Below are 144179 nucleotides of genomic sequence, written 5' to 3' on the forward strand. Positions count from 1 at the left end.
TTCTAATACTAGTTTCTTTCCCAATACTAGCATTCATCAACTTTATAGTGTTTATGTAGTATGACCACATTCCAAATACTTATAGACTTGATATTCACACATGATACTTTTCTTAGTCGATTTGTGTTGCTATAAAGAAATAGCTAATACTGGGCAATTTATAAAGAAAAGAGGTTTATTGGCCTATACAATGTAGGCTGTACAAGAAGCATGACACTAGCATCTGCTCTGGTGAGGGACTTAGGCTTCTTCCACCTATGGTGGAAAGTAAAAGGGAGCCAAAAATCACATGCAGAAAGAGAGGGAATCACATGGAGTGAGAGGAAATGAGAGAGGAGGAGGTGCCAGGCTCTTTTCAATGACAAGTTCTTATGGGAACTAAGACTGAGAACTCACTCACTCTCTTGAGAATGGGACATTCATGAGGTATCCATGATCAGCCCCCATGACCCAAACACCTCCCACTAGGCCGTACCTCCAACATTGGGGATCAAATTTCAACATGAGACTTGGAAGGGCCAAACCATTTCCAAACCACAGAAGCACTCGTATCCTAATTCTCAGGCTCTATGCGACATGGGGGAACAACTTAGAGTACGTAGTAAGAAAGTTAGTAAATGAAACTGATGAACAACTGCTAGTGATTTTACTAAGAAGAAAAAAAGAGGTTCCATAAGGCTGATGGTGGGAAAATGTCATCTGTTTATTTGAATGAAATAGTGGCATTTTAAGAAAGATGTACATTTGTTATAACTGATGAACCTATATTGACATATGATTATCATTCAAAGTCCATAGTTTAAATTAGGGTTTACATTAGGCTTGGTGTTGTACAGTTTGTGGGTTTGGACAAATTTATAATGACACACAGTCATAATTACAGTACCATACAGAGCAGTTTTGTTTTCCTAAAAATCCTCTGTGCTCCACCTATTTATATCTCCCTCCCCCGTAAACTCTGAAAGCCACTGACTTTTTTACTCTATCCATAGTTTTGCCTTTTCCAGAATGTCATATAGTTGGAATCATACAGTATGTAGCCTTTTTGGACTAGCTTCTTTCACTTAGTAGTATAGATTTAAGTTTCCTCCATGTGTTTTCATGACTTGAAAGCTCTGTTTCTTTCAGAGCTGAATAAATTTCATTTCTGGATGTACCACACTTTACCCATTCATATACTGAAGACATCTGGGTTGCTTTCAAGTGTTGGCAATTTTAAATGAATAAAGCTGCCATAAGCATTCATGTGCAGATTTCTGTGGACATAAGTTTTCAACTCATCTGAGTAAATACCAAGGAGCATGACTGATGGATCATTTAGTATGCATATGTTTTGTTTTGTAAGAAACTGCCAAATTGTCTTCCAAAGTGGCTATACCATTTTGCATTTCTGCCTGCAATGAATGAGAATTCCTGTTACTACATATCCTCACCAGCATGTGGTGTTGTCAGTAGTCTGGATTTTGGTTATTCTAATAGATACATAGTGTTATTTCATTGTTGTTTTATTTTGCATTTCCCTGATGACATAAGGTGCTGAGCATCTTTTCATATGCTCATTTGCCATCTTTATGTTTTCTTTGATGAGGTATCTGTTAAGATCTTTGGCCCATTTTTTAATTGGTTGTCAGTTTTTTCTTGTGTTTTAGAAGTTCTTTGTATATTTTGAATAACAGTCCTTTATCAGGTATGTCTTTTGCAAATATTAATATTTTCTCCCAGTCTACAGCTTCTCTTTTTATTCTCCTGGCAGTGCCTTTTGCAGAGCAGAAATTTTAATTTTTTTTGGTAACAGATTTATTAGTATATAATTTATATGCCATATAATTCACCATTTTAAAGTATACAGTCCAGCAGTTTTTAGTTGTGCTGTATGCAGTTGTTAAATCATCATCACAATAAATTTTAGAATGTTTTCATGACCTCCAAAAGAAACCACATACCCTATAGTCCTCATCTCCCAATCGCCCTATCCTTTTTCACCCTTCACCACCAGCCCCTATCAACTATCAATCTACTTTCTTTCCCTATAGATTTGTCTATTCTTGGCCAAAAATGAATTTTTATGACATTCAGGTTATTAATTATTTTTTCCATGGATCATGTCTTTGATGTTATATCTAAAAGATCATTGCCAAACTCTGGGCCACCTAGATCTTCTTCTATGTTATCTCTAGGAGATTTATAGTTTTGTATTTTACATTTAGGTCTATGATGCATTTTAGTGTATTTCTGTGATCAGTGTAAGGTCTCATGTCTAGGTTCATCTTTTTTTGTTTGTTTGTTTGCACATGGATGTCCAGTTGTTCCAGTACCACTTGTTGAAAATACTTCCTTTTCTCCATTGTATTGCCTCTGCTCCTTTGTCAAAGGTCAGTTAACTGTATTTATGTGGGTATATTTCTAGGCTTTCTATTCTGTTCCATTGTTCTATTTGTCAATTTTTTTCACCATTACCACACTGTCTTGATTATTTTAACTTTATACTGTCTTGAAGTTGAGTATCAATGGTCTTCCAACTTTGTTATTTTCCTTCAATATTTTTTTCTTATGTTATTTTAAGTGGTATATTTAAAATACCTTATTTCTCAATTCTGTTGTTCATATGTTAGAATATCATTCTATTTATGTATTGACCTTACAAACAACTGTCTTGCTGAATTAATTTATTATTTAAAATAGTTTATCTATGTTTTTTGCGTATTCTATGTACATGTATATATTTACAATTAATGACATTTAATTTTTTTCATTTTAATAATTATGCATTTATTTTATTTTTCTTGTCTTATTGTATTGTCTATAACCTAGCAACTATGTTGGGTAGAAGAGATAAGAATAGGTATTCATGTTTCATGTCCACTGTCAGAGGAAAAACTTCAATATTTCACCACTGTATATGGTGTTTAGCTTTTGTATACATCTTTTTTTTTTAAACATTCTTGTTAAATTTACTGAGAAGTTCTGTTGACAATTATATTTGGTAATTCAGTAAATTCAGAAAATTGGCTTTTCTGAAATCTGTCCACTAGGTAAAATAGCTTTCTGAAAATTTATTTCACATTTAAATTAGCCTACAGTCAAATCTAGTGGTTATGTCTCAGTCCCATTTCACCCATTGTTTTGGTAGAATTGATCATAGTTGATCATACTTCTTAAAACAATTTGTTTACATGACTTCTAGGACACAACACACTTAGCCCGTTCCTCTTACTCCATGATTTCCTTCTCTGGCTCTGTATCTTCTTGACGTCTAGATGTTGGAGTCTTCTTTCCCCTCCCTACACAGACTTTTCTTTGGGATCTTAAGCAGTACCATAAATACCCTCTCATGTTGTTGTCTTCTGGGCTTGAATCTTTAGTCCTGCCTGTGATCCTGACATCCAGAGTGGTAGATCCAATTGTTTTCCACTTCGTTTCTTTTTTTTTTCTTTTCTTTTTTTTCCTTTTATTTCATCATATTATGGGGGTACAAATATTGTTAGGGCTACAAATATTGCCCCTGTCCCCCCTCCCTCCCCCCGACATGCCAGAGATTCAAGCGTGTCCAATGCCCAGGTGGTGCACACCGCACACATCATGTAAGTATATACTCCTCCCCTCCTCCCCCCTCCCGTCTGCCCACCACTTGATAAAAAGTTGTTTTTTTTTATTTTTGACATTTTGGTTGCATTGTATATCTTTGCCTCTCCCTAAGAAGGGTTAGAGTTATGCCCTTCCCCTCCAAAATACTCACCACATCCCTAAGATTGGGTTTCTCCTCCCCCCCATCCCTGGTGAACATTACCACCATTTGAGAACCATAGTTTTAATCAGTCAGTACCAATTTGATGGCAAGTAGACGTGGGGCCCATTTTCCATATCCTCACTTTGGATAATGGGCTTGAGCTTAATCCAGGATAGCATAAATGGTGCTAGCTCATTGTCGTTTCTTAGAATTGAGTAATATTCCATTGTGAGCATATACCACATTTTAATTATCCACTCATGAATTGATGGGCACTTGGGTTCTTTCCATGACCATGCAATAGTGAATTGTGCTGCCATAAACATTTGGGTGCAGATGTCTTTATGATAGAATGTCTTATGCTCTTTTGGGTAGATGCCCAACAATACTATTGTTGGGTTGAATGGTATTTCTATTTCTAGCTGTTTGAGGTATCTCCAAATTCTTTTCCACAAAGGTTGCACTAATTTGCATCTTTTATCAAATTAAAGAAGCTCCGTTTTATTATTTCAAGTTTGCTATTTTTTTAAAAAATACACCTCTAATCATCAGGGAAATGTAAATCAAAACTGCAATGAGATATCACGTATCTCCAGTAAGAATGGCCTTTATCAAAAAGTTCCAAAACAATAAATGTTGGTGTGGATGCAGAGAGATAGGAACACTCCTACACTGCTGGTGGGACTGCAAACTAGTTCAACCTCTATGGAAAGCAATATGGAGATACCTTAAAGTGGTACAAGTAGATTTACAATTTTATTCAGCAATCCCACTACTGGGCATCTACCCAAAAGAACAAAAAACACTCTATAAAAAACAAACAAACAAACAAACAAAAAACACCTACACTCGAATGTTATAGCAGCACAATTCACAATTGCAAAGTTGTGGAAACAACCCAAGTGCTCATGAATACATGAGTGGATTAATAAAATGTGATATATATATATATATATATATATATATATATATATATATATATATATACCATGGAGTACTACTCAGCTTTAAGAAACAATGGTGATATAGCACGTCTTGTATTTTCCTGGGTAGAGCTGGAACCCATTCTACTAAGTGAAGTATCCCAAGAATGGAAAAACAAGCACCACATGTACTCACCAGCAAATTGGTATTAACTGGTCAACACCTAAATGGACACATAGGAATGACATTTAGTCCATATTGGGCAGGTGGGAGAGGGGAAGAGGGCATGGGTATATACATACATAATGAGTGTGAGGGGCAGCATCTGGGAGATGGTCATGCTTAAAGCTCTGAGTCTAAGGGGGAAAGGGGCAAGGGCAATATACATAACCTTAACATTTGTACTCCCATAATATGCTAAAATCAAATAAATAAATATGAAGGGATGTTATCAAATTTCTTTTCTCCATCTATTGAGGTGATTATGACATTTTCTTCCTTCAGTTACTGAGACACATTACATTGACTTCTTTTCACATGTTGAACCAAACCTGTATTCTTAGTGTTGGAACAGGCAGTCTCCTGCATGCAGCCTTTCAAACTCCACTCAGCCAATAGGAATGGGCATTTGGACTAGAATACTTCTTTACCGATAGATAAAGAGCCCATACAATCGGCTCTCAGTTTACTGCTTGCATGGGAATATTTTTCCCTGTTTCAGGCTTAATGAGTATGCCTTTGTTCTGATAAGTGTATGCGTCAATGTCCCTCAGGGAAAATCCCAGATTTCAGTATTTCAGACTGTGGGGGAAAGAGATCATGGTCCTTCTTCTGAGCCACAAGCGGGGTGTACTTAGCTAATTGGCTGCAGGAGGAAACTTGTAGCCATGGGAGGGGAAACCAATGCACACTATTGAAGCTGATCTTGCTCTCTTTTCTATGTGAGTAAAGTGTTGCTCCATCCAGTGCTTGACTGCACAGTGCTTTCCTTGGAGATTTTGATGCCAAGATGCAGTGGATAGAGTGATTAGAGTACATTCCTGGAATTAGTAACTGGTGCACAGTGTTCTGCTCAACAGTTAGAATAATCCAACTTGGCTATAAAGTATTATCCTTGTTATATGCTACTGGATTTGATTTGACATTCTTGTTTAGCAACTTTGCTTCTACTTTTCAAGAGTGAAATGAGTTTGGCCTGTGGCTTTCTTTTCTTGTAATACACTCATCAAGCTTTGGAATACATACTAAGATGCCGATGAAATGATTGGGAACTATCCCTTTTCTTCTATTATCTGGAAGAATATGAGTAAATTGGTATTATTCATTCCATACATGTTTGGTAGAATTTGCCAGTGAAACCAGCTGGGCCTATAGTTTATTTTATGGGAAGGTTTTTAATTACATATACAATTTTAAAATTTTCTCATGTCTTTTAATTCTAAACATATTTTAAACTCACAAGACATTATTATCATTGTTTTGCAAAGTCATTGTTCATTTCATATATACTCAAATATTCACCATTTCTAGGGGTCTTCACTCTTTGCTGCATCTCTCAGATTGTTTCAACACTCTTTTTAAAATATTTGCCTAAAATACATCCTTTAGTATTTCAATGGAACTTCTGGTGAAGATTTCTGTTTTGTTTATCTGAATATGTCCTTATTTCACATTACTTTCACAGGATATTTTGATAGATTTAGACTTTTATGTTGTTAATTGTATTCTTTCTGCACATAGAAACTATCTTTCCATTGTCCCGTCTCCCATTTTTTTTTATAAGCAGTCAGCAAAAAGTTCTATTTCTACTCCTTTGATAGTAATATGTCTTTTTTTATTTTGGGGGGGCTGCTTTTATGATTTTCTTTTTGTTTTTGGTTTTTAGTCACATCTACTTTTTAAAGCAGGATTATTTTTGATTGAGTGCTAGATCTTGAGATAAAAATATTGTACCAATAATTTGGCTCCGGTTGACGTTATCTAATTCCAAAGACAAATTACTTTTGCTTTTGGAGCAATCCTACATCATCTTAAAAGTCTCTTTGGGGATTGTTTAAGTATTGTTTCCATTGTTTCTAGAGTATAGCTCTCTGGAGCAGTAATGCTATGTGACTTCTCAGGTCAGATCCAAAAGGTGATGTAGTTTCTGCCTTGTTTGCTGGGCTCTGAGCTGCAGTATGAAAAAATCAACTATCTGAAGCTGCCATGCCATGAGAAAGCCCAAGTTACATGGTGAGGCCATGTGTAGACACTCTAGTCAACATTTACAGCTGAACTTAGTGTCCAAATTACCTCAACACCAGCACCAGATACATTTCAGCCTCCAGCCATAAAGTAACTACCTGAATTCAAGGTTTTCCAGCTGAGGTCCAAGTTATAGTAGCAAAGAGACAAGTAATCATCACTGTTCCCTGCCTAGATTCCTGACCCACAGAATCTGCGAGCACAATAAAATGATTGCTTCATGACACTAACTTTGGGGTTGTTTGTTACACAGCAATAATAAAAGTAATGTGTATTTTGCAGTTGTCACTGCAATAAAAAAATAAAAATAAATAAAAGTATAATATTGGAGAGGAAAAATAGAATCAATAATTTTTATGGTTGATATAACTGTGGAAACAGAAAATGCAAAAAAATACAGATAAATTATTAATATTAACATGTGAGCTTAGAAAAAATATAGTGTACAAGGTCACTGTACAAAAATCAATTTTATTTCTATATTGCAATTGTCTGGAAAGATTTAATAATTCACAATAAACAGTAACCATAAAGGAAAAGGTTGAGATGTAAGATTAACATAAAATTAAGAACAGTTTTTCATAAAATGATGCCATTTAAAAAGTAAAAAAGCCAACCTCAGGAGGGAAGAAGTTACTTGTAACAAATAAGGGACACAAGTCTTCTATTAATAATAAAGACAATAAAAGACAAACAAATAGAAAAATGGGCAAAAGTTCTAAACACATATTTCACAAAAGAAAATATCCAAATGGCAATAAATATATGAAAAGCTGCACCACTTCTTGGTAATTAGGGAAATGTCAATTAAAACCACAATGAGATACTATTCCACACCAAATAAGAAGGCTAAAAGAGAAACACAGGATCCAGAAAGGGGATCCCACATTACTCTACACGATGCTAGTCACACTGTATTTGGATTATGACATTCTGTTCTGGGGACAAAGTGTGAACTACAATAAAATCTTAAGGCTCACCCCCACCAGCTGACTGAATGGACCCCCCTCTTGGCCAAAGGAATATCCTAAAACTAAATTACCTGCCAGGAGGAGGGAGATCAGACATGCCTCATCACGCTCCCCTCCCTTCTTGGGGACATCCTTTGTAACCCATTAACAGACCTAAGTGTATGCAAGACAAAGCTGCACGTCCTCAATTTATACAACAAATATATGCCCAGTGGCTTATCTCCAATAAACAGCTCCTAAATCTTTATGTTAGAACATTCCAAGCCTTTAGACAAAGCTTCATGTCTTTAACCATTTACAAGTCAAAGACTTTAAACCCACCTATAACCTGTAAGCCCCCACTTTGAGATGACCCGCCTTTTCAGGCCAAACCAATGTACGCATTCCACATACTGATTTATGACTTTACTTGTAACCCCTGTCTCCCTGAAATGTATAAAACCAAACTGTAACCCAGCCACATCGAGTCCACTTGCTCAAGGCTTCTTGGGTGTGGCTCCAGGTCATGATCCTCAAATTTGGCTCAGAGTAAATCTCTTTAAAATTATTTTACTGAGTTTGGCTTTTTTTCTGTTAACAAAAGACAAATTACTTTTGCTTTTGAAGTAATCCCACATCACGTTAACCACTTTGGTACCAGCGTTGACTATAGTAGATAGCCACAGATGAACGTGCACTGCTGAGTGTCCACTATAGTCCATAGCCACAGACAAACGCGCACAGCGACGTTAGCCGACAGCCGTGATATGACTTTTCTAATTTTTCATTTATCAAAATAAAATTGTGAACATTTAAAAATAATGTAATGAAAACATATGTGTATATGTTACCTACTCTGATTTACAAGTAAAGCTGCCTGTAAAGTAAAACAAGCTTTCAGTGCTTTAAAGCTTTCCTCATCACACAAGAGCAAAACAGATTCGTCGTCAATGCACAGCACAAACTATCGTGTGGACAATGAGTGACGGCTGTGGGCAAGGTTTTGTGGCCAGTGAGCGTGGTACCGAAATGGTTAAAGGTCACTTTGTGGTCCATTCAAGTATTTTTTCCCTTGTTTCTGAAGTATACTTCTTTGGAGAAGTAATGCTATGTGACTTCTGAGGTAAAGATTTAAAAGATGATATAGTTTCTGCCCATATATTTGCTGGGCTCTGAGTTACAGTGTGAGAAGATCAACTATCTGAGGCTGCAATGCCATGAGAAAGCCCAAGTTACACGGTGAGGCCACGTGCAGAATCTAACAAACTGAAACATATTTAGAGGAGAGAACTGTAAAGATCACAGCATATGAATAATTGTCAGATAAACTGAAAATATTAACTTGGAGAACAGATGGCCTCCTATTACAACAAAAGAGATGAATGTATAACTCGGAATTATTAGTATCAAAGAAACAAAAGGAAACAAATTTCAGCTACACCTCAGAAATAATGTCTAGTGTTTTGAACTGACTAAAAACGGAATGGGAATGCCTCAGGAATTGTGAATTCTGCCTCAGGAATTGTGAGTTCACTATAAGTAGAGGTGTTCACAAATAATTCCTGGACAATGGCTTGATGGTGTTATTATTGGTAGGGTGTAGGGGGAAGCTAGAGGGTTAGACTGAATGACCTCTGAAGTCCTTTTAGGGTTTAAAATTTCATAAATCATGGTTGAGGGGTGTGTGAGTGTGTGTGTGTTTCATGCACACACACACACACACACACACACACACACACACACACACACACACACACCAGATCTCAAAGCAGGTATCTCTTTGGAAAAAATAATACCTGAGAAGTTTCCCTCCACCCTAGCCCCATTCCATCTCTTCCTAATGATAACCTAGTTGTCTCACTTTTCTTCTGGAATCAGTGACACCTCAAGAAAGAAGGGTGGGTCAGTAGTCCTTACTCCAAGTATCAGAAAGTTTTGGAAATAATTGTTCTTGCCTGGAGTCTTACTGTTTCCTGAGAACTTTTCTTGTAAGTTCTCAGGGACAATGGATGAAATGACATTCTATCCCTCTACTGGAATTCTGTACAGCGGTGGTAAAAATTCAAATTCTTTGTGTTTTTTTTCTTTTTTTCTTCTTTTTTAGAATCTGCCTAAAAGCAAAAAATTCGCTCTGTTTAAATCTTGCTTTTCCAAGCACTGCACACATATTTCTGTAGGTGATTGTCGCCCTCTAGTGGCTCTAACTGGGGACATAGCATCTTGGGTGACATCAGAACTCAGAACACATTTAGTTACTTCCAAGTTACCTTCTGGCACCAAGTCCTAAAGTAGCTTCCCGCTAATGCACATCACCATACAGCAAGTGACTGAGACAGGCTTAGAACTCCTAAACAGAAAACTCTTTTCTTTAACCACTTGGGTATGAGCGTCGACCATAGTCGATAGGCACAGATGAAAGCGCACGTCAACTTTAGCCGACAGCCATGATATGAAGGTGCACAGCCGAGCATCGACTTTAGCCGAGAGCCGTGATATGACTTACCTAATTTTTCATTTATCAAAATAAAATTGTGAACATTTAAAAATAACATAACAAAAACATATATGTATATGTTACCTATTCTGATTTTTAATAGAGGAAAAATGTTACGTTTCTGGTCCCCCATCTGCCAGAGCAGGCAAGAAGGTGTGCATTTGGACATCAATGAGTGATGTTGGTGGTTCATTCAACAATCAAGACTCTTTAAGGACCATCAAGACCCCAGGCATTATTATTTTGGAAACATCACTCCACAGTGTATCAAACATATAAAAATGCAAATGTACCTACAATCTTACTTAAATATAAGAATTAAATAAAAATATTCAAAGATTTTTGTAATTTTCTTTTTAAATTTAAAATTACTCATCCACAAGCAATTCATTAAATTATGCTTGACAGTGATTTCTCTGCAGCCATTATGTATACTTGAGAATTCTAGTGTTGTGAGAAACAAATCTAAACTACAAATAGTTTTCAAATTAAATGAAAGTTTTATGAACACTAAATTTAATATTAATGAAGTTAATATGATAATGTTTTGCAGATATTTCATTAAACACTTTTTAATTGTAATTTTGTAGTTTGTAGGTAAGTAATATTTTTTCTTTCCCAAAAATTTAAAAGTAGGGAAAATTTCTGCTTCTGGAAATTATGGACTAGGTAATCAGGAACAACTCTCTTGCTAAAGGCAATTTAAAATGTGAGAAGATATTTTCCAAAATCTTCTTAAAAATATCAAAAACCTAAACAAGAAAGTGAGTTATTAACAGGGTAAGAAAAGGAGATGGGGCCAGGCATGGTGGCTCACACTTGTAATCCCAGGTACTTGGGAAGTTGAGGCAGGAGGATCACTTGAGCCCAGGAGTTAGAGTAGGTTACAGTGTGCCCACCCCTGCACTCTAGCCTGAGTGACAGAGTGGGCCCTCATCTCTAAAAATAATAAAAAATAAAAAGAAACAAAAAAGGAAGGAAGGAAAGAAAGGAGGAAGGAAGAAGGAAGGAAGGAAGGAAGGAAGGAAGGAAGGAAGGAAGGAAGGAAGGAAGGAAGGAAGGAAGGAAGGAAGGAAGGAAGGAAGGAAAGAAAAGGGCAGTGGATCAAAACTACAAAGAGATCAGTGGTAAATTAAATCTGCTTATGCCCAGGGGGCATTTGCTGAGCAAGAAAATGCAGCTGCTTTTAGAACACTCCTGAAGACTCAACCCTGAGGAGGTGTGGGAGCATAAGCAATCTCTACTTGAGAAGTGGAAAGAACATTCAGAGAAAAGCTTGAAGATAAAAGAGAGTTTTTTCATCACAAAGTAGATAATCCAGTGAATACAGTGAAGATTTGGAAGGAGAGAAAAATGGAGATTGAAACCTCAGGTAGAGTTTCTGAATGGGAGATGTCTTCTAGTTTTTTATCTTGTGTCTTCTATGTGACCTGACCCATATCTACCAGAGATTATTGGACTTTTATATGGGACCCATCCATATGACAGATCCTCAATTCTGTGGCCCTTGTCCTCTGTCTGTTCACTTATGCCCATGCCATACACTCCAATTCTACTCTTTATGTGCAGCTCACTTAAACTCTGCTACCCTTGCTAGCTCGGCAATTGGTCCCAAAATCCGAGATAGGAAACCAAAATGTGTATTTCAGGTAGTGCTGTACTCATGTGGACACCATTATGGGCATTAGCACTTGGCCCATCAAAGGGGATACAGGAAGGGAAATGAAAGTACCACCTCCCACCTCAAAAAAGTACATAATGTTAGAGTCATATATCAGGGGATTAAAAGGGTGGGAAGTGGGGAGGGGAGGAGAGTAAGACCTGCTAAGACCTGTCCTAGACTCCATTCTCTACAACTATGGCCATAAGACCTCAAATCATACCTCCATAATCCAATTTGTTTTATTTTATCTTTTTTTTTATTTCAGCATATTATGGGGGTACAAATGTTTAGGTTACATATATTGCCTTTACCCACCTGCTTCAGAGCTTCAAGCATGTCCAACCCCCAGATGGTGCACACTGCACCCATTAGTTGTGAATATACCCATCCCCTCCTGCCCACTTCCACCTGCCCGACATCCAGTGAATGTTACTACTATATGTGCACATAAGTGTTGATCAGTTAATACCAATTTGATGGTGACTACATGTGGTGCTTGTTTTTCCATTCTTGAGATACTTCACTTAGTAGAATGGGCTCTAGCTCTATCCAGGATAATATAAGAGGTGCTAGATCACCATCGTTTTCTGTGGCAGAAAAGTAGAATTCCATGGTATACATATAACACATTTTGTTAATCCACTCATGTATTGATGAATGCTTGAGTTGTTTCCAAATATTTGCAATTGTGAATTGTGCTGCTATAAACATTCTAGTACAGATGTCTTTTTTAATAGAATGTCTCTTTTTTTCCTTTGGGTAGATGCCTAGTAATGGATTGCTGGATCAAATGGCAGTTCTACTTCTAGCTCTTTGAGGTATCTCCATATTACTTTCCACAGAGGTTCTACTAGTTTGCAGTCCCACCAGGAATGTGTGAATGCTCCTATCTCTCCGCACCCATGCCAAAATTTATTGTTTTGGGACTTTTTGATAAAAGCTATTCTCACTGGAGTTAAGTGATACCTCATTGTCCTTTTGATTTGCATTTCCCTGATGATGACAGATGTTGAGCATTTTTTTTTCATGTTTGTTGTCCATTAGTCTATCTTCTTTTGAAAAGTTTCTGTTCATATCCTTTTCCTACTTTTTAATAGGGTTGTTTGATTTTTTTCTTGCTGATTTTCCTGAGTTTTATATAGATTCTAGTTATCAGCCCTTTATGGGATGTGTAGCATGTGAATATTTTCTCCCATCCTGTAGGTTGTCTGTTTGCTCTTGTGATAGTTTCCTTGGCTGTGCAGAAGCTTTTTAATTTGATTAGGTTCCACTTTTTTTTGTTGTTGCTGTGATTACCTTTGGGGTCTTCTTCATAAATTCTTTCCCTGATAATTCTACTCTTAGTATGGAATCAGAGAAGACACCATATAGCAAAAGCAATCTTAAGGAAAAAGAACAAATTGGAAGGAATGAATTTACCAGATTTCAAGCTATACTACAAGGCTACAGTAACTAAAACAGCATTTCACTGGCACAAGAACAGAGACATTGACGAATGGAACAGAACTGAGAACCCAGATATAAAACCATCCTCACATACCCACCTAATCTTTGACCAAGCAGACAAAAACACACACTGGGGAAAAAAATCCTTATTCAATAAATGGTGCTGGGAAAATTGGATAGCCACATGTAGAAGAGTGAAACAAGAGCCACATTTCTCATCTCTTACAAAAATCAACTCATGGTGGATAACAGACTTAAACCTAAGGCATGAAACTATAAAAATTCTAGAAGAAGATGTTGGAAAAACTCTTATAAATATCACCTAATTCTTGTGTTTGGGGTAACATCAGCTAATCCTTCACTGAAATCAACATTCTTTTCCCACTCTAGACCAGAGCAATAGTGGGACCAATTTATAGCATTGTAACAATAGGCTGGATTATCTATATAGTTTGCCAGCATTTTCACATTGAGGAATTTATTCTTAAGAAATTATTAGGGATGTGGGAAAAATTTATTGATATATACTGCAGCATGAACTAAAATATAGAATAATTGAAAACAATATGTTCAATAATAGAGAATTATTTAAATTGTGGTACATGTATAAAATGGAATCATGTAAAGCAATTCAAAATCATGTTGTAGAATTATACTTTCTGACATGAGAAAATTTTTAAAATATATTTTATAGGTAAAAAAGCCAATTAAAATATAGTATATATCTTATGATAAATTTAAAAAATATATACACTCTCTCCCTGCCACTTCCCTCAAGTCCTTATCCCATCCTCATTAACCCAACTCTGATTAGGCCCGGAAGGGCTTATGCCAGCATATTAACAAAGGTTATCTTCAAATACTGGGCATATAGGTAATTTTTTTCCTTTCAGTGTTTGCTAAATTTTCTGCACACAGCATACATTTATTTTGTAATTTTTGAAAAGGGTTGAAATTTGGTTAATAAATCTTAGGACCATAAGTCACAAATACTATTTGAAAACCCTTTGATCCATCCTACTTTAATCAAGTCCTAACATTTCCAGTCAAATTAGATGAGCAAATTGTTTGGCAGACTATTCTGTGATGGCTTAAAATGAAGCAGAAATGACTATTATAGAGTATCCATTCCAGGAATGGCTTACTATAGTGAGAAGCAAGTTTAATATTATTTGTAATGTTAATTTCTAGGTTACCAATACTGATAATGCCCCCCCCAACATATCCCAAGTGCTATGAATAAGGACCAACAGATTTTGCTTACAAACCAATTTATTGGAGAAATTTTCACTTAGATTAATATATCCATATTTACTAGAAAAATACATCAGAAATCATCTTTCTAATTCCTCAAAATTCCAGATAAGGCCCACCACACTCATTGCTGATCCTCCATTTAATTCTTTGGAGATGATTAATTTTGTGATATGGATATGTAGGAAAAATAGAAGAGTTTTTTCTTTCTTTTTCTATTTTTCTCATCATTTCAAGAGACTAAGGTCCAAATAGAGTACATGTTAACCATTGAGGGGAGGGAAGTTATACTATGGTAGTATAAGATAAATATTTAAAGATGTTTATTTTGCCAAATGAAAACCAGAGGAAGGATTCCTCTGCCATGTGGGCTGGAAGACACAATAACAATAGCCCTGATGTTGGGAATGATGAGGGTGGCTAGATCACCCTGACTTACTGTTGCTTCATCATATGCATAAAGATTTTTGGTTGTGTCAAGAAAAGGCTAAAAGTTGGACAAGTGGAGAGGGCATAAAAGGGTATGAGGATGTGGAGAGAAGAAGGAAGGGACAGGAAGAGAAAAAGCATGAAAGTGGACATAAGTGTGATGATTGCAGTGGGTGGGCAACAGTGCTTATGGAAGGAAGTGAATTTAGGAGAGCAAAGGGTAAGATAGAATGAATAGTGTGGGGTCAGATTATGGTGGGTACTCCTTAGAAACATAATTTAGGTTTGGTTTTATAGCTGATGGAGAACTATCTTAAATATTTCCACCTACATTGTCTTTAGTGATACATGAAAATGATATTTTAGGATGAAAAATAGCTAACATTTTTTTGACTACTTTCCTTGCTCCTGGCAGCTTGTTAACAATGATAGTTCAGAGGGTGGCCTTTGGAGTTGGGTGGACCTGAGTTCAAGGCCTGACTCTGGAATTTATTAGCTATATGACTTTGAGAAAATTACTTATTTTCATATTTTCCTGAGTTTCAATTTCTTCAACTCTAAAACTGATGTAACAGTACCCACCTCTCAAGGCTGTTGTATGGATCACAGGTAAAGGATTAATTTGGAATTAGTATTTAAGATAGATTGGAGAAGGGAAAAAATGTAGGCAGGGAACAGTTTGGAAGCTACTGCAATTATTGAGTCTAGGCAAAGATGGTAAATCACTAGAATGGGGAGGGTGGACAAACTGCAAAGGAAAAGTAAAGAAGTAGGACAGATGACTGACTTCTCACCACTCTCATTGATCTTACAAGTTTCTCCTTTCTGTCCATTTGGCATAATCTGGGAACTTGAAACTACACTTTGAAGTATGTGTGTGGTCCTTCTCTGGGCATTATCAATTATGTGCTCAGTTCCCTAGAGCTATGAATAATCATCTGCTATCTCTGTTCACCATTTCAACATAACCTGCAATTTAAGATGCAAATTACCATTCCTCAGTAAGTGAAAAAGCAAAGAAAAACAAAAATAATTCATTTTCTTACATAGTATTTTCAATATTTTGTTTTTAATTTCTTCGTTCATTCCTAAACTTGTCAAACAGGCCTCCTGCAAATTCCCACAGAAGCAGGGGTCCTTATTTTAACAAAAAGCAAAACTCAAAAAGAAAATCAACCTTCCTGTTTCTGGGCTTAGGGAAACCTGAAACTTTTTTTCAACTCTCTGTGGCCTCGATTAGTATGCCCAGTTCCTCCAATCAGCTAACATAAAATTCACTAGGTAATAAGAGTCTTAAAATGCTCAAGGCTTTGAGAACGTGGGTTTTCAACAAAGAACTTGCTCTTTCAGGAAGATCTGCCTTCCTATTTGCATACATTTCTGAGCAGGGAATTATGTACAGGACTTTTAGTCTCCATAGGAAAAGGTCCTTTATTCTAATCTAATTCAGTTCAGTGCTCCCTTTTTGTTTTTTCTTCTCCTCCTCCCGTCTTCTCTGGGAGGGAATAGTCAAAAAAAAATCTTCCCACAGATCTCGCGGTGCTACTCGAGATTCCCTATTTAAAAAAAAAAAAAGTTTAGAATGATGCAAACAAGGAGCCTGTGCCTTCCGGAGTTGCGAGCTGGGACTTCAGCGCTTGGATCCCAGAGAAAGCAGCCAAGGGCGGAGGCGGGGCTCTGGCCAGTTCCCCTTCCACCTTCCCCCACTCTCCTCCACCAACCTCTGTTTGGCCCCTAGCTCAGTTGCAGCCGTTGCTGGAGCTGCTTCGCAACCCTTTTCAGGACCCAACCTACTGCAGCCGCTATTCCCAGGATGGTGATCCGTGTATATATTGCATCTTCCTCTGGCTCTACGGCGGTAAGGAGTGCGGGGAGCCCACCTTTGTTGTTTTCCTACACACCAGTCCTCTGCTGCCCCAGAGCCATTAAATTGCAGAAGTTTGTCCGGCAGCTTCTCCTTCAGAAGACACAAACTCCTCCCTCCCTTCTTCTCTTTCTTCCCTTTGTTGCATCGATTTCATTTTTTCCGATGGAGTTTAGCTTTGTTTGCCTCATGAGGTTCGGGTCACATTTCTCCTTCGAGGGAAAAAGAAAGCTACGGTGTTTCAGTAGATGGGAGATGGTAGTATAGGGTATTTAGGGATAGGTGAAGTAGTTGAGTAAAATCATACACTGGTGAGCTTCAAGAGCGAGACATTTGACAAATATACTCTAAGTACTGAGGTGAGGAGAATGAGTGCACTTCTGTAAATGATGGAGGTACACATGTGGTAACTGATGGGGATTTAATGGAGGCCTACTGGGGCATTGTGATTATTTGGAGAGAGTGAGATACTTTTAATAGAGTTATTTTGAGAATGTGTGGGAGAAGGTGTTTAACTTCAGCTTAATGGCCTGTTAGAACCAGATAAAATGGGAGGGGAAGTTGGGAGCAATGATACAAAGTTGTTGTTTTTTTTTTTTTTAACTTAATGTGACAAGGGATCTGGTTTTTATCCCCATATTGTCTCTCATTTTGACTTTTTCTATTCTTTAAAAAGATTCTACTTTTAGCACTCCCTAATTGCTTCAAATATGTTGAGAACTGGAAAGGGAACTAACAAGTGGCTTCTTAGTGGCAGGTTGAGTTGCTGTTACTTCAAATGATAGGCCACTGTCCCCTGTGGGTTCACTTGCTTTTAATTTAGAATAATAATTTTCAGCAGCTATGTGGAGAATAAGATAAACTGGGATGAAATCTGAGTGTATATCCATGATAAATGAAAGTACCTCTGTTTTTCACAACTTAAGGAAAAAACCGACAGTGGCAAGAGCAGACCTGTAGGTTCAGGATGTAGGCTATAGGAACCAGAGCTCCCTCTTCTTGAACTTTAGAACACCAGCTACTCCAGGTTGTTGTTGGCTGCTTTTGTTTATTGGCCTGCTTATTTACACTCAAGAGGATTTGGAATAGAACTAAAGATTATGTTAAATCACAAGAACCTTGACCATTGAACTTTGTCTTCTCTGGCCCCCATGTGTGCATGTGTTTAGATAGTTTTGAAATATCAGAAAACTTAATCTTACAGTTTTGAGCAAGTTTAGGTAGAAAAAAAGAAAACCTTTTGTATTTCCTTTAGACCCCACTTTATGAGCCTCTTGCCTCATTATTTTCCATACATTTTTATTCTGATATGTCAAAGTAAAATTTGAGTCGCTCAGAGTCTCAGTCTAATACAGTAATTGTAAAGTTTCAGAATGGATCAGGCAGTTAGTTTCGCTTTGGGAGCCAGGCAGTTTCAATGCAGCTATTTATTCTTTGCTTTCTCCCTCTTCTACCCCTCCCCCAAAAGCAGATTCAAGAGGAAACTACTTTCAGAATTTCTATTCAAGTAAGAACAACTGCACCTCTTTCTTTGTTGAGACTTAAATTTCTAAGAGTCTTAGAAATGTTTTCTGTCTTCTATTATTTCCTTATTGGACTACATTGTTGAACATTATGCAACTGGCAGGTGTTTATGGTATTTTGAGTTTTGTTTCAATCTTTTTCTCCTGGGTTATTAAAGATTTGTCTATTGTTGCAATAAATATGGTTCATATGAGCCTGTTATCAAAATTCTACTAAATATTGCCCAAATAAGTCCTTGCTTTATTATAATCTTATAGTACTTTTAAATAATACCAGAACAGTATAAAGTGTATATACACTTTAGGAAGAGCTCTTTTATAACATAAATGGGGTGGTAATGTACTTTGGAAAGAGACTCCAGTTTGCATTACTGAACTTTTCCTTTAAGACTGCTGCCATGTTGGTTTTAATACATTACTTACAAATTTGGGGGCAAACATCCTGATGGAACTGAACAATTAAATTGCACAAAGTCACATACTTGTGTAAGTGACTTAGTGTAGTTATCTGAAGAGCATTTAAAAGCTTCTTGGCTTTGGGTTGGTAATTTCTGTCTTCTGACTCTTCCTGTTGGGTGTCATGAAATAACCAATAATATAGATGTTATACTGGGCTTGGGGATGATCGGGATCTGTGATAATTGACGTGACAATATTAACTTACTTATTTTTTATATCCCAAGACTCCCTGTACCTCATAGCTTAATGAAAAAAATGTTTTCAAACTTGCACTTAGCTCTGCCCTAATACAGATGAGTAGCACTTGCTTCTCAAAAGTCTAGAAATGAAAGCAAATATATTCATCATTGCTATGTATTTCTTTTATATTTTTATTTTTTATTACTACATAATAATTATACATATTTATGGAGATCAAACCAAGGTATTTAGGATATCCATCACCTCAAGCATTTATAATTTCTTTATATTGAAAGCATTCCAAATCTTCTATTTTGAAATATACACTAAACTATTGTTAACTACAGTCACCCTATTGTGCAATCAAACAGTAGAACTTATTCATTCTATCTAACTGTAATTTTGTACCCATTAACTTCATCCCTTTCTCCACCCCACACTTTCTAGTTTCTGGTAAACATCATTCTAGCTCCATGAGATCAGCTTTTTTTGCTCCCACATGAGAACATGTGATATTTGCCTTTCTGTGCCTAGTTTATTTCACTTAATGCCCTTCTCCATCCATGTTGTTGGAAATGACAGGATTTTATTCTTTTTTATGGATGAATAATATTTCATTGTGTATTCATACCATATTTTCTCTATTCATCCATTGATGGACACTTAGGTTCATACCATATCATGAATATTGTGAATAGTTAACATGAGAGTGCTGATATCTTTTTGATTTGTTATTTTTTGTCTTTTTGATAATAACCATTTTAACTAGGGTAGAATGATATCTCATTGTGTTTTTTTTTTTTTTTTTTTTTTGAGACAGAGTCTCGCTTTGTTGCCCAGGCTAGAGTGAGTGCCGTGGCGTCAGCCTAGCTCACAGCAACCTCAAACTCCTGGGCTCGAGTGATCCTTCTGCCTCAGCCTCCCGGGTAGCTGGGACTACAGGCATGCGCCACCATGCCCGGCTAATTTTTTTATATATATATATCAGTTGGCCAATTAATTTCTTTCTATTTATAGTAGAGACGGGGTCTCGCTCTTGCTCAGGCTGGTTTCGAACTCCTGACCTTGAGCAATCCGCCCGCCTCGGCCTCCCAAGAGCTAGGATTACAGGCGTGAGCCACAGCGCCCGGCCTCATTGTGGTTTTGATTTGCATTTCCCTGATGATTAGTGATGTTGAGCATTTTTTCATATCTGTTGGTCATTTGTATGTCTTCTTTTGTGAAATGTCTATTCAGATCACTTGCCTGCTTTTTAAATCAGATTTTTTTCCTACTGAGTTGTTTAAATTCCTTGTATAGTCTGATTGTTAATTCCTTGTCATATGGATAGTTTGCAGTTACTTTCTCCCATTCTATAGGTTGTCTCTCCACTCTTTTGATTGTTTCCTTTGCTGTGGAGAAGCTTTTTAGCTTGATGTATTCCTATTTGTCGATTTTTGTTTTGGTCACCTGTGCTTTTGAGGTCTTACCCAAAAAATCTTTGCCAATGCAATGGATTTCCTGATGATAGGCACAATAATGATAGTCAGTAGGTACACTTAAGTGTGTCAGGTACTGTCTTTTTTTTTCTTGACAATATGAATTCAGTACTACAATTATCTCTATTTTTCAGAGAAGGAAATACAGTATACAGGTTCAGAGAAGTTAAACAACTTTCTCAAGGTCACACAGCTAGTAAACCAGAGAGCTTGAATCCAGCTCAAGCTTTTTTAAATCCAAGGAATATTTGCTTAACCATCAAGAAATCTGTTCTCCCAGTGATTCACGGCATCTAGTAGGTATAAGGAGATAAATGTAAACATAAGAGGTAGGGGAAAGAGTAAGTCCTATAAGTGGAAGAAGAGTTGTCTGGGGGGCATCTACACAGAGAATACAAAAATGGGGAGCTAGTGTGGAGGAGAGTTAGTATGCTTAAAGGTGAATGTCAGCAATAAATGGGAAATAGTCAGGAATAAATGACTATTCACCCAAGATTAGAGAGAGAGAGAAGACATACACATTTGGAAAGCCTAAACTGGTCTTGTATAGGCCAAGGTGTAAAACTTTAGGCCTTAATCTTGTTTCTCTTGATGGAAACTGTGTAGCAGCAATGTAGCTTTCAAGTTGTCTGTCTATAGGAAGTGAGTTCTGCCTGTTCAGAATTGTTCATGCATGTCTTGACCTGCTGTCACAGTAACGTGCCATGTTTTGTTTCTCAAGATTATAACACATTGTAAGTTTACATTTAATGGAAAAGGATTCATCTCTAGCAAAAAGACTAGTAATTCTGTTGAGGAAGGGTTTTGTTCAATAAACCTTAAGGTCAACACACCCTTGGGTAGCCCTGGGGAATAAAATGAATTAAATCCTCAGACATAATCAGGTTGAATGTTCTAATTGTCTGTGGCTAATCTTTAAAATCTTTTCCAAAATATGTATTGTGCAGTCAACCATAGTTAACATTAATCAACCATGTATTGCTTACAAAAATACTTTTTACTGTAACTGAATTATCAACAATAATATTTGTATTCCATTCCTTACTGATAAACAGATTAAGAGAGAATATGTTGGTGACTATCTGACCATCTGTTCACTTTGAATTCTACTTTGTAGTCCACTGGGAAGCCTTTTAAACCCAGCACTTAATTACTTCCTCCAATCCAGACCAAGATTAAACAAAAACACATTTAGAGAGTAGGGGCAGCTCATTTATGATGACTGTTTTTTATTAAAATTAGAGACAAAGCTGACTGTTTATACTTGGCCAGCAAAAAATAATTTTAAGCAAGGGGATTATTTTCTACCCCAGGCCTCACATTTCGGCTTTATTAGTTTGTTTGAAATGTTGCAGATTGCCAAAACATCAGGCAAAATTCAAGTACAAGTATAAAAGCATCATTACAAATTCAAAGACTGTGTATTTAAAGTATTCGGTGCTGTTAGATTTTTTTGTTGCACTACTGGCTCATTAGCATGAATAATCAAGATTTGACTTTAGTAATAGTAAAGGCATACACTTCTTTATGCATTACATATGTCAGACACTGTGCCCAGTACTTTACATACATTATCTAATTTAATTTATCCTTATAATAACATTTTGAAGTAAGTTCTACTATTAGATCTATTTTATGTAATTGGAAGGGTTTTATCTAAGATCTAGAAACATTAGTACATTGCCCAAGACCAAAGAACTAAAAATGGCAGAGCTGGGATTAGAACTCAGGTTGTTCTGACATAAGAATCCACTCCTAAACACTGTGCTACTTACATATTCTCTTTTATATAGGTGTTGAATAGAAACTATATCAATACTACATTAAAATCTCATCGCATGATTTGGAAATACAGTTACCCTTTAAGTAAGGATGATGCCTAACTAGGCAAATGTGTCCTCATCCATAACCTGCACTTAAGAGTGAGGTAGGAATGAGGTGGAGGGAGTAGGAAGGTTGGTAGCACCATTTTCTTTTGAGAAATGACACCCTGTCACAGAGTTGGGGTGGGGCGAATCATTTCTGCTTGGAGTATTTCCAAAAATTAGTTAAGACAAATAGAACTTCACCTTTTAAACATCAGAGAATATTCATCTTTGGTAACAGTTACTACATGAGAAAATTTTGTCTGTTTCTCCATTACCTCTTGAGCAGTCATTTCACTGTAAATGCAGCATATTTTTCTATGTTCAAATTATAACAACAAGTATATATTTAATAGTAGTTGTATGATATTGGAAACTGTTCTCTCCACTATGATATTTAAATATTGATTTAGAAGGAAGACAAACATAGACAATTGCTTAATTTGTTAAAATACAATAAATCATCTCACTTTAATTTCTCATGCAAAATTTGTCATCTTTAGTTGATAGCAATATTAAGAGCTATCATTCATTGAGTACTTACAATGTGCCAGGTGTAGTGGTAAGAACTTTACATGAATTATATCACTTAATTGTTGGGACAGGTCAGTGAAGCCAGTACTCTTATTATCCCCATTTTTAGGAAAAAGGAGACAGGCTCAAAGAACTAGCAAGGTTACAGAGTTAGCAAAGTACCCCCAGGTTTGTCTGATTCAGGAAAACATTGTCTTAACCTCTATGCTGTTCTGCCTACTAATCGATATTTACTAATTACCCACTCAAAATGTGGCTATGAAACTAATTTACAAGTCATTGCAGTACTAACCTTTCATCTTGTTTAATTTTCATGACTTTGTGTATGTTTCAGTATTTCTCTTGTGATTGATTACTATTTTTATTTCACTGTGGTCTGAAAAGGTACATGATATAATTTCAATTTTTTTTTCAATTTGTTGAGATCTGTTTTGTGGCCTAAAATATGATCAGTTTTGGAGAATGTCACATGTGCTGCTGAGAAGAATTTGTATTCTGTAATTTTGGGGGTACAATGTTCTGTAAATATCTGCTAGATCCATTTGATTTAGAGTTTGGTTTAAGTCCATTGTTTGTTTTCTGCTTTGATGATTTGTCAAGCTCTGATAATGGGGTATTTAGGTCTCTGGTAATTACAGTGGTGGTATTTATTTCTTTGCTTAACTCTAATAAAATTAGTTTTATGTATCTGGGAGCTCCAGTGTTGGACATATATATTCAGGATTGTTATGTCTTCTTGTCGAATTGCTGCTCTCTTTACCATTATATAATGACCCTTTTTGTCTTTACCTTTGTTGGCTTAAAGTCAATTTTATCTCATATGAGAATGGCTACTACTGCTCTCTTTTGATTTCCATTTGTGTGGAATATTTTTTTCATTCTTTCATGATGAGTCAATGTGTGTCCTTGTGGTTTAGAACTGTTTTCTGGAGACAGCAGATACTTGGTTTGTATTTTTTCATCCATTTAGCCAGCCTATGTCTTTTGAGAGGAGCATTCAGTCCATTAACGTTAATTGATAACATTGAGCTGTGTGATGTTGGTCTGTTCATCCTGTTAGGTAGTCCCTTATTATTTTGTTTTACCTCTTTTTCTAATGTTTAAAAAGAGTTGTGAATTTGGGTTTTTTTTAAGTGTATTGACACCGGTGGGAATCTGTTGTGCTGATTCGTGTAAACTGCTGTTTTGCTTATTTCATAATGAGCAGGTGTGGTCATGACAAATACCCTCAGTGTTTGCTTCTCTAGCAAAGACTTGATTTCTCCATCTATTGTGAAACTAAGTTTTGCAGGATACAAAATTCTAGGCTGGCAGTTGATCTGTTTTATTCAATTGAATATGGGGCCCCAGTCCCTTCTGGCTTGTAAGGTTTCCACTGAGAAGTCTGCAGTTAGCCTGATGGGGTTTCCTTTGTAGGTTATTTTATGCTTTTGTTTTGTTGCTTGCAAAATTTTCTCCTTCATTTTGACTTTGGCTAAGTTTGTTACTGTGTGTCTTGGAGATGACCTGTTTGCTGTGAATCTTTCCAGTGTGTAATGTCCATCCTGTATCTGTATGTCTGAATTTCTGGCAATACCAGAGGTGTTTTCCTCAAAAACCAGACACTCTATAAAAAAGACATGTGCACTCGAATGTTCAAAGCAGCACAATTCACAATTGCAAAGATGTGGAAACAACTCAAGTATCCATCAATACATGAGTGGATTAATAAAATGTGGTATATGTATACCATGGAGTACTATTCAGTTATAAGAAACAATGGTGATATAGCACCTCTTGTATTTTCCTGGATAGAGCTGGAACCCATTCTACTAAGTGAAGTATCCCAAGAATGAAAAAATAAGCACCACATGTACTCACCAGCAAATTGGTATTAATGGATCAACACCTAAGTGGACATATAGGAATAACATTGATCAGGTGTCAGGCAGGCAGGAGGGGAAGGAGGGGATGGGTATATACATACATAATGAGTGTGAGGTGCACTGTCTGGGGGATGGACACGCTTGAAGCTCTGACCCGAGGGAGGAGGAGGGTACGGGCAATATATGTAACCTTAACATTTGTACCCCCATAATATGCTGAAATAAAAAAAATAAATACATAAAATAAGAATTTCCTCAAATAGGTTTTCCATGCATTTAGCTATTTCTCCTTGCCCTCAGTGATACCTATAATACAAATGATAGTTGGCTTCACATGGTCCCATATCTCTGTCAGTGATTGTTCAGACTTAATTATACTCTTCTCTGCCTCTTTGAATGACCAGGTTGTCCCAAGAGCCTTGTCTTTAAGCCGTGAGATTCCTTCTTCTCCTTGGTTTGAAGCTTTCTGCTGTGTTTTGAAATTCCCTAAATGACTCCCTCATTTCTTTAACTTCTGTTTTATCCTTTCTTATGTTGTCTAGCTCTCCAGTGGCATTTTCATGATTTCATTGATTTCCTGAAATATTTTTTTTTTGGCTTCCTTTTGTTGGTTTTTAATTTTCTCTTCAGTTTCACTCATCTTATTTGCTATCCATATTCTGAATTCTTTTTCTATTATTTCAGCAATATCTCTGTGGATTGAGTTCACTATTGTAGCTCCATTGTGTTACCCTGGAGGTGTTGAACTATTTTGTTTTTTTTTATTTTGCTAGGGTTCTTTTGCTGGTTTCTTCTCATCTTGCTCCTTTTCTCTCAGCTCTGGGTTAATAGGATTGCAGGGCACCTGTTCTCCTTTGCTGGGGATGCTCTCAAACCATGTCCAGGAGTGATGGCTGTTAAGGCCTGGGGTCCTGAGTGATGTGTTGGATATAAGGGAGGTTCTTCTAGCTTAGCCATAGTGGTGGGGATGCAGTAGTAGGGTCTTGGGGACCAGGGGCAATTCTGGAGTCTTAAGGCTGAGGTCACAGGCCTGGTGGAGGCCTAGGAGCTACAGAGGCATAGCCTTGCACTTCTGCACAGCAAGATCTTCAGAGCTGGCTATGGGGATTTTGGGAGCAGAGACACCCATAATGGGTGCTATTTCACCAGCATGGGGCCTGATGATGCACAGGTGCTTATGCAGGGGTTTGTCTCAGCAACCCAGGGTACATGTAGGCCAGCTGGAGCTGCTGTTTGGCCATGGTTCTCCACTCACACCCAGGATCCACTGAGGTAGTAGCCCCAGGCTTCCAAAATGGTACTTTTGGCATTCAAATCTCCTCCTCTTTTCAGCTCGCATACCAGGGAGGAGGCATACTTAGCCCCCAGTCATAGGACAGGACACAGGGGAGCATCTGTTCCCTCCCTGTCCTGGTGAGGGTGATGCAAATGCTACTGCTGGGAAGCTGGGTTCTGAGTGAACCTGGTTCCATGCACAAGAGCAGTCAGTCGTTGGTTGCAGAAACCTGGGATTGGCAGATACCAGATCCCTGCTGCACCTGCTCTCTGGTGGAATGTCTCTACACAGACTTTGAGCAGCTCCCCATCAGCCCAGAGGTCTTCAGTGGAAGAGAAAGACCCCCTCACAGATTGAGCTGCCTGCACCTTTTGTTTCTCTCCTAAAAAGTGGTGCCCCCTGGGTTGCCTCTATCCTACCTCTTCCATGCAGCATTAATTGTATGGGACCCCAGGATAATCACCAAGATGATGTGTGATATCTGTGAATAAGAATCAGACCCACCGTGTTTGATTGAGTTGGTAGATGCTGTAATGAACTGTAGAGTTGTTTTCCCTGTCAGTGGTTGATGCTTGCTGGAAAGAGCCAACTGCTGAGATGTTCTTTTGTTTCTGTAATAGGTTCCAGTCCCTCAGGTGGAGCGCTTACTTGAATGGCCCAGGGTTTGGGAGGGGATCTGTGGCTCCTAACAGGTTGCTTGATCTCCACTATAGCACAGGTGTGTGGAGGAGCGAGGCAGGGTGTGGTTAGATTTTGTGAGCCTGGAAAGCTTTGCAAAGCCTTGGCAAAGCTCACAGGTTGTTTTCCAGGCCACTAGCTGGGGGGGGGGGGGCTGGTAGAAGGGTCAAGGCAGCCTCTCCAGACCAGGAAGGCTGCTCGTAAGGAAGGAGCAGCAATTCCCCAACAGCCTGGGCGGCTGAACGTGCCACGCTTGGTTGCTGTACCACTGCAGGCTGGGATATTCCCTGCCGGAGGACCCACCCTAGTCTACCAGCACGACTTTCCTTTGAGGGGTATAGGCGATCTCCATGATCACTCTTCTTGGACTCCCATTATTTTCCCATCAGTTCCAGCCACGTGGACTCCTTCACCTCCTGAGTCCATGTCCTAAACCTTCCCTTTGTGTCTCCCAGCAACCTACTTGAGTCCTGGGGGCATGGGATCTGGCCTGCATGTCTGACCCTCTGGAGTGTGTCTCCAAGAAATGCTGGTGGGTAGGGATCTCCCAGATCAGGCACCCGAAGTATGCTGCAGGTCCACGCAGGGAAAGGCGTGGGACCCACTCTCTGTGGAAACTTCAGACTGGAGGATGTGCCACCTGGGGCGAGGTAGCCACTCACCAAATTCCAGGTTCAAACTGCTCCCCCAGTTATAGTGGGTGAGAGTGGTAGGGAAGGATAAGAGTCTGAACAGAAAAAAAACACCTCTCCAGCCTCTTGGGTCACTCTTCTTGGAGGGGAACCCTGCATGGAATGTCCAAGCTCTGGGATCAGGCAAGTTCTCTCCACAATTCTGTGTTTGCCACTATGTTTGGGCTCATGGGAGTGGAAAAGCTTCCAAGTAACTTGGTAGCCTGCTTATCATTAAAGGAGTGTGGGAGAGAGAATGGGATTTCCCCCTACCCTTTCCCTGGGCTCTGTGCCTCTCTATGTTTTATCCTCACTGATTTCTTTTTTTTTCTTTTATCCTCTTATCTGCTTCGCAAATTTTCTAATGTGAGCTGCCCCTGCCCCCCAGGCTCTGGCACTTCTCTTTCTGACCTACACCTGAGCTTCATCCTCTAGCTCCTCTCCTTTGTTTGAAACCCCTTCCTTCCCTCCAGGACAATCCAGCAAGCAATGTCTCTAGTCAGCCATCTTGCCCATCCTCCCAAATAAGGAAATTATTAATGATCTTGGAAATAAACAGTTTCAGTGGAATGGTGAAGACAACAGCCTCACTGGGAAGGATTAAGAAGTAGAGTACATAATGAGGAAGAGATGAGTATATAGAATAATATTTGATTATTTTGGTGAGAGGAAAGGAAAAGGAAGATAGTTGAAGAGTTAAAATTATATGATTCCAGAGCTATTAAAAAAGAACAAAACTAAGTGAACTGGAATTTTGCTTTGAAAAATCCTGTTCATCTGTTTTCTCATCCTAGATTTATCAGATCATTGTTGATTCTTTAGTTTAGCAGAGGATCAACTTTAAAATAACTCAATGACTAGTGGCTAAAATATTCAAGAATTAATATTTTGGAAATTGTAACAGGGAGAGAAGATGAATATCTGTGATAGGAAATAATAAAATCAAATAAACATCTTTATATTCTTCTACTTAAAAATGTCCAATGAATAATTTTTATCAAAACAAATCCAAATCACTTCAAAATCTTCATCTGTAAAGTATAAAAGCCTTTTCCAGTTTCAGTTACCATGTAAAGTCTATGTTGACCATGTAGCAAAATGTCTTTATTTTTAATGGTAAATTTAAATTACCCTTGTAAGAGAATTCTTATAGAAAGTATAACAGCTGGACAATTTTCATTGTCTCCACTTGCCAAACTTTAGTTAAAGACCAGTTTGACTATTTCAAAAATACTGCTTTGTACACTTCAACTTTTTGTTACGGCATAGATTATTTTAGTCATAAAAAGTGTAATTAATTAATCTTTTTATTTTCCAGTTTAGGCTTTTATACTTAGTCTCCATTCCTCTAAATACTAATATAGCTGCCAGGACGCTGGAAAGAGAGAGTATAGGCTTAGGAGGTCGTTTGGAAGATAATTCCTCTTAAGATTTCTGGGCTGACTTGGGATCTGGTGACTACAATTCATAAAGAAGATAAATGGTATTAAATTAGAAGTTTGGGTCTCCATATAAATGTAATTATTAAACTCTAGATCAGAGAGCTTATGGAACTCTGGTTCAGTACTTCTACATTGAGTTAAACTTGACATTATGTATACACACACATACCATATAAACACTTGACAGAGATGTTCAAGTGCAGAGCCTTGCACAAGCTGAAAAATTTGGATAGAATATATAGATAGGTTCTGCTGATTTTTGATCTATGATTTGGGCTAATATTATCTTACTTTCACTCTCAACAAAATTCACTCATTCATTCAGAAAATATTTATTGCTAGCCACTGGACTAGACTCTGGACACAGGTTCTCAAGGTCAAGAAAAGAAATAAAGATTCCTCAGACTCCTCCCTGAGCCAGAAGAGCGAGAAAGCATGGGGATATCATTTTTGGGAACAAAGTTACATGGTCTGTTCATAAGGAGACACATGGAGGGCTCAAAGGCAAAGATACTTTAGGAACTCCCTGCTCACTTGTTGCTAAGATGTCTCACAGCATTCAGCATTCTCCTGCCTCCCAACAAGTGTCCAAATATATTTTGCCTACCCCTTCCAGTCTCCCTAATGATACTTTCTTTGAATCACTATTCTGAAAACAGTGTTAATTTATTACTTCAGTTGAACCTTTATCTACTTTTCCTGCCATTTTACTAGAGGGGGTTGGGAAATAGATTCTAAGCATAATTTGCATTTTCTTCTTAATGCTTCAATATTTTACAGAGGCATGGTTAGTAAACAGTTCTGATTAAAGCCAAATGTAGCAATGATAACAAGTTAAAGACTTATGGCTTCATATTCTATGTTTATCAGTTACCTTGGGATTCTGAAGCAAAGCACATTAAAGCCCTTTTTCATTATCTGAAAAATGCCTTTTAGATATCTCTATAATCCCTTCACCTTGGGATCACCCTGGCCTTGATCTTCTGTGTAAAAATTTATTCCTTACAAAAATCTGAATTGTATTCATTAACTGCTTTATTTATACCCAACTATCTTATGTTTGTCTTTCTCTTGTTCTCCTTGGCTCATTTCCTTTCTTTTCCAAGGGTTACAAGATTCCAGACAGTTTGATTTGATGTTTGGCTTGTGGTTCTATGTATCAATATGCTTTATTTACTTTGGATTTAGTTCATGTTACTGCTACAGTTAAATTTGATAAGGATTACCTCTTGAGACAATTTCCAGTGTGGGAGCTATTAATTATGTTTGCCTCTGGCCAACTGTGTGGCAAAAGGGCTATGTTGAAATAATTAATAGCCACATGTAGAAGACTCAAACAGGACCCACACCCCTCACCTCTCACAAAAATCAACTCACTCTGGGTAAAAATCTTTAACCTTAGGGCTGAAACTCTTCGAGTTCTAGAGGAAAACATTGGAAAATCTCTTCTAGACATTGGCCTAGGCAAAGAATTTATGAAGAAGACCCCAAAGGCAATCACAGCATCAACAAAAATAAATAAATGGGACCTGATCAAATTAAAAAGCTTTCACACAGCCAAAGAAATTGTCAAGAGAGCAAACAGACAACCCACAGAATGGGAGAAAATTTTCACAAGCTACACATCGGATAAAGGGGTGATAACTAGAATTTATTTAGAACTCAAGAAAATCAGCAAGGAAAAAACAAACAATCCTACCAAAAAGTGGGCAAAGGACAAGAACAGAAACTTTCCAAAAGAAGACAAAAGAATGGCCAACAAACATATGAAAAAATGCTCAACATCTCTAATCATCAGGGAAATGCGAATCAAAACCACAATGAGGTATCACTTGTCTCCAGTAAGAATGGTCTTTATCAAAAAGTCCTAAAACAATAAATGTTGGCATGGGTGTGGAGAGATAGGAACACTCCTACATTGCTGGTGGGACTGCAAACTAGTTCAACCTCTGAGGAAAGCAATATGGAGATATCTTAAAGTGATACAAATGGATATACCATTTGACCCAGCAATCCCATTACTGGGCATCTACCCAAAAGAACAAAAGACATTCTATAAAAAAGACATTTGCACTCGAATGTTTATAGCAGCATAATTCACAATTGCAAAGTTGTGGAAACAACCCAAGTGCCCATCCATACATGAGTGGATTAATAAAATATGGTATATGTATACCATGGAGTACTCTTCAGCTTTAAGAAACAGTGGTAATACAGCACCTCTTGTATTTTCCTGGATAGAGCTGGAACCCATTCTATTAAGTGAAGTATCCCAAGAATGGAAAAGTAAGCACCACATGTACTCACCAGCAAATTGATATTAAGTGATCAATACCTAAGTGGACATATAGGAATAACATTTATTGGGTGCCGGGCAGGTGGGGGGAGAGGATGGGTATATACACATATAATGAGTGTGATGCGCACCAACTGGGGGATGACACGCTTGAAGCTCTGACTCAAGGGGGTAGGGGGAGCAAGGGCAATATATGTAACCTTAACATTGTACCTCCACAATATGCTGGAAAAAATATTTCTCCACAGGTTTCCACCAAATCATTAATTTTAACTCCTCTTTCCCTCCCCGCCAACATATTTCTAATTCTCCCCATAACAAACATTTGAACTCTGGCAACAATAGTTTCCTTATTATTATGAGTTAAGAAGCATCAAAATCCACTTGGACTCTGTTGTTCTGGTGGATAATTTTTTTTTTTTTCTAAGACAGAGTCTTGCTCTGTTGCCCTGGGTAGAGTGCTGTAGCATCAGCCTAGCTCACAGCAACCTCGGACTCCTGGGCTCAAAGAATCTTCCTGCCTCATCTTCCTAAGTAGCTAGGACTATAGGTGCTCGCCACCACACCCAGCTAATTATTTATTTGATTGTTTCTATTTTTTGTTGCCTGGCTAATTCTCTTTTTATTAGAGATGAGGTATCACTCTTGTTCAGGCTGGTCTCCAACTCCTGACCTCAAGTGATCCTCCCACCTTGGCCTCTCAGAGTGCTAGGATTATAGGAGTGAGCCACTGTGCCTGGCCCCTGGTGGATAAATTTTCTTCTAGCACCAAGATTGTCCTTTTTAAAATAGTATTATTGCTTTCAAATTTTTATAATGGTTTTTTAAGTGGGCTAAAACAATGACGTCTAGATAGAAGGGTTATGGGTTAAAAAATTACGGCAGGAGGATCGCTTGAGGCCAAAAGTTCAAGACTAGCCTGAGCAACATAGCAAGACCTTGTCTCTACAAAAATTTTTAAAAATTAAAAATTAATCTTTTTGTTATTATGTCACTTGTTTTTAAGAAACCTTGAGCATCACATTGAAAGTTCCTTCTCTATTGAATAGAAATGGGCTTTCATTCCATTTCATTTTTATCAGCATCAAACATACTGAAAGTAAAATATTAGAAGCATTTGGCTACAGAGGATCATGGGAGATGATCCAGTCCATCCATGTAAGGACTGCCTGTGAACTGTCCCAGAAAGATTGCAATCAATTTTCTCTTAGTAAACTCTCCAAAAAAGGAAATATACAACCTCCCCTGGTAATATGCTGCAGTACTACTTTCTATTCCTTGTCTTAGATTCTGGAACTAAGATTGTGGAAATCTGGGTGACCAGTGAAGGATATTTTTACCTCTTTTTGTGTGGTGAAGAGGGAGATAAGATTCTTGAAACTGGAAGCAGAGGAAGTCAAGATGTGTACAATACATAGAGATCCATCAGTTACTAATTCAACATATATTTATTAAGTGCCCACTGTTAAAATGTTCAACTCTGTAGGAGACAAGGCCCTTGTCCTGAAAGAGCTTACAATCTATTTAGATTTAGAAAGCTTAAAATAAGTCTGATGATTGTTTTCTCTTCTCTTCTGCCCCTCTTCTCCTTCTAGAAAGCATTCTGTGTATTGCTCTTGCCTGAGGATCAGTACATTGTAAGATCGTGTCATAAGGGAATATTCCCATACATTGCTTATTTCATGATACTCAAGATTTATTGAATTTAAACTAATTTCAAAATCAGTGTTTTAAGCATCTTTAATCAGTGATTCCTTAAAACTCAAGTATTTGGCATTGTTCATTTATGATAGTTGATGATGTTATTAATGAAGAAAGTCACATGACATGGCTCATGTAAGACTCAATGCAGTGCCTTTAAAAGGTTTTATTTCCAGAAAAAAAACATTTCGTAAAATTTTGAATTATACCACTGCTGTTGTAGAGAAAACATAGCTGTTTTAGAACTCTGAACTGAAGGCTGTGGCATTTTAACGTAAACAACATTTTTAATTTTTAATTTTTAATTTTAATGTAAACAAATGATAATTTGCTAGGAATCCTTCCTGTCACCACTGTACTAATCAACCAGAGAGCCCTGTATTGGGGAGTAAAGGACCTTGGGGAAATGATTTAACCTCCTCCCCCTCCTCCCCTCTCCCCACTCCGATGTAAAATGTGTAAAATAGAAGAAATGACCTTATCCCTACTTCTAAGGAATGTTAGATATTTTTAAATGTGATTAATAGTAAATACTTTGAATTCCTTTAAAAGAAAGTAATTTTTCATTAGCAGCCCAAAATAATTTGTTAAAACTATTAACTTAAGGCATAATGATCTTTTTCTTTTTCTTTTATAAATTGAAATTTTGAATTTATTTTTCATAGTACCGGGCGATGTTTCAAGAAAATCTCATCTCCTTGTTTCTCTTGGAAATCCTAATATTGGCACAGAAGAGGTTATACAAGACCTGCAACTCCAGAAAACAGGCTGATATGCTGCCTGTGATGTTCACTTTTGCAAATTAAGTTGTCACATACAAATACTTTTGTATATTGTGTTTTAGAAAGAGAATGCTATGGGTTTGAAAATCATCACATTCTTTTTTTATTCTTTATTTCAACATATTATGGGGGTACAAATGTTTAGGTTATGTATATTGCCTTTGCCCCACCCGAGTCAGAGATTTAAACATGTCCATCCCCCAGACAATGCGCACCGCACCCATTAGGTGTGTATTTACCCATCATCCCCTCTTCCCCCTTCCCATCTGCCCAATACCCAGTGAATGTTATTACTACATGTTCACTTAAGTGTTGATCAGTTAATACCAATTTGATGCTGAGTACATGTGGTGGTTGTTTTTCCATTTTTGTGATACTTCACTTAGTAGAATGGGTTCTAGCTCTATCCAGGATAATACAACAGGTGCTAGATCACCATTGTTTTCTGTGGCTGAGTAAAACTCCATGGTATACATATACCACATTTTATTAATCCACTCATGTATCGATGGGCACTTGGGTTGTTTCCACATCTTTGCAATTGTGAATTGTGCTGCTATAAACATTCGAGTGCAGATGTTCTTTTTATAGAATGTCTTTTGTTCTTTTGGGTAGATGCCCAGTAATGGGATTGTTGGATCAAATGGTAGATCTACTTCTATCTCTTTAAGGTATCTCCATATTGCTTTCCACAGAGATTGAACTAGTTTGCGGTCCCACCAGCAATATAGGAATGTTCCTATTTCTACACATCCATGCCAACATTTATTGTTTTGGGACTTTTTGATAAAGGCCATTGTCACTGGAGATAAGTAATATCTCATTGTGGTTTTGGTTTCCATTTCCCTGATGATTTGATGATTAGAAATTTGAGCATCACATTCTTTTATTGATAGACTTATCTATTTTTGGATAATTGTCTTTCTATCCTCTATTTTTTCTGAACCCATTAACTTAATAGTAGCCCTTATACTTACCTGTAAAATATTAAAAATATACTCTCCTTGGGTATTTTTCAACGATTTCAGGCAGATTTGTAGTAGATCCAAGTCTCTAGGCCATCCTAAAATTATAAACAAATTTTGTGAACCCCTACTGTATATATTCCAAATATGAATTCTTTAAAATATAATTTATGAATCAGAAAGGTAAGCTGAGGTACAGGTTATGCACTTAACCCTAAAATGTGTAATTGGAAGCAAGACTGAGAGTGAATCATGAATAGATATCAGAAGGTATTATTTCAGGTCACAAATTAAACTGAGGTTAAAATGATTTGTATTTACTACATTTTATATAAAAATTTATTTTGAGCTTCACTTATTATTCCACTGCATTTTCCTTAAACTATCTTTTTGACATAGTATTATCAGTCGATCACCAATCATCCTTTGTTCAGTTCTTTTTTGCCAACAGTCTTTTTTTCTTCTTGTCCTAAACTTTGGAGTTAAGAACACAGATTTAAAAACAAAAAGTCATTAAAGAAATCATGAAAAATGTATTATTATAATTTGTCCCTGGAGATTGCTGATTTAAAGCTGACTCAGCCTCAGTCTTTTCTAAAGAAGGTGATGGATCAGATAATTGACTGATGAATGATATGTAAAACTAAGTAAAGATGGCTTCCTTATAAAAAGCCTGTATGAGTAGAGACTATATTTCACTCAACACCCATGCCTTCTTTCAAGCCTTTAAACCTCTAGGTAAGTTCTGTTCTCTCCAGTACCAATTCTTTTAATTGTAGATAATCAAGACTAAGGAAACACAATGATCCTAGTTGAACTGTTAACCTAATTATGGGTCACTGCCAATTTTATTGTAAATAAAGTTTTAGGAGTCAGAAAGAAAAGTGCTGTATTATGACCTAAAGTATGGGCAGTAATTTTGTTTTTCTGAAAAATGAAGTTTCTTTTAAAAATGAACCCTCTGTCAGAATTTTAGACTCTTATGTTAATCCCACAGTTCTTTTGGATATTATTTGGTGAAACCCATGGATTTGAAAAAATTAGCTGAACTATTGCTTCTACAATAGGTTATCACTTTAATAATGAGAAGGATTATACTGATAACCTTAAACCTGAGAAACAAGGCTTAGGAATCTCAGCATCAATTTGATAATGTATATACTTCTGAGGCTAAAACCCAGCTGAATTAAATTGGTACTTGGTCTTTTACTGAGAGACTAATCAAGCATTTTCTCAATTGTCTTTCCCTCTGTAATACATTCTATACAGAATTCCTATATTAACCTTCCTAAAAATAGTTTAATCACCCTCATAAAACTTAGTCTGGGTTAAGTGTCCTTTTATACTCCAGTAACATCTTGTGTATTTTTTGTATCATTGCACATTATATTCAAATTTTCTGTTTTTCCCACTAGTGAATTCTTTGAGGTCAGGGACTTAATCTCTGCTGTATTCTCAGACTGCAGCACAATGTCCATTCCCCCAGCAAGTATGCAGTGAATACATGCTGATAGAATTAGTAGGTGAGTGAATTAATACATACATGAATAAAATACTTTATTTATCTTAAACCACAATGTCTGTGAAATTGTGGAATTGATGTGCTAATTAGCTATTTTTTCTATTGCACATTAGGATAAAAACATACAATTAAATAAATGTATTCATTCATGTACTAAAAATCATTGTGTGTGTCATCAGTGGAAAGCACTGCAATGGAGGCATTCTTTGGTCTAGACATTTGGTCTTAGCTACTTTCAGCATATGCCAGGTATGTCCCACCTTTGTGTCTTTGCTCATAGATTTTCTTCCACCTGAATTATCCTTTCCCCCCATTTCACAGGCCTTGATCTTACTCATTGTTTACCCCTCCTCACTAATGAAGTCTTTCCTGGCTACTTCAGGTAAGGCAGTTCTCTCTACCTCTAAATTCCTTTAGGACGTATTGTCTTTATTATCTATATCTTTCATAAGGGAGGCTCGTCATATTGTCAGTTGTGTTTTTGTGGTTTTATTCTGATCGATCCATTAGGTTGTTAAACTCTCTGAGGACAGGGACTATGTCATATATGTCTTCAATCCCTAGCACAAAAGAGATGCTCAATAAATGCTTGTTGATTGATGGTTTTGCTTTTCTTGAGAATATTGCTGCCTGAATAGAAAAAGCAGCATTAGTGTAAGATTTTATATGTAAGAAATTATATTTATTGGCAAACTCTTATTTTAGATCCATAGAATCTTCTAGGTGAAATGGACCTATTGCTTAATATGTTCAATATTTTATTTAATGCTAACATCCTTTTTGCAGCTTTTAAAATATTGACCTTTTCCATTGATACTTCTTTATTATTTTGACTCTAATATCTTTGTTATATGGTTTGCTATTAATAGAATTCCACAAATTATTTTTGTTTCCCAAATTTATTTATTTATTTTAAATTGACAGACAAAATTGTATGATTATATTTGTTCAATATGTACAACTTGATGTTTTGGAGTATATATATATATACACATTGCAAAATGGTTAAATATAGCTAATTAAAATTTACATTACTGTAACAGAGGGAACAGCCTGAAAAAGGGTAAAAATGTTTTATGAACTGTCTCTTTAAAACGATCGCAACTCTTTTGGGAATTAAAACCTGCATCCATACCTGAGAGGCCAGTGGTCAGGAGGGTCAGGGGAGTGTCCTTTGTTCTTTGTACCACAGGGGATGGCTCGATGGAATTTTTTGGGTGGAGGTCATGAGATTTTCTTTGCCAGAGATGGGATGGATCAGAGCCATCAAGCGTAGTTAAACAATAATACCTGAAGCTGAAAACCCTCCCTTTAAAAGATCTGTATTTTTGCTTATAGAGAAGACAATGGTACATTAAGAAAGGAGTCTGTCATTCTCCTTAGTTGCTGGCAAATTAATAACACCCCGCTTTCCTTTTCCTCAAACCACTTGTCCTCATTCTTTTGATGAAGCCTCGGGGACAAGTGCTGAGCTTTTGGTAACATTACCTTACATAGCTATCATTTTGTGGTGAAAACACTTAACATCCACCCTCATCAATTTTCAAGAACACAATATATTGTCATCAACTATATTCACTGTGCTTTACAATATAGTTCTTGAATTTATTTCTTCTAACTTTAATTTTATATCCTATCTGCAACATCCCCCCAACCCCTGCCTCCATTAACACTTTTAATAACTGTTCAGATAGGCTGTTCCACTGTCAGACAACTCTAGTTGCTAGAAAGGATTTTAAATTAAGCCAAAATATGGTTCTTTCTAACCTCTATCCAGTGGTTTGGATTTTTAAATTCTGAAGTAAATCCTCTCCTTGATATTACAGCCCTTTACCTAAGGTAAGACCCCTGCCATGGTTCCCTGCAGTTTTCTGAGAACAGTTTTTGATTATCTGTCTCAAGCCTGAGCATCACTGGTTCTTTCAAACATTCTGTATGGTGCATGTATTTTATGTCCTTTACCACCTTGGCTGCCACCTTCTAATTTGAGCCTTACTAATTATTTTTAAAGTTTTAAATCATATATGACTACATTGAATTAGTATGACATATATGTGAACTGAAATAAAATCTTAAGCCCCCCAGCCAACTGAATGAACCTCTCTTGACCAAGGGGACCCAAGAAATACTGTCAAGCTGAGTTTCTAGCCATGAGAAGTGAGGTCAGACACACCTCATTGTGCCCCCTCCCTTATTGGAGGTATCCTTTGTAACTCATTAATGGGCCTAAGGCTATACAAGAAAAAGCTTAAATCACACCTGAGTGTATAGCCAGTAGTTTGTCTCTGATTAACAGGCTCCCTTATTTTAACTTAAAACATTCCAAGCCTTATAATGCTTCATTTTTTTAACCAATTTCAAGTCAAAATATCTTTACACCCACCTATAACCTATAACCCCACTTTAAGATGTCCTGCCCTTTAAGGCCAAACTGATGTCTAACTTCCATATATGGATTTATGACTTTATGTGTGATTCCTATCTCCCTGAAATATATAAACCAAACTGTAACCCAACCGTGGCTAGCCCACCTGCTCACGACTTCTTGGGCTTGGCTCTCAGCCATGGTCATAGATAGTCAGCTCAGAATAAATTTTTAAAAATTATTTTACAGTGTTTGTGTTCTTTTCTGTTGACATGTGTGTGTATGTGTGTGTGTGTGTGTACACACACAGTAAATTTCTGAGAAGATAAAGCATATTAAGACAAATGATTTGCTTGGATTTTCCTTATGACTGAGAGAAACTCTGATAGCCATGGTACCTGGAGTAAATGGTTTGATAGAGAGAAGAGCTGTGCTTTTGTTTTATAGTTAAGTGGAAAAATGATTTTCAAATCCCTTTTATTAGGACAAATTGGGGAAGAGTATTTTTATGATTGTTGGCCTACTCTAGCTACATTCATTCACTGGGTGAACTCATTGGATGAATTTATACAGGTGAATATATGTGTACAATCACAGTGGATTAATTATTAGTGTTAGGGCCACATGATGTTGGCAGAATAATGGCCCCCTATAGACGTCCACATCCTAATCTCTGGAACCTGTGATTATATTATCTTACATGGCAAAGGGGATTTTCCAGATGTGATTAAATTAAGGATTTTGAGATGGGAGATTATTTTGGATTATCTGGGAGGGGCCAATGTCATCACAGTTTGATTATAAAGTAAAACATGGAGACAGAAGAAGCAGTATTAGAGTAATAACATAGGAGATTGATTCTATAGGCATTTCCGACTTGAAGATGAAGGGCTGTGAGCCTAGGAGTACAGACAGCCTCTAGAAGCTGGAGAAAGCAAGTAAAAAGTTTCTCTCCTGGAGGACTCTGAAAAGAACCCATCCCTGCCAACACCTTAATTTTAGCCCAATGAGGCCCATATTGGACTTCTGACCTCTAGACTTTTAAGATAATACATTTGTGTTGTTTTAAGCCTCTAAGTTTGTAGTAATTTGTGAAGAAGCAATAGGAAACTAATAAACTATTTTCAAATTAGTCTCAATTTCCTGACATACTATAGGGAATTGAAAAGAGGAGGTTTTAGATTATTGCCATTAATGAAGAGGCAGTATGATATTTCTATAGGGAACAATTGAGCATTTTTCCAATGATCAATTGGAAATGATCCTCATTTTGCAGTTGCAGTGATCCTCATTTTGCAGTTGTCTATATGGGACTATGATCAGAGCCTTGGAATATCTAATCTGACATCACAGGAATTGTGCCTTTCTTCTTGCTTTTATGAAGGAGACTCACCACTCTGGGCAGAGTCAGTATTTTATGGACTGTCAATATAACTTACTCTCCCTATGAATACTTTTTGACTATGTATTATAGATAGTTATAGAGGAAACAGAACACAGGCCTATTTTGAAGTCTAATCCTAATGATTTTCTGCCTCAAGGGAGATTTTAAACAAGTCCTCCTTCTTTTATATACACTAAGATCTTTGTGAATAAATTAATGCGTAATATCTGTCATTATCTAAGGCAGTTAGCAGGCTGTGTAATAATTGTCTTATTGTTCTTCTCAGAGCTTTATGAAGAAGATAAGTCATGGGAAATTCAATTTATATGAAGGTAGTTAATAAGGATCATTGAATGGCAGATATTAAGTGACTAGTGCTGGCATTGTTAGAGAAGTAGTAGCAGAGTGAGGATAATGGTTTCAAAGAGTATTTTTAGATTGTACTGTCTTTCACTATAATAAGTCAGTCTACCCCTAGGTGGCGATTTATGTCATTTAATGTAATAACATTTGATCTGAAGAGAACTTCTAATGTCATCTTGTCTAAACTCATTTCACACATAAAACTGAGGTTCAGTGAGAAGAAGGGACTTAAGGTCACACAGCTCACTTGTTACAGCATAGGGATAATATATGCAGTTTTACATAAATTGCTGATATCAAAACTATCTTCATAATTCAGATAGAATCTCCAGAATTAATTTATCTGTAGAGGTAAGGATATTTTGGGTGTAGGGTGAGATGGGATTGGGCAAGGAAAAGGAATTATCTGAATCTAAATTTTTGGAATTTGCAACAACTGAATCAATTAATTACTAGGCCCCTTTTCACCTGTTGGTATATAGGCCTGGCTTTAGCTTTCACTCTACATCTTGGTTTACTGATGGTCATCTTGAAGCTAGAATTTAACAAACTTTATTTTTTAAACATAAAAATGTTTTACCCCATTATAAATTGAATAAATACTTCTTTATATTTTCATTATTATTGTATGCTTTTTAAAAGAAATTTTTACTTTAAATGACGACATCAATATTCTGCCCTGGCCGGGCGCGGTGGCTCACGCCTGTAATCCTAGCTCTCTGGGAGGCCGAGGCGGGCGGATTGCTCAAGGTCAGGAGTTCAAAACCAGCCTGAGCAAGAGCGAGACCCCGTCTCTACTATAAATAGAAAGAAATTAATTGGCCAACTGATATATATAAAAAATTAGCCGGGCATGGTGGCACATGCCTGTAGTCCCAGCTACTCGGGAGGCTGAGGCAGTAGGATTGCTTGAGCCCAGGAGTTTGAGGTTGCTGTGAGCTAGGCTGACGCCACGGCACTCACTCTAGCCTGAACAAAGCGAGACTCTGTCTCAACAAAAAATTAAAAAAAAAAAAAAAAATTCTGCCCTGACTCTGTGTGTGTGTGTTTGTGTGTGTGTGTTTGTGTGTATGTGCATTTGAGAGAGACAGGCAGAAAATGAATTATTTCTTTATGGAGAATCCCAGAGTCACACAGAAAACTAATAATTACCTATAGCATACATATAGCTGTGGACAAGTAGCAAGCGAACCTTAATTTAGTGGATAAGAATGAGTATACTTGGATTCAGTTGTATTCCTGAGGTAGGATGAATAATAGCCCCAAAAAAGATCCAGGCTCTAATCTATGGAACCTGTGAATGCACTTTACATGCCAAAAGATACTTTGAAGATGTGATTAAATTAAAGGTCTTGGAGAAGGGCTGACTATCCTGGATTATCTGGTGAGCACTACATGTAATGACAAGGCTCTTTGTAAGAGAGAGGCAGAGGAAGATTTGTTGACAGATGAGAAAATAGGAGAAATGACGATGGAAACGAGGTTGGAGTGATGTGAGGAAGGGGTCATAAGCCAAGAAAATGTAGACGGCCTCTAAAAACTAGAAAAGGCCAGGGGAAATGGAATCTTCACTATAGCCCTCAGAAGGAACCAGCTCTGGCACAACCTTGATTTTAGCTTTGTCAGACTAATTTCAAACTCTGACCTCCAGAACAGTAAGTGAATAAATCTGTGTTGTTTTAAGCCATTAAGTTTGTGGTAATTTGTTATAGTGACAATAGGAAATGCAATAGAATCCCCAACTCTGCCACTGCTAAATCATGTATCCTTAGGCAATTCACTTTTTCAGTGTTTTTGTTCCTTTTACGTAAGATTAGGTTTAACATTGCCTATGCTACAGATATCCCAAATCTGGCATGAGAAAATTTGTGAAGTTGTACCCAACATAAATACTTTGAGCTTTTCAGAAGAGTGTTGTCATTGTGAAAAATGGAGGTTCAAAGGCCAAATGTTGAGTAATTGGTTGTTAGACCCCACATCAGTTGGAAATGTGGTACAGATTGTTCATTACTTCCTGGGTTTGAAACTGCCATATTTTATTTTGATCTGAAGGAGATATCGAGTGCCATTGCTGAAGCAATCAAATACTCTCCCATTCTAGAGTTACATTTTATTTTTATACATAAAAACAAGCAAAATGTTCTGTTCTGCACAGTTCCTACCCCATATGCCCTTACTTCGTTGGGTCTATTTCAGAATAGAGAGCCTGTCTCATTGCTTACAAAGCCCTTGGGATTCAAGTCTATGTGAAGAATGCACAAAAATTCTTGAACAAACTATCAGATGAGACTGTTGACAGCTTCATAGCCTAAAGGAAACCAGTTGTCTTGATTTTACTTTGGCTTTAGAAATGACTTATTTTTTACTTGCTATCTTTACAAATCTCTAAAATACAATGATTTCATTTGTTTTTAAAGCTTTAAATAATTATAGCCTTTTACTTGCCAATAATTTTTAAATCATAAATTTTATCTATTTTTATTTGTTGTTATTTTATATTTTTGTAAGCTGGATATGATGTTAAATAGTCTAAGCCAAGAGTGAGCTAATGCCTGGAGTATTAGCCAATATGATCACATACTTCATTCCTTTCTTGGATTCTTTCCCTCTCTAGCAATTTTACACAAGTTATTACAAAATTAATTGTGGCCATATTGCTTCTTGTTCTCTCATGTATTATAGCAAGCAGGTAGTTTTAGATATCAGGACTCTGGAAAATATGAGTTTAGTGATTACATGAAAATACGTATAGGCCTTTCCTAGTGGTGGTTGATGTTAATGTGTTTATGTGGAAAATACAGATATTAAAGAAGTAAACACATGAATAGATATGTAATTATAACTTGTGATAAGTGCCAGGAAGGAAGATGTCAGGATTTAGTGTGAGAGCATAAGAAGAGACTTACTTTAGATACTGTGGTCAGGAAAGGTCCCACTGTGGAGTGATATTTAAGCTGAGTACTGAAGAAAAGAAGAAAGAACCAGGTAAGTGATATGCAAGGAAAAGAACCTTTTAGGCAGAGATGAATAGCAACTGAAAAGACTGAGAGAAGGAAATGATCTTGGCATATTTGAGGAATGCAGGTGATCCCTGGTGTAGCTGGAGCAAGTTGAATAATATGCAATAAAATTGGAGTTCAAGTCATAGGAGAAATCAAACAGAGCCATAAAAACACAATGGGAAACTTTATAAACTCTGATGTTCTCTACAAGTTTGGAGTGGTGATAGTATTACTGGCACTACTATCATCAACATAATATCCTTCAGTTCTTTCATCCCCATAATGTATGTCCCCAACTGATTGTTGACATATGAAGATAAATCTGTGGATTCCTGTGTTTGTACTTTGACTCTGAGCCAAACTGGGTAAAAACTTAGTGTCCTTTAATTGCCTTAATATCAAAAGTATCCTAGGCTTCTTCTGTATTTACTTCTCCCAAATGAGATTATTGGTACCTTGGGGCTCCTAATTAGGTCACTGGGTCACTGGATATTTAGAACAATATGTTGTTACTTTGAAGTAAGGCAAATATGTTCACTAGTTGGTGGTTCGTGGCTCTTCAGGGAAAGAAGTCAGGAAAACTATGTTGGATTGCCCTTGAAAATGCCCTTGAAAATGTTCATGTAGAAGAAACAGGTTTAAATATTCTTTCAGTAGAAGCCTGTCAATACAAGCTTCTTTCACCCTTAATATTTCAGGAAAATAGTTTTCTACCAACAAGAGTGACACATTTTACCAGACATATATCTGAAAAGATGGACTTGTAGATAAAGTTCTATTTGCAAATTTAGAGTCTAGCAAATACTCATCACTTCTAACTCTGTTTATCATTTAAAAGAGCTATGAAACATGATTTCATTAGGCTTTTTTTTTCAAATTGGGAGAGTTGAATTTTATTTTCTATATATTGCTAGCCTTTGAAGGTATGGGTGTCCATCATTTTTAGAATAGAGAAATTAGGATATTGTAATGGATGCTTTCTTTTTTTAAAAAAATTAATTCAGTCTGAATTAGACCTAAGGATCTAAACAAGGTAGTAAACTATATTATGAGATTTTTTCCTCTGCTATAATTCAGTCAGTTTGTTACTCTTGCTGATGAGAGGAGGATTAGTAAGTCCTCACAACTGGTAGCAGTTATCATTTTAACTGAATTTCTATCTGTTAAATTGTGATGATCAACTTTGTGATGAACCAATCAAATTTTTGCTGAAAAATTAAATATAATTACATTCAAAATTGAGTGTCCAATTTGTGCAAAATGAATGTGCTAACAGTTTTCAAAATGACTTATTTAATTTTTAGAATACTACTGTATTACATATATATATATATATAATCTTTGTCCCAGGTTTTTGGCACAGAGCTCCTAAAACCCTTGGAATTTCCTGAATGGTAGGAGTGATGGAAGAGTGTCCCTTTCAATCACATCTGAGTTTATGCTAATGAGGTGACTCTTGGGGATAAGGAGGCTAAATAGCTTCAGGATGGCAGCTGGTACCCAGAGAAGAAACCTCCATAGAAACCCCTAAACAACAAGGTTTGAGGAGCTTCTGAATTGCTGAACACATCCACATGCTGGGAGGGTGGGGCACCCTGACTTCCTTTCAGAGAGGCTCCTCCACTTGGGACCCTTCTGGGCCTGCACACCTATTTGTATGGCTGCTCATTTTTATCCTTTATAATAAATTATAATGGTAGATAGAGCATTTTCCTGAGTTCTTTAGGTTTTCCTAGTGAATTACCAACCTTGAGGGGGGATTGTGGGAACTCATGAATTTGTAATAGACCACATAGAAGTGTGATAGGTCATGAGGGGATCCCACTTTGGGCTGCCATATGAAGTAGGGGAAGTGTTTTGGAACTGGGATTTTTAGAATTGAATTGTTGAACACCCCATTAGTGTTGGAGAATGAAGAATTGGTTGTGTGGAAAAACAACACATATTTGATGTCAGAGAAAACCACCAACCATGCTGATCAGTTTGTTTTAGATTAAAATGTGAATATTTTCCATTTAAATTCCACGAGTCTTCTTTAGTTTTGGTTGTGTAGCCCTTACTGGCTTCCATAGGTTATAGCAGTAATATCTCTAAGGAGAACCTTTTAGAGCCTTATAGCGTACTGAACTCAGTCAGATATAGACAAATGCCAAGCTGTTAGAAGACGCTATTTGTAAAAGTAGCAGCTTTGGGTACAAAGATGGGCACTACCAAATGAAATTAAATAACATAAAGTGTGTGGTAGTTAACATAATCTCTGATACATAGTAGATGCTAACTGTATTATATATGTTTATGTGTATCTCTCTCTTCATCTCTCTCTTTATATATACATGTGTGTGCCTATGCACATATAAGCACACATATACACATAACATCTCTAAGCTTCAGTAAAATTGGGGCAAATAATATTTACCTGGCTGCTATAAAGTTGTTTTTTTTTTTGTTTTTTTTTGTTTTTTGAGACACAGTCTCGCTCTGTTGCCAGGGCTAGAATGCTGTGGTGTCAGCCTAGATTACAGCAACCTCAAACTCCTGGGTTTAAGCAATCCTTCTGCCGCAGCCTCCTGAGTAGTTGGGACCACAGGCATGCGCCACCATGCCCGGCTAATTTATATATATATATATATGTGTGTGTGTGTGTGTGTGTGTGTATAGTTTTAATTGTCCAGCTAATTTCTTTCTTTTTGTGTAGAGATGGGGTCTCGCTCTTGCTGAGGCTGGTCTTGAACTCTTGACCTTGAGCGATCCTCCCGCCTCAGCCTCCCAGAGTGCTAGGATTATAGGCATGAGCCACCACGCCTGGCCTGTTATAAAGTTTAAATGAGATAATATGCTTAGCAAAGTGCTTAAAACAGTAACTGTTCAATAATATTATTTGATATTATTTTTGTTGTTTTTGTTATTATTGTAGGTATACTTGGATAAATTCACATTGTCCCTAAAATCTTTTACTAAGTACAACACCTTATGTGATATGCATTTAATTCTCTCTGAAATTCAGTTAATAAATGGGGGTAATAGTACATATGTGTGACAAAATTGTTGTCATGACTAAACAAAATTGTAATGAAGTTCTCAATGTAGTTCTTGGCGCACAGTAAGCATTCAATAAATAGTATTGATGGTGATGATAAAGAAAATGATATCACCTGCTCTCCGGAAAAGAAATGTGGGCTAACTATCACTCTGTCTGAACGGCAAGATTTTACTACTTAATTGGTACTGTCCCACTAAATTCTAACTTTCAACACACATACCCAGCTCTCACTCTCCCTTCTCATGCCTTCTCTCTCTCTCTCTCTTGCAATCCAAAGGGAAATATTTCCTTGTGAAACTCAATCCATAAATTAGGTTACTATTTCAGAGGTCCAGCTGTACATTTTAATAAATACTTTTCATATTGTGAAATAGTGACCCAGTCTTTCCTTTTTCTTCAGACATACAGAGTGAAATCTTTAATATGTTTATCAACCAGGGTCTACCCTGTACTTGTATGATTCACCTCACCCTAATCCTGGTCCTGTAAGATCATGTCTTTATTTAACATTTTGATATTTTGTTTTTAATATATTTTTGGCATTAATTTTGATTTTAAAATATTTCCTTAAATATTTTTATGTTGATTACTGAGTTTTTTGGTGCTCCCTTAAATTTTGTGATAGAGATAACTGCCTCACTCCACTTACTGGAGAATATCATACAATATAGAGCCACTTAACTGTAGTAGCAATTAGCTTTTCTTAATGTGAATATGGAAATCTCCCATAATAATAGTAGAATGTTTTACTATCCATTTATTGATAAAATAAATAATAACAAAAGCTACAATGAATTTGGTAATACTTTGAAATGAATTTCTATTCCAGTTTGCGTAACAGCATCTACATATGTTGGAAAAATAGTTGTGTGTTTAAATGAAGGATTTGTTTATTCAGTTTGCAGACAATTGTAGACAATGCTTTGTGTTCATACAGATTTGTAGGCCCTTTAAAATAACTTTGTTCTACCCTGCCTATTCCTACTCTCTACAGACATATCTAGAACACAGATTAGAAACAACTGCTGTGAGGATTCCAATAAAAGGAAAAATTATTGTGCCTAAAACTGTTCTAGGGAAGAGTTTTTCCGCTATAACATGAAAAAGTTTCTTCTATGAGAACATCTGTGGTATTGAACAATAAGAGGCTTTATGGAAATTGCGAAGTTATTAGATGAGGCTAAATTGTAAGTTTTCACCTTCTTTTTCAATTTTGTCTCCCTGTAAAATCATTAAAGCTCTCTGGATCTTGAGGTTTATGAATTCTTTTTTATGTCAAAAATTATACTGCTATTTATTTTATTGCTGTTTTTTAAATTTTATTTTATTTTATTTTAGTTTTGAGTTCTTTTTTTTAGTTTTGAATTTTTTTTTATTTCAGCGTATTATGGGGGTACAAATGTTAAGGTTACATATATTGCCCATGCCCCCCTCCCCCCTCAAGTCAGAGCTTCAAACGTGACCATCCCCCAAATGTTGCACATCTCACTCATTATGTTTGTATATACCCATCCCCTCCTCCCCCCTTCCACCCGCCTGACACCCGATAAATGTTTTTCCTATATGTCCACTTCAGTGTTGATCCGTTAATATCAATTTGCTGGTGAGTACTCTGGTGCTTGTTTTTCCATTCTTGAGATACTTCACTTAGTAGAATGGGTTCCAGCTCTATCCAGGAAAATACAAGAGGTGCTATATCACCATTGTTTCTTAAAGCTGAATAGTACTCCATGGTATACATATACCACATTTTATTAATCCACTCATGTATTGATGGGCACTTGGGTGGGTTCCACAACTTTGCAATTGTGAATTGTGCAGCTATAAACATTCGAGTGCAGGTGTCTTTTTAGTAGAGTGTCATTTGATCTTTTGGATAGATGCCCAGTAGTGGGATTGCTGTATCAAATGGTAGATCTACTTGTATCACTTTAAGGTATCTCCATATTGCTTTCCACCGAGGTTCAACTAGTTTGCAGTCCCACCAGCAGTGTAGGAGTGTTCCTATCTCTCCGCATCCATGCCAACATTTATTGTTTGGGGACTTTTTGATAAAGGCCATTTTTACTGGAGATAAGTGATATCTCATTGCAGTTTTGATTTGCATTTCCCTGATGATTAGGGATGTTGAGCATTTTTTCATGTTTGTTGACCATTCTTCTGTCTTCTTTTGAAAATTTTCTGTTCATGTCTTTTGCCCACTTTTTTATAGGGTTATTTGATTTTTCCTTGCTGATTTTCCTGAGTTCTAAATATATTCTAGTTACCTGCCCTTTATCGGATGTGTAGCTTGTAAAATTCTGTTGGGTTGTCTGTTTGCTCTCTTGACAGTTTATTTGGATATTTTGTGGGTACAAACGTTCTTGGTTACATGGATCACTTTTGTAATGCTTGAGTCAGTGTTACAAGTGTGCCTATCACCCAAAGAGTGTTCACTGTATCCATTAGGTAGGTTTTCACCCATCTCCTCAGGTCTTTCCCTGCTTGATTTCCTCTGAGTGTTTAATGCACACATGTGTGTTCATTAGTTAGTTCCAATTTAATAGCGAGCACATGTGGTGCTTGTTTTTCCATTCTTTAGATACTTCACTTAGGAAAGTGGTCTCCAGTTCCATCCATATTGTTGCAAAGGGCATTAATTCATTGTTTTATCAGGCTGAGTAGTATTCCATGGTATGTATGTATATGTGTATACACACACACACACACACACAAACACACATACACACACACACACCACGTTTCATTAATCCACTCTGGAATTGATGGGCACTTAAGTGGGTTGATTCCACATTTTTGCAATTGTGAATTGTGCTGCAGTAAACATTTGACTACAGATGGCTTTTTGATAAAATGTCTTCCTTTCACTTGGTTAAATACTAGGTAGAGGGATTGCTAGATTGAACGGTTAGCCTACTTTTAGTTCTTTAAAGAATCTCATACAGGCCGGGCGCTGTGGCTCACGCCTGTAATCCTAGCTCTTGGGAGGCCGAGGCGGGCGGATTGCTCAAGGTCAGGAGTTCAAAACCAGCCTGAGCAAGAGCGAGACCCTGTCTCTACTATAAATAGAAAGAAATTAATTGGCCAATTGATATATATATAAAAAATTAGCCGGGCATGGTGGCGCATGCCTGTAGTCCCAGCTACTCGGGAGGCTGAGGCAGAAGGATCTCTCGAGCACAGGAGTTTGAGGTTGCTGTGAGCTAGGCTGACGCCATGGCACTCACTCTAGCCTGGACAACAAAGGGAGACTCTGTCTCAAAAAAAAAAAAAAAAAAAAGAATCTCATACAGTTTTCTATAGAGGTGGTAATAATTTGCAGTCCCATTAGGAGTGTATAAGTGTTTCTTTCTCTCTGAATCTATGCTACCATCTGTTGTTTTTAGACGTTTTAATAAAAGCCATTTTAACTGGAGTAAGGTGATAATCTCACTGTAGTTTTAATTTTCATTTCTCTGATGATTAGTGATGTTGAGCGTTTTTCATATGTTTATTGGCTGTTAGTCTATCTTCTTTAGAAAAGCTTCTGTTCATTCCTTTTCCCCACTTTTTAATGTTTTTTTTTTCTGCCTGATTTGCTTGAGTTATTTGTAGATTTTAGTTATTAGTCCTTTTTTGGATGTAGAGCTTGTGAATATTTTCTCCCATTCTGTAGGTTTTCTGTTGGCTCTATTGGTTATTCCCTTCTGTGCAGAAGCTTTTTAATTTAATCAAGTGCTACTTACTTATTTTTGTTGTTGCTGTGACTGCCCCTGGAGTGTTTTTCATAAAATCTTTGGCTGGGACAATATCTAGAAGCTTTTTTCCTATATTTTTTCTATAAATCTTATGATTTTGTGCCTTAAATTTAACTTGTTTATCCATCTTGAGTTAATTTTTTGTGAGTGGTGAGAGACATGAATCCTGTTTCATTCTTCTGCCACTATTACATTTTCCCAGCACAATTTATTGAATAGGAATTCTTTTCCCCAGTGTATACTGTTGTCTACTTTGTCAAAGACCAGTTGGCTGTATGTGGTTGGTTTTATATCAGGGTTCTCTGTTCTGTTCCTTTGGTCTATATCTTTATTTTTTGTATCAATACCATACTGTTTTGGTTACAGTATAGCCTAGTACTGTTTGGTTATGCTATTGCCTTGTAGTGTAGTTTGAAGCCTGGGAATGTGAGGCCTCCAGATCTGTTATTTTGCTTAAGATTGTGCTGGTTGTTTGGGATATTTTCTGGTTCTAAACAAAGAGTAGAATTATTTTTTTCTAGATCTGTGAAATATGACATTTGTATTTTGATGGGGATTGCATTGAATCTGTAAATCACTTTGGGTAGTATGGACGTTTAAATAATGTTTATTCTACTGATCCATGAACTTGGTATGTTTTTCCATTTGTTTGTGTTATCTGCAATTTCTTTTCCCAGTGATTCAGACTTCTCTTTGTAGAGATCTTTCATCTCCTTGGCTAAGTATATTTCTAGGTATTTTATTTTCGTTGTAGCTATTGTGAATGATATTGAGTCTTTGGTTTGATTCTGAGCTTGACTGTTATTGGTGTATAGGAACGCTACTGTTTTGCATACATTGATTCTGTATCCTCATACTTAGCTGAATTTATTTATGAATTCCAGGAGACTCTAGGTGGGGTCTTTGGCGTATCCTATATATACGATCATATCATCAGCTTTCAAAAAGTGATAGTTTGACCTCTTCCTTAACAATTTGTGTAGCCTTTTATTTCTTTCTCTTGCCTGATTGCTCTGGCTAGGACTTCCAGCACTATGTTGAATAGAAATGGTGACAGTAGGCACCCTTGTCTTGTTCCAATTCTTAGTGAGAATGCTTTCAACTTCTCCCCATTCAGTACAATGTTGGCTGTGGGTTTGTCATATATAGATTTCATAATTTGAGATATGTTCCTTCTATGCCTAGTTTGTTCAGGATTTTTTAAATGAAAGTATGCTGAATTTTGTCAAATGTTCTTTTTGCATCTTTTGAGATGATCATATGATCTTTGTTTTTGCTTCTGTTTATGTGGTGAATCACATTTATTGATTTACCTATGTTGAACCATCCTTGCATCCATGGGATGAAACCTACTTGGTTTTGGCAGACATTTTCTTGATGTGCTGTTGAATTTGGTTTGCTAGTACATTATTAATGATTTTTGCATCTATATTCATAAGCGATGTTGGTCTGTAGTTTTCTTATTTTGTTGCATTTTTAATGGCTTTGTTGTAAAGATAATACTGGTTTCATAGTGGGGAGGATTCCTTCCTTAATGTGATGGAATAATTTCTGCAGATTAGGTACCAGATTTTCTTTGTAGGTCTGGTAAATTTAATTTGTGTATCCATCTGGTCAGAGGCTTTTTTTGGTGGGAAGATTTTTTATTACTGCTTCAATCTTGATGATGATTATTAGTCTGTTCAGGAATTCTACTTTTTCCTGATTGAGACTTGAGAGATTATGTATTTCTATCAATTTGTCCCTTTCTTCTACATTTTTCAGTTTATGTGCATAGAGATTTTCATAGTATTCACAGATGATGTATTTCTGTGGTATCACTTGTAATATCTCCCTTTTCATTTCTGATTGAACTTATATAGGCCCTTTCTCTTCTATTCTTGATTCATATAGCAAGATATATATCAATTTTGTTTATCTTTTCAAGGAACCAACTTTTTGTTTCATTGATCCTTTGTATTTTTTTGTTTTGTTTTCTATGTTGTTTATTTCTACTCTGACCTTATTTATGTCTTTTCTTCTGCTGACTTTGGGTTTGGGTTTCTCTTCCTTTTCTAGTTCCTTGGGATGTGTCATTAGATTGTTAATTTGTGATTTTTCTGTCTTTTTTTCAGTCTTTAATAATAAATGATTTCTGTATTAGCAAGGATAATATAATTTGAGAGACTTAACTATTAGACTATAGCTCAGTATTTCAATTTTGAAGATATATACATTGAAATAGATATTTTGATTCAATGGTGCTTTATTAAAATAATTATGCTTATTAAACTGCAATTTTTTAATTTTCTGTCTTTTTGATGTAGGCATTTATGGTTATGAATTTTCCCCTTAGGACTGATTTTGCTGAATCCCATTGATTTTTGGTATCATGTGTCCCCTTTGTTGTTTAGTTTGAGAAAACTTTTGATTTCCATTTTAATTTCATTATTGACTCAATAGTCTTTCCACAGGAGGTTGTTTAATTTCCACGACTTTGTGTAGAGTTGCAAGCTTCTCTGGCAGTTGATTTCTAGTTTTATTCCACTGTGGTCTGAGAAAATACATGATATGATGTCTATTTTTTTTTAATTTGTTGAGACATGTTTTGTGGCCTAAGATATGATCAATCTTGGATAATGTTCCATGTGCTTATGTAATGAATGTATATTCAGTAGTGTTTTTGTAAAATGTTTTGTAGATGTTCTCTAGGCCCATTTGTTCTAGATTCCCATTTAAAGCCAGTGGATTTTTATTTATTTTCTGCTTGGATGATCTGTTCAGTTCTGTCAGTGAGGTATTTTGAATCCCCAGAAATTATGATGCTGCTATTTATCTCCTTGCTTAGATTTATTAGAATTTGCTTTATGAATCTGGTTGTGCCTGTGTTAAGTGCATAAATATGGGAGATTGTCATGTCTGCTTTTGCAGTGATTCCTTTACCATTATATAATCACTGTTTTTCTCTTTCCTTACTGTTGTTGATTTAAAGTCGATTTTATCTGTTATGAAAATGGCTACACCTGCTTTCTTTTGGTTTCCATTTGCATGGAATATTTTTAGCCCTTCACTATGAGTACGTATTTGTTCTTGTGGGTCAGATGTGTTTCCTGGAGACAAGTACCTGGGTTGTGTTTTTTTTATCCATTCAGCCATCCTGAGTGGGAAATATAGACCATTCATTTTGATTGATAGAATTGATATGCAGAGTGCTGTTCTGTTCATCCTGTTGGGAAATACCTATTGCTTTGTTTTACTTTTTGTGCTATTGTTTTATATGAGGTCTGACCTTTAGCCTTTGGGTGATTTTACACTGGTGGGTGTCTATTGTGCTGATCCTTGTATAATGCAGTTCTTAGTATTTCCTATAGGGCAGGTCTAGTCTTGACAAATTCCCTCACTGTTTGCTTGTCTAGAAAAGACTTTATTTCTCCTTCACATGTGAAACTTAGTTTTATAGAATTCTAGGCTGGAAGTTGCTCTGTTTTGGAAAATTGAAGATGGGTCCCCAATCCCTTCTGGCCTATAAGGTCTCCTTTGAGAAGTATGCAGTTAGTCTGATGGGTTTTCCTTTGTAAGTTACTTGATATTTTTGCCATGTGGCTTACAGGAGTTCCTCCTTTGTGTTCACTTTGACCAGTCTGATGGTGATGTGTCTTAGTGATTACCTTTTAAAATGAATCTCCTAGGTGTTTGCTGAGCTTATTGTATGTGAATATATAAATCTCTAGCAAGACCTGGGAAGTTTTCCTCAATATTCCCTTAAATATATTTTCTAGCCCTTGTGCATTTTTTCTTTGCCCTCATGGATGCTTATGATTCTTATATTTGGCAGTTTTGCATAATGCCATATTTCTTATAGGCTTTGTTCATTCCTATTAATTCTTTGTTCTTTATTTTTGACTGACTTAGTTAATTCAGAAGAGTTGTCTTCAAGCTCTGACATTCTTTCTTCAGCTTTGTTTATTCTATTCTTAAAACATCCCACTATGTTTTGTTTTTCCTTAAATGAATTTTTCATTTCCAGAAGTTCTATTTGGTTTTTTTAATATGTTAATATATTTAGTGAAATTTTCATCCATTTCCTGAATTGTTTTTCTGGTTTCTTTTAGTTGGCTTTCCATTTTCTCTGGGATTTCATTGATATTAGGATCCATATGTGGAATTCTTTATCTGCCATTTCAATATTTTCATTTTTGTTGGCATCCATTGCTAGAGAGCTGGTGATCCCCTTTTGGGGTGTTCTTTTGCTCTGATTTTTCACACTTACAGAGTTCTATGACTGACTTCTCATCTGGAACAACTGTTGCTTCTTATATTTTGAATTTGTTTAGTTTAGATGGGGCTTTTTTTCCTTTGTGAAGGTGTGTCTGTAGCATATGTCTGGTAAAATCTTTGACTTTGCATGTGTGCTTTGATGGCAATCTATGTTGTAGATGGATGCCTTGGTTATAGATATCCTTACTGTGGTGATTTTCTCAGTTGCTAGTTGTTTGTAGACTGTAGTAGTGTGAAGTATGTGTGGAGGCAGATTCCCTGTCTCTCCTTGATGAAGGAGGCTGAAAGTCTTTGAAATACTTTCTCTTTCCCCAGCCCTGTGGTTTTCTCAACAGTGTGAATTGTATTGCCACACCTAGTTTAAACTCTGAGACAGTAGGTGGTGCTTGTGGGTAAGAATCAACCACACCCTGTGTGACTGAGTCAGTAAATGTTGTAAAGTCAGTAAATGTTGCGAATTGACCTTCCTGTCAGTATGTGTCCCTTACCAGAAGGAAAAATGCTGCAATATTGTTTTGGGGACCTGTGATCTGATCTAGCCCCTCACAAGAAGCACATAAATGCCCCAGGTGGTGGGTGGGACCCTGGAACTTCCAGATGAGTCCTTTTATCAGAAGTGGATGGGGAGTGAGGATAGGTAGGGGGATGGGTTGGCTCAACCTGCCCTCAGGCTTCACAAAAGCTGGTAAGTAGTTGTTTCTGCAGGGGTCAAAGGTCTGCTCCATGTTTCTGGGGAAAGCTGCCAGGGCACAGCTGAAGTGACGCTACTCAGCCAGAAAGTCTGCTTGTGGCGGAGGGGCCATCTGAAATTCACAATCTGACTGTCAAGAGTGGGTTTTGCTCTTCTCCCCTGTCACCTGCTCCGCAGTCTCCTTTTGGCATCCACCATCAGGCAGGAGATCAAACTAGCTTAGCTCCCCCATGATGGTTCTGTGGGCTATGAGCTTCCCTGTCCAGGAATCTGCCCTGGGCTGACAGGGCAGCCTTCCTGTGGGGGACAGGGTGATTCACAAGTGTGCTGTGGGTAGGACCCATGCTGCACTCTCTTTTCAGTTCTTCCCATGCTGGCTCCCTTGCCTCCTGAGATTAGTTCACAAATCCCTCTGTGCCCCCAAGCAACACAATTGAATCCTGGAAATATCAGATCTGGCCTGTGGGCCTATCCCCATGTCCCTCAATATAAATTACTGACTGTGCCAAGGAGAAGCATGCTGGTCTTGAGTTGCCTGTGGGGTGCTCAAGCAGGTTTGATGTCCCTGCACTTTAGGGTTTGCCCTGTTCTGATGGAGCAGGCAGGCAAGCAGCACTGGGGACACCTGGTGAGTAGGGAGCTCACACTCCGAGCACCCATTAACCCTCTGCACATCTTTAAGAGGAAGGATTTGAGCCCCACTCTCTTTGTGAGTCTTGGTGTGGTGGATGCACCAACAGAGGGGAAGTAACTGCTCCTGAGAGCCTTGGCTCAATCCTGTCTCTTGGCAGTGGCAGGCAGGGGAGGGAAAAAGGAGGCAAAGAGTCTGGATTGAGAAAAGCTAGTATTCTAGTTATCTCTTCCCCTCTCTCCGGAAGCCAGCTTGTCTCTAGTGCCCAGGCTCTAGGGTCACACAGATCCACTGGGACCCACCAGCCCCTGTGGCTCCTTCAGTCTGGGCCACATTTGGGAATTGTGTGGGAACAAGCAATACGGAACTTAGGGGCTAAAGTGCCCAGGGGAGGACAAAGTTGCACAGTGGGTGGAGAAGTAATACGGTGTTTGCCATCTGGGCTTGGGTCTGTTCTGACAAGAAGCACCCCAAAGGGGCTTGCAGCCTAGTGCTTTGTCGTCAAAAACTCCCAGTTCACTGGCGACAGCAGCTTTTGTGCTCACAAGGCAGAAAGGCTCTCCAGCAGCTTGGAAGCCTGCTAACTGCCAGAGATGTGAGGAAGGGAAAAACAAGCCAGTCCACCTACCCTTTTTGCTGGACTCCAAGCCTCTTGGGGGTTGAACTCTGCCAATATCTTGCTCCTTCTCATTCTGTTCTGCAGTTTCTTCCCTTGGAATATGTGGTAAGTTCTGGCACTTTTCCCTTGGAATTACACCCGATCTGTGTTTGTTTGTTTGTTTGTTTTTTCTTTTCATTTGAAACTTTTCCTTCTTTCTGACATGATAAGGCTGCTGGTGTCTCTGCTCGCCATCTTGTCCCTCTCTTCAACATGTGAATTCTTGACCTGGCAATAGAGTAGTTTACCAAGCCTGTTCTAATGTCATGAAAGATTGTGATTCTGGGCTTTGGATTATGTCCCTTTTTTTGTTTTGTTTTGCTTTTTAAATTTTTGTGGTGTTATCTTAGACTGATACCAGTATTTAAATTGTGGATATTTATGAGCTAGCAAGTACTCATGAGATATATGTATTTCCACAGGTTGTAGAATTGAGCAGTAAAGAGCACAGACTTTGGATTCAGGCTGCAAAGGTTCAAATCCCATGGAGTGTTTCAAACCATTATTTAAGGGTGGTTTTCTTAAGTATATTACTCAACTTTTCCCTCTCAGAGACTCTACTTCTTTATATGTCAAATTAAGATAAAACTAGCCTCACAGGTTTCTTTTAAAGATTAAGAAGTTAAGTGATATGCTTCACACAGTGTTTAATACATAGTAGGCGCTCAATAAATATAAGGCTAACATCATTATGGTAATGATAATGTTTAACTTTAGCAAATAAAACATGTTTATGGGTTTAGGATTTAGTATGCCTGGCAGAGACCAAGCTGTCCAAGAAAGGTAGTTGCCCTTTTCTTTTCATAAATTTTAAGTCTCTAGTTTTATAGACCCTAGAGCTGGGAAGGGTGGAGGGAAGAGAAAAGGGGTCAGGGAATTTGTCTTTTTAATGCTTGGGCTTGGTAGATAGTTGAGAATCTCTGAAAGGCTAATATAGAAACTTGCCTCAGTTGACAAAAGTAGATTGTAAGGGAGGAAAAGAGAAATAGTGATTCAAGCAAATAGTGTGAAGCAATAGTTCACTGTTTTTCAAGTATGAATTATAGACTATCCACCTATACCCAGAGTAGTGTTTTAATGCAGATTCCTAGACCCAGGTCTATTTTCCCTAATTATATTCCTGGCAACACCAAGATTTTAAATCTCTTGGTATAGTGAGATCTATTTGATTTTAGTTCAAATTCCTATTTTGCTATTTATTAACTGTAGTTTTTCTCATGTGTCACTGCCAACTCTGCTCTTATGTCCCACCCTCCCTTCTTTCCCCCTTTTTATTACATAACTCACCAACTGTACATACTCAGGTAGTTGTGTAATCAGCCATTGTTTGTTCTTAGACCATTGGAATGTTATCATTTACTATTCCCTACTGAACTTGTATAGTTTTCTAACTGACACTTATTTTTTATTCCTTTATCTCTTATCCTCAATGTCTGGTCCTGACATAGCTGTCAGTTCCCCTCTTCAGTTCCTGTGTGGTCTGAGTTACTACCCTGACCAATCAGATGCTTAGTGTTTTTTACTTTTTTATTAGTTTACCCAGTTTAAAGCCTTGATAGCAAACTTAACTAAAGGACAAAGACTCATGCAAAACCTAAGCGTGTAAAGCCTAGAGACTCTATAGTCAACCAATACTTCCTTATACCCCCATGCTGATAATATCCAATATCCTATTGGACAGACAAGAACACAAGTGCTGTGTGTTGGAGAAATGGACAGGGAGGCCACGTTTGAGCTGGATCTCAAAAAGTGAGCGAGATTTTCGTTATCTGAGTTGAAAGGAAAGGGCATTCCTGAAAGAGATAATAGCAAATATATGACTAGGGGAGTAGTGGATGACTTAGTGTTAGGTGTTTTATTAACATTCTGTTGCTTCTCACAGTGCAATATGAGGACCACCTGTTTCAGAAATCTCAGAGGGTGGCTGTACAAAATTTTATTCATGGATGCTCTAGACCTATTAAATTAGGATCCATGGGAATGTGATTCAACAGTCTGCATTTTGAACAACAGGCACACTGCCAAAATCCATTGTGTAACTATATATAACTAAGGATATGAAGCGGAGGACCTGAGAAGACATGTCCTTCTTAAAGGGCTGAAAATGGTATCGTTTGGAGAATGAATACTGACTTTCTAAAAGAAGTGGCAGTGTTTGGAATTAGCCTCAGTCCAGGGATTCAGTCATGATATAATGCATAGGATTCTAGGAGAAAAGGAAAGAAACTGATCTGAAATTCAGTACGTTTTGTGGTGTGTGTGCGCGTGCGCGTGCATGCATGTGTGGGAGGGAGGGAGGGAGAGAGAGAGAGAGAGAGAGAGAGAGAGAGAGAGAGAGAGAGAGAGAGAGAGAGAGAGAGAGAGAATGACAGTGCAAAAAGGCCCTGATATGGCTTCAAAGTAACAGGGATCCTCTAATCTAAAAGCAGACATGGCCTGGGGACTTGGAACCATGGAAGTTAGTAGACTCAAATGTGGGCTATGGTAGTGAGAGAAAAGTCAAGTAAGTAGTTTTATTGAATTAAATCCTTACTTGATTATATATACAAAGGTCTTTCACTTATATTCTCATATATTCACATTAATATTCATAACATATGTGGGTAAGTACCCATGTCCTTCTATTGGATATAAAGAAACTGAGGCCCTGAAAATTTAAGTGGCATTTTTATGTTTATGACATGTTTATGATCATACATGTCTAGTAGGTGGAATAGAGAAATTGTGCTTTTTGACTTAAAGTCCAGTGTTATTGCCAATACACCAATATTGCCTCCCTTACCCATGGAAATAATAACAGTAATGACAACAACTAACATTAATTGAATGCTTACTATGTGTGAGACATGGTTTTAAGCACTTTATGTAAATTAATTTAATGAATCTTCTTTATGGACCTCTTTTTTTCTAGCAAAGATTGGTTTCCTGTCTTGACTTCTAAAATTTTTGTATCTAACATATGTACCTCTTTGATGCAAGTCCTCACAATTATTTATGAAACACAAACAAAAAATTGTAAAACAAAAACAAAGAAAAGAAAAAGGAGTGGTGGGAGAACACTTGTAAATTGTGGGACTGGACACATCATGCTTATTTGGTACTATGTTTATGTAGTTGTCTTTGCCAGTCAGTTGTAAGGCAGTAGTTAACTAGCAGGACACCACCTGCTAGTGTTGATCATTTAAAATGTTAGTCAACAGTGCACATTTCCATAAAAATTTTAGCTTAGCCCCCTCTTTTATGAACTTTGGGATATTATGCCTGCATACATTACATAATGTCATGTTTACTGCTCCAAGGTGTATTTGCCAGCTTTGAACAGTTTTATCTTTTCAAACTAGACAGACAGAGCAAAACCAGCTGTATTGTAATTATATGTAGCCATCTTTGAACTTAAACCAATTCTAAATAAGTCTTCTAATAGCGCATGCATCAAGCATCTGGTTAACAGCTTTAAGACAGATTCTTTAGTGTCTACAAACAGAAGACATTTTTAGGACTTGGGGGGCCTAGGAATAGGGAAGAAGAAGATAAAAACTGAGGAGGAGTCAGAGGTGCTAGCAGAGCATTTTTGCCTATGTTGCCCTTTTGCCTACTTGTGTTATGGTTTAGTCCTTGGGTCTCAAAGTCCATATACTCTACTATACTTCAGTTAATTGTCTATGTATTTATTTATTTTTATTTCAACATATTATGGGGGTACAAATGTTTATGACATATGTATTTAGAATTAGATCAAAACAGCTTTTATTGAAAGTTGAAAATACTGCTAGTAACTGATTTTACAGTGGTTACAGTGTCAATAGAATAGATCTGGTTAGTATTCTCATGAGAGGAAAACTATCAATGTAATGCATTGTGGTTTAACTAAGATCTTCAGCCCTAAATGGGCCTTTACTTGAAAGTATTTATTGAGTACCTCTAATGTACCATACACTCTGTTCTGTATTCTGAAGAACATACACATATATCAGAAGTAACAGCTGCCTTTGAGGAGATTGTAATCTAGTAGGAATAGCAAGACTTGTGTGTGAATGTGTGTATACATTTTTTTCAGTTTTTCCCTTCCACATGAAGGCTAGGTTTGACAAGCTTGCTTTTATGTAATAAGAGCACTAAAAAGGCAGAAACACTTACATCAACAGGTGACTGTGGGAGTAGAAAGCAAAAGAGAAGCATACTACATTAATTTACACTCATAGCTTACTGTGAATAACCATTATGTGTTTATTACAAACTAAATATCTTCACTTGTTAAGATATAATTTACTGAATATATCATCTTGTGCTGTATCAAGGTAGTTTGTTTTTTGTTCAGATATTTGTGTCTGCTGTCATACTCATTGGTTGATTTCTTCTCAAAATAGAGAACTTATAGCACTCAATTTACTTAAAACTTAACTCACCATCTTTACCCCTTGCCTCTTTGTTCACTATCCTTCCCTTGTTAAAATACACCCCCCACACATATTCAATTCATATACATATAGAAAGCCTGCCTCCTTAATGTCTTGTTTTTGCTGGTGGTCCCATGTTATTGTCAGTATTATTGTTTAATTAAATGAGATGATTTGTTTTAAAAGCCTAGTCTATTCATTGGCTCATATTTAGCTCCCTTGCACCTGTTCCCTTTGTATCCTGAGAGTCATCTTTGATATACTAATACTTCGATAAGTGTTACCACTTATTAGCTAATGACTATCTGAAATTATTTTGTCTATTAATTTGTTTTCCTTTTTATTGTCTTCTTCTCAGCAGATTATAAGCTTCACAGGGGCAGGGACCTTCCTTGTCTATCTTTATTGCTTTTTTATGATTCCTAGAACAAGTGCTAGGAACATAATAGCCTCAGATCAATAACTACTTGTTATATGAGTGAGTGACTGAATAAATCCTAATTCTTAATCTGTTCCAAACAATTAATCAGCAAATTCTATCAATTTTCTTTTAATAATGTCTCTTGGATTGTCCACTTCCTCTGCAGTTTTACAGCATACATCTTTCACTTGACCTTTGTCCTTTCAGACCTAGATTAAATAATAGTCTCTTACCTGTATTATGTTTTAAACCTATCCTGCATACTACTGTTCTACTGCTTTTCCTCAAACACTGTTTTCTTTTTCTCATTCCATTCCTTAAGAATCTTCTTGAATGCTTCTTGGTTCAGATGAAAGAAATGGATGTAATAGCATAAAGTGCTCTGTGGAGGTCAAGCATTTCATTTAAGAATGTCTTAAATTTCTGCAAAGTTTCGTAAGTCTATGGTCTCCCTATGTAGTATTTCTGTCTTCTTTTGTAGTTCCCAGAACACTGCTAAGCACAGAACAAGTGCTTAATAAATACTTGCTGTCCTGACATACAGACCCTTCTCTATTTGTGTTTCTGTGAAAAAAAATACTTTTATTTAGTAAAGTGGTTGAGAGAAACCAGCAAGTAAGTATGCAATAGTAGTTAAGAAGAATATCTGTGAACTGAAATTTTAATCATTGAAACTAACGCTACAAAGGGGTAGCACAAAGGGATTTTTTGGAAGTAATGAAACTGTTCTGTATTTTTATTGTGTTGGTGGTTACATGACCTATGCATTTGTCAAAATTCATAGAAATCAACAACAAAAGTATGAAATTTACAGTGTATATTTTAAAATGAATTTTAAAATATATTTACTATAATGGAGGTTTTAACTTATTGTTTCATTTTGTTTTTTCCTGCCTATTAAGCAGCATCTGGTCTCCATGCTGTTCTGCAGTTTTGGACTTGCTTTTTCTTTAAAAATAGTCTTAACTATAATGATAGGTGATTTCCCTTCCTAATCTCAGGTGTAATACCTTAGTGTAACCCACATTGGTGTTGTACCCCATCCTCCATTTCTTTTTCCTCCTCCATCTTGAAATTATTAGTATAATTGGAGAAAGTATACATTCATTGATATGCAGTAGCCTGATTTATATAAAGTCTACCAACAACGCCTATTTTGTTTCTCCTTCTGAGAACAAATTTCCAAGGCCAAAGTTTGGTTCTTCATAAGGGGTGCCATGTGCACATTAAGAAATGCAGAATTTAAACCTTAGTTTGAGCTTTTCTTTTTCTCAGTAAATTCTATTCACAAACAGTCATGAGGCATCTTTATCTTCAATTGTATTAGTAGATTATTGGCAGTAGGCACACATTGAATGTGTCCAAATGTGCCCATTCCCTCTGTTGGATGGAGGAGCCAGAGAGCTTTATTCTACGATTTGATGCCCTGCTGAATAAGCAGAGATTAGAGGTTTGAATGGGCATCTCCTTTCCAAACCTGACCATTCCATGGAATTAACTTTTTAGCTGAGTGGAAGGGATTGATGAGGCCCCTACTCTGTGCTAGGCTAGATGGGAAAATTACTGCAATGTATCAGACATCTCTACAGAAAAGGCCAAAATAATTGCAGCTGTCCTTTGAATGGAAAATTTTAACATTGCAAATAAATTCCATCTGTGTCTGCACATATAGTAGTCACAAGAAATTTTCCAGCTTTAACTTTTAGTCAAATTGGCTACATAGTGGTACAATAAGAAAAACTCGAATTTCCAGACCTTCACTAATTATACCTACAAGTGGGTGAATCCCATAAATCCTATTAACCAGGAGTTGTGATGAGAATTTTTCTCTGAACTGTTCAGCAGCTGTGTGTTTATTTAGGAAATAAATGTATTCAGTACAGTCTGAAGGAAAATATATTCAGTAAAGTACCATCAGGTAAAGAAAAGAGTAAAAAAATTAAATAAATACTGTTTTAAGTTATGTCATAGCTCCTAAACTTAAGTTTCTGATAATTTTTAACCTCCTTCTGATTTTTAATGGACACCACATTATTGGAGAAACTTTCTAAGACTATCTCAAAGCAAGTAACACCTAGCTCTCTCCTAATTATTGTAAACTGTTTCATAAGGAACTGTATGATTATTACTTGATTTATAATGGATTTTTATGCAATACCATTTTAAATCTATTTTTAAGTTCTAGACTTGAAGAGAAATGAATACTGGAAAAATGTATTAGACACAAATATGTATTAGAATAACTGTTTAAAGTATGCTTTTCAAATCTTAAAAGACAGGAATTCTATATTTTAACCTCATAGTTTTCTTTTTATTAGTTTAAAGCCACAGTTTTTTTCATTGATTTGACTGATTAGATTCCCCCTTTTCAATCCTTAAGATGAAAAATTCTCTGTTTTAAAAATTACTGGACTTTAAACATTTTACAGCTTACTTAATTTCCACTTGTATAATGTGTTGGTGTAGATCTTGGGTTCTAAAGTTGAGCTCCTTAGTTCGAATCTCTCTTCCACTATTTTCTAGCTGTGTCTCCTTGGTCAAGAGAGCTAACTGCTCTGATAATTGTTTTCTTATCAATTAAAATGAGGTAAAGTGCTTAGTGTAATGTCTGGCACATGGCATAAGTATTTAAAATGTATAACTATCACAAGTGTTTTACTAAAGTGTGGAAAACTAAATTTTAATTTCCTACTAAATTTTGAACATTTCTAAAACAGAAAGAATATTTTCCCCTTTTTTGCTCCCTGAAAACCTGGGCTTTGGAATAAGAACTAACCTACCAGTTTGGGGGATGGATTTAATTGCTAAGATATTTCATATAAGCATGAACTGAAGAAAAAATTTTAAAATGTTAATTGTTTTTAAAATTTCTGTATCAGAGCATTTTAAAATATAATTTCACTTGTTTTTACACCAAGAAAAATGGAATAATTTATATAGAATTCCATATATGCTGGAAGGCAGGGCATATTTAGTCCTTTTTCCCTGTTCACCTACAAAACTGTCCTTTGACTAAAATGTTGGTGTGCCTCAAATCTACTGTTAAAATTGCAGGGTTTTATGATGAAGAATCATTAACAAATATTTATCGTGTAGATCTTTTAAAAGATACATGAATATTTAAGGAAACAGCATATGTACCAGCAAACAAAGGAACATTCCTGAGATGTTATTGCTTTGGTAGATTGTACAGAGACAATCAGTAACATTTCCATTTTAGAAAGACCATAAGAGACAGGGATCTACCTGTTTGCTGTTAATTATATATATAGTTCTTTGTTAGTCAGCCAGTCAGATGCTCTGGGCAATTAGATATATTTCAATAAATTACCTATTGTCAGATCACTAGATGATACCTTAGACTAAATCATTCCATTTGTGCCTATAAACGCATCATCTTAATGAAGATTTGGCTCATCATGGAAACTGACTTATCACTGAGCCTCACTTTTCAGTATATGGACTCCCACTGGATCCTAAACAAGTTTTGGCCACATTTGCAGTAAGCAGTTGAGCACTTTTAAAAATCATACAGTAAAATGAGTATTTTAATTTTTGCAATTTTATTCCCTGTAAGTTTTGCTTACTACTAATGTTGATAAAATCAAAACAAAACAGGACAAGAAAGTAATTCTGCTTATATAACATTTTATTAGTAACATCAGACATTAAAGGCTTTTTTCATATACTTTCAATAAGGATTCTATAGTTATAACTTCCAGGACTTTTTTTAAAAACTTGAATAGTATTAGATTTATTTCCACAAATCATTCCTTGAATCAAGATCACAATGCTCAAGGCAAAAGCATGTTTATAGAAAGAATAAATATTTTACAGCTTATCTAGACTTTAAAATGCAGTAATAATTTAGTTTTTGTCTTTTGGCAGACATGGAGATTTGGTTTTAGAGTGAGAGAAGTTGAAGATGTAACATGAGTCACAAGAATTGGTTTCACAAATAAACAACCCACCTTATGAGGGACTGCTGAATGAATGTGTTATCATCCCTGAAGGTAGAATAGTTCAGTCTGGCCTGATAGATTCTTGAAGAATCTGTGACTTTTTTTTAATTGAATTACTATACAGCTTAACTCCCACAATTTTCTGTTCAACCAGGTGGTGAAATTACAAGCTTTCATCACCCAACACTACATTTGATGTTCAAATGAGCTTCTACGTCAGAAACCTGTAAAACCAGAGCTGGGAGTTCTGTATTACCAGAAGAGGTTGTAAATGGTTATATGTCAGCAGAAAATTTTCCGCTTGTCTCTTACATTTGTGTACATCTTGTGAGCAGAGGTACTGACTGCTTTTGGCCTTGAAAGGTGAAGTGTTTCCTTCAACAGCAAAGGGCAAGTTTGCTTACTGACAAGTATAAAAGATTCAGGTTCCCTGTTCTGGTCCTCTGGATCACCCTGTAGAAATCGAGGATCAGCGGGACAGGTATGAGAAAATGCTGATACTCTGGCTACTGCTGTATCTGTGGCCCAGGAGGCCCACGTTTCCTACCAGCATCCTTAAAACGGTGGCAGACTTACTTGTTAGTTTGCGAGTAGGGTAAAACATCAGACTGTTCACTATTCTTGCTAGTAGTTCTTATTGCTGAACATGCTGTTACTATTGACACTCATAGTCCAAATGACTATGGTAGCAATTAGATTGCACAGAAATTCGGTGGTGAGGCCACAGAATTACATAACCCAAGCCCCTTTTGTTTTAAAAACATTTGTTTACTAGTTGGTTAACTTCTTGTACCATTTGATTCTGATCTTATTTATTGACTAATTAGGTAATATTTGGCAGTTTCTCAGCTGGAAAGTTTGGAACATGCTTATTGGCTTGAGTCTGAGAGTACATTCCTAATGCTCTCTGGAATGTTCATCTGGGGCACACTGCTCAACTAAGGCCTCAGACTAGTTCTTTTTACTATGGCAAATGAATATATTTTGGCCAGGATACAGAATTCTCTAAGTTGACATGCTCCCTTGAAAGGAAAGTGCTTAATTTATTTTGTAGTGAAATCTTATCACCTCACCAACTATATAGAAAAAAAAAAAAAAAACAGTACTATGGCTAAGGTAGTTGAAAAAGATAGTATTTATTTGTGTGTGTGTGTGTGTGCGTGTGTGTGTGTGTTTTCTGCAGTCATGGGGAGCTCTTTGAGTATGAAGATTATGATATGAAACTATTAGTGGAAAGATGTATTTAGCAGTTATTTTCTCAAAAAAGTCTAGAGAGGGTGACCAGGGATCTGCAGTTTTTTATGTGTGAAAGTAATTAGATGAAGACTTATCTACCAACTGACCCTCTGTAATCTTGAACAAGTATTAATATAAACAAATTTGAGGTTGTTAATCAATATTCATGAATATATATTTCTTTGTAGAGATTATTACAAAATATTTTAAAAACAAATTGCATTCATCCTATGTTTTCATAAGGCCATTTAGACTTTTACCTGGAATAGACTATAACTGAGAGTTAGTTTTGAATTAGGTAGCTGTGTTTAATTTTTCAGTGTGTGAAAAATAAAGCCATGTTTATTTGTCTCATTGTATGAAGGTAATAAAACATGTTATTTAGTTAGACAAGGTTTTCATTGTTTAGAAAGCTGACCCTGTGGTTTAAAATTTTGACAGAATTAGCTGTAAAAATTACCCAATTATATAGTGTGTACAAATATTTTATATCTCCTACTATTAGGCATTTAATAGCATGATAATTATTAAGGGTAAATAAATGAATTTAAATAAGTTGAATTGGGGAATTTTGTGCCATTTCTACTAATTTGATCAATATGCCAAAGCAGAATGATTCTTTCCTGCATTTGATGGTTTGCTTCACAGCAGGTGTTAGGTTGAGATTCTCTCCCAACTTGAGTGATGCCATTATCATTAGGTCAAACTTCCCTGAATCACTCTCTGTTTTGCTCCCTTTCTTTTTGTTGCCACCATAATACTACTTTTGACTTTGAAAAAGCCATTGCCTTAATATATTTTTATTATGTTGAGAGAGAATTTAGTCCTAGCCAAAAAATATTTTACTGGGATGAAAATACAGCAGGACTTATGTAAAAATAGCTTCCTTTCCCATTGAAAAAATAAAGGGTAGTGGAGAAAGAATTTTTTTTCAATCTAAAATTATTGGGAATTAAATTTCTGAGAATTTGCATGTGTCTTTGTGTGGGTATTATTGGTATTCTTCATGGAATGGTTTGGGGGACTTTCAGAGCGTAAGTCAGTGACTCTTCTTATTTCACAATGTTTATGGTCTTCCCCTTTTCTCAGAAACAAATGTTGGTGGATTTTTACAGTGAACAATAGCTAGAGTTCTTGAGGAGGTTTTGAGTATAGTGTTGAGGTTTAAATTCATTTAACTCTGGAACTTTTTCTACTCCTTCCAATTTATCTATAGACTAGGAGTGGTAATTCTCTTGCATTTGAAACAGTTTAATAGATGCCAAATAATGTAGGCAATCTAAGAAAAAGAACAATTTTACAATTTGTCTGAATGGTTTTCAATGGAAATTGGCATTAGGACTCAAGAAATATATTGCTTGGCAATCTTTAAGTGTTAGTCAACTTTCTTTTAGACTGTCTCACATTAGAAGCACCTTTTAATGGACCGTTATCAGGGTATATTTACTTTGGTAATTTTTTTCTGAGCACAATACTTTTGAAGTTTTACTATAATGCAATAAATTGTTATGTCTTACTAAGTTTCAAAACTTAGTCTCCTAATGGTTCCTTCAAACATTACTGGGTGTACTAAGCAGCTCATCTTGTCTCTCAGAGCCCCATAATACGAGTGAGGAAATTCACAAGGCTTCACAAATGCTCAACCATCAGCCCAGCAATTACAAACCACTTGCCTTATAGTGACTATCTAGCAACTACATTGCTTTATGTAAACACCTTATCATCCTTATATGTAGTTTCTACTGATATTAATAGCAGCTTAGGAAAGATTATATTGAATTTACAGATACAATTTTCTTATGTTTGATTCCAAAATCTGGTTCTGCATCTATATACCTTCACTATCATACTGCCCCAGAAAGTCTTTACTGTATTACGGTTAATGCACTATGGTGTTATTCATTATTTTTAATAGCTTGAGGGCAGGGATTATCTCTCAATTCTGTGTATATATACAGTTCCTCATATATATTTAAAATAGTGTCTACCAGTCTTTGAGAACTTATTTTCATTTATTTATTCATTCATTGCATATTTATGGAACACTTGCTATGTGCCAGATGTGATAGTAGGCACTGGATAACATGATGCCATGAGAGAGCTTATAGTTAACAATTTGTCTTATTTTATGGTAGGCAGTGCAATAAAATAGGCATATTGCTTCTCTTATTCATAATTTTCTGTGCAACGATTCTGAGAGGTAGGTATTACTTTCAACTAACAGATGAGGAATTTGAGATTCAGAGAGGTTAATCAAGTTGCTCATTCACACAGATAAGTGGAGGATCTGAGATTTAAATGCAAGTCAGTCAGGTTATGTATTTTATGTGGTATATAACAAAGTATTACCAATGTAGTTGTTTAAAAAACACACATTTATTATATAACAGTGTCTACAAGTCAGGAGTCCTGGCATAGCTTAACTGAGTTCTCTATAAGACTACAAAGTTAGGACTGACTTCTCATCTGAAGGCTCCACTATGGAAGAATCCATTTCCAAGCTTATATGGCTAATGGAGGAATTCATTTCCTTGAGGATGTAGAACTGATGGTAACTTGATTCTTCACAGTCAGCAAAGTAGAGATCAACTCTAGTGTAAGTTTTCTAGAAAAAGCCTTACATAAACATATCAAGTCTTCTAGAAAATGCCTTGTGTAACATATCATCATTAGAGTGACATCTCATCACCTTTGCCATATTCTATTGGTTGGAAGCAAATAACAGGTCCTATTGATACTCAAGGGGAGGAGATTATACAAGGGAGTAAGCACCAGGAGATGGGGAACATGGAGGGGCCACATTAGAGTACATCTGCCGCAGGTTCCACAGTCTATGGTCTTTTTGCTTATACAATGCTGCCTCTAGTAAAAGCTCAATATATATGAATTGATTTTTAAAAATTATATAAAACAATATAACACCATTGGAAAAGTGTGGGAGTAAAATCCCCATAATCTCATGATTCTAATATAACTCATTTGGTCTCTTGATCAAGGTGCTAAGTACTCATTCCTGCTATCTAAAGCAGTCATAATAATTGTGTTTGAATTCCTGTTAATCTTTAAAAATATACACACTTCTCCTTTTCACAGCTGAGAAAATGTGTTATTTTCTAGACTTCCTTTTTCACTTTCGATATGGTAAATATTTTTCCTTGTTGCTTCATAATGTACAATGGTCAGTTTATGTGTTCTCATAGCATTCTGCCAATTGGCCACACCACTGAACATTTACTTAACCATGTCCGAATGGTTGGATATGCCGGCATATCCCTCACTACTGAAAACAAACAAACAGATCAACAACTAGAACAAGACACAACAAAATGTTGCATAATCTCTTCAGGCATATAATTCTGCCCTCTTTTGAATTATTTACTTAAATTAGGAATCCAGAAGTGACATTACTAGATCAAGGAACACAAAACGTTTCCATGACTCTTGGTGCATGTTATGAATATGCTTCAGATTTTATTTCACTTTGACTGAATTGACAGCCTTCAAAATTGCCAAGGCATATGATAATGCTAATAGCAACTCTGTAATCACTGGAAATCAGGACACAACCTTTACTTGCCCTTAATGCAGGGGTTTTGGTAGAAGAAGTAGGGGGAATTATCTTCTCTTCATGGTCATGGTCCTGGAGTTCAAATAGAGGACATAGATCCATTCAGGACTTATCCTTCATACCAAACAATGTCATGTCTATTAATATTTTTTCCTGGTCACAATGCGGGACTATGCCTTCCCTACAATGAGGCAGAGGCTATTCTCATGGAGCACTTGGGAAATCTGTATTTCCTTCTATACAGGGGTAGATTTGACTAATTTATGTATTCAGATGCAATACTCTGCTGTTGGATGTATGTAATTTAGCAGCACATCTCACAGTAGCTTCTCGTGCAGTAGAAAAGGAAAAGAACTAAAAAGAAGAGGTAACATAGACTGGCTTTTATCTGTCATCCAGTTAACACTAATACAAATAGATTAATTGCTTATTACTTTTCTCGTGATTCAGGAACTGATAGTTTGGATTTGGTGGTTATAGTCTTTTTAAAAAAAGTATTTGTTGTGAGCTGGAGAATTTAGCTAACCATATTTGGTTCTCATGTGCCTACCCTGTGACCTCACATCAGCCTGTTTGAAGATTCGCGTGTTTTTGCTTATCCTTATATGGGGAGGCTGACTGTAGAATCTGTCTGACCAGAATTAGAAGCCCTGTAGCAGTTACAGGAAGTGTGGCTTTAGGACATAGATTGCCTAATTAAATTTCCTTAGTGCCAGAATTTGTTCTTTAGAGAAGGTGGTGAGTTGAAGAACATTTTTACTGACTATAAAATCACTATCATTTATGGGTCTTGATGATCCTTATAACCAATCGAATTCCCTTGATTCTATAATGACAGAGTTTTAAAGAGGAATAAAATTTATTCAGGAACTCGTTGTACTGGGTTGATAATAGTGATTAGGACAGGGAAGTGGGGGCTGGAATGAATTGGTTTGTTTATTTTTTAATTCCTAGTGCAACCTTAGTCTGAAATTTTTGGATCAGAAGGTCCACATATATTAGACTAGCACTTGTTACAAATATTTAGCTTTGGTACTTGCTTATAACTTAGTGTGCTTTGTTTTATGGAAGACTTTTGCTTTAAGGGTACTCCCAAAGCTGCCAAAATAGCCTAAAGCACCTATTTCCCTCTTAGCACTCATTTTCTATAGCAACCGTGGAAGCACTTTGGAATGTTCTTAATTTCACACTTTATTTGTCCAAATACATGAAAACAGTTTCAAATGGAGATACACCTTTTTTTGGTAAAGTCATTGTAATTTATATGAATCACTGCTTCTTCACATGCTTCTGGCATGTTTCATTATAACAGAACTGCAGAGTGGGAAAGGACAGAAGGATCATCTAAGAAAACTTACTCTGTGTATAAAACCCTTAAAATAATCAACAGGTCTTCTTGTTCTCACCTTAGGCCAAGATTTGGAATTAAATATGATACCAAAGTATTATGAGCCATATCCGTGCTCAAGTAGCCTTCATTAAGTTGATATTCATCTAATTAGCATGAGACAAAATATATGGCAGTACATTATTTTGTTATTCGGTATGCTTAGTGTTTAAATAGTGCTTTTTACTCTGACAGAACTTGGGCAAGTGTGAATTGGAGCAAATTCCTTAATCCATCTGAGCATTAGTTTCTTTGTGTATATGTAATGAAAAAAATAGCAGCTGCCTCATAAGATTACTGTAAGAATTAAAATAAAATAACCATGTAAAGAGTTTAGCACAGTACCTGACCCATAGGAAGCACTTAATAAATAATAATTATTATATTATATTTTACAGTGAGATTATATGTGGTATAATGCAGAGATGGACTTGATACATATAGAATTCTGCAGCCTATTGCTAGCACACTCTGAAGTAGGATCTGTGTCCCACTGTTTCTTCTTATTAGCCCAGCTCTAATCCCACTTCCCTGTAGCAGAAAGAGGCCAGACTTTGATTAAAGAATGGTTAGATTCCATCATTTAAATTATCTGCTAGTATGGAATTTATAATCCTATAATTACAATTTATAAATTCCTTGAGAACATAACTAATATCCTTATTTTATTTTATTTTATTTTTACTCCTATCAGGGTAAGAACATTGGTCTTGTACTCAGTAACTACATACTTGACTAAATGGTAGCCCTTAACATCACTAGGTGGGGTTCAAACACTGATCCTTTCCTAATAGCAGAGGATGCTAACATTGGAATTGGGTATTCCATTCATTTTTGTTGATAATGATGTAGAGAGTGATTAAATTGTGTATATACTAATTTTGATTATAAAGGGAGCAAAATCATAGTCTCATAAGTAGAAGTTAGAATTAAATTATATAGCAATAACACTTCAAAAGTGATATTCTTTGTAAAATGTTATAGGGCTTATATAAAAATCTCTTAAGAAAAAAATCCATACAAAATATTATGAGGCTAGACAGGGAAATATAGTGGAACAAACTTATAATTTGGAGTTAGGGACATCTAAGTTGGAATTCCCACCCTGCCACTCACTCACTCTGTGACTTTGGGTAAGTTTACTTAACCTTTTTAAGGCTCAGCATTCTAATCTGTAAAACAGAGGTAATATCTACCTTATCAGGACTATTATGAATATTAAATGAAATAATATGAGTAAAGCACCCACCCATTATAGCTGCCTTCTACAAAAGGTAGCTCTTATCCACATGAATGATAAGAAGACAGTGTATCTCCCATTCTTTCCAGACCATAGCCACAACTTGAAATTCTCATGAATTTGGAAATTATTACTGAGCACCTTCTGATACCCCAAAGTGTCTCTCTATGCTGTATAGGTCCACATCTTCTGTGAAGCCAGAGCTTTAAATCTTGTAAAAAAAATTGAGCTTCAATCCCCTGTGCTTTGATTAGAGCAGTTGCTGTCTTCCCTACCATGGAATATGCTAGCATTGAGGTATTCTGTTGGGATCTGGAGACTTTCGAGGACTCTATCTTCTGACCAGCATTGTTCTAGGATGTCCAAATGGTATTTTGGGGAATAAGGACTTCTTTTGCTCATTGGGGATGGACAAGGATCTGTGTGCAAACAGTACTCATTAACAATATCTCCTTGTATTCAATCCCTAGTAAAAGGAATGTATGTAGGCATACTGTACATTCCACATGGATTAGTACTTCAGAGGTGGCAGAAATAATCTGACACTGAAAAAAGTGACTAAAACCTAACTAAACCTGACTAATAAATGGAATTTTCTCTAATATATTTTGGATAACCCATCAATCTAATTTGACACGAGACGTTTAATCCAGGGAATTTCGTTTGAAGTAATGTTTCCAAATAACAGTTGAACTATGAAAAATGCAGCCCAGACAGCTTCCAAGACTGCTTTTGAATAAGCTCTTATAGGTTGCTGATTATAGCTATCTGACTTTTCTCAAACTTTCTAGCAACTCTAGAAACTATTGCCAGATTCCCAGTATGCAGTAGGAATTTTTAAAAAAGCAGGCCGGGCGCTGTGGCTCACGCCTCTAATCCTAGCTCTTGGGAGGCCGAGGCGGGCGGATTGCTCAAGGTCAGGAGTTCAAAACCAGCCTGAGCAAGAGCGAGACCCCGTCTCTACTATAAATAGAAAGAAATTAATTGGCCAACTGATATATATATAAAAAATTAGCCGGGCATGGTGGCGCATGCCTGTAGTCCCAGCTACCTGGGAGGCTGAGGCAGAAGGATCACTCGAGCCCAGGAGTTTGAGGTTGCTGTGAGCTAGGCTGACGCCATGGCACTCACTCTAGCCTGGGCAACAAAGTGAGACTCTGTCTCAAAAAAAAAAAAAAAAAAGCACGTTGACTGCTTGAATAGTGGGATTTATTGACTTCCAAATGTACAGTGTGGAAAGGGAAAAAACAGTGGAGAACTCTGACAGACAGTACCTTATCTAAGTAATCAAGGTTAATATCATCAATAAGTCATGTTGGGCCAGGCGCGGTGGCTCTTACCTTCAATCCTAGCACTTTGGGAAGCCGAGGCGGGAGGATCGCTTGATGCTTGGGAGTTCAAGACCAGCCTCGGCAATAGCAAGACCCCGTCGTCACAAAAATAAATAAATAAACAAAAAATTAACCAGGCATGGTGGTGTGTGCCTGTAGTCCCAGCTACTCAGGAGGCTGAGGCAAGGAGAATCCGTTGAACAGTTGAACCCAGGAGTTTGAGGTTGGAGTAAGCTGTGATGATGCCACTGCACTCCAGCCTGGGCAACAGAGCGAGACCCTGCCTCCAAAAAAAAAAAAAAAAAGTCTTGTTGCTATCATATGCCCTCTAAGATGACACGATGAGAAAGATACTTCTCTTTGTTATAGTCATCCTAAATATCCAATACATAACTCTAGTCCAACCATCAGAAAAACATCAGACAAACTTGACTCGAGAGGCATTGTATAAAACAGTATGCCTCAAAACTGTTAAGGTCATGGGAAACAAGAAAACTGTGAGGCACTGTCACAGACCAGAGGAGATTAAGGAGACATGATAATTAAATATAACGTGACATCCTGGAAAGGAACAGGAAAAAGGACATTAGTATTTTTTTTTTTTTTTTTTTTTGAGACAGAGTCTCGCTTTCTTGCCTAGGCTAGAGTGAGTGCCCTGGCTTCAGCCTAGCTCACAGCAACCTCAAACTCCTGGGCTCAAGCGATCCTCCTGCCTCAGCCTCCCGAGTAGCTGGGACTACAGGCATGCGCCACCATGCCCGGCTGATTTTTATATTATATATATTAGTTGGCCAATTAATTTCTTTCTATTTTTATGGTAGAGACGGGGTCTTGCTCAGGCTGGTTTTGAACTCCTGACCTTGAGCAATCCGCCCGCCTCGGCCTCCCAGAGTGCTAGGATTACAGGCGTGAGCCACCGGGCCCGGCCAGGACATTAGTATTAATAGAAAAGCTGGTGAAATCCAAATAGGCTGGAGTTTAGTTAGTAGTATTGTACCAATGTTGATTTCTAAGATGCAATGAATGTAGCACTGTGAGATAAGATGTTAACCATAGGGGAAACTGAGTAAAGGATAAATGAAAATTCTCTGTATTATATTTGCAATTTTTCTATAAATCTAAAATTATTCCAAAATTAAAGTTTATTAAAATAAGAAAAACTAAAAGTAAACATTTTGGTGAATTTAAAATAAAATTTTGAAATCAATCTGTATTGAGTATCTACTTTGTCTCCAGCCCTGTGGGGAGCACTGTATGGGAAGACAGAAACAAAAGGCATGGCCCCTACCTCCAATTGGCTTATCAACTAACTGAAGAGATGCAACTCTGACATGTGAAATGATTAACAAACATTGGTACTCTTTGATTAAACACCAAACTGGGTGATACAGACTGCAAGAGGTCATAAGGAAGGGATGGAGTAGCCACAGATGGCTTCACAAAGAGATTGGACCTAGATGAATAGGTTTCAATGATATGAGTATAGAGAGGGGATACTTGCAGATAAAGGAAACAAAGTGAGAAAAAGCACTGAGATTTTGGGCATGACATGTTTAAGGAAGAATAAAGGCAGCCTGATTTGATCTAGTGGAGAGAGGGGGGCTGCTTATTTTTAGAAAGGTAGATGGAGCAGAGCCTCATTATGCAGAAACTTGTAAATTTAGTGGTAGGGGAAGGGAGCGATTGGAACTGGCCACCAGGAACCAGTGTTGAAGTTTGATTATTGTACATGTTTCAATTCTGTGGATTTATTCCTTTGGCCAAATTTATGTCTATCATTTATTAATCTGTTAACAACTCTCTTGGCATATACATTTGATAAGACTGTGGAGATTATGTTCACCTGTAAGAAGTGAAACTGCAGCCACGCTCATTTTCTGGATTAAAAAGGCTTTTCTTAACTAAATGAAATATCAGTTCTGAATAATCTCATGTATCTATCTCTTTATTACCTAGAACTTTTCTCTGTCAATACTGTTTTCCAGAGTCAGAAGGAATTTCAGAGGGACTTGCTACTGACTTAGTTAAAGCTTGTTGCTTCTTTTAAGAGCAGTTCATTGTAATGAGATCATTTTGGTCTTTGAAAAGGTTATTGGGCAGTTTTATTTTAAGTGATAGATACATTGCTTATTAAGAAAAACAAAAAAAAATGGGAAGGGTCTGATATCTTTGAAGTTTCTTATCTGTTTCTTTATAAATTTAAAGTACAAAAATTGTATCTTCCATACTCACTTTGCCCACCTAAAACTATTAAGTGACTGATCTCTTGACAAAGGAGAGGCATAGGCTGCATTGTTCTGTAGGCAAAATCCTAAGACAGAGAAACTTTGTTTTCTTCCTTGCCTGCTTCTCTGCTTCTCTCCACTTCAAATATGCATACCGTCTATCCTTTCTGTGAAGATTAAAGTAGTGAGTCAGTGATGGTAGAGTTTCAGGCATCAGGAACAATTGCATTTAGGGTAGGATGGTACTCCCAGTGTTCTATAATTCACAGCCTCCCCTGGTTATACACATAAATCTATCTCTGAAGAAATGGGAGACAGACTAAAGTTCCTTCTGACTCTAGGAAGAAGTATGGACAGGGAAGAAGCTACAAATAAGAAAAGGCTGAATAGACTAAGTTATTCAGAACTGATATTTCACAGTGAAGAAGAGCCTTTTTAACCCAGAAACAAGGCATAACTGTGTTTTCCTCACTGTGACCACCTGAAGACATAACTCTTTTTAAGAATCCTTTAAAGACCTACTTTCTTCTCTTTTCACGTTAGAATCTGTTTTTGAAATTACTTAGGCCTTAACATCTCTTTGGAAATGGTACTTCAGACATGATTGCAGTAGAAGTGCAATTAAAAAGGAAAACAGTAACAGTAGAACTTTTTTTTTGTTTTATCAGCACTAAAATAGCAAGCCTTAGATTGTGTTCTCATGCTGCCACATCTTGGAACATCTGCCAGGAGAACTCCAAGGAGCCAGTGGTAGAGGTGGGAGATGGATAACAAACTTCTTATTAGTCACCTTAACCCAGACTTGTTACTTCTTGGTAAAGAGATATGAATTATAGGGTTTACATAGTTGATTGTGACAGAACCACTTATGAAAATATTGCAAAACAGACAAACTAAGAACAAGTGTCACTTGCTGTGGTTGTGTCCTAAGATTGAGCAATAGGAAGCCAATGGCTTAAGGACCTCAAGACAGCATTCATTTAAAACAAAATAGGAGGTATCAATTTACCAGATTTCAAACTATACTACAAAGCTATAGTAATTAAAACAGCTTGTTACTGGCACAAAAACAGGGACATTGACCAGTGGAACAGAACCAAGAACCCAGATATAAAACCATCCTCATATAGCCAACTAATCTTCGACAAAGCAGACAAAAACATACACTGGGGAAAAGAATCCTTATTCAATAAATGGTGCTGGGAAAACTAGATAGCCACATGTAAAAGACTGAAACAGGACCCACACCTTTCACCTCTCACAAGAATCAACTCACGCTGGGTAAAAATCTTGAACCTTAGGGCTGAAACTATTAGAATTCTAGAGGAAAACATTGGAAATACTCTTCTAGACATTGGCTTGGGCAAAGAATTTATGAAGAAGACCCCAAAGGCAATCACAGCAGTAACAAAAATAAATAAATGGGACCTGATCAAATTAAAAAGCTTCCTCACAGCCAAAGAAACTGTCAAGAGAGCAAACAGACAACCCACAGAATGTGAGAAAATTTTCATAAGCTACACAACTGATAAAGGGCTGATAACTAGAATTTATTTAGAACGCAGGAAAATCAGCAAGGAAAATTCAAGAGGTGCTATATCACCATTGTTTCTTAAAGCTGAATAGTACTCCATGATATACATATACCACATTTTATTAATCCACTCATGTATTGATGGGCACCTGGGTTGTTTCCACAACTTTGCGATTGTGAATTGTGCTGCTGTAAACATTCGAGTGCAGGTGTTCCATTTGTAGAGTGTCATTTGTTCTTTTGGGTAGATACCCAGTAATGGAATTTCTGGATCAAATGATAGATCTACTTGTATTGCTTTAAGATATCTCCATATTGCTTTCCACAGAGGCTGAACCAGTTTGCAGTCCCACCAGCAGTGTAGGAATGCCCTTCCTAGGGCAACACTTGAAATAAACAGAACCAACTGGAGCAAATATATATATATATATATATATATATATATATATATATATATACACACACACACACACATTATATATATATGTATGTGTATATACATTTTATATATATATATAAATATATATATTTATATATATATGAATTTCTCCTGAGAAAGTTGACTGGGTCACAAATTATAACTTGCTTTAGAAAGGCAAAATACACATCCACACAATTATTTATTCTTTTATAGATTTCAATTATGTGTATAATTTAGTAGGAGAAATTTTGAGCATGCATTTTAAAAGTTTCCAAGTTTATTTTGTAATACTGTACTTTTAATGTTCAAGTACAACATGCTGTCACTTTTGTGAGCTCAGTTTTAACGGATGGCCAGTTATATTAAACTTTACTAAGCACATCTTCCTTTTACCCAAACTATAGATTACATGTAATATAGATGGATGGAAAATGTAGCATTTGTGTAGTCCTTATTGTGCTTAGTTTAGGTAGCATTAATAATAGCAGTAAGTGCTTATTCTCTCTTCTCTCATTAGCTTTGTCATTCACTTGATTCTTCTCACCTTTATTGTTGTCTTAGCTTCCTATTTAAATACCCTGTTGTATGTCCGTAGTTTCCCACATGGGACAGAGGGACTGGCCCAAGCTGGCACTTTCTCAGCACTAGACCTGGACTCCAACCCAGCACCAGAGTACAGTCACTTTGAGTCAAAGATACATAACTTACAAGAACAAATGATGAATAGAAGCATGAGCTATGGGTCTGGGTCCCTCCAAACCAGTGAGAAGAAAGAGATCCTTGTATTTCAGTGCCCTGTTTGATTATGATCAGACTTGGGACAGCTGCCTGCCAAGCCAGGGGCTCAGCTTCTCTTCTGGTGATATTCTGCATGTCATAAATGTATCTGATGATGAGTGGTGGCAGACAAGGCTGCTGACACCACATGGAGAAAATGAGCAGATCAGTGTGTGCCCCAGTTAGAAAAGGGTGGAAAAAAGAGCGAGCTTGATTTAAAACCATGAAGTTTCATGCCAGGATGGGGATGATTGAGTCTAACAGATTGATCATAACAAAATGTAAAAAGAGTTTCCATCTCTCTCAAAAATTTCCATTTTACAAGAGCAAAGAAAACATGGTCCATGAAAGCAGCATACAACAGGGAGCGACATCCAACACCATTGACAGCAAAAGCAGTTCCAAGGGACAAGAGGATGCTATTTTGTCATATGAGCAGGTGACATGGCAATAAATTACACTATGCAAGGCCCGTGATCATCCTGGGCCCAATGAAGGACTGAGTCAATGATGACCTAATCTCTGGGTTCCTGGATCCTGTGTGCCACATACTACCGAGCCTCACCATGATAATGAGGTGAATGGACAAAACTACCACTTTGTGGTGTTCTGAGAAAAAATGGAGAAGCATATCTAGGAAATCAATTTCATTGAGGCAGGCCAATTCAATGATAATCTCTATGGGACCAGCATCCAGTCAGTGTGAAGAGTTGCAGAGAGGGGCAAGCATTGCATCTTAGATGTTTCTGGCAATGCCATCAAGAGACTGCAGCAAGCACAGCTTTACATTTACACTCTTGCCGTTTTCATCAAGCCCAAGTCCACTGAAGCCCTTATGGAAATGAACCAATGACAGACATACAAACAAGAGAATAAGATCTATGACAAAGCCATGAAACTGGAGTAAGAGTTTGGGGAATACTTTACAGCCATTGTACAGGGTGACTCACCGGAAAATATTTATAACAAAATCAAACAAATCATTGAGGACCAGACTGGACACTACATTTGGGTCCCATCTCCTGAAAAACTGAAGAATCCTCTCCAGCCATTCCCTTGTGAACAGAAGAAATCAAGTCCCTCTTCCCTCCTCCCTCTTCATTCCTGTCCCCATGGGGAGAACAAATGCTGCTGTTCTTGTCCCCTTTTTTAGATATGTAAAAAAAATTGAGTTTTAAGCTTTGTGCAGTGGCAATATTGTAGCCAATGTGGCTTATCTGAGGCTAGATTATTGCTAATTGAAAACTTTGCTCAATACCCCACCATGAGGACTTGAAATATAGTCAGCATGGGAAATTTTTGACAGTCTCTACAGAGACTGAACGAACAAAAAAATCTGAGTTTTCTAGTCGTGTTTTTTTTTTTTTTAATTTTCATTTTGTTTTAGTTTATTTTGAGGGATGATGCCATCTCACTTACCATGTGGCTGTGCTCATTCCTGCATGGTCGTTTCCCAAGCACTAGCACAGGTGCAAATTCATCAAAGCCATTGGTTTCATAAAATCCAAGCAGAAGCAAAGAATGGAGGACTGATGGAAAGACAAACTGCACAGCTTGTGAAGTGAGGTAAAAGCACCACATGATGAGATGTTCCTGGACATTTCTACCTATCTATACTGCTATCTTGCAGCTCTGAACAGCACAACATAATGGCAACAGAAAGTATCTTATTTATATAGAGAGATATATATGTAATTTATATAAATATATAGAAATTATATATATTATACACTCATATATATATATATTCACACACATTTGAACTACAAAATCTATGGAGACTTCATCAATGGTACTATGTTATTAGAGAAATGCTTTCGTTTTCATATTCCAATCAGATGACATCTTCTATCTCAGCTGGTTGGGAAGGGATTGAAAATGGTAGTAAGTGCTGCACTAAGGGCACTCACATTTGGTCATTGTCTTGAGAGGTTTTCTCTAGGAGGGGTCAGCCTGAGGCCTGAAAGAAAGGAGGGGAGAGAGAATTGGAGACTCTTGATACTTGAAAGCATCTGCTGCGCTGAGGTGCAGTCAGTTCTGTGTACAGAAAGAGAAAGAATGGCTAATGATGCTCCACGTGAAATAACTAAATACATAAATACCCTGTTGTAATTGAACTTTTAAATATATCTATGTCTAACCCTTCCCACTAGATTGTAATATTGGGAAGGGATCACAGTTTTTCTTTAGGTGCTCTAGAGAACTTAGGAAAGTGCTTTGGGTACCACTTATGAGGCACCCAAGAAATAATTGTTGAATAACTACCAAGTGCAATTTATGACAATAATTTTAGATTTTAGTGCTTTGTAGTGAGGACTTCTGTCAGTGTTCATTAAGGGCCAGTAAAGAAAATACAACAAAGGTTGATTATAAAACAAAGCAAAATCCCCACCATGATCAAAATATTTTATGATAGGTTGTTACTTTCTTTTATGAAAAAGATCTCTTGTTTTCCTACTTGCAGTATCATTAGTGAAATTTTGTTTTTTCTTTGGAATTTGAAACATTCACTACAGCAGAAACCTTGTCAGTCTCCTTTCTTTAAAAGAAACGCCCCTTGGCATGTTAGACAAGAAGCTTATTGAGGCTTGTTGGAAGGCAACTGTTTCCTCCAGGCAACAATTGTTCAATGGCCCTGCTGTGTGTCTTCAGGGGAAAGAATACCCCAAATCTCAAATCCCTGACATGTGGGCAGAAGTGACTTGGCATTCTTTGGGTAGAGATGAGGGATGTGGTTTACTCTTGGAAAAATATTGATTTAAATTCCTGGGCAGTGTCATTGTCCACTTGTAAATAAATACATTTATGTGCTAAAAAGATTATCAGTAACCTTCTTGCTCCAAAGTCATTTTCTTTCTGTAGGAGATTTAAATTTTATTCCTTGATGAATCCTTGTAGCACCCATTCCTATTTGTTCTGGTGATATATGGTTTCCAGTCACATCTATTCACTGTTTACTGTGTCTCTATTTTAAGTCCTATTACAGAAATTAGTATTACTGTATGCCCCCTTGTTATGGTGTGTTATAGTGAACATGTGCCTGTAGTCATATAAGAAATGCTATAATTCTTTATATATTGTAAATTAAAATCCTCAACCCCTACCAGCTGACTAAATGGACCCCCTCATGGCCAGAAGAATATTCAAGGGCAAAGTTGCCTGCCAAAAAGAGAGAGGTCAGACAGGCCTTATCATGCCCCCCTCCCTTCTTAGAGACTTCCTTTGTAACCCATTAACAGGCCTGAGGGTATGCAAGACAAACCTGCAGGCCTTCTATTTGCAACAAATGGTGGCTTACCTCTAGTAAACAGTTTATGTTAAAACATTCCACCTCTTTAGACAAAGCTTCATGTCTTTAGCCAATTACAATCTAAAGAATCTTTAAACCCACCTATAACCTGTAAGCCCTCGCTTCAAGATGGCCCTCCTTTTTGGGCCAAACCAATGTATACCTCCCACACATTGATTAATGGCTTTACCCATAACCCTTGTCTCTAAAATGTATAAAAACCAAACTATAACCCAGCCACAGCGAGTCCACTTGCCCAAGGCCTCTTAGCAGTGGCTCCGGGTCATAGTCCTCAAATTTGGCTCAAAATAAATCTCTTTAAAATTATTTTGCAAATTTGGCTTTTTTTTTTCGTCGACAATATAAAATATAATTTCTTGAAAATAAAAGTTAATATGTGAAATCTTGGACTTACAGATATGATCAAGTCAGGAAACATTTTTTTTTGTTACATTCCCTGAAGATTCAGAGCTGAAAAGATGTTCATATTTGACATAGCAGAACCCATTACTAAGGTATGAATATGGCCCATTCTGCTCAACCTTACAGAGATATAGAACACTCTAGGAGGCATATATATACTTGTCACTAAGCAATCTTAGAGCATGGGAGAAAGGCTTGTGGTCCAGAGTTGATAGCTTGAGGGTGGTAACTTCAGTGAAGGTATACTATCATGCTCAAAGGTACCAGGCCTGGCCACCACCTTAATTCAGCACAGTGAATGGTGTTCTCAACATAGTAAGCATTCAATAAGGTGGAAAAGACTTCAAGGAGTCATTTATCCTAAAAGTCCTCTGCTTTTTGTGTGCTCACGCAAACATGACTGATGACATTCTGACAGAGTCATGTATAGTTCTTAGCGTGTTAGCTATAACATTAACTCTTTACTCATTCAAAAAATCTGATAGGATGCTAGGTTCCTGAAAGTATCATATTAATGAGACATCTTCGTATCTATTAAAATTTATAAATATGCTAATAATCAACAAATTACTTGATACATTTCACATTGATTGAACCCCCGACTGTATAATGGAGATTTAAAATCACTGATTTAATTGAATCTTCCATCAAGTCCATTAGTCTGGTAGACACTCCTTTTCATTGACTTTTATATTGCTTTTCCTCAAAAATCAAAAGAAGGTATATGTTATATTTAGGAATGAAAGTTTGATTTTATAAGCCAATGCAGAACTAGAATCCCCATTAGAAAAATTACCTTATAGCAAATTTTGCTCGATTATAACTGATCTTTAAAGCAGGCATTCAGTACTCTGATCTGAATAGCCTTTAAAAATTCTAGTTTCTATTGTGAGAAATTGAAATTGTTTTTCCTGCAGTTATGTGATGAGGGAGAAAATTACCCACAATCACAAACAACATAGAAGGATAAAAATACAACCTCTGTGCATGCATGCTTGTGTGGAGGGGGAGTGGGGTGTAAACCTAGAGGGGGCCTGACTGTATATGAGTTTCTTATTTTGCATTTTCATTCTCATTGTCAGGACTGCTTCTTTTTATTTTATTTTTTGGTGCATCTGCCCCATGTGTCTTTTTAGTATGACTCTATGAAAAAACTTTCTAATTGTGCTCCTGCAGCTCAGAAATATTAAAGTACGCTTTTAAATATGGGTAAATTACCATAGATGTGTGAATTCAGATTCTAAAAGAAATGTATATCAGAGGAGAAACCTAACTAAGGAATATTACTTTTACTATTTTTAAAACTCTATGCTAGGTATGATGAGAAGACAAAATAAATATGCTATTTCTGTTAATCTAGTTGAAGTAGCACAGATACACCTGAAAGATACCTTATTGCACATGTTAAGAGCTAACAAGTGGTACCCATACATTCCAAACATAGTGTACAGACAGGCTTAGGTCTTATATCTTCTTATTCAGTTTTTGTTCTGAACAATGAAACTTGAGACTTAAGTGACTCTGAACCTTGTGTGATTCCTCAAGAAAAGATTAATTTTCATTGACTATACAATGCTTGTTAAGATTGAAAGCAAACTTGGGTTGTTTGGAAAGAATTTCAATCAGAGATGAGATTAAGACAGGCTTGTAGATAATCAGAAGAAAATATAGCTTCCCACTACCCACAATTTTGAGTTAACTGCATTACTTTAACTTCTAAGTGTGCCATCTTATATCATCTTCATTTTAACCATGGAGTAATTGTCTTCATTTTATATTCTTTATTTACTGTTTATTTAAGTAACTTATTTAGGTTATTGATAGCGTCAACTAGCCTGGCATCTGCATTGTTGAAAATGGGAATTTTCAATGGTAAAAAAGAAAGTTGGCTTGATAGAAGGACCTGTCGGCTAAAAGCTCCTTGACTCATTTGTGAGACTTCATTAACAAGACAATAAAAAAGAGGGAAAAATCACCTATCTTCTCAAAGAAACCACAAATTTTGTTCCACATCTGAATTAATTTATACTAGTTCATAAACACTTTATTGAATTTGAAAATTAAAAACAACAAAAGCTGTTTGCTAAGCAGTATGATTTCTTGTCATTTGGGTCCTAGATTAAGAAGAAACAGCAAGATGTGCTTGGTTTCTTAGAAGCCAACAAAATAGGATTTGAAGAAAAAGATATTGCAGCAAATGAAGAGAATCGGAAGTGGATGAGAGAAAATGTACCTGAAAACAGTCGACCAGCCACAGGGTATCCCCTGCCACCTCAGATTTTCAATGAAAGCCAGTACCGTGGGGTAAGGAAACAATTTTAATTCTTATTTATTGAAATAAATTGCCCCAAGTCCATCCTATTTATTTCATCCCCACCTCCAAATCTGCTTACAGTCATTTTCCCTCTGCAACCACTAAGCAGCTGGAGTATTTTGCCTTCTACTAGGAGGCAAATGGATGTGTCAGCCACATACACAAAACTAACTGGAAATGTACAAATACAGACCTTGGCTATATAGTTGACTTTACAGTTTTTCATCTTGTTTACAACCAGAGAAATTGTGTCAGCCACATACACAAAACTAACTGGAAATGTACAAATACAGACCTTGGCTATATAGTTGACTTTACAGTTTTTCATCTTGTTTCCAACCAGAGAAATTGTGTTTTTATTGTGTCCAAAGAAAAGCCTCTGAAAAGAAGTCAGATGCTTTAATTATTTAGATTAAAATTAGTTAAAAAGAGAAATATCTGATTTTCTCCTTGAAGCTAGTAATACTTATATTTTAGTATCATTGGTAGATTGTCTCAAAATTTTCAGTTAGCTAATAAAACTCATATAAAGAATAAGGGAGGCTGGGCTTGGTGGCTCACTCCTATAATTCTAGCACTCTGAGAGGCCAAGGTGGGTGGATCATTTAAGCTCAGGAGTTCGAGACCAGCCTGAGCAAGAGCGAGACCCCTATCTCTACTAAAAAAATAGAAAGAAATTAGCCTGACAACTAAAAATGTATAGAAAACATTAGCCGGGCATGGTGGCACATACCTGTAGCCCCAGCTACTTGGGAGACTGAGGCAGAAGGATCACCTGTGCCCAGGAATTTGAGGTTGCTGTGAGATAGGCTGATGCCATGGCACTCTAGCCCCAGCAACACAGTGAGACTCTGTCTCAAAAAAAAAAAAAAAAAAAGAATGAGGGAAACAAAACATTGAGCTTTTCCTTTATGTCAGGGACTTCTAGGTGTGCCATCTTATATCATCTTCATTTTAACCATGGAGTAATTGTCTTCATTTTATATTCTTTATTTACTGTTTATTTAAGTAACTTCTGTAGCCTATGGCCATTCTAGGTTCCATGGCAGGCCCAAGTATAAATAAAACATAGACTCTTCTCTTGAGGAATTGGTTGGGCATGGGGTGTGGGAAGAATCATACACACCTGAAATAATGCGAGAACGTTTATGAAACCACATACATGCAATGACATGACACAAAAAATATATGCAAGAGCTATAGAAATTTGGAGTAAATTTATGTTTGTATTGCTAGGTTCTCAGGTTTATTTATTTATTTTTATTTTTAAAATTTCAGAATATAATGGGAGTACAAACATTTTGATTTCATAAGTTGCTTTTGTACAGTTTGAGTCAAAGTTATAAGTGTGCCCATCACTTAGATAGTGTGCATTGTACCTGTCAGGTGTGAATTTACACATCCCTTCCTCCCCCCTTCCCACCTGTTTAATTCCCATTGAGTTTTACTAACATGTACACATGCTTGTTGATCAATTAGTTCCAATTTGATAGTGAGTACACGTGGTGTTTGTTTTTCCATTCTTGCGATACTTCACTTAGAAATATGTTCTCCCATTCCATCTAGGTTGTTCACCATTTTTCACGACTGAATAGTACTCCAAGGTATACATGTACCACATTTTATTAATCCACTCAGGTATTGGTGGGCACTTGGGTTGATTCCACATATTTGCAATTGTGAAATGTGCTGCAACACTTGAAACCCCAAAGATTCTGCCAAGAGACTCCTGGAATTGATAAAAAAAATATATAGCAAAGTCTCAGGTTACAAAATCAATGTACACAAATCAGTAGCATTCCTATACACCAGTAACAGTCAAGCTGAAAATCAAATCAAAGACTCAATACCTTTCACAATAGCAACAAAGAAAATAAAATAACTGGGAATATATTTAACCAAGGCAGTAAAAGACCTCTACAGGAAGAACTATGATCACTGAGGAAGGAAACTGCAGAGGATGTAAACAAATGGAAAAACATATCATGCTCATGGATTGGCAGAATCAACATTGTTAAAATGTCTATACAACTGGAAGTGATTTACAGATTCAGTGCAGTCCCCATCAAAATACCAACATCATTTTTCCCAGATCTAGAAAAAATAATGTTGTGCTTTGCATGGAACCAGAAAAGACCCCAAATAGCCAAAGTAACCTTAAGCAAAAAGAATAAATCAGGAGGCATCATTTCACCAGACTTCAAGCTACACTACAAGGCTATAGTGACCAAAACAGCATAGGATTGGCACAAGAACAGAGACATAGACCAATAGAACAGAACAGGGAATCCAGATATAAAACCCTCCTCATATAGCCATCTAATCTTTGACAAAGCAGACAAAAACATACACTGTAGAAAAGAATCCCTATTCACTAAATGGTACTGGGAATATTAGATATCTACATGTAGACTACTGAAACAGGATCTACACCTCTCAGCACTAACAAAAGTTAATTCATGATGGATGACAGACTTAAACTTAAGGCATGAAACTATAAGAATTCTAGAAGAAGAAAATGTTGAAAAAACTCTTATAGATACTGGACTAGGGAAAGAATTTATGAAGAAGACCCCAAAGGCAATGACAACAACAACAAAATAAATAAATGGGACCTGATTAAATTAAAAAGCTCTGCACAGCCAAGGAAACAATTAATAGAGCAAGTAGACAACCTATAGAATGGAAGAAAATATTTGCATGCTATACCTCCAATAAAGGGCTAGTAAGCAGAATCTACAAAGAACTCAAGAAAATCAGCATGAAATAAATCAAAGAACCCCAAATGTCAGCAAAAGCCATGAACAGAAGCTTTTCAAAAGAAAATAAACTATTGGCCAATAAAGATATGAAAAAATGCTCAACATCTCCAATCATCAGGGAACTGCAAATCGGAACCACAATGAGATATCACCTAACTCCTGTGAGAATGGCTTTTATCAAAAAGTCCCAAACAACAGATGGATGCCAAGAAAAAGGAACACTTATACACTGTTGGTGAGACTGCAAACTAGTGCAACCTCTATGGAAAGTACTATGGAGATACCTCAAAGAACTAAAAGTAGACCTACCATTTGATCCAACAATCCCTTTATTGTATAGTTACCCAAAGGAAAATAAGTCCTCAGTTTAACAGATGTGTTTAGAGGCATCAATTCAAATCTTCTACATCATACATTTATATGGGAGTGAGAAGGATGCTTTTTGGCAGAAAGCCTTTCAGATGCCAATTCAGAACTTCCTAGGGTGGAATATGATAAAAATGAGAAAGTACACTGGTAGAAAATATTTTCTCTGTGAGTGAATTTATCACCTCTAAAGAGGAACCTGAAGATTTCACCCATTGCTGCAAATAGGGCCAATGTGCAAAGACATGTTCTGTAAATAAGCAGAAGGCACTTAGGCTATTCTTTTAGATGATGTAATGTCAGTGCCATAATATTTGAAATTTCTGCAAATTTCAGAATCTCAGGTACTGAAATAGGCCTCATCTAGTACAATGTAAGAAAGCATGTGTTGTCTTAATCTCTTATTCTTGAAGCAGAAATTTCAATTGTTTGACTTTTGTAAGTAAACACATTTTGGAATATAAGGGAACATTTGAGAAACCACATTTACCTGGTTTATTTCTACTTTGCAAGCCACACTGCAGGAAAATGGAGTGTGTTATAGAAATAAGGCAAGTATCACTGAGAAATGGGAAGATGGAAATGAAGTAATGGTAATGAGAACCAAATAATCAAATTAATATTTGTTAATGAAAAGGGAATCCAACCTAAATTGAGTGCCTGCTTTGTGCCAGGCACTGAGTTAGGGAGTTTAATAACAGTAAAAGTTAAGATTTATCATTTTCCAAGTCATGGGAAGAAGAGTACATAGAAATAATTAATAGAAAGCTTATTACACTTTCAGTAATTGTGCTATATGCTTTATGTGTATTATAATAATCTATTCTCATACTAATCCTATGAGGTAGGTATTGTTATTACTATTTTATAGATAAAGAATTTGAGGCCTGGAAGTGGCTAACTAGCTTTCTAGGTCACACAACTAGGAAGTAGTAATGAAAGTAGGATTTAAACCTAAATTTGTTTTACTCCTAAAGCTTCTACTCTAATTAAACCACACTATTGTTCATTTTCCTATTTACTCAGAAATGTCTTCTTTTTTTTTTTCTTGTTTTCTGTTCTGTATTGTGAGGGGGCTGTTTTCTGCAAATTACATTTCCCAGTCCCCATTGCCAACTGCCCTCTATTAGGTTCGACCAGTAATGGGAGGCACTGGTTGGAAGATTACAGGAACGGAGGAGGGGAAAATCACGATATCCTTTTCCTTGTTTCTGTGGCTGTGTGTTTCCATGACAGTGGCTGTGTCTCCCTTGTGGTACCAGCTCTACCAGGTGTCCCAGCTCCTAGGCTCTATAATATCACCGTCTTTATTTTTCCCTCTAGCTGTGGTAGGAGCTTCCTACTGTTGCTAATCTCTGGGTTGTCTCACCATGTCCTGTTTGCCTTTCAGTTATTTAACCCTTTGTAATTAGGTCTCCATATTAAATTACCTCTATTAAACTATCTCAGGTTTCTCAACCTTGGCACAATTGATATCTTAGATGGATAATTCTTTGTTTTCGGGGGCTGCCTTGTGCATCGTAAGATCTTTAGCAACATCACTGGCTTCCACACATGAGATGCCAATAGTACCTCCAATTGTGAACAACCAAAATTTTCCATAGACACTGCCAGATTATCCCCTAGGGGAAACATTACATCCTGTTGAGAACCACTTAACTATGCCTTAGGTTCTTATTTCCTGACTGGAACTTGACTGAAACTACTACCCTACTTATATATGAGGCTCTGCTATAGAAGATACAAAATTTGGGGGGTAATCTTCATTCTGAAAGAAGTTATGTATATGAAGAACTAAAATTCATTTTCATGAAGTGATAATTAATATGATACCAGTATATGGTAAAATACATTCTGGATTAATGTTACTGGAATCCCAGAGATGTAAATATAGTATCTTTACTTTTTTTCTTCAAGAGAATTCCTATAGAAGAAGCTGACTCTGTCACAGTCTGTTTTGTTTACTCTTATATTCCTTGCATAAAGAGTAGTGCTTGGCACATAGTAGGTACTCAATAAATATTTGTGGAATAAATTAATTAATATGGCTTAATTAAGAAACTGGTGTTCTTTTCTCTCAGATTCACAAACTGTTTATGTTTTCTATGTTTTGGGCCAACATGATAATATGCTTTGACCCCAAAATACTTGAAACAGAGGCAACTAGAGTCCCCTACATAGCATCATATCATCAGACTTCAGTCTGGATGAAGACTTGCTTTCTTTCACATGAATCTAAAGACTAACATGAGTTGTTTCTGTTACTTTGATGATAGTAAGAAATACCTTCTCTGTGACTACTGGATTCTTTTAACTAGTATTCTGAGGTTACTTCCAAGTGGTTGAGTGTAGATATGATATATATGGTTTGTTTACCTTGAGTATCTCTTATCAGTCATGTGTCTCAGTATGGAATAAGTGTTAGGATCCAGTTAGTTCCACTTTTGAATAGTGAACTCAAAAGAGTATAGGAGCCTACACATATATGCTTATTGTTGAGGATTTATTCCTTTGTCAACCTCTAGAGTATACAAAAAGATGCCTTTAATCGATTTTTGGAGAGATCCCAGTGGCTCTATACAATTCTGGCTGTATTTTAAAAAAAAACTCTAAATAAGAGGAAAATTACTAGTCTGACATTTCTTTGGGTAGGGTTCAAACTTTTAGGGTCACCCATGGTTTGAAAAGCTCTAAGCTTTATATCTCCAGATCTTCAAAGTGCCTGGAAAAAAAAAAAGGTGCTCGGAAAAGGACCCTGCAATTGGTAACCTGTTGGTGAGGCAATTTTTAGAGAAGCCAGTAAATAATGAGTGCTTTTCAACTCTAATAAATTAGGCAAAATGCCAAGCTTATCTCTGTGTGTTTAAAAATCTAGATAAGGCCAGATATAGACAATGGCTATGTTTTCTATGTATGCTTGCTATTGATTATAAGTCACAGTCAAATTTAGGCAAGTCTATTTGTTACTTTTGGAGAATGTTTGGTGGCTTAGAGGATGACAGTAGGAAGCCCAGCCAAATTCAGTTGCATGAGGCTTCTCTTGGATTCCCCATGGTTTGGTTGCTCTTCCAGTCATATTTCATGAACCTCTCAGTCCCTTCCTCAAAACACAGCACAGATTCATTATTCTTCTGGCCTTGAGCATGTCTAGCTAATATCTGGTCTACTGTAGATTCTGAGGAAATCTCTATCTAAATCAATAATGGAAGAGAAATATGAGGTACTAGAAAGCAGTCTCACACCAGAAATAAACAGCCTCTTACTGGGAAATGGTCGTTTTGGGGTATGGAAGAAGCTACAGGCAGATTTAAATTCTATGTGATGTGGAATAAATCACCCTGCAGTTTCTGTCCAACAGAACAGCACACTTTCTAACCCACATTAAATGGGATCCAGAAGCCTTGCCTCTTTACTACTTTTTCCAGAATTCTAGCATTATGGAAGTTAGCTTGTCTGTTCCCTAAGAGATGGCTGATCCTGTCTACTAGCTAGATCATTCTGAATAAATGTCCTGTTTTCTTTCCTTTGTTGGTTGCTCATTGCTAATTCTTCTTGCCTTCTTTTCACCAAGGACTATGATGCCTTCTTTGAAGCCAGAGAAAATAATGCAGTGTATGCCTTTTTAGGCTTGACAGCACCACCTGGTTCAAAGGTATGATACCCATTTTTCCTGCTTTATAGGTCATTATACTGCTGCTGGGATTTTTGATCAGTAAGATTTTCACCTTTATTAAGTATTCAAATTAAGTCAGAGGCAGTGCATTATAGCTAATCTACATTCATTTAATCCCTAGTAGGGCAGACATGTCTGCATAATCACATACATAAAGTATGTGTTTAGGAGGTAGATGGAGTTAGCCACACAAGACAGCAAATTTCTCATTGACCCATTCACAAATAAATGGTTAGCAAGTTTAAAGACTCCTTTATTTCAGCTGTCATGCATGATTCTACATCAACAGCAAGCATCTTAGTTCAAGGTAATCTCATTGGCAACATTTATTGTCTTTCTGTGAGAGTAAATGACAGAGTCATCCATTCAAATTAACTAAGAGCATTTAAGTTGCAAAACTGGTCACCAAATTGCTAGTTAAATTTTGGGCTTTTATCCTGACAACACAAATTAATTTTTCAAGTGACAGTATTCCCAGGGGAGACCAAATAAAGAAAGCAAAAATGAAATAGACTATCTAATGAAATGTCTCAAAGCTATGGACTTTTTAAAATATACCTTTGCATTTTACAGTAGGTGTTCTCCACATAAGCTGGCTTAATCAAAATATCCTCTGCTCTATCATTTTATGTTTTGCTCTTAGCAATTGATTTCATGTTAGATTCTTCGAACTCCCCCAGTTCCTTCTTCAATTTTGAGAGTTTGTGTTTGAGATTTACTAGCATTATGTTTACATCACTGTGAAATTATGTTTCCTTGCCAAAATTTATTTTGCCATGGATAAATTGTTATACTTTAGGCTTTGTATAATTTTAATTGTAGAGAAAAGTTAGGCAAGGCACTTTGTTTAAATAACTAAGACCCAAGTTAAGTCATCAGGTTCAGTGCAGATTTGAGGAAGTATTTCTATGATGACTCCCTCCCCTTCAATAAAAATTAGAATTCATCCATTCATCTGTTCATTCAGAAAGTATTTATTCAGTGTCAAGCACTGACTAGACATTAATGATGGGGCAAATACAGAGAATACAGCATAGTCCCTATATTCAAAGTGTTTATAACCTAGTGAGGGACATCTCTACAAATAATTACATAACAAATATTTGTATACATAATAATATCTCAAAACATTGTGTGCTAAATTTTATAAATTGGTATGAATAAAGTGCTAAAGAAGTCCAGAGGAAATAATCATATATTCCTAATCAGGAGGTTGGAGAAGGTTTCATAGAGGGAGTGGCATTTAAACTATTGGGGATTCCATAATATTGAAGTGACAACATAAACCATTGCATTGGGGTATAATTAGTTGCACGTGATTTTGTACTTAGGGAGCAGAGTATAATATAGCATGGCTCCAAAATAGGTATATTAAATAGAGGAGTCTCTATTAGGAAGCAAGGTTGGCTACATAGGTGGGGGCAAGATTATAATTGCTGTGCTATGTAGATTCAGCTTTATTCTCTAGACATCCAAAAGCCATGATGGGAAATGGAGGAAAATGACAATATGAGTATTTCTGTATTTTAAAGTGTGATTTAATTTATGTCTTAAGAAGAAAAAATTTGCAATTGTATGGATTGTGAAATATTGAGGAAATGAGATAATAGAGACAGACAGACCCATTAGAGGATACCTTAAGAGTACAGAAAAGTGATTGAGAAGGGCCTAAAGTAAGACAGTAGTCTTAGAAAGGGAAAGATGGATTTAGGAGACACAAAAAATTCACATGTTATAGGATTTAGCAATTAATGAGATGCTTGTACATGCCAAAAACTGGGAGGGATTAAAGCTATCTCTGGGTCCACTAACCTGGATGATTGGGAAGTGAAATAGATGTCACAGAGTAAACAAAAAAGTGAGTGATCCAGGGAAGGAGTTAGTCTTGGGAATAGGAGGGCATGTGGCGTTCTTCTGAAAGTGGAAGAAATGGGGAGAAAAGGATAAAAATAGAGAAAGTTTAATGTGTGGGAAGGTTGGGTAAATTCACTGAATGTCTTACCTTCAGTGTGACGTAGGAAGAAAAGTTATCTACTAGGAGTGAGGGGAAATTTGGGACAATAGAACCTTGAAAATAGGCTAGGGAGTAGGCTAAATAGTGAATGGAAGGGCGGTTAAGCAAGAGCCCTGCTGTAGTTAGAATTGGTGAGCCCATAGGGAAGACAGCGTGGTTATAGTGGTTTTTTTCCCCATCATTGTTTAAGCTTTGGAGTAGGAATAGAGTAAAAGAACAGGGGATGTTATGAAGTACTGGACAAGAGGGAGCTGATACATTGGGTATTTAATAGCTTTTTCCAGGACTAAAAGTGATGAATTTGATATCAGAATGGTTATATTTTTATACTTCAGCTCAATTTCTAGAGTTTCCCCCTTTTAACAGTACTGGCTGAATAGAAGGTATACCAAATAAGAAATGCAACTAGTTAACCCACATTGGGAAAGTGTACTGATAATAAAAGACATGTGAGAAAATGATATGTAGTTTTTATCTGTGTAATCAGCAGAAATAAAATGATAGAACTCGGTGCTGAGAAGGTTATATTGAAACAGATGCTCTAATATATTACAGGTGGTATAAATTGGTACTCCTTTTTGAAAACGAGAAAACAACTATGTATCAAAAACCTCAAAAATGTTTATACTCCTTCATGCAGTAATTTCACATTGAGTATTATAGTGTAATGAAATAGTTCTGTACATGGAAAAAGCTTTATGGATAAAACCACAAATGAAAATGTTGTTTATAATCTTAAAACTTTGTTTATAATCTTAAAACTTGTTTAACTTGTTAAACAAGTTAAATGTTTAACAGGAGGGTCAACCACATGAATTCATCCACTGAATGAACTTTATGGATAAATATTATGAATCAAAGTATCATACTGTATACAATCCTGAGCTTTGGAAACAAGTTAAATGTCTACCTATTAGGTCAACAAAAATAGTTTATTCACTGAATGAACTTGTGCTGTCATTAAAAAAATGATAGTTTGTAAAAGGATATATTAAATGAGCTACAGAATTGTTTGCACAGTATAATTAATATTCTAATTACATTTAAAATTTATGCATAGGACAAAAAGGAGACTGAAAGGAACCATAGTTAAAATGCATATTTTCTCTCATTCTCTGTTTTCTAAATAATTAGCATAAAGACTCTTTACATTTAAAAATTATTAAAAACTAATGTACCAGAGAGCTTGATATTTAAAAGCACCCTATGGCAAATATTCCATAAAGCAAAGAATCCTTCTGTGGAAGATAAATATTTTTATACTTTTGTTTATTTAATGTGTTTAAAACAAGGTATATAAATATTTACTATTAGTTACTCTATTTTATCAATACAAAGAGCATTTCTTTGAGGTAGAAGTGATGGTTTGGAGATATGAAATAAAATAATTGATACTTTTATTAAAAAATAAAAACCTAGTGATTTTTGTGCAGGGAGGAAAACTACTCTCCTCAGAAAGGCATGTTGACTAATATTTTGAAGGAATATAGGGTGCTAGTTAGAGAAATGTTCTCATTAGCTTTGGTTGAATCACCCTGCTCTAGGGAGGGCCTATGGAGTTTGCCTCTGCTGTGAGATTTGAAGCAATCCTATTTCCACTGAATTCATAGTATGCTTACTGCATCTCCAAGAGAAACTGCATGTTAATAACATGTAGCTGTAGTCTTGGTTTCAGTTAGTAGGCAAAAAAGAGGAGGGAGAAATGCAGGAAAGACGGATGTATGCCTACAATGGGCCAAGCAATGAACTGGACACTCCATGTACATCTTATTTTATCCTTACATCATCCCTCTAAGCTAGGTGTCCTTAGAGATATTTTATAGAGGAGAAAGCTGATGCTCGGATAATTTAAATAATTTGTCCAAGAACATATAATAATTGCGTATCAGAGCTGGAATTTTAACCCAGGATTATCTGACTCAAAACCAGTGCATTTACGGAATTACGTTTACGTTGGGAGGAGCGGGGAGAGCACCTCATATGCTTGTTTCTAAGGCTCTGTGGTTGATTAGATGACTCACAATTCTAATATAAATATTAACTAATTAATTTTAGGTATTAATAAAGCTTCCAGTTCAACTTATGTGTTTGCTGAATAAAAAATAATTAGAAAAGTAAATAATGTACTTTAAATATAATGTATTCTAAAGGCAAATTAGAAGAATTTTAAATTGAATTTTGTTTTAGATGTCTATGCTAGTAATTTCTTCCACTAGAAAGGATTACTGAAAACAATGGAATTTTTGACAAATTACAGGAAAAAATGATAGGGTGTGACTTTAGGTGTTAGGTGCTCATAGGAAGAAGGACTTCACATTAGGACATATTATTATACAGGTATTTCTCCGAACTGTATATTCTAGGCCTTTGAAGGGTCTTAGTATAAAATTCATTGTGTTGTGTGCAGAAATTCTTCAAAGCTCTTTCTATGAAAAGAAACAAGATGCATAATGTAGGTCTAAGATGTATTCATTTTGACAGCTAAACACTAAAAAGTTGGAAGCTTGAAAGAAGCTTAGGGACTTTAAATTTTTTTTGACTAGGCATTTTAGAAGGTGAGTCAATAATATATTTCACCTGTTTTTTAAGGATGTATTAATATTAAGAATGAATTACAGTGTCCTTTCTTGTTTATTTCTTTCCTTCATTTTTGTCTTTTTTTTGGGTAAAAATCTAGCATCTCTTTTTGTTTTTCTACTTTCTTTTGAATGTAGTATCAGAGACTAATTTTGGAATATTCAGCTGCTCCTGGATCCTTCTGAAGCTGTCAAGTATTAAATTAGTGACAGGTGCTTACAGTGATATTGTCTACATCCCTACAACTTAAGTCTGATGTTTCTTTTGCCAAAGTTACCCTTGCCACTCATCTTTAGTTCAACAAACTTTCCTTGATGTTTATTTTGTGTCAAGTACCAGAGCACCCACATAGGTCAGAGTTCCTATGCTAGAGGTGAGTATCTCACTGGCCAGAGGAGAAGGAAGACAACTTGATCTGTTTTCATGTGTACTGTCATAAAACATAAAAGCAATGACATATTAATGAATAGCACATTTTTAAGTAATTTAACCTTAATTAACTATACACAACTAACTGTAAACTTTAGGTAACAATGTTTTTGAAAACTCAGTTTTTGTGAAAAATCACACAAGAAGGAAACTAGCTATTTTTAAATAAAATGTCAATTATAACTGTAAATCACTTGCTTTTATGGAGTTATTTCAAATTATTAGTAATGATTAGGTGGTCTTTTATTATATCTGTTTATAGACAGCAGTTTCTATTGTATAGTTTTTCTGTTAAGACTTTTTTAAGCAATCTTTTCTGGGGGATTTTGAATATTCTTGGTAATTTGAGCTAATGAAGTCTAACCAAAATATGCATGCATATCTCCTCAATGATATATAAATTTAACTATTTTGTTTTTCATTTCAGGAAGCAGAAGCCCAGGCAAAGCAGCAAGCATGAACCTTAAGTATTCTGCCTTAAGCTTCCTGAAAAATGAGTCTCCATTACTTTCATAGAATAGCAAAATTATTTTGGCTTCAAAAACAGTAAGCTTAATGTTGAAATAATAGATTAGTTGGTGTTTTCACATGCACACAATCAAAATGAATATATAATTAAAATGTGAGCGTTATGGTGAGGAGAATGAGAAATGAAGATAAAATTTTAGTAGATATAATAGTGTTGTTATCTGCTAAGGCATTTTATGTACTTTAGTCATTTTGCAAAGAAAACACCCTTCACCTTCTTTTGGTATTATTATTGCAGCTTAAGTATATCTGTAGCTCAACATTGAGGAGTTTAAAAAGGAGAGAGGAGCAAGAGTAAGAGAGAGAGAAATAATCTGTCTCTTATTCCAAAATTGCCTAATTTCAGTGAACAAGAATGTGTACCTTTTTGATGTGATGTCATTGTGATTAAAAAGTACTTGCAGATGATGTTTATATGGTAAACATTGTAATTTCTTTGGTAATTATAACATTCCCATTATTTTGTAGATGAAACGTCTGTGTACTGAACCCCAAGTTTTCCAGGTTTCTAAAAATAGCCTTTAATTGCATATTTCAGTTATCAGAATAGATGACTTCCTACCCCCCAAAAAAGCAATAGATGCATTCAGTTGATAACTCCCTTGTATAACTACACAGCTAGAATGGAATCATGTTTCTAAGTTCTTCCCTTAATGAAATACACATGTGTATATCATGGAAGTGGGATAAGTAGGTTTAAAATGGCATTCTCTTCACTGAGCTCAGACTTTTGATTATTGTAAAATAGGTTGCCAATCATTGCCCAAAGTTAGTTTTCCTTGGGTTTTTGCTAAAAGAAATCTTTGTGGTCCCCCCCCCCAAATAACTTGTGATCATGAATGTCACTATTTCTCAGAAATCTGATCTTTTAATTTCATTTTAGGCACATGTGAGTACGTTAATCTAAGCAGAGATAATCTTTTTTATGCCTCTATTCCAGCAAAAAGCACAAGTATCAAATAAAAGGGGCAACTTTAGAAATATTAATTCTAAAGACTTCTAAAAAGACAAGAAACATGGCCTAAATCACTTACACAGAAGATATATATATATATAGTACTTTAGCTCCATACTATTATATTACTAAAAGTAAACACCTACTTTAAACTACTTTTATTGTATCTGTTGTATGCAAGTCTGTACTCTTTGCCAAAATCAACATGTAATAAAGACATGGCTTTGTTTACTGAAATTAAAACTTGATGTGATGCTTTAAAATAAACTCAGTACTTTTAGAAACATAATTTATGTGTTCTTGGAGTTTCTAAATAATATAATAGTAATTTTGGATGAGTAGCATGTTTTTTAGAGGGTTTGGAAGGAGAAAAGAGAAAATAACAGAAAGAAAACAATTTGAATGCAATTCAAATTTTTTTCCTAAGTTTTCTTTATAAGGCTCTGAATTTTTCAGTACAAACTGGAGACAAACTATTCCATTGTTTTATTTACAAAAATATACTATAGAGAACTCTAAAGAAGATAGGGCGCTTTGTAATAAATAGAAAATGCTTTAAAAAGCTTTCAGCCAATATTTTCTCCTGAGCTTTATTAAATGCTGTGGATTGTAGTTACATAATTCCATGTGGTCATTTTTACTTTTATTTTAATAGTAAATAAATTAATGCTATCAAAAATAGCCATTATTCAAAAATAGTTGCAATTTTGAGATGTTTATATCTATTAGATAATATCTTAAAATCAACATATATGTATATTTAAAATAAAAGGTGGATTTAGTCTTCCTAAATTGAAATCTTTCATTTTGTCAGCTGAGAAATATATGTCTGGTATTTACAAGAAAAGCAAGTGAAATTCTGATTATTAAGCTCAGTTTTATAAAGAACTTTCGCAATATTTGCCTGGAAAATATAACTCTTGCTAATTGTTATATGATATTTGGCCTGTTTCTGTTTGTAAATCAGACCTGCTTGCTAATTTGTTATTTCCCATTTTAGAGCTGATTTGCTCTTAAGAATATTTGACCTTCAGGAAGATTCCCATTATTACCAAACAATGCAACTTGTTTGTTAATTGTATTGTGAAATGCCAGCACTTCTTTGGGAATCTGAGTGTAGAGGTGAAGAGAATTTTGAAACCAAGATTGTTAATTACTTGCTTGGGAAAATCTAAATACAGAATTTTGGTGAAGTCAGGTTTCATTGCACATATTTTATTCATTCAGAAAAAAAAGGAAAAAAGAGGATTCACATGTATTTTTATTACCCAGTTGTGGATGTCGAAGATATAGAAAGGCTGACATTGATCTCATCCTTTTCTATGTAAAGTAGATATCTCTTTTCTTTGAGGAATTCCAACAAAACTGATTAAGAGACATTCACATTGGGTTAATTTGAACCTCCTGGTCTCCTTCCCCCTACCCCACCATTTTTGTCCCTGTATATTATCCCCTTCCTTTATTTAGCAAACAATTTTTTAATTACTACATAAAGAGTAACCATACTGTTAACATAAATATTATTTTTAAATGATTGCTTTTTTAAACATCTTTATTGATATATAATTCATATGCCAGAAACTTAACCCATTTAAAGGGTACAATTCAATTGTTTTTAGTATATTCACAGATTTGTGCAGGCATCACAATTTAAATTTAGAATATTTCATCACCTAACAAACCCTGTATCCACTAGCAGTCACTCCCCGTTCCCCACTCCCTCAGCCCTGTGCAACAACCAATTTACATTTTGTCTCAATGGATTTACCTATTTTGGACATTTTAAATAAATGGAATCATACGATATGTGGTCTTTTATGACTGCTATCTTCTAGTTACTACATTTTTGAGTTTCATTCATGTTGTAGCATATCTCTACCTCATTTATTTTTATTGTCAAATATTATTCCATTGTACAGATAGAACCACATTTTGTTTGTCCACCAATCTGTTGATGGATATTTGAATTGTTTCTCATTTTTGGCTATTACACATAATGCTGCTTTTAACATTGAAGTACAAATTTTTTGTTTGAACACCTATTTTAAATAATTTATATATGTAGGAGACAGTCATAGTTGTTTTATGTTTAAAAATTTGGTGAACTGCCAAATTTTTCCCAATTGGCCTCACTATTTTATATCATCCCCCCCCCACAGTATAGTGTATGAGTGTTCAAATTTCTCCAATTCTTGGCCAATGCTTATTATTTATCTTTTTTTATTATAGCCATTCTAGTGGCTGTGAAGTAGTATTGCATTGTAGTTGAGATTTATATTTCTCTGATGGCTAAATATGTTGAGCATCTTTTCCTGTGATTATGGCCATTTGCATATCTCCTTTGGAGAGATGTCATTTCAGATCCTTTGTCCATTTTTAAGTTGGGTTATCTGTTTTTTTATTGTTGAATTATAAGTATTCCTTATATATTCTGATTACAAGTCTGTCACCATACATGTATTTTGATAATATGTTTTCTTATTCCGTGGGTTGCCCTTTCTTTTCTCAAGGGTTTCTTTTGATATACAAACGTTTTTAATTTTGACAATGTTAGTTTATATATTTTGTCTTTGGATATACTTTTGTTTTTGCTGTCATATCTAAGAAAATGTTGCCTAATCCAAGGTCATAAAGATTTACTCCTGTGTTTTCCTCTAATAGTTTTCTTGTTTTACCTTGGACACTTATGTCTATGATAATATGTCAAGTTACTTTTGTATATGATACAGGATAGGGATTTAAGTTCATTTAGTTGTCTAAGCACCATTTGCTGAAATGACCATTCTTTCCCTAATGAATTTTCCTGACACCTTTGTCAAAAATGAGATAACCATAAATATAAGAGTATTTTTAAATTTAATTTTTTGAAAAATTATAATTGTATATAATTATAAGGTACAAAATGATGTTATGATACATGTATACAGTGTGAAGTGATTGAATCAAGCTAATTAATATATATGTCAGCTTAAATCATTATTATTTACTCTCTTGTCTAATTTCAACTTTGTACCCATCTCCCATTCCACCACCACCCCAGCCTGGGCAAACCTGTGATAATTACTATTCTGCTCTCTGCTTTTATGAGTTTGATTGTTTTAGATTCCACATATAAATGAGACCGTGCAGTATTTGTCTTTCTGTGTCTGGTTTATTTCTCCATGTTCATCCATGTTGTTGCAAATGACAGAATTTTCTTCTTTTCTAAGGCTGAATAGTATTCCTTTGTGTATATATACCACATTTTCTTTATCCATTCATCTATTAACTTGACAATTGTAAATAATGTGCTGCATGCAAGGGTATATTTCTGAACATTTGATTCTATTTCAACAATAAATTTGTCAGTATATTATATGTGTACTTATGTTAGTACCACACAGTTTTGATTTCCATAGCTGTTTATTATGTTTTGTAATTGGGAAGTGTGAGTCCTCCAACATTGCTCTTCCTTTTCTTTTTGGCTCTTCAGTGTCCCTTGCATTTTCATAGGAATCTTAGGATCAGTTTGTCAATATCTGCAAAAAAGCCAGCTGGGATTTTAATAGGATTTTATTGAATCTTTGGTTGAATTTGTGGAACAGTGCCATTTTAACAATATCAAGTCTTCCAATCCATAAATATGGGGTGACTTTCCATTTATTTAGGTCTTCTTTAATTGCTTTCAGCAACACTTTTTTAATTTTCAGAGTACATACTTTGTACTTATTTTGTTAAATTTATTTCTAAGCATTTTATTCTTTTGATGCTATTATAAATAGAACTGTTTTCTTAATTTTATTTTCAGACTGTTCCTATCTAGTGTATAGAAACACAATCACAATTGATTTTTGTATTCTGCAACATTGCTGAATTCATGTATTACTTCTCATAGATTTTCTTAATGGATTAATAATTTTTATATACAAGAATCTGTCATCTGTGAGAAAAGAAAGTTTTACTTCCATTTTGATCTGGACATATTATATTTCTTGTCTAATTGCCTTGCCTAGAATCTCTAATATAATGTTGAAAAAAAGTTCCTAGATCAGAAATCCTTGCCTTGTTCCTAATTTACAAGGAAAATGTTCAGTCTTTTGCCATAAGTGAAATATTAGTTTTGAGTTTTTCATAGTTATTCTTTATCAGATTGAGGAAGTTCCTTTTTTTATTTCTGGTATGTTGAGTGTTTGTCACGAAAGAGTATTGGATTTTGTCAATTGCAATTTTTGCATTTTCTAAGCTAATCATATGTTTTCCCTTTATTTTATTAATACAGTATATTACTTTAATTAATACAATTCAACAAAGTTGAACCAACTTTGAAGTCCTAGGATAAATACTACTTGGCCATGGTGTGTAATCCTTTTTATATGTTGCTATATTTGGTTTGATAGGTTTTTTTTTGAAAATTTTTGCATTGGTATTCATGAGGAGATATTGGTCTGTTATTTTCTTTCTTGTGATATCTTTGTCTAGTTTTGGTGTCAGGTTAATACTAGCCTAACAGAATATGCTACAAAGTTTGTCCTCCTCTTTATTTTTTGGAAGAATTTTTGAAGGATTGGTGTCAATTTTTCTTTAAACATTTGGTAGAATTCCTTATTAAGCCATCTGATCCTGGGCTTTTCTGTGTGGGAAATCATTGGATTACTAATTCAATATCTACCTGTTACAGGCTTGTTTAGATACTCTGTTTCTTTTTAATCAGTTTTGATGGTTTGTGTTTTTTCATTTGTTTATAGTTATGCATACAAATCCCTTATAATCCTACTTTTTTCTGTTTAGCCGGTAATTATATCTTCTTTTCCATTTAGTTATATCCCTTTGTTCCATTTAGTCAGTGGTTATGTCCCCTGAGTTTAGTAATTTGAATACTATCTTTTTTTTTCTTGATCAGTCTAGCTAAATGCTTGTCATTTTTTTAATCTTTCAAAGAAGCAACTTTGTTTTTTAAAAAATTTTCTCTATTTTTTTCTATTCTATATTTCATTGATTTCCTCTCTCATCTTTTGCTTGCTTGAGTTTAGTTTTCTTTTTTTTCTAGTTTCTTAAAGTGGAAGGTTAATGTATTGATTTGAGATACTTTTTCTTTTAAAATATTACCGGTACAAAATTTTGCTCTAAGCACTGCTTTAACTGTATCCCATATGTTTTGGTATGTCGTGTTTTCATTTTCTTTTATATAACAATATTTTCTAATTTTTTTCATTATTTCTTCTTTGACCCATTGGTTGTTAGGAGTGTGTTTTAAAATTTTCACTGTTTGTGAATTTCCCAAATTTTGTTCTGTTCTTGATTTTCAATTTCATTCCATTATTGTTAGATAGCATAATTTGTATGAGTCTGGTCCTTTTCAATTTGTTGATTTTTGTTTTATTGCTGAACATACAATCTACCCTGTAGAATATTTTGTGTGTACTTGAGAAGAATGAGTACACTAGTGGTGGTGGCTGGAGTATTCTAAAGATGACTAATTGAGAGTGGAGCATTGAAGTCTTCAACTGTTAATATTATTGTTCAGGTGGCTACTTCTCACTTCAATTCTGTAAATTTTGCTTTACTTATTTTAAGCATGTTTTGTTAAGTGTATATAGTTTTTATAAATGTATCTTCTTCATTAATTGATTCTTAATCTTTATGAAATGTCCCTCTTGAGCCAGGCACGGTGGCTCACGCCTGTAATCCTAGCACTCTGGGAGGCCAAGGCAGGTGGATCATTTGAGTTCAGGAGTTCAAGACCAGCCTGAGGAAGAGTGAGACCCTGTCTCTTCCAAAAAAAAAAAAAATAGAAAAAATTAGCCAGGCATGGTGGCACATCCCTTTAGTCCCAGCTACTCGGGAGGCTGAAGCAGAAGGATTGTTTGAGCTCAGGAGATTGAGGTTGCTGTGAGCTAGGCTGACGCCATGGCACTCTAGCCAGGGAAACAGAGTGATATTATGTCTCAAAAAAATAAAAAAAGTAAAATGTCCCTCTTTTTCTCTAATAAACTTTTTTGTTGTTTAAAAGTCTATCTTGTATAATATTAGTATAATCACTCTTTATCACTGTTATTTTCCATGCTTTCACTTTGAACCAATTATTATCTTTGAATCTAAAGTGTATCTCTCATAGGAAGTATAAAGTTGGATTTTGCCTTTTTATCCATTTTGATATTATTGGCCATTAAATTGGATTGTTTGATCTATTGTCATCAATGTCATTATTGATACAGGTGGATTGACATCTGTCATTTTGCTTTTTGTTTCTGTCTCATGTCTTTTGTTTTCTTTCTTTCTCCTTTAATATCTTTTTTGAATTAGTTGAATGTTTTAATTCTTTGGATAATTTTTAAATTATATTTTTAGTTATTTTGTTTAGATATTTTCTTAGCATTTTGTCTAGGGCTTACAATATTTATTACATTTATCAAAACTGCCTTAAGATTCATGTTAACTTAGTTTCAGTGAGATATGTAAACTTGACTCTATAAGCTATATCCCCTCTTCCACCCTTTGTGCTATTATCATTATGTTAATACATATTACATCTATATATGTTAGAAATCCAGCAGTAAATTTTTTTAATTCTAACTCTATATAATCTTATGTCTTTTAAAGAAACTATGGAAAGAGAGGAGAACACAAATGTGGGATTTTAAAAATATGTACATTAACCTTCTTATTTACTGTTTTGGTCCTTTTCATTTCTTTCTGTGGAATTGAGTTACCATATGGTGTCCTCTCCTTACTGCAATACAGCATGCCCTTACTGCAATACAGCATGCCCAGAAACTTTAAATTACTTTTTAAATAATTTTCTTCACTTAAATATTATTTCATTTGGGCAGAGTTTGCCATGCTCCTCATTCCACTACTATAAAAGCTCAGCATGATTGCCATTCATAATAAAATATATCTGATTTCCTCCACAAATTCTAAAGTTTTAACATAACGAATTATTTAACTGACTAAAATTTCTAAAAAACCTTGAGTTATTAATTTGTATTACTACTTGAGTAATATAGGGAAAGAATAAGACATAATGGGCTCCTCTTTTTAGCAACTTTATTTTCATTTCCTCGCTTTTGAGTAAAGCATAATGGCTCCAGAACATATATAGAGCACCTTTTGTTTCTTCATGATTTTCTTCACCCAAATCCCAATGGTTAGATTGTCCCCAGGCATGGTGAAGGCTGTCCACCTACTCTGAGCACTCTGCCGTATACTCTGCCTATATAATTTCTCTTAATCTTCACAACAGCTCTGAGTAGTTGGTGTGATGGTTAATTATATGTCAACTGGACTAGGCTGTGACTCAGTTCTTTCATCAAACAGCAGTCCAGATGTTCCTGTGAATGTATTTTTTAGGTGTGATTAACATTTAAATCAGTAGACTTTGTAAAACCTAAAGGTGAGCAGACTCCATTCAATCAGCTGATGACCTTTAGAGAAAAAGGCTGAAGTCCCCTAAGAAAGAAGGAATCCTGCCTCCAGACTGTCTTCCTAAATCTGTGTTTTTGCCACTCATTTCCATCACCCTAAAAATTAGGCCAAAAACCATCTTTTTCTGCCCCTTTCTACTCCTGTACTCTTGTTGGGTAGCCATATATAAAATAAATACATTCCTGGAACATTGCCTAAAAAGTCAAATTCTGAGGTTCAAACACTTTTTTATTCACTTAGTTTTAAAAATTAGATACTGCTCTTACTGAATGTTGCTGTTGCTATGGCAGCACAAAGTCTGCACTATGAAATACAATTTGGAGGCAAATACCGTATACAAGCAATTTAGGAAAACAAAGCAGAGAAGGTACTGACTTTACCTCAACTATTTAGCTTGTACAATTGTGATTTGTTTTTTCACTGACAAAGCATTTTGATACTTGTGTTGATTTTATCAGCTCAATCAAGGAAATGAAGTATTGGGCTGAGCTTCTAGACTGGCTTGAACTGGTGAAGTGAGTCAAAAGAATCAAACAGCCATGTTCATGTAGATAGTACTTCAGAGAAATCATAGATAATCCTATTTCAATTTTCCCCACTCTATATATTGGAAATATATACATATCATACATGATTTTAACTATTTCTAAGTGTTAGTGAAATGTTAAAGTGGAAGCATTGGGGAAGAGTGTGTATATTAAATTTATAATAAAAACTTGGAGTGGAGGTGGGAAAAAACACAAATTAAACATCTGATATAGTGACTGACTCCTCAGTAAATGGTACATTGTAGACTAATGTACCATTGTAGAGTTAATGGTGAATACCCCTTCCAACACCATTCTTTTTTTTTTTTCTGTTCCCTACAATACATCTACCACTATGCCATACTTTGAGAAGATATAAAAAGGAAAAAGACGTTCTGGGTGATGAAGGAAATCAGCTTAAAAAATCTTATTTGCTCTATTTTATAATGTCTAGGTTTTAGAGTCCTACTGTAAATAATAATTATAATTAATTATTCATTCTCTTAACCCATATTTTTTATTGCATTCTGTGTTATCAGGAACTTTGTTAAGGGATGAGAATACTACCATGAACAACACGTTATCCCCACTTTCAAGAATCTTATTGCTATGGTTTGGATATGGTTTGTTTGTCTCCATTAAAACCTGTGCTGAAATTTGGTCCCCAATGTGGCAGTGTTGGGAAGTGTGGCTTAGTGGGAAGTGTTTGGATCATAGGAGAGGATCCTTCATGCATGGCATGGAGCTGTTCTCATGGTAATCAGTGAATTATCTTTCTGGAAAGACTGGATTAGTTCTCATAGGATTGGATTATTTCAGTTTTCATGGATATGGGTTAGTTTCCTCAAGAGTACGTTGTTATAAAGCCAGGATGCCCCTTAGGTTTTTGCCTCAGCACATGTCCACTTCCCCTTTGACCTTCTCTGCCATGTTATAATGCACTATAAAAACCCTCACCAAAATTCAGGGCTATGCCCTTGAACTCCCCAGCCTGCAGAACTGTGTATTAAATAAACCTTTTTTTTTCATTTAAATTACCCAGTCTGGGGTATTCTGTTATAGCAACAAAAAATGGACTAAGTTTAGTGGGAGACAATGGACAAATTACTAGGCATTTCTAATATAGTAAGTAGCTAAATGGTGCTAAGAGAAGACCTAGAAGTACCTTATTATGTGTTGGTGTATGTAAGAGGTGGTCAGGCACATTTTCTAGAGGAAATGATATATAAACTAAGGCATAAAAGCTAAGTAGGAGTTAGCCAAGTAAAGAAGCATGGAGAGTGAAGCAGCATATTTTCAGGACTGGATACAAGATACACCAGGGAATATTAAAGAAACTATGAGGACTTCAGTATGACTAAGGTGTAGAGTGTCTGGTCAGCACACATACACTACTTAACATGAAGGTGCCTGTGATCAGCCTAGCTCACAGCAACCTCAATCTGCTGGGCTCAAGCGATCCTCCTGCCTCAGCCTCCTGAGTAGCTGGGACTACAGTCATGTGCCACCATGCCCGGCTAATTTTTTCTATATATATCTTTATTTGGTCAATTAATTTCTTTCTATTTTTAGTAGAGACACGGTCTCTCTCAGGCTGGTTTCGAACTCCTGACCTCGAGCAATCAGCCTGCCTCGGCCTCCCAGAGTGCTGGGATTACAGGCGTGAGCCACCACGCCTGGCCTCCCCTCTATTATTAACATCTTGCATTAGTGTGGTACATTTATTATAATTGGTAAACTAATATTGATAAATTATTCACTAAAGTCCATAGTTTATTTTAGGCTTCACTACTTGTGTTTTAGAATTCTATGGGTTTTGAAAAATGTGCGACATAAGTAACTGCCATTACAGTATCATACATAATAGTTTCACTGCCCTAAAAATCCCTTATGCTTCACTGATTAATCCCTTCCTTTCTTCCTACCTATGCTACTTGTTTGTAAGTTTCTTTGTTCAAAAATTTTTTGTATTTTGTCATTTATTCATGTGCTTTACATTTTATTTTATGCACTCCTTGCTTTTTTAAAAAGTATATTGCATTGTTTAGAATTGGAAAAGATTTTAAGAGATCATCTAGCCTAGGAATGTAAAATATGTCACCAAAAGCTTCCACTACCTATTTGTTCATTTGTCCCTAGTGGATATTGTTTAGAGAATCATGGTTATCTTTCCTATTGAACCTCAGAATCCTTCTAAAGACATTACTTTAGGAAGGCCCTACTAGTCATCAGATTTGGCACAAGAGTTAAAACCTATTTTTGGCTTCAATCTAGTCTAAACCAACCTCATTTTGCCAACAAAGAAACTGAAATCCAGAAAAGTGAAATGACTTACCCCAGGACACAAAGTTAATAACTTGCAAAGCAAGAATAAGTTGAGTCTGGGGCTTCTTACTCAATCCAGTGGTATTTCTACTATACCTCTTTTAAGGTCATCTCAGAAGAGAAATTTTGTGAAGTAACAGGAAAATTATTATAAAGTGCACACTTCAAGATTTTCTTCAAAGATATGCATTTCTGTTTTCAATACCAATAAACCTCTGGTTATGAAGCAATTACTTGGTAGTGGTTTTTAAACATGATTATTTTAACTCTTTAAACAAAATAACATTTAGAAACCCAGTATGAAAAACATGTAAGTGGAGCTTTTCTAATTGAAATAGGTGTGTGTGTATATGGGGAAGTAGAAGTCTGGCTGGGTCTGTTCTTTGCCCCACTCAACCTCAAATACCAAGTAACTCTAGGGACTCCCTGAGTTTCTACCAAGAATAGTTTGAAAGCCATTGTCTTTGAGGAACAAATGTTTCTGCCTAAGGAACTATTAATTTTATATAGTCATACTTTAAAATACATATTTTTCCATCTCAGATACTATATCTCTTCTCTAAATATAATGGCTGATAGACTGATGTGTCAATTATGACCCCAAATTATGCCAATGAACTGGATATATATAATAAATTATTGGTGACTCATCCTTTAATTTGTTATATTTGACTTAATAAGCAGACTTCATATTGGATAATTAAATCAGGCAAATGCTACTATACTAGACTATGTAAAGGTAAGGTAATACTTTTGAAATATACCTTAACTATTTAGTCCTTTTGCATAAAATACACATACAAAACAAAACAAAACACCTCTCCCAGCCTTTGAGTATTGGCTTTGTGGTGTGGCACTACTTTAAAGCTTTAGCCAAGCAATTTTCAACTCTGGCTTAACCTATACATTCTGCTTTCCTTGAGCCTAGATATATTAGCCAGAAGTGAAATCTTAAGGTCTTCTCAGTTATTTTCTGAGCATGCATCCTATCCTTGGCATTAAGTCACTTTCTAAATTCCTAAGTCTACATGAGGACTTTTGAATGCCCTAATTTCCCAAAGAAATTCTCCTCAGGTTTTTCTCCCAGGCCTTAGGCAGCATATTGTATGCCTCAATCATAATCATTCACCTTACAGTATTTTTGAGCAATGCCCCCTGTTTTTCCCTCCTGAGTGGGTCCTGAGTTAAGCCATGCATGGTAGTATTTTCTTGTGTTTTATTTCCTTTTTTTTCAAAAATACTGATAACATACTATTAATTTTATATAATAACCTGCATTTTCAAAATTTTTGCATTGCAGAATTGATATAAAAGATACTTGGGATTTGGAAGTGACTCTTGACCTATTTTTCTAGCTTTTTTACCCATAATATGACATATATGATAGAAATATCCCTGTGTCCATCTTTTTTTTTTTTTTTTTTTTTTTTTTTGAGACAGAGTCTCACTTTGTTGCCTAGGCTAGAGTGAGTGCCGTGGCGTCAGCCTAGCTCACAGCAACCTCAGACTCCTGGGCTCAAGCGATCCTTCTGTCTCAGCCTCCCAAGTAGCTGGGACTACAGGCATGCGCCACCATGCCCGGCTAATTTTTTCTATATATATTAGTTGGCCAATTAGTTTCTTTCTATTTATAGTAGAGACGGGGTCTCGCTCTTGCTCAGGCTGGTTTTGAACTCCCGACCTCGAGCAATCCGCCCGCCTCGGCCTCCCAGAGAGCTAGGATTACAGGCGTGAGCCACCGCGCCCGGCCCCTGTGTCCATCTTTAACAGTGTAAAAAGAAACCTCTTCCTCTTTCTACCTCATCCATGATATCAGATATTTTTTTTTTCCCTTCTGTGTTCATTTTGGGAAATGTTACATGGAGGATATATTAGTGGATTTATTAGTTTCTTGTGAATCCCATAACACCACAAACTGAGTAGTTTAAGACAACAGACATTTATTCTCTCATAGCACTGGAGGCCAGAAGTATGAAATCAAGGTGTCAGAAAGTCTGCATTTCCTCTGGAGGTTCTATAGGAGAATAGATTCTTTTTCTGTTTCAGCTTCTGTTGGTCCTAAGCATGTGGCTATATCACTCCAGTCTCCATCTTCATGGTCCTAGTCCCTCCTCCTCTTCTGTCTAATCTCCCTCTACCTTATCTTTATAAGTATACTTGTCATTGTATTTAGGGCTCATCTGGATAATCCAGGATGATTGCCTCATCTTAAAACCCTTAATTACATATGCAAAGATTTTTTCTCCAAATAAGGTAACATTCACTGGGTATAGGGATTAAGTTGCAGACATCTATTTGAGGGGTTCACCTTTCAACCCTTAACAGAGGATTTGGGAGGGGAAGTGGGATAAAGGACTTCTCAGTGGGTGGCTGTCATGGTGATATATCTGCAAAATGAGTAGACTTTTTGTACTACCCAGGTTTAAGATCCTATGGACAGCTTCAGTGGATGTTATTATACTAAGTGACAATCCTCAGTTTCTTTAGTCAGTGCCTGAAAGGGGAGGAATAAGGTGTTAAAGGGGAAAAAGTCATTTGCATGTGATATATATTGTGTCTGTTTTAAAGGAGAAACTGATTTTTAAACTGTGACCGATTTGTTTATATCCATTTATTGGTCATCAAGTTTACAAAGTTCTCTCATTATTCATTTTCTGAACTTTTAAGGTTTTCATATCTGCTGGCTCATACTCATTCACTTTTGAGCATCTCTTTGAGTGGAGTGAGAAGCTGAATATACAAATAGCCTGCAGTCGCTATATAAAAATAAAACTCTGACCCATAAACTGCAACATCCAACCTGAGAAGCTAAACCCTAACCTGCGCAGCAAGCCATCCAGGAAGTCAAACTACATCCTCTAGCCATCAGCCCTAAACATCTAGAACTTGATCAATAACTGCCAGGTTCCCTAATTTTTGTACCTACTTCCAACTTAGGAGCAATTAGAGAAAGTCAAATATGCTCCCCTAACTGATCACATAAGACATCCCACTTATAGTGTTAGCCTGCCTCCAGCTTCCCCATGCCAACAGCCTCCAATCAGGGCATATATGAAGCCTTCCATTTTTACCACTATAATGTTTTTTCACTCTTGTTTTGAGTCTCTGCAAATTGCAAGTGAGGGTGGCTCACTACTTTGCTATAGCAAACTGAATGAATAGCTTTTAGTTCTTATTTTGGTGGTTTTCATTTATTTTCATGGGAGGCATTGGAAAGTTTGGAATCCACTCTCACTCACTGAAATGAAAGTGTAGGCCTCAGGGAGGCTGCCCTCAATCCCACCATTCTAGACTCTTACTTAGGCACTGCAATTCTATGGTAGTGTTGCAGTGAGAGGCTGCCAGACTTCTCTGGCTAGATTTTGGCAATAAGAGGCAGCAGGGCTTTTTACTCTCTGTTCCTCCTAAAACTAGCTGAGATTTTTTAAGGAGTCTATTCTTGCATTTCCTTGAGGGTTTTTTTTTTTTTTTTTTTAGACAGAGTCTCGCTTTCTTGCCTAGGCTAGAGTGAGTGCCGTGGCGTCAGCCTAGCTCACAGCAACCTCAAACTCCTGGGCTCAAGCAATCCTCCTGCCTCAGCCTCCCGAGTAGCTGGGACTACAGGCACGAGCCACCATGCTCGGCTGATTTTTATATATATATATTAGTTGGCCAATTAATTTCTTTCTATTTTTATGGTAGAGACGGGGTCTTGCTCAGGCTGGTTTTGAACTCCTGACCTTGAGCAATCCGCCCGCCTCCGCCTCCCGGAGTGCTAGGATTACAGGCGTGAGCCACCGCGCCCAGCCTCCTTGAGGGTTTTGACCATAAGAGGAGCCAAGCTCTGGGACTTCTTTTTTAGGGACCCACACTACTGACTCTTTTATTGTTGTCTTCTCTTCTTTCAGATCTTCCTCCCTGCTGTCTAGGAAGAGCCTTTTATCTCACCTCTGTAATGGGTTCAAATCCTGACATTATCACTTATAAGCTGTGTAATATTGTGCAAATTACTACTTGGTAACTCATTTTCCTCATCCAAAGAATGGAAAAGATAACAAACAGTACCTACTTCATAGCGTTGTGAGGATCAAATGAGGTAAATTTACATACAAAAACTTTAGAACAGTGCCTGGCACATAGTGTTTATGAACTGTCGGTTATAATTACTTTCAGGGGAGGTAACAGTTTTAAACTGTTACTAGTGCTGTGATAGAAGTAGGTAAAGAGTACAATCTGGGTCATAAAGAAGATTGGAGTTACATTCTGTTAGGGAACAAGATGTCACGAAAGGCATCATAGGGGAGTTATACTTAAAAGATCAGTAATCACTTGTCAAGCAGATGGTGGGAAGATACAGGACTGTGAGTGTGTACAAAAAAGCAAGAAAATGCAAAGCTGAAGCATGGGGGAACTACAAATAGTTAAGTATGGTTAATGGTGGAGAAGGGTGTAACTGAGAGGTGGGAAAGAATGATCTTCAGATGCCTGTTTCAAAGAATGAGTATGGAGTTTAGATTTTAACCTGTAGCTCAACAGGTCTCAAAAATTACTGTACCTGAGAATCACCTGGAGCTACTCATTTAAAATTTAACTATCTTTGCCCTAGCTTTAGATTTTTGGAGGAAGGTTCAGGGATCTGCATATTTAATTAGTACTTCAGATGATTCTGAGGAATAAGGTTTTCTTATACCACACTGTGAGAAACTTTCTGTTGGAGGCTATGTAGACTTGATTAAACTTGCTTTTCTAAATATCCCTCTAATGCCATTGTTCTCAACCTTAGCTGTTACCATTTGTTAGAGGTGGGATCCAGAGATTATAGTTTTAAAAATTCCTTAGGTGATTCCAATGTTCAGCTAAGGTTGAAAAGCACAAATCCAGCAGCAATGTGGATGACCCACATTAAAATAGAAAAACTAGAAATAGGCAGTTAATTAAGATATCATTGTAATAGTACAGGCAAGAGTGATGAGAACATGAACAAAGGCAATAGCTGGAAAACAGAAGAAGTAGAGAGTAACTGAGACGTTAAGACTAGCTCATCTAGGATTTGATGATTGACTCCATATGGGGGTGAGAAAGTGGGTGATATTAAGGATGACTTCCAGGTTTTTAAGTTGGGGTTTGAGTAAATGGACTTGCCATTCAACAAGATGGGAATTATGGGAGGAGAAAGAGATTTAGAAGACTACCATTTTATATTAGAGGTGGGAACAAGGGAGAGGTGACCTGAAATTATTGTTATTCTTTAGTATTGGTTCCCAGATTTCAGTGTACAAAAACAAAATCACCTGAGCTTTTTAAGAGTACAAATTAAAATGCTCGACATCTGTAATCATTAGAGAAATGCAAATCAAAACCACAACGAGATATCACCTAACCCCGAGATTGGCCTCTATCAAAAAATCCCAAAACAACAGATGCTGGCGAGGATGTGTAGAGACAGGGACACTCTTACACTGCTGGTGGGACTGCAAATTAGTGCAACCTCTGTGGAAAAGAATTTGGAGATACCTCAAAGAGCTAAAAATAGAAATACCATTCAATCCAGCAAAAGCACTATTAAGCATCTACCCAAAAGAGCAAAAAACATTCTATAATAAAGACATCTGCACCCAAATGTTTATGGCAGCCCAATTAACTATTGCAAGGATGTGGAAACAACCCAAGTGCCCATCAATTCATGAGTGGATTATTAAAATTTGGTATATGTATACAATGGAATATTAATTATAAGAAACAACAGTGATCTAGCATCTCTTATATTTCCTTGGCTAGAGCTTGAACCCCTTATCTGATGTGAGGTATCACAAGATCACAAGAATAGGCTCCACATGCACTTGTCATCAAATTGGCACTGACTGATCAACACTATGGTGCTCACATGGTAGTAATATTCTCCAGGGATTAGGGGGGTGGGGGGTAAACTCACAACTAATGGACACGGTGAGCATTGTAGAGGGGAAGGGCATGCCTCTGATCCTCGCTTGGGTGAGGCAAAGACATAAAATGTAACCAAAATGTTTGTTCCCTCATAATATCCTGAAATAAATAAATAAATAAAAATAAAATAAGATAATATAGAGAAATCAGTAGTCAAAAAAAAAAAGTACAAATTCTTATTCCTTTTCCCATCTTCTTTTTAGGAGGACTTGGAATGGGGCTCAGTGAACTGCTTCTTTCTTTCTTTCTTTCTTTCTTTCTTTCTTTCTTTCTTTCTTTCTTTCTTTCTTTCTTTCTTTCTTTCTTCTCTCTCTCTCTCTCTCTCTCTCTCTCTCTCTCTCTCTCTCTCTCTCTCTCTCTTTCTTTCTTTTTTTTTTTTTAATAAACAGCCCGGTACAATGTTTAAGCCTTTGTTAAATGTCCTGAGGAACATTTAAAAACTAGAGCTGAAAGCAAATTGAAAATGGCTCTAAAAGTCTATTCCATGCCTATAAATGGACATTTATTAGTAATTCTTAAAAGTTTGATACCTATAGACAATTAAGATGTTTTACACAGTTCTATAAAATGTTCACAAATGATTGAATCATGATAAATGATTTTAATGCACAATTGAAAAGGTAAAGGTCTGTGTGTTAAAGTGATTAATTTAATGTAACAGTTCTGTCATTATAATTAAAAGTGATATATATGTAAGTGTATCTGGACCCATATAAGTAAATATCTCTTGTATCACAACTGCTCATTCATTCCATCTTCAGGAATTTCAGAATCTCTTTGTTCTCCTTTGCCTTGTGAAACATTTCAAAATCCTAAAAAAAATTAAAATGAACTTTAATACCAATGTTGATAATTCCCAATTATAAAGTCATTAAACTCAGCTGTCCAGGTTAAGTTTGCTAATTATCTTGCCAGACCTTTGCAAACTTCTGCCAGCTAAGTTAGATGAAAAAATTCCCTAGAATACCAGTTATTTCATATTATAATGTATGATGAAAACCACTGCATAAGTATCCCAAAACAAGCAGTGTGATATATTTCCCTTTTATGACAATCTTTTCATCATAAAGTACAAATTGTTTTGTCTTCAGGATCATAATTAACTTATTCTATAGATGGGCAAACTTGACCCTCATGCCCCACAGACATATTTTTTCCCATGTATATGACCTTAAGATATGAAAATAAAATAAAATGGACATTTACTCTTACTCCACAATATTCTTGGCCATTGAATATCTGAGGTGGTAGAGCCTTAGGGGTAGATACCTTCATCCTCATTTCTTGAAGTACTTTCAAACTGACAGAAATATCTATTAATTCATACTTTACTTTGTAAGAATCTAAAATTCTGATAACTTCTTCCTGTCTCTGCTTCACCTAGATAGAGGTATAGAGAGGTAGAAATATGTTAATCAACTGGTCCCAAAGTTTTTATGTATTTTTCATTTTTTTTCTGTGTATTATGTTATGGAAGAAGGACGATTTTTAATGGTGTAAAGTCTCTTTAAGAAATAAAAGGTAATTTTCCTGTGAAATCACACCCCCCACACACATATACATACATATGTACATTTTATATATATGGCATATATGTCATATATAAATATGTTTAATAGGTATATTTTATATATAATATATATTATTTTTTCTTCCCATGGATTTTTATCTATTTAGGCATAGTCTCTGATTGTAATTTGGAACTTGTAGCATGTTTCCCTTGAATCTAAAAACTTGGTATCATGCCCATTTCCATATATATAAAAAAGAAGAACTATAGTAAGGTTTCAGTGGGGGCTAAAAATCCCTAATGCATTATAAATATTTACCAGATTGACTTCATACTGCAATGAAGTGGTAATAACATTCTGCCAACAGTTGAGGCAGGCCTTTGCATTCATCGCTGCATTCATTTATGCTGATATCTATGGCAGCTCTGTATAGGAAATGGACATGATACCAAGGTTTTAAATTTGAGGGAAACATACTACAAATTCCAAATTGCAATCAGAGACTATGCCTAAATATCAAGATAAAATCCAGAGGATGAAAAATTAAAATAAATAAATACACAAGAGAATTAAGATTCACAAATATGCAAGTGGATAAAAATGGTCAGTTCTTGCTCTGTCATACCATATGAAATGTTAGACTTCTATCATATGTTAATAGGCTGTATTTCTCCCATTGTCTTTTCCCTTGAAACACATGCAACTGCTAAAGTAAAATTGTAATAGTTGGTTATCTTTTAAACCTATTTAAAAGATATTGTCACTACAATCTTTAAAATACCTTCAACATGAATCTTAGGTGAAGGTTGAGGTTTCTACGTTTTCACATGATAAGCTTGGACCATTTTGTCACATAAAACCTCTGATGATAGAATGAGAAAACATGTGAAAGCAATTTGACAAGTACAAACCCCAGCTTATTCAAGTGTGATTCCTGCGAAAGTGCTTGTCAGTAGGCTTTTTGTTTGATGATTTGAAAATGTAATCCAGCCGTGCTTAGAAAACTCTGTTTGTTTCCAATGGACAGCTGTGAAATTTCTGAAATTCCAAAATACAGCATTTCTACTTTCTAAGGCTTATTAGTTTTGAAAATTTCAAAAGCACGTTGAATGTGGCTTAAGTGACATTTTTAGTAGTTTTTCAAAACCTTTTTCAGAGGAACACATTAAAAGAAGAACAGTTGCCTTGACCAGTGCTATTCTGTGTGTGATTAACAGATAGGCAGCATCAGCATTATTCTACCTTAAATCTACAAAATCAGACTCTCTGGGGAGTGGGTCCTAGGAATATGTTTTAACAAGCCCTCCAGATGATCTCTGTGGTACAGTTTGAGAGTCATGGACCAAGAGTTGGGTGAGTCCTCTGCTGCATCCATTGTGATCTTTATTCCAAAACATGCCCTCTTTCACACTCTTACTTCCATACCCAATAACATAAATCCCAGTATTAAAAACAACAACAGCAACTGGTCAAATTACCCATACTTTTCTTTTTAAAAACTCCTTCTTGTTATTATTGTTTCTTAGTACTCAGGTGAAATCACTAATCTACCTGGACAGGCTTTCCGTAAAAGCAATGGACTTTTTCTAGGTTCAAATCAAATCTCATACCTCCCTGCAGCTATCGTGGTGTCTGGCACATAGCAAGTGTGTGATGAGTGTTTGTCAATCATTTATAATCAACTACCAATCCTTCAGTTTTCATGCTTCTCTAAAAAACTTTGCAGAATGAGGTTCTTAGCCATATAGTGATTCTTCTATTACTGTGCTGTACAGTTTATAACCACTAGCCACATATGACCATTGTGCCCTTGAAATGTGGCAGGTCCAAAATGAGATGTGCTATGTGTGCACAATACATAATGGACTTTGAAGACTGAATATGAAAGAAGAATGTGTAACATTTTAAAAATTATTGATTACATATTGCAAAGATAACATCTTTTATATTTTGTGTTAAACAAAATGTATTAAAATTAATCTCATCTCTTTTTTAAATGACTACTAAAATTTCTAAATTATGTATGTGGCTCTCGTTTCTGTTGGACAGCATTGTTCTATAATACTTCCCATAACCTGGTCAAAAATATTCCTCTAAACCTTAATTCATCTAAGAAATGTTTGATCTATGCAAATACACTTGCTTCTTAGAAATCAACATTCAGTTTGGCCTTCTTCGAGGTTGCCTAGCCTTCTTTGAGGATTTTGGCCATCCACTCACTGGTATTTTTCCTCTCCCATCCTAAACAGGGTTTTTTATGTTTCTTTCATTTGAAATGTAGCAAAGTTGTTAGAGGTCCTTAAGATGGTTGAGCACAGGATATCAAAATCTCCCAGATCAACCAGTTCTCAGAGCACAACCTGGGTGAGGCTATTAAACATTTTCTCTGCTCTTTCTTACCCCTCCCACCTCTGTAATCCTAGAGAGTAGGGAGTTGAAGAATAAAAGGTAGAAAGGGGCTGGTAATGTCTTAGCACAATCTTGAAGTCCCCAGTCTCTCCCTCCCACTCCCAGCCCCTGCTGAGGTCATTTTCTTCCTACTCACCTCCCTAGAGCCTGACACGCTGGTGTAATACACTTTAACAGAACTCATTGTTCCAAGGCTACTTTGCAGAAGTAACACAGGGTCAACCTCTTCACCGCTGCTTCACGCTCAATTCAGCTTCGCTGAGTCCCAGCACCCGGCCCTGCCCTAACCCGTGGCGGCGGTTGCTAAGGGCCAGCGACCCGTGCGCTCAGGATTGGCTGGGAAACAAGTGCCTCTGTGGCGCAAGCGAATGCCCATTCTGGGGAACACAGTGCGGCTGGTGACGAGGGGGTGGAACCCCCACCGTGCTAAGGGCAGGGGTTGGACTCTTGCAGGTGATAAACTCCAGCTAAGTCCTCTTCTCTCTCCTCATCTGCCAGGCCCAGGGGCGGGGGAGCGGGAAGAACAAATGGACTCTGCAGTCCTGCTGCTCCTTTCCCCCCTCCCTGCTTGGGAATTGAAGCCAGGGGAGCCTTCCTGCTGGCAACCGCAGCAGCCGCCACGTATGAAGATCTTAGGCACCTGGGGAAGAAGATGGTCAAAATGCAATGTGATGAGAGGAGAAAAGAGATAAATAAACTCGTGTTGCCTGGCTTTGTAGGGACAGAGCCAGGGTGCTTGTAGGGATGTGACCAGCCTAGCACCCTTTGTTATCTGTTAGCATAGGGAGGTGCCTCCTTTCTCTCTCCAGTGCTCCCGCCCTTCTTAATGACCTGCTTTGCAGGCTGCCCTTTCCTTCTGGGAGTCCACCTTTTGGTTTGTGTAACAGCGGGTGCTGTAGTCCCTGCCTCTCCTAGCACTTCCTCTTCCTTTCCCCTGTGTAAAAAAAGATGACCTCTCGCTTAAATGCCTGCTTCCTCTTCAATACACCATAGCTCATTTTTTCCGGCCTTTTCAAGTTTAACTTTTCTCAGAAGTGACAGATAGTGACAATATTTACAGATTTTGTGGGTTTAACAAAGGTGGGAAATGGGAATTTTGAGTGAAGGGCCAAAGTACTGCAGCTCCAGCTTTTGAGTTAGATACATTTGTATTCTATGGCTTTATCACTTAAAAGCTATGGATATCAGACAAATTACTTCCTTCTGAGTGTCAGTTTATTGTTAAAGTGATGATGGTGATATCAACCTAAGAGCATCATTGTGAGGATTAAATGAATTGAATATGTAAAAGTGTTCCAGCTCTATCCAGACACACTTTTACATATTCAACCCATTCTACTAAATATCTCAAGAATGGACAAACAAGCACCATATGTACTCAGCAGCATATTGGTATTAACGGATCAACACCTAAGTGGACATATAAGAGTAACATTTATCGGATGTCAGGAGGGTGGGAGGAGGGAAGAGGGGATGGGTATATACAAACACAATGAGTAACAAGTACAATGTTTGGGGGATGGACATACTTGAAGCTCTGACTTGAGGGGGGAGGGGGGCATGGACAACATACATAACCTTAACACTTGTACCCCCATAATACGCTAAAATAAAAAAAGTGTTTGTCACATGCTCCAACACATTGTAGGTAGTTCAGAGAATGGTAATAATTATTATTGTTGATTGCCAGACTATTTGCATATTGCTTGGGACATCTATTAATAAGACAAAGCATTTAACTTCAAGAAACTTACAGAGTGATAATTGATAAGATGAGGTAAATACAATGTAGAGAAGCCTAAGCCAGACTAGGTGGGTCAAGGCAGGCTTCTCTGAAGAATTGAGAGCTAAACTGAAACCTAAAAGATGTATAGTCTTCTAGAAAATTATGAGAATAAAAAAAATTTAGGTCGAAGGAATAGTCATGAAGCAAGATGGTAATTGGACCTTTGGGAGCAAGTAGAGGCTGCTGAGGAAGTAAACAGGGAAAATCACAGAGGCTTTCAAATTTCATGTTGGCTTTTGGTTTTTAATCTTCTGGAGGCTGTTTCCTGTTTTGTTAAATTGTAGATAATAATAACTTGTAGATTTGATGTGAAGATTAAGTCCAGAAGTTGCCTAAGAGCATCTTTCACTTATGAAACACTCAATGAATTGTATCTCCTCTTATTGTTAATTCATGGGTGATCTGGAGCTATTGAAGATTTTAACAGGTTTGTGTGAAAGGCAGGCCAACCTAGTATGACAAATGGGTTATAAAGAAGCAAGACTGGAAGCAGCTACAGCAATCCAAGAATGAAAAGTCATCACAGTAGTGAAAATCAGAGATTCTTAGGACAGGGCATTGGTACAATGTGGATCAGCTGGATGTACGGGTGAAGAAGACAAATGAGATAGGATATAACCAATGGAAGGAGTCTCGGTTAGGAGCAATTGGAAAGCTCTATATTCTTTTAATATTTCTTTGTAGTAGTATTAATAAAAAATCTTTTTTTCTTTTCTACCATTATTTTCATTATCTTTCTGGTGTGGGATTGTGACATACTTCCTCATTTCACTGTAAACCATTCCCTTGGCTCCAAGCTAAATCAATGCACTATCTCTTACAAAGAGGAGACTTTTAACAACCTAAAAGAATTTGGCTGGTTTGGCATACAAAATTGGAATTAACTTACTCTATAAAATGTTTGTGATAATTATTTGAAGTGGTAAAACACTGTAAAACAAAAACTGTGTTGATAATTATAGCTAAAAATATCAACTATGTAGAAATTTTGCTTGTTTCCCAGTCTGCTTTGGCAGTTTGATTCTGGGTTTAAGATCATTGTAAAAAATGGATAAGAGATTTGTGGTTTGGAAAATACATTATAAAGAAAGTAATAAAGTATTTTCTTCTCTTTTTATGTGTGTAAATTAGTTTTTTGATCATTCGAATGATATATGAACACATCCTTATTTGTACAATAAATCAAGCCATATAGAAATATAGGGATTAAATAGTAAAAATATTCCTTCACTTACTTCCTACCACTCTATTCCCTCCCCCTGCAGAAGAAACTGTTAATAGTTTGATTTATATCCTTTTCTACCAACATGGTTACATATGTTAAGGCAATTAAAAGGGAGAAAAAGTCAGTTTAGCAAGGAAGTTAAGCACACTGGCTTCAAAGCCAGGTTGTCTGAGTTAAAACCTAGCCTCTACTAGATGATATTGGGCATGTTATCTAACTTCTGATGTGTCTGCCCTTCCTCATAGGTAACACGAGGATAATATCTGTTCCATAGAAATGTCATGAGGATTAAGTTAGTATGTGTGAAATATTTATATTAGTGTCTGCAATATAGTACATACAATTTGTGATTGAATTATACTAAATATATTGTTCTGCCACTTGTATATTCATAGAGAAAATATAGTGTAGTGATTAAGACCATGGGCTCTGCTTCTGAATCTAATTGTCTGGTACAAATCTTAGTTCCATTATTTACTAGTTTTGTACTTTCAGCAAATATATAAGCTTTCTGTCTTTGTTTCCTCTGTGAAATTGGGATATAGCTTTAGATTTAAGGTAAGTAGTATATATAGAACATTTAGAATGACCATCATGTAGTAGTTACTCAACAGATGCTAATTATCATTATATCATTAAAAATGCTCAGTTTAGTATTTAATGTTATAGATATACCATAATTTATCCATTCTTTTATTGATGATCATTTATTTTATTTCTCATTATTCATTGTTATGAAACATACTAATTACCATATTGTTCTCTTGTACTTAAAAAATTAGAACTGTCTCTACCTTTACTTGCATGAAGAAAGCTATTGCTGTTAATATTTTCTCACTCTGTTTGTCATTCGAAACTTGAGTAAACACTTTCAAGATCCTCTTTTGGATCATTACCATACCACACATTCGATCAGCCCACTCCATTTTCCTATTAGTTTGCTTAAGTACTAGAGTATGAGTGGAAAGCAGAACCATTCTGTGTGGTTAAAGCTATCTTTCTGAGGAGTAAGCAAAAGCTGAGAATCAAAGAAGCCAAAGGGACTTTTTCTGTGTTTGGACTGTTGGAATTTCAGGGACGAATCTTTAGATATCCTGACATTTGGAAAAGGTAAGCCTAAATTTTTACATATTTTGGTTCATGGTGTTTTATTTTCTTCCAAAAAGCCTTTAAGTGTGAATATAAGCAGATTATTCTGGATATATTTATAGCAAATATTATAAACCTGTAAGAGGAAAATTGTGTATTGAATCAAATCTGCTTTATTCTTTTACACTTTTATGGAGTCTATAGAGAAAATTGTAAGTCTAAAAACTGTGCTAAAGAGCTGTGTAAAAGACTGAAATAAGTGCTTAGGGAAGTAAGATTTGAGTCTAAAAGAACAGGAAAAAAAGGGAAGGAAAAGAAAAAGAAAGACGAATGACAATGAATTTGACAAACCTCTTTGTATTTACATTATTATTAATTTTTAAATTTATTTTTTAAATTGACAGATAATTGTATGTTTTGATCATGTATGACATGATATTTTGAAGTGTATATACCTGTGGAATGGTTAAATCTAGCTAATTAAGAAGTGTATTACCTCACATAGCTCTTACCACAAAAATGATAACTATGCATCTACACTACTGAAAAAGTAAACTGGCTATATTTTGATTTCAATAACGAATTTGCATGAGCCCAAGCTATATATTAATTACCACATCTTGTATACATTCTAAGGTATACTCAATTTTTAAATGCAACTCAAATGACATTAATTAAAAGTTCAGTTAAAACCAATTCCTTGACAGCAGCCTTTTTTTTTTTTTTTTTTTTTTTTTTTTTTTTTTTTTTGAGACAGAGTCTCACTTTGTTGTCCAGGCTAGAGTGAGTGCCGTGGCGTCAGCCTAGCTCACAGCAACCTCAAACTCCTGGCTCAAGCAATCCTTCTGCCTCAGCCTCCCGAGTAGCTGGGACTACAGGCATGCGCCACCATGCCCGGCTAATTATTTTTATATATATATCAGTTGGCCAATTAATTTCTTTCTATTTATAGTAGAGACGGGGTCTCGCTCTTGCTCAGGCTGGTTTTGAACTCCTGACCTTGAGCAATCCGCCCGCCTCGGCCTCCCAAGAGCTAGGATTACAGGCGTGAGCCACCGCGCCCGGCCAGCAGCCTTTTTAAGTAGACTTTTTGATGATAATTTATCATTTCGAAATAAATCTTTAAAGATAGTTGAATATAATAATTATATAGTTATATGAGTTTATGCTTTTAAAAATGCATGTGCATCATAATATTACCCTGACAATAATCTTGTGAAGATTAATTAATTTCTTTTAATTCATGAGAAAATTGAGACACAGAAACAGTTAAATCAATTACCTAACGTTAAAAGTTAGTGGCAGAACTGGAACCCAAGTCTCCTCATTGTTGGTCCTATTTTCTATTCTTTGAGCAACACTGCCTCCCTAAATCACTGTTGTTTCAGGTATGAGATAAATTCTTACTTGACACTTCAATGTACATTGCGTTAATGAGTTATTTTATATTACAGGAATATACTACAGTGTTCCTTTTAGAAAACTTGTCTAGTAAAATGCTTGGAGAAGCCTTCCTAATTGATCTCCTATACAAAGAACAGAAATATACAAAACTTTGCAAACCATTCACATGTAAGACCTCAAATGATGAACAGGAAACTTGGAAAAAGAAGCTTTTAAATATAGAAGAGAATTCACTTTTCCCTGCTAAGATGGAAAATCAAGAAAAAGATATGGAAGAAAGTTTAACAGAACAAAGTAATAATACAAATCAAATAAAATCCGTGGATGAGATAACTGTAACAAAATGCAAAGGTATACCTCTTCCAGGAAATGTGTCCATTGCATTGCCCATTCCAAAGAGAGAACAACAAGATGAAAGACAACTGGATTTATATAGATCCTGGTCATGCACAAGTATTTGCCATAATTATCCTGACCTACAGATCGGAGGTGACCACGTGGGAAACATGTATGATTCAGGCTGCTTTGTGGAACACACACATGATGATGTTTCTAATGGTCCTCTTTTACTTTCAGTGAATATGTCATTGGGTCATTCTCCTACCATTGAGCCTCTAGAGAAACTACCTGCCTCCAAGTTATTGAGTGCAGATGAAATCCAGGAAAAAAGTATGTTGTTTCAAAAACAGCCCCTCTCTAATTCCATGCTTAATAGTTATATGGAAAAAAAAGTGGACGAACTCTACAAGCAATTTTTGGAAGAAAATCTCACCAAGTGCCTCTCCATAACCAATCTTATGGCTTCCAATCTGCTAATGAACAATGTAAATCAGATTAGCCTCCAAATCTCTCAAGACCAGAACATAGAGGTGTCAAAAGCTCGAGAAGCTCTTCTGCATTCTTTAGCACGATGTAATCTCCACAATGTTTCCCATGGAAACAGTTCTGAATTCAGCACTCCTAACTTACAAATATCAAACCAGACAAGTAGGGAACTTGTATCGCATATACAGTAGGAACCAACTGTAGATTGTTTGGACTGACTAAAGAGACTGCGGTAACAACAGTCTTCTCTGTGTTATCATGTCACATCAGGTCTTCTTTGGAGTGTGGTTGTTATACCTTTTTAGAAGTAATTTGACCCATGTTACATCTGAATTCTTGTAGGAGACAACTATAATAACTAAATCTTATGACCAGATTTTCTTATTGTTTTGACATATTTAGTAGTTTCCACATTCAAGTTTGTATGTGCTTACCTATCTCATTGCCACTGCACCCCAAATTGATTACCTCACTGTCACTTAGCTTTATTTACCACAAAAGTAGGATGAGGAATGGATTGTTGCTTTAAGCTACTGAAAGGACCACTGGTAGATATATCAGAGAGGGGTATTTATTTCTCCAAAAAGTGCTTTTGACTGACGTAATAGTCTAGGGGAAATTATTATAATTAGATGCAGATTTAGATATCTATATCTATATATATCTCAAGATTAGGTGTGAGGGCATATACAAGGAAATGCTTAAACAAAGTTGGATTTTAATGATGTTTGAAAAAAATGTGGAGGGGGGGCTTAAGGAAAAGTGGAAAATTTGCCAGTGCTATTTGTATTGAAACTTGGTGCTTTTGAACTTTCCTGGGACAAGCACCAACTTTTTTATATCATTATGTTATGCCTGATTGTTTTCAGGAATGAGAGGAAGGAAACCATACAGGTAGAGTGAAAAAAGTGCATAGAGAACCACTATTGATAAATGAAGAGGCTCTCTCTCCAACTTTTTACACTTCTCGGATTATCCTCAATCATGATCCTGGCTTAGAATAAAAGTCTGCAGGGTACCTAATTGTATGGTTTATTGCAGGCTTAAGAAAAGGACCCAATATATAACAGCTCATAACTCTAGAAATGGTAAAATGATTGGCATGCGCTTGTGTTTGTAAAATGAAATGGTATAAATTTCTCTTATAAAGTTGTTATGATTGCATTATATATTAATAAGATTTGTCCATTAGTAATCACATATTACCCCCCGATTATCTTTGTGGTATTTGATTAAACTTTATAGAATGAGTCACATTCTATAGAATGAGTCACATTCACATCAATTTCCTCACATCTTGATCCTTTTGGTCATACAATCCTTAGTTTATTTTTTCCCTCTTCAAAGTTCTATGATCTAATAAAGTACCCCTGATTTACCTTCTGTTGTTCTCTTTATCATGCTCTTCTTCACCATCCTTTTCCATAATGCTCTAAATCAATTTTTATCATTTAGACATTTAATTCTGAAGAGATAATGGTTAAGGGTTTCAGAAAAATTGACTTAACATCTTATAGATACTGAAAAATAGCTGTTTGTAGATTGTCTTTTATATTGTTACATTTCTACATGTAATAAAAGTTACTAAAATGACAAAATATTTATGTTAAACTTTACTAAAGTGAATTAAATGATACTGTTCAGCATTACTAGTGTGAATAGTTTTCTTAGAAACAGTGATATGTATTAATACTTTATGAAGCAGATATATTCATAGTGTTAACACTACATAGGATTATATAAAAAGCCACAGTATTTAGTGCATATAAAATTTAGAAATGCATTTAGTTATAATCTCAGATTTTAAATTTCCTCCTCTTGTCTATGTTATCAAACTTCTTATTATCTAAAGATACTTTTGGCTAAAAGGATCTAAACATTTATTGTAATACTTAAATAAGGAATGATGATGAATTTGATGTTCTGTTGTATCCTGATTTTATACCTACTGACTTCACTGCTTGAATGAAATATGCATATGAGGTTGTGATTTAGCATGGTTTGGTTTTAAGCAGTCACTCCTCATTCCATTTTTCCCATGGGTATCACTTATATGACCATACTATTCCCTTTCAAATGTATAGAATAATAAATTTCTTTCTGTCTCACTTTTGTGGGAATTGAAAATATTAGTTTCATGTTTCTATAAAAGTGTGGAATGTTAGTGATTCAGCAGGTGGAGAGGATCATGTTTCTTATCAGGTAATAAATCAAGGAGTTTAAGTATGATGCTGAATACAATGCTGCCCACTCACCCACTACCTATATAGGTCAGTTTAATTTATATCCCATCTTTGGATTTCAGGTCACTGTTGTAGGGCCCAGAGTAGGTTTGACCCAGTCTCAGGTAATTTTCTGTCAGGAGTGTCCTCGAAACATTAAAACCTATTCAAAGGATGGAATCTATGCTGGACTCCTGAAATTCTTGAGCTCAATGTGTCTCATGTGTTGGTTCCCAAAAGAAGCCAGTCTCCCTGAGGTTCTTAAGACTGGAGCTAACACAGAAATGGTCCATTCAAGATTGTAAGCAGATTTTTTGGAAGTGAAGAAACAAAGCAAATAGTTCCTGCCTTGGTGGCAGGAATAGAATATATATATATATATATATATATATATATATATATATATGTACACCCCATTAATTTATTTTCCTATTAAGAGGTAAATCTGGCTCACATAGCATTGCTACATAATGTGTGCTTGAATGAAAGGTGGAAGGGTGGCTTGATGAGAATTAGTGTGAATAATAAGCTGGAATAATTATGCAGTTAAATGGACAATTCTTTTCAGTCAATGCAGGAAGAAAGGAAATCAACAAGTTAATATCAATAGAAATCCATTAAATAAAATTCAAAGTGATTTAATGTTTTCATGACTAGTCATTTGCATGGAAAATTAAGCAATCATCCATGTATGTGTGAAAATCCATGAAAAATGAAATAATGTTTGAAAGCAAAACAAGAAATGGTTGCCAAAAAATGTTCTTATAATGTTAAAATAGAGATAACTATCCTTTTAAAAAATGCTTAGGGGCAACTTGGGACTTTTAGTCACCAATTGTGTGTTCTTTTCCTCAAGATTTAGTAGAAATTTGTGAAAGTGGTCTTATTATTATACTATTACACTAATGGTTTAGTATTTGTTACAGTGTAAATGCACAACATCACTTGAAGTTTTATGAAATCACCTTTAAATAATTGTATTTAAGAACATATCTATTAATATAAAAATGATGAGAACCAAATGAACGTATATTGACTTCAACTTAAAAAATGAATCATTGCTATGGGCAGCTAATTCTTTGAATTTTTCTGCTATTTCTATTTAAAGCTCAGAAATTTTTAGGTAGCAGAATTACTATATAGTTCTGGTTTTTACTTCCCCAAATAAGTGAAGGCAGTTTATCACAAGAAACGAATTGTTGAAAACGTTGGTTTTATCTGAAAGTGACTGACGCCTGTATGTAGGCTATTTCCTGAAACTATTTCTCTCTATAATTGTAAACTGGACCCATTTCTGCTAAATAGACTTTGAGTAGAGTTGAAAAAGCTTAACCAGCTCAGGATCCCAGGGACGTGTGGTTTTGCCTCTCTCCTTTGAAAGTTCAGCTCTATTTTAGAGAGGTCATATAATTATAGAACATCCTTGCAGTCTTCTCCTTTGGAGGAGCTTAGAAATGTTGATACTATAAGGGTTCTTATGATATTGGGCCAGCTTGAATCTGGAGCAGACCTCAGAGGCCAGTTTGAAACCAGGAGTTCTCAGAGCTTTCTGTCTTCCAGAGATATCCTCAGGACATTCCTGGTCCTAGAAAAAAATTGCCTGGCTCTTCATTCATTAAACAAATAATTCTTGTGCACTGTGATAGGTGATAGCAATAAATGGAGAACAAAAATGATGCAATTCCTACTTTTCACTTAACTTGCAGTCTAGCCGATATAGGATCAGTTAGAAATAGCAACTGTAGGGCTATGAGAGGTGCAAGCATGCAGCTCTAGATATTCTACACCAGGGGTCCTCTAACTTTTTAAACAGGGGGCCAGTTCACTGTCACTCAGACCATTGGAAAGTTTGCACTGTGGGCATGGGACAAGTCGGCTGCTAAGCAGGACAGGCAGTGGCGGCAAAAACACCTGGAGGGCCGGATAAATGTGCTAGGCAGCCCACATGTGCCCCGCGAGGGCCATAGTTTGAGGATGCCTGTTCTACACTAAGACTTTTTGTTTACTTGGCCTGTTCATAATCTAGTATAAATCTTGTATCCAGCACTGTTATTTTGTTGATATCCACCAGTATGGGTCTAAGATGATTAAACATGTTGAACTATTTTTCCATGCCAGCTGGTATGAAGCTGCTACCCCAATCCTCTGAGTCCTACCACTATGACTCTCCTGGCCACTCTGGCCACCCCCTGCTCTGGACTCTTGTATCTCCTCATGACCCAGCAACTAAACTGGCAAACATGGGGCCTTTAGTATCCAGCTCCAACACTACCTGTGGCACTTCCTGTCCATATAAGTTGTTAAATATTTTGATTCTCATTTCTGCTTGTATCTACTTCAGTGTTGAGATTCCTGTTCCAAAAATCTTCTCAGTGACACTGTTATTCTAGACTTGGGCCTTGCTTTTTCTCTTATAGTTCCTAAGTAAATGATGACCTATTCCTGAACTTCAAAATTTTGACTGGACTTTCTAAATTTTAGTCACCTTCCTTGATTCCCTCTTGCCTTTTTTGGAATCTTTATTGCTGTGTGCACCACTAAGGTCACTTGCTTTTTGATATACTATACAAATACAGACTGCCTTATGGAATTATTTATTGCCTGACACCTGTCAACCAACTTGAGTGACTCAAGACACTAAATGATCAATGAGGACCACATCATGTGTACTGGACATTTATTGAAATACTTTATTTTATTCCTGCTTTATATGTAATTTCAGACTTAAAAATTGATAGTCCATTATGCTTTATAATGAATGTTATTTCTGTTTTAGACACTGAGGAGTTATACTTTAAAGGTTAACTATAAAAAGGGTCCATGCCCTGAGATGACCTCCTATGTGAAATTTCCTAAATTTGTGCAATAGAGCTTTATCCATGTAGCTGAACTTTTTTTTTTACCTGTTAAATGCCTGCCTACTTATCAGAGAATATGTTGTTATTAGTCATTATCATTCAGTGATAATAATAGTTACTATCTGGAGTATCGATTACATGGTAGGCACTAAACTAAGAGCTTTATTCACGTTACCTTATTTAATACTCTCAAGAACTTCGTTTTATTATATTTTAGTATTTTATTATCCCTGTGTTATACAGGAGGAAATTAAACTTCAGATAAGTTCAAAAATTTGCCCAAGATTATACAGGTCATCAAAATCAGAATTCAAATGAAGTCTTTTTGACATTGGAACCTATTCTGTTAATCTAGGGTTGCCAAATATATCAAATAAAAATACAGAATGTCCAGTTAAATTTGAATTTCAGATAAACAAAAAATTACTTCTTAGTATAAAATATGTCCCCATGCAAGATTTGGTACATACTAATACTAAAATATAATTCATTGTTTATCTGAAATTCAGGTTGAACTGAGAATCGTGTATTTTATCTGACAACTATCTTAAATACTACCTTTTCCTTTTTCCTGGATTATTAAAAAGAGAGAGAGAACATAGAAGGTATAAAGAGAACATTGAAGCAGAGCATCAAGGCAATGGGTGAATAATTGAGGGACCCAATAAAGGGGGAAAAGTGCAAAAATTCTGGAGTTTATAAATAGAAGATATTATTTTATAGTCATTACCTTGAAGAAGATATTATTTTATAGAGTCATTACCTTGAAGGAGAGCTGGGGAGAAAGATTTGTCTTTTGGGTACTCTATATCCCTAGTGGAGCTTTTATTCTGTGATAGGTGTGTTGAGACATCCCTGTTTCAATCTTGTTATACAAATATTGCTACAAAAGTAATTGCAGTTTTGGACCATGAATTTTAAATCACTATAACTAGGTTCAAACACATCTTTATTAATCAAAATAGGAACCATTACAATCAACACATTTTTGCCAATAAGTTAATTTATTCCCATAGTATAAAAATCCATGCTTCAGGATTTAATGAATTCTTGGAAAGCATTTTTTTTTGCATCCTCCCAGTTGTGGAAGTATTTTCCCTGCAAAAAGTTGTTGAGATGCTTGCAGAAGCAGTAGTCGATTGGCAAGAGGTCAGGTTAATATGGCAGATGAGGTAAAACTTCATAGCCCAATTCATTACATTTTTGAAGTGTTGGTTGTGCAATGTACCATCGGGCATTGTCATGGAGAAGAATTGGGCCCCTTCTGTTGACCAATGCTGGCTTCAGGCATTGCAGTTTTCAGTGCATCCCATTGATTTGTTGAGCATACTTCTCAAATGTAATGGTTTTGCCAGGATTCAGAAAGCTATAGTGGATCAGACCAGCAGGAGACCACCAAACAGTGACCATGATCTTTTTTGGTGTAAGTTTGGCTTTGTGAAGTGCTTTGGAGCATCTTCTTCTTGGTCGAGCTACTGAGCTGGTTGTCGCCGGTTGTCACCGGTTGTCATATAAAATCCACTTTTCATCACATGTCACAATCCGATCAAGAAATGGTTCATTGTTGTTTCATACAATAATAAAAGATGACACTTCAAAACAACTATTTTTTAAAATTTTCTGTTAGATCATGAGGCACCCAATTATTGAGATTTTGCATCTTTCCAATTTGCTTCAAATGTCGAATGACCTGTGGAATGGTCGATGTTGAGTTCTTGGCAACTTCTCATGTAGTTGTAAGAGGATCAACTTTGATGATTGCTCTCAACTGGTCATTATCAACTTTCGATGGCCAGCCATTTCACTCCTCATCTTCAAGGCTCTCATCTCCTTTGCAAAATTTCTTGAAACACTACTGTACTGTATGTTCATTAGCAGTTCCTGAGCCAAATGTGTTGTTGATGTTGTGAGTTGTCTCTGCTGCTTTATGACCCATTTTGAACTCAAATAAGAAAATCTTTGAATTTGCCTTTTGTCTAATATCATTTACATAGTTTAAAATAAATATAAAAATAAACAAGTAATAAGCCATTAGCACATTAAAATAATGTATAACATAACCACATTTAAGAATATATTCCAGTATCAAATGGCAAATTTCAACAATGCTAAAACCGTAATTACTTTTGCATCAACCTAATATTATAAGCCCTTTTATAAGGCTTTAGCATAATTCTAACAGATTAATAAATCATCATGTTCAAGGTTGGGATGAGAGAAAGATTTGTTTTTGCCAACTTAATGAATGCTTGTAATAAATACCTTCTGATCATTTAACAGGACCATCTGAAAATAAAAGAGGAGGTAGGAGTCCACACAAGTTGTTAGTGTTTCCTGCTGCAAGAAACAATTTTGTGTTCTACAGGGATATAGTATATGAAGAAAAAGATTTGCCTAAATTTCTTCCAATGCTTGAGAAACTTTATATCATTTTGATTTAAAATGATTTTTTTCTGATAGAAAAGGATATTTAACCTGAATGCATCTTAAAGGAAAATCATATTGTAAACACTGAATGAAAGAAGTAAACTTTTAAGCTTACTGTATACTGTTTCCTATTACACGGAAGTATATGGAGGCTGGTGGGAACCTTTGTGGAAAAGTCACTGAAGGAGTGGTAGGTTTTAGAAATAAAGGCTGTGGCTGCAGTAGTTGGTTTTGCTAAGTAAATGTAATATTGGCAGAGATTAGGATGCCACCTGAAAGAGAGAGGTAACTCCATACTGTCAAGGAAGTGTGATAGCAACACTGTGTGATTGGTAAAATTTGTTTCTCTAGCCTTCCCATTTCAGACACCTTAACTAATAATAAAGTTATAAATTATAGAGGCATTATCATGGCAATAGGTAATTCACCTACCTTATAAGGTTGTTGTGAGGACAAAATAGGATAGCGTAAGTCAGGTGTCTAGTATAATGTTTGGTACCTATTACAGACTCAGTAAATGGTCAGTGTCATTGTTTCTTATATTTATAATTATTTCCACTTTATACATGAAAAAATTAAGACTTGCTCCATCCTTTTACTTGAGGCATTCAATTCTTTTTTCTATAATCAAAAGATTACTCTCAGATAAAAGTCAGTTCTAACTGAGTAAGAATCTGTCAGTGTTCCTTCTCCCAGAAGAGTCAGCATTGTAAGCCTAAATTGCCTGCATGTAACAATAGGTTCGATTTTCTGAAAAAGGCATTCAGGCTTCAGCCAGCCATTCTATGGGATGAGAATTTGAGCCTCCCATTCTAGTTCCTCAAAATTCCACTACCTAAGTAATCCTGAATCTGTGTAGATGTTAAACCAGCCCTGTAGGGCAACAGTGACATTTTATAGATAGTAGCTAGTGCTCCTTCATTAGGCAAATGCCTTACAACTTCAGGCTCAGGAGCATGGGGATAGAAGGCTTTCATAATCAAAATGAGCAATAGAGAGTTTATAAAATGCAGTGATATGGAATCTCTCTAAGAACAAAGAGAAGCTATAGTATTAAAATGAATCTGTCATTATTTGTTTGAAATCATAGATACATTTTCTTTCTTCTCTCTAGCCACATGTGACCATTAAAACTGCTCTTTAATGTATAAATATATATAAGACACCCACTTCAGTAGTTCTAATGTCCAGACAAAGAAGCAACAAGATAAACCTCACTGTTACATTTAGGGATCTGGGTGGACCAGATTGTGAGAACTGATAGCTGACAGATGTAGAGCAGTGGCTGAAATAGCCAGTGTAAAGAGCCCCAGGCTAAAATAAAATCTCAGAAGGGCTATGTATTTTATATAGCCTACAGAGAAATAACTTGTTTGTAGAGTGGTAGATTTCTTATATCTCATTTCTCAACTTGGGATCTTCTTTAACACTATATGAGGAACTTCTCTGACATAAATTTTATTTGACTCTGAGGTTTGGGCTGGGAAACATTATCTGAGTTCTGGTACTGATATTTGGTGAAGAACCTCTGATCTAGAACAAATCCTCTGCTGTAAAGATAAAGAAACAGAGTCACAAAGGTTAAGGGCCTACTGTAGGTCACTTTTTTTTTTTAACCTGTATCCATGAACAATGAAATTTGGAGGAGGGAAGTAAGTGATATGGAAGGTCCCCCCATCCCAGAGAGGTTTACATTCTCAGTGGGAAAACGAGATTGAGAAACATTAAACAAGCAAAAAACAATTCAATACAGTTCATTTTTTTCCTGAAGAAGTTAGGGCCTTACATGAGAAATTGGGAGACCTAATATTGAAGGATATAGTGGATACAGGGTCATCCATCCTTGCTTTTCAGAATCCATCATAGAATATTTCATGGGAAAGATCAGAATCCACTGAAGTAGTGTGACTCAGAAATGCATGTGCTATTTTTAAGCTTATTTACTTAGCTTCTTTATTTCATCCTTTGGATATAGTCTATTTCACCTTATCACAATAGTGTATTTCAACTTATCACAATGAAGAGGACACAATTATAGGGCCACCTTACACTGAGTCTGCCTGATTTTAGTCATTTGGCTTATTGCTGTTTATGTAATAATTACTTTTTCAATTAAGGATATTTATTTTATATTTTCACCTTGAGACTAGCATGATAGTGATACTATCAGTGAAACATATTATATAAAGAGCATTAGGGTTGTTTATTGATGTTTGAGATAAATAATAAAATAATTATACCAAAAAGAGAACAAAGATATTAGGAGGTGATACTTTCCAGTATATTGTTTTCAAGCTGCTGAAAGTCTAAATCATTTATCTAAGACAATAGTTATTTTATTATATTATTATTTTTAAAGTTCTTGAGGAATCATCTTTCAGTTATGCATTGTGGTATTTTATCACTGAACTAGTGAAAACAATTTCCATAAGATCTATTGGTGTATTTTTCCACCCTGAGAGTAAATTGTCAAAGTGCTCTCTGAAAAGTCTTTTACAGGCTTAACCACAGCAAGGAAGCCATTTTCCAGCTTTATCTTTAGCATTAATGACATACAATGCAAAAATGTTCAGATGTCCCAAGGAACACAAATACTTAATACCCTTATAACACATGAGACAAAGAACATACCCAATTTTAACAGATTTGATCCAAAATGATACAAGACTTGTTGTTAATGAAGTACAGGAAGACTGATGATAATATGTGCTATTTTTATGATAGCAGGGTTAAGTTGTCTTTGCACGGGAAGAAGTATTTGTTGCAGAGGAGAAAGGGATGTTAAGATCTCATTGATCAGAGTAATAGCTCCTCAGCTGAAAGGGACAGTAAAAACAGTTCTGAGAAAGAGATACAGAAAACAGTTGGTTAGCCAGGGAGAAGGCTTTCCTGGAGGATTTTTACAAAGTCATCAAGATAATAATATGGTTCTGAATGATTTTAGACTTCCTGCTCTCCATTTTAACTTAGACTGGCTTGGACTGTTTAAGTTTTCTTTTTCAGCCCTATTATTATCAAGAGAGGTAGAAGAGAATAAAGAACACCTGACTTGAGGTAGGATGACTTAGGTTCACACCATAGCTTGCTTCTTAGAGCTTTTGGGAGTCACTTCCCCATGTGTAAAGTCAAGTTATTACTAGTGCTATTCATATCTTACAGGGATATTATACAAATTATATATAAATATATATTTATAAATAAGTATTGAATATATATTTATATATATAATATGTTTGGAAGTGCTTTGCAATCTAATTGTAAGATCTATACAAATGTTAATGTGTTATTCATTCAGTTTTCTTTCTAGCTTTTAGTGATCCTTTCTTCTTCCAAATTCTCAAGGCTCCTATGGTTTCTTGTGACTCATTCCAGAAATTAAAGTAAAGGTAATGGTAATAATAAAAATAATAAAATGTAACATCTACTGAGTGGTTATTATGTGGCAGGCAACATTTTTAGGTGATTTACCTGAAATAGTTCATTTCATCCAGATGGTGGAAAAATAATATTTGAAGCTATAATTTTCTCTGTAGGTGAGAAGACAGATTTCAGGTTGGTGTCTTCATCTGCTGGGGCTTCTATAACAAAATACCAGATACTGGGTGGCATAAACAATAGACACTTTTTCCCCCGTAGTTCTGGAGGCTAGAAGTCCAAGATCAAGGTATCAGACAGATTTGGCTCTTGGCGCGAGTCCTCTTCCTGGCTTCCAGACAACCATCTTCTCATTTATCCTCATGTAGCAGAGACAGCTCTGATCTCTTTCTCTTATAAGAACACTAATCCCACCATGGGGTTCCTGCCCACCCGACCTCATCTAATCCTAATTACCTCCCAAAGGTTCCGCCTCTAAATACATCACATTGGAGATTAGAACTTCAACATATAAGCTTTGAGGGGACACATGTCATTCAGTCCCTAAAAGTCGGAGATGGAGATGTTAGAGAAAACTGCAGTACTAACTCTAGAAATGGCATTACTGAAGAAACTCCAAAATGCTCTAATCCCATCAAGCATTCTATTTTTTCATTATAGTCTTCTGAGAATGCTTACTCAAACACTCTCACCACAATTATTCTTTAACTTCTAGTCCATTGATACTTCTGACTTGCTCCTACCAGTAGCCTACTCCTATTTTTACTTTCCTCCCCATCCATCTTAGATTCCACAAGTCACTGTTTCAATAACTATTTTGGCAAATAGGCACTACCTGTGGAAGGTGGTTTGTTGCATTTGCTTTTTTCTAAATTCCTTTGTAAACCTATGGTTTTGTGGAAGCTAGGGAAAGATACAGGATGCTTGATCCATGTTTAATGTCTGTCTTATCCACTATGCTACGCCTGTCTTGTTATCTGTTGAAACTTCCATGCCTAGCATGGCGTTCTTCACATATTAACATTTATCTAATGAATAAATTATGAGATCAAAATGAAGACCATTTCACCAGCACTAGAGATAGATTTGGAATCATGAAACAATTATTAATAGAACAGTCCAAAAGAGAATAGGCTTTACCATGAATTCTGAATTTCTATGTGTCACTGGAGGTGTTCATGGAGGAAGTAGGTACAATTAAGGAGAGTTCATGGGGTTAGCTGTTTTCTGAAGTCTTATCCAAATCTGGATTCTGTTATATGGAAATAAAACTTACATAAGGCATGGGAAGATCATTCATAAGAAGGAGAAAGTATGAGTAGTCTTTGATTACACATTTAAATTTGATAATAAAGTTTTTTCTGTTTATCTGTTCTATAATATTAATAGACCATGTGAATGAATTTCATAAACCACTTTCAAGTGTTTCAAAAAGTCATTATTTGTCTATAACCAAATTTCATTTCAACCTTAATCATTGATTCTACCTAGTGACAGAAGCTTGCTATTAGTAAATTCTGGGTAAGCTCAAGTCACTTTCAGGTTTTCTCAGTTATATCAGGGTTCAGTCTATTCAGAATTTGTTCTCACTTCATCCTCCTCCCCCTGGGGTGGTATAGACATTTCCAGCTGCTCAAATAGTATCATGGCATCTGGGGGGAGACACTTAGTCATTAATGTCTGTCCATCCACTGAATCCACTAATGAATGGCATCCACTACGACATGGAAATATTTATTTCCTTGGCCGATGTTTCTCTTTTATCTTGGAACCTGCTGAGATGACTTCAGTTACATCTGTCTTTTACTTGACCCAGCTACAATTCACCCAACCCACCCCACCCTCTGCAGTATTTACTTCTCAAAATCAAAATCATGATACTTTTGTCTCTCTCGTTCTCTGTCTCTCCTCCCCCCCTCCTCTTTCTCTCTCTCTCTCTCTCTCTCTCTCTCTCTCTCTCTCTCTCTCTCTCTCTCTCTCTCTCTCTCTCCTCCATCATTTTTTTTTGTCTGTGTGTGTATGTGTGTGGAATGAGAAAATAGAACTACAGTTGTGCCACTCTGGGCTATATGAGCTTCCCTACATCTCTTATAATATATTGGTACAGGGAACATCTGGGAAGCTAGTGTCTTCCAGGATTCTATGTGTAAAGAACGAAACACATTCCCTCATTTCTCAGATGTTCTGTTCTCACGGCCCTTCTAAGAAACCATATCAAGAATGAAATTTATTTTCTCTGATGTTTCTCCTTCCTAATCTCTGAACTTAATAAGCATAGGGCAGAAATACACCTCCTATACCAGTTTCCATTACTCTCAAGACTGTTATTTATAGCATACTTTTGGCTACCGATGACCAGAGTATTTTTTTTTCTTGAGACAGGGTCTCACTTTGTTGCCCAGGCTAGAGTGAGTACTGTGGTGTCAGCCTGGCTCACACCAACCTCAAACTCCTGGGCTCAAGCAATCCTGCTGCCTCAGCCTCCCAAGTAGCTGGGACTACAGGCGTGTGCCACCATGCCCGACTAATTATTTTCTCTATGTATTAGTTGGCCAATTAATTTATTTCTATTTATAGTAGAGACGGGGTCTCGCCCTTGCTCAGGCGGGTTTTGAACTCCTGACCTTGAGCAATCCGCCCACCTAGGCCTTCCAGAGTGCTAGGATTACAGGCGTGAGCCATCGCGCGCGGCCCCAGACTATTTTTTAACAACAGATTTACTGAGATACAATTCACAAGCCATAAATTACATCAGTTTAAAATGTACAACTCATTTGTTTCATTTAGTTTTAGTATAGTCTCAGAGTTGTACAATCATCACCACTGTCTAATTTCAGAACATGCTCATCACCCTAAAGATAAACTCCATGCCCATTAGTGGTCAGTTCCCACTACTCTTTCCCCAAAGCTTTCAACAACCATTAATCTACTTTCTGTTTCTGTGAATTTGTCCTTGCTGGACATTTCATATAAATGAAATCATAAAATGCATGGATTTTTGTAACTGGCTTCTCTCACTATAATGTTTTCAAATTTCATCCGTGTTGTAGCATGTTATCAACACTTCATTCCTTTTATGGCTGACTAATACCTCATTGTGTGGATAGACAACATTTTGTTTACTCATTATCAGTTGCTGGGCATTTAGATTGTTAACATATTTTGGCTATTATGAGTAATGCTGCTGTGAACATTTGTGTACAAGTTTTGGGGGGCATACGTTTTCATTTATCTTAGGTAGATATCTAAAAGTGGAAATTCTGGGACCTGTGGTCCTATGTTTAACTTTATTAGAAAATGTCAAACTGTTTACCCCAGGATTCTACCTACCGTATTACATTCCCACCAGCATGTGTGAGTCTTCTAATTTCTCCACTTCATTTCTGCTTGTTATTGTACAGTTTTTAATTGTAGCCATTTAGTTGGTGTGAAGTGATATCTCATGGTGTTTTGATTTGCATTCCCCTGATGACTAATGATGTTGAGCATATTTTCATGTGCTTATTAGCTTTATGTATATAGTTTTTGAAAAAATATCCAAATTTCTTTCCTCACTTTTAAGTTGTTTTTTTTATTGTTGAGTAGTAATAATTCTTTATATATTGTGGATAGAAGACCTTTATCATATATATGTTTTCTAAATATTTTCTACCATTCTATGGGTTCTTTTTTAAATTTTCTCAATCATGTCCTTTTATGCACAAAATCATTTAATTTTGAATTTCAATTTATATATTTTTTCTTTGGCTGCTTGTACTTTGATTATCATATATTATAATAAGGCTTTGCTTAATCCAATATCCCAAAGATTTACACCTATGTTTTCTTCTAAGTGTTTTATCATTTTATTTCCTATATTTAAGTGTATAATCTATTTTCAGTCCATTTTTGTTTATGGTATAAGGTAGGAGTCCAAATTCCTTCTTTTGCATGAGGATGTCTAGCTGTTAACAGCTATTAACCATTTGCTGAAAAGATTATTTGTTCTCTATTAAATTATAGGGTCAATCCCTTGTTGAAAATGAATTGCCAGAAATATAATGAGTTTATTTCAAGACTCTTAATTCCATTCCATTGATCTATATATCTATCCTTATATCAGTACTATACAGCCTTGATATCTTTAATTTGTAGCAAGTTTTGAATTCACAAAGTATGAGTCCTTCATTTTTTTATTCCTTTTCAAGATTGTTTGCACTATTCTGAGTCTCTTGCATTTCCATATAAAGTTAAGGACTAACTTTTAAATTACTACCAAAAAAATCCAGTATTGTGATATTTGTTGATCTGTTCAAAGAATCAACTTTTGGGTTTGTTGATTTCTCCTTTTTTAAAAATTCTCTATTTTATTTCTATCGTAATGTTTATTTTTTCCTCTTTCTTTTGATTTGGGTTTAGATTATTTTTCTATTTCTAATTATTAAGGTGAAAGGTTAAAGTACTGATTTGAGATCTTTCTTGTTTTTGAAATATAAGCAATTAAAAGCTTTTCTGGCTTTCCCGCACATGAAAAAAAATAAAAACTAAAAACTAAAGCAAAAGCTTTTCCTCTAAGCATTAGATTTCACTGTATCTTAGATTTTTGGTGTTTTGTTTTCATTTACATCTCTATACAAATATTTTCTAACTCACTTTATCATTTCTTCTTTAATTTATTGGTTATTTAGGAGTGTGTTGATTAATTTCTACATATTTTTGAATTTCCCAATTATTCTCCTGAAATTTATTTCTAATGTCATTTGGTTGTATGAGAATATATTTTGTATGGTCTAAATCCTTTTAAATTTATTGAGCCCTGTTATGGCCTAACCTATAGCTAATCCTAGAGACTATTCCATGTGCACTTTAGAATACATGGAAATGCTTCTGTTATTGGTTAGAGGGCTCTATCTTTGACTATTAGGTCTATTTGGTTTGTAGTGCTGTTGAAAACTTCTATTTACTTGTTGATATTCTATTTACTTGTTCTATCCATTATGAGAAGTACACTATTGAATATCCAATTATTATTATTGAATTGTCTATTCATTCTTTCAGTTCCATTCATTTTTGCTTCATATAAATTTGGAATTCTGTTGTTAGCTGCATGCATGCTTCTTATTGTTATGTCTTGCTGGTATATTGACCAATTTATCATTATACAATATTCTTCTTTTTTTTTGCCTTTTAAAAGTATTTAATTCTGTGGCTCTTAGTATATTCATAACACCGTACAATCATCTAATTCCAGAACATTTTTATCACCCCCAAAAGAAACCCATACACATTAGTAGTACCCATGTCTCCTGCCCCCAACTCCTAGGGGCATTAATCCACTAATCTACTTTCTGGATTTGACTCTTCTGGATATTTCATATAAATGGAATCATAGAATATATAGTCTTTCACTTCTGGCCTCTTTCATTAGCATAATGTTTTCAAATTATACATGTGGTAGCATGTATCAGTACTTCATTTTTTTATATGGCCAAATAATATTTTGTTGTGTGGATATACCACATTGTGTTTATCCATTAATCAATTTTTTATTTTATTTTATTTATTTAATATTTTTAAGCATATTATGGGGGTACAAGTGTTAAGGTTACGTGTATTGGCCATGCCCCTCTACCTCCATCGAGTCAGAGCTTCAAGTGTGACCGTCTCCCAAACGTTGCACATCTCACTCATTATGTTTGTATATACTCATCCCCTCCTCTCTCCTCCCACCTGCCCGACACCTGATAAATGTTATCCCTATATGTCCACTTAGGTGTTGATCCGTTAATACCAATTTGCTGATGAGTACATGTGGTGCTTGTTTTTCCATTCTTGAGATACTTCACTTAGTAGATCCATTCATCAATTGATGGACATTTGGGTTATCTTCTCTTTTTGGCTATTATGAATAATGCTGCCATGAACATTAAGTACATGTTTTCGTTTGAATATATGTTTTTGGTTCTCTTGAGTATATACCTGGGAGTGGAATTGCTGGGTCATATGATAACTCTGTGTTTCAGTTTTAGAGGAATGGGTCAACACTGCTTTCCAAAATGGCAGTACCATTTTATATTACCAACAGTGACACACAGGATTCCAATTTCTCCACATCCTTGTCAATACTTGTCGTATTATGATACAATACTTGTATTATTATTACTTTTTGATTGTAGCCATCATAGTAGTGTGAAGTTGTATCCCACTGTGATTATGATTTGCATGTCCCTATGTAATTTTTTTTTTATTTCGGCATATTATGGGGGTAAGGATTTTAAGGTTTCAATAAATGCCCATTTCCCCAGCTCCCCCGACAAGTCTGAGTCTCCATCATGACCATCTCCCAGATGGTGCACATCTCACTCATCATATATGTATATACCCTCCCTCTTACCCCCTCCCACCTGCCCAATATCCTATAACTGTAGTACCTATGTGACCACTTAGGTGCCGTTCAGTTAATACCAATTTGCTGGTGAGTATATGTGGTGCTTGTTTTTCCATTCTTGGGAAACTTCACTTAATAGTGTGGGTTCCAGCTCTAACCAGGAAAATATAAGATGTGCTATGTCACCATTGTTTCTTAGAGCTGAATAGTACTTCATGGTATACATATACCACATTTTATTAATTCATTCTTGGATTGATGGGCACTTGGGCTGTTTCCACAGCCTTGCAATTATGAATTGTGCTGCTATAAACATTCGAGTACAGGTGTCTTTTTTGTAGAGTGTCATTGGATCATTTGGGTAGATGCCCAGCAATGGGATTGCTGGATCAAATGGTAGATTCACTTGTATCGCTTTAAGGTATCTCCATATTGCTTTCCACAGAGGTTGAACTAGTTTGCAGTCCCACCAGCAGTGTAGGAGTGTTCCTCTCTCTCCGCAACCACGCCAGCATTTATTGTTTGGAGATTTTTTGATAAAGGCCATTCTCACTGGGGTTAAGTGATATCTCATTGTGGTTTTGATTTGCATTTCCCTGATGATTAGAGATGTTGAGCATTTTTTCATATGTTTGTTGGCCATTCTTCTGTCTTCTTTAGAAAAGTTTCTGTTCAAGTCCTTTGCCCACTTTTTAATGGGGTTATTTGATTTTTTCTTCCTGATTTTTGTGAGTTCTAAGTATATTCTAGTTATCAGTCCCTGATCAGATGCATGGGATGCAAAAATTTTCTCCCATTCTGTAGGTTGTCTGTTTACTTTCATGACTATTTCTTTGGCTGTGCAGAAGCTTTGTAGTTTGATCATGGCCCATTTATTTATTTTTGTTGCTGCTGTGATTGCCTTTGGGGACATCTTCATAAACTCTTTGCCTAGGCCGATGTCTAGGAGAGTGTTTCCAACTATTTCCTCTGGAATTCTAATAGTTTCATACCTTAGGTTTAAGTCTGTTATCCAGCGTGAGTTGATTTTTGAGAGAGGTGAAAGGTGTGGGTCCTGCTTTAGCCTTCTACAGGTGGCTATCAAGTTTTCCCAGCACCATTTATTGAAAAGGGATTCTTTTCCTCAGCGTATGTTTTTGTCTGCTTTGTCAAAGATTAGATGGCTATATGAGGATGGTTTTATATCAGGATTCTCACATCTGTTCCACTGGTCAATATTCCTATTTTTCTGCCAATACCATATTGATTTAATTACTATAGCTTTGTAGTATAGTTTGATATCTGGCATATTAATGCCTCCCATTTTGTTTTTTGGCCTAGAATTGCTTTTCATATTCGGGGTTTTCTTTGGTTCCATACGAAGCGTAAAATTATTCTTTCTATATCTGTGAAGAATGCTGATGGGATTTTAATAGGTATTGCATTGAATATGTAGATCAGTTTGGGCAGTATAGACATTTTGATGATGTTGAGTCTGCCGATCCACGAGCATGGTATGGATTTGCATCTGTTTACATCCTCTGCTATTTTCTTCCTCAGTGTTTCATAGTTCTCCCTGTAGAGGTCTTTTACCTCCTTGGTAAAGTATATTCCTAGGTACCTTAATTTCTTTGCTGCTATTGTGAAGGGAATTGAGTCTTTGATTTGGTTCTCAATTAGATTGTTGTTGGCGTATATGAATGCCTCTGATTTCTGTGTATTGATTTTGTATCCTGAGACTTTACTAAATTCATTGATCAGTTCCAGGTGTTTCTTGGTTGAATCCTTGGGGTTTTCTAGATACAATATCATATCATCAGCAAACAGCAAAAGTTTGATCTCTTCTGCCCCTATTTGGATACCTTTAATTCCATTTTCCTGACTGATTGCTGTAGCCAAGACTTCCAGCACTATGTTGAACAGAAGTGGAGATAGTGGGCAGCCTTGTCTGGTTCCAGTTCTAAGTGGGAATGATTTCAATCTTTCCCCATTCAGTATGATGTTGGCTATGGGTCTGTCATATATGGCTTGTATCATTTTTAGGTATGTCCCTTCTATGCCTATTTTCTTAAGTGTTCGTATCATGAAAGGGTGTTGAATTTTGTCAAAAGCTTTTTCGGCATCTATTGAGAGAATCATGTGGTCTTTGTTTTTGCTTCTGTTTATGTGGTGAATTGCATTTATAGATTTATGTATGTTGAACCATCCCTGCATCCCTGGGATGAAGCCCACTGGGTCGTAATGGATTATTTTTTTGATAAGCGTTTGGATTCGGTTAGCTAAGATTTTGTTGAAAATTTTTGCATCTATATTCATTAGGGATATTGGTCTGTAG

General features: G+C 36.1%; 3 protein-coding genes, 1 non-coding gene and 1 pseudogene across 9 annotated transcripts; 4 read left to right on the forward strand and 1 right to left on the reverse strand.

Annotated features, from left to right (window-relative positions):
- The first annotated feature begins 16699 nt into the window (after window positions 1-16699).
- SH3BGRL (SH3 domain binding glutamate rich protein like) lies at window positions 16700-98251 on the forward strand. 4 transcript variants are annotated; one of them, XM_075999475.1, is made up of 6 exons: window positions 16700-16989; window positions 18464-18502; window positions 84690-84875; window positions 91585-91665; window positions 96415-96489; window positions 97134-98251. In XM_075999475.1, the coding sequence occupies exons 1-5, from the start codon at window positions 16945-16947 to the stop codon at window positions 96460-96462; spliced, it is 399 nt and encodes a 132-aa protein (XP_075855590.1). In that variant the 5' UTR covers window positions 16700-16944; the 3' UTR covers window positions 96463-96489; window positions 97134-98251. The 4 variants fall into 4 exon arrangements, with proteins under 4 accessions (XP_075855590.1, XP_012645785.2, XP_075855592.1 ...); XM_012790331.2 differs by having other exon boundaries at window positions 18467-18502; XM_075999477.1 differs by lacking the exon at window positions 96415-96489 and having other exon boundaries at window positions 16701-16989.
- LOC142865924 (disks large homolog 3 pseudogene) lies at window positions 78168-84677 on the forward strand (annotated as a pseudogene).
- LOC142866004 (U4 spliceosomal RNA) lies at window positions 80037-80177 on the forward strand. The gene has a single exon (XR_012916077.1). It is a non-coding gene; the product is annotated as a U4 spliceosomal RNA (small nuclear RNA).
- Window positions 98252-114948: 16697 nt separating the features above from the next.
- LOC105885422 (SH3 domain-binding glutamic acid-rich-like protein 3) lies at window positions 114949-118633 on the reverse strand. 3 transcript variants are annotated; one of them, XM_012790335.3, is made up of 4 exons: window positions 118424-118633; window positions 116197-116303; window positions 115580-115747; window positions 114949-115179 (listed from the first exon to the last, which is right to left on the reverse strand). In XM_012790335.3, exons 2-4 carry the CDS (start codon window positions 116278-116280, stop codon window positions 115114-115116), a joined length of 318 nt encoding a protein of 105 aa, XP_012645789.2. In that variant the 5' UTR covers window positions 116281-116303; window positions 118424-118633; the 3' UTR covers window positions 114949-115113. The 3 variants fall into 3 exon arrangements, with proteins under 3 accessions (XP_012645789.2, XP_012645788.2, XP_012645790.1); XM_012790334.3 differs by having other exon boundaries at window positions 115574-115747; XM_012790336.3 differs by lacking the exon at window positions 116197-116303 and having other exon boundaries at window positions 115574-115747.
- A 3384-nt stretch (window positions 118634-122017) lies between these two features.
- On the forward strand, window positions 122018-126265 carry LOC105885423 (TLR adapter interacting with SLC15A4 on the lysosome-like). Its single transcript, XM_012790337.3, has 2 exons — window positions 122018-122408; window positions 123842-126265. Exon 2 carries the CDS (start codon window positions 123884-123886, stop codon window positions 124805-124807), a length of 924 nt encoding a protein of 307 aa, XP_012645791.2. The 5' UTR covers window positions 122018-122408; window positions 123842-123883; the 3' UTR covers window positions 124808-126265.
- Window positions 126266-144179: the final 17914 nt, after the last annotated feature.

This window comes from Microcebus murinus, chromosome X, assembly GCF_040939455.1.
Source record: "Microcebus murinus isolate Inina chromosome X, M.murinus_Inina_mat1.0, whole genome shotgun sequence".
Lineage (NCBI taxonomy): Eukaryota > Metazoa > Chordata > Mammalia > Primates > Cheirogaleidae > Microcebus > Microcebus murinus.

Coding starts and splice junctions, on each gene's coding strand:
- SH3BGRL (XM_075999475.1), top strand. CDS start 16,945: ATGGTGATCCGTGTATATATTGCATCTTCCTCTGGCTCTACGGCG. Junction 16,990..18,463: donor CTTCCTCTGGCTCTACGGCG/GTAAGGAGTGCG, acceptor CTCCCCCAAAAG/CAGATTCAAGAGGAAACTAC. Junction 18,503..84,689: donor CTTTCAGAATTTCTATTCAA/GTAAGAACAACT, acceptor TTTGGGTCCTAG/ATTAAGAAGAAACAGCAAGA.
- LOC105885422 (XM_012790334.3), bottom strand. CDS start 116,280: ATGAATGCAGCGATGAATGCAAAGGCCTGCCTCAACTGTTGGCAGAAT. Junction 115,748..116,196: donor TGCAGTATGAAGTCAATCTG/GTAAATATTTAT, acceptor ACCTCTATCTAG/GTGAAGCAGAGACAGGAAGA. Junction 115,180..115,573: donor AAGAATATTGTGGAGTAAGA/GTAAATGTCCAT, acceptor AATTTTTTTTAG/GATTTTGAAATGTTTCACAA.
- LOC105885423 (XM_012790337.3), top strand. CDS start 123,884: ATGCTTGGAGAAGCCTTCCTAATTGATCTCCTATACAAAGAACAGAAA.